At 42.0% G+C, this 121,896-nt stretch overlaps 4 protein-coding genes and 1 long non-coding RNA gene across 5 annotated transcripts in view; 2 read left to right on the forward strand and 3 right to left on the reverse strand.

Moving 5' to 3' along the window:
• Positions 1-1,127, reverse strand: part of LOC125355743 (phospholipid-transporting ATPase IK-like) — a 25,007-nt gene extending 23,880 nt beyond the window's left edge. Inside the window, exons 1-2 of the mRNA XM_048352154.1 lie at positions 1,039-1,127; positions 253-344 (exon numbers count right to left, since the gene is read on the reverse strand). Of these exons, the coding sequence (XP_048208111.1) occupies positions 253-344; positions 1,039-1,084 (138 nt within the window). The 5' untranslated portion in view covers positions 1,085-1,127. The remainder of the gene's footprint in view (positions 1-252; positions 345-1,038) is intronic.
• Positions 1,128-5,843: 4,716 nt separating this feature from the next.
• LOC125355744 (protein FAM90A27P-like) lies at positions 5,844-8,593 on the reverse strand. The gene is made up of 5 exons (XM_048352156.1): positions 8,478-8,593; positions 7,824-8,017; positions 7,247-7,358; positions 6,440-6,643; positions 5,844-5,870 (listed from the first exon to the last, which is right to left on the reverse strand). The coding sequence occupies exons 1-5, from the start codon at positions 8,541-8,543 to the stop codon at positions 5,844-5,846; spliced, it is 603 nt and encodes a 200-aa protein (XP_048208113.1). The 5' UTR covers positions 8,544-8,593.
• A 4,644-nt stretch (positions 8,594-13,237) lies between these two features.
• Positions 13,238-14,399, forward strand: LOC125355745 (mitochondrial import receptor subunit TOM22 homolog). The gene is made up of 3 exons (XM_048352157.1): positions 13,238-13,431; positions 14,057-14,091; positions 14,200-14,399. The coding sequence occupies exons 1-3, from the start codon at positions 13,238-13,240 to the stop codon at positions 14,397-14,399; spliced, it is 429 nt and encodes a 142-aa protein (XP_048208114.1).
• Positions 14,400-50,167: 35,768 nt separating this feature from the next.
• Lrrc8b (leucine rich repeat containing 8 VRAC subunit B) lies at positions 50,168-104,890 on the forward strand. The gene is made up of 5 exons (XM_048351934.1): positions 50,168-50,372; positions 84,300-84,354; positions 92,321-92,424; positions 94,435-96,600; positions 102,679-104,890. Exons 4-5 carry the CDS (start codon positions 94,459-94,461, stop codon positions 102,949-102,951), a joined length of 2,415 nt encoding a protein of 804 aa, XP_048207891.1. The 5' UTR covers positions 50,168-50,372; positions 84,300-84,354; positions 92,321-92,424; positions 94,435-94,458; the 3' UTR covers positions 102,952-104,890.
• Positions 91,110-109,082, reverse strand: LOC125355525. Its single transcript, XR_007211670.1, has 3 exons — positions 109,005-109,082; positions 108,446-108,451; positions 91,110-91,711 (listed from the first exon to the last, which is right to left on the reverse strand). It is a non-coding gene; the product is annotated as an uncharacterized LOC125355525 (long non-coding RNA).
• Between the last annotated feature and the right edge of the window lie 12,814 nt (positions 109,083-121,896).

Below are 121,896 nucleotides of genomic sequence, written 5' to 3' on the forward strand. Positions count from 1 at the left end.
TACTTTAAAGTGCATTTGGTGGGAAAAAAGGAGACCAAAATAGTGACATGCACTGGTGATTACAATGAAAGTGTTAAGGGAATGTCTGTAACAGCCAGAATTCAGAGAACATTAAAAAACAAAACAAAACAAAAAAAAACTACTAAGGTGGGTGCTGGCAGCACTGTGGTAGTGGTGGGCCAGAGAGGAAAGGCAGACATGGAAATGAGGTTCTGGACGCAGCTTTGCCGGGGAGATGGCCCAGCTGCTTACCTTGTACTTCTTCTTCCTCCAGCACAGGAAGCGTTTCTCGGTGAACGTGGTGTGGAAGGCATGGTTGTTGGCCCTCACCTCCCAGGTGCATACTGTAGCAAGAGGAGAGCTGAGCACTCCTGGGGTACAGAGGATAGAGAGACCCCTAACAACACCTTGGTGCTGGGGATACCCAACTCACTGCAGATGATGTTGGTGTCAGTCCTGGGGCTTGAGCTCAGGGCCTAGGAACTGTCTCTTAGAGCTTTTTATTTTGATCCATTTTTTTGGGTGATAAGTTAGAGATAGGAGTCTCATGGACTTTCCTGCCTGGGATAGCTTCAAATCCTGATCTTCAGATCTGAGCCTCCTGAGTAGCTAGGATTACAGGTCTGAGCCGCCAGTGCCTGGCTTTGTTGAGCTCTTAAACAATCCAAGAATAAGGTGATGCTGGGAGTGGGCGGGTGGTATGCTTAGGAGGTGCTGGCACATTTGGATTGCAAGGGTAGCTCTGTCTTTTCCTTTTGAGCCACTGTGGCTCAGGATCACCGAGAGACCCACTAACACCCATTTGTTTAACACACAGGGTAAACTGAGGCCTGGCAATGGCAACCCAGGCATTTGAGGTCTTACATGCCCAGCATAGCAACCCCATTTCCTATCCCAGAGCTACCATTCAGTGACAGGGTTTATAACCACCAGGGCTCTGTGCAAAGCCTGTGGCACAGGCAGGTGTGTGGTGCCCAATGGTTGGCCCACTTTTCTCTCTTTCTCCCACCCACAGTGTGTATCAATCCAGGACAGCACCTGTACTGTCATCTTCCTTCTCCTCACAGAAGCCAGTGGTTCCCATACTGGTGCACTGTTGGGGAAGAGAGGCACAAGGTCAAGGTCATACTTGTGACCCTTGCTTTTGCTGGATGCATGCACAGAGCCTTGGGTTTTTATTCTTAGCAGTGCAAAAAAGAAATAAAATTAAATATCACTATCCATGTTCATTTGCAGTCCCCCCCCACCCCCCGCCAGCTCTGAACATCTAACCATTGGCTATGCATCCTCTCTAGGACACAGTCAAACCCAGAGAATCACAGTCCCATTCACCAGTGTTCCCAGTTGGTGTCCTGAGGTGGTCTCATCTTTTATTTCTGGTCACCTTTACTTCTCTATCTTGTTCATCTTCTGACCCCTGAACCTCTCCCGTGCAAGTACTGGGGGTAAATTACTCATTTTTGTGCAGGTACTGGGGCTTGAACTCAGGGTCTGGGCACTTTCCCTTAGTTTTTGTTTTTTGTTTTGCTCAAGGCTGGAGCTTTATCACTTGAGCCACAGCCCTACGTCCAGTTTTTTGCTTGTTAATTGTCATGGACTTTTATCCTCAGGCTGGCTTCAAACCATGTTCGTCGTGTCTCAGCTTCCTGAGTAGCTAGGATTAGACTGGGATGAGCTACCAGAGCCCAGTTAGGGTTATGATTCATTGTGTCCTCTGGTGACAGGCCTGGCTCAGGGACAGCTGTGGTCTTCCTGGGACCCTGAGGTGGTGGTTTCCCACTCATGGATGAGGGCTGGGGTGAGTGAGGGCAGGGCAATAGAAAAGGACATAGGCAAGAGGACCCAGAGGGTGGGAGGTGAAATGACTTTGGAGGAGATTCTCAGAGGCTCAGAAGTTTGTACCATGTTTGCTCCATCTCACCCCATGAACCTGAAGCCCAAGGTTTTCTCCAACAGCAGTGATGCAGGGTTCTGGGCATCCCTGGACCAGGAAATTTGTTCTGGTAGACACCAGGTTCTTCACAGTCTCCTAGGTTGGTCCCTGGCTTCGAGAATCTTTAAAGGGGCACCTCTTCCTCCATGTCTGAGCCCTTGCCTCAGGGGGACCCAGAGAAGAAGCTCGTGATGTGGAATCGACGTTAGGCTGGTGCCAACTGGCTTAAAACGCACAGCAGCGCGCGCTCAGGGGCACGGCTGGGGAGGGGCCTTTTGCAGACAGAGGCTGGCTGGGAGAGAAGAGGGGGCGTGACAGAGCCTCAGTGGGTGGAGCCAGGAAGAAGGCGGGGCCTAGCTTTCAGTGGGGGCCAAAGTGGATGGGTTGGGCCAGGACCTCAGGGGGCAGAGCCAGGAAGAAGACTGGTCCTGGCTTATTTCAGAGTGGGTCAAGGGCAGGACCCAGGGCAGAAGGCAGGACTTGTGGAGTTAGGGTACATATTCCATAAATGATATTTGATCCCCTACGATGTGCCCGGGCCTTGTGATGTGTTGTAAAAACTTCAGTAAATAGGGCTGGGAATGTGGCTTAGGGGTAGAGTGCTTGCCTTGCATGCATGAAGCCCTGGGTTCAATTCCTCAGCACCACATAAACAGAAAGCCGAAAGTGGCGCTGTGGCTCAAGTGGTAGAGCGCTAATCTTGAGCAAAAGAAGCTCAGGGACAGTGACCAGGCTCTGAATTCAATCCTCAGGACTGGCAAATAACAACGAAAAAAAAAAAAAAGAAGAACTCCAGTAAATAGAGTGGTAAACCAGTGCCTCATAAATTTCATTGGCTACTTATATTTCCTCTTTTAGTTACTGTCTGATTTTTACCCCATTGCAATGTCTACTGTGTTGTTCCTATTCCTCTTTGACATTGTAGCTATGGTTTGTAAGAAAATACTTGCTAAGCATGGCAATTTTCCTAGTTAAAAATTTTTTGGGGGAGGATGGTGATTGAGTCTGTGCTTTGTTATGTAGCCCAGGCTGGCCTCAAACTCATTATCTTCCTTCCCCTGATCCAAAGAATAGTGCTGGAATTACAAGCATGTACTAACATGTCCTGCTCCATATTTTTGGATATGTTGAATTGATATTTGAGTTCATTTTTACTATTTCTACTAAAATTTGAGCATAAAGGCTCACAACAACTGTGCTCTTCCTTTCTGTAGCTTATTTCAAGTTATACCACCGGCTATGCATAAGTTGGATCAGACTCTAAACTTGTTTGTTTGCAGCAGAAGTGGGAGGCTGCAGAATGGGAGTAACTGCAGTGTAGATCAGAATCTGACCCTCAAGCCCCACATGGACCAGTGGGGATGAGATGAGAAGGGACTTCTGGAGCTCTGGCCCAGGTACATCCACAGAGGCATGAGCTGCCTCAACATGTGCCAGTAACAAAGAACAGACAATTACCTGGAGGGTCTGCAAACCAGGTACCAAGTTGAAGCACCTCTCCTAAATGTGGGGGAGTACCAGTGACTTCTGCAGCCTTGGTTGCTGCATATGCCCTGTCTTGTGCCCTCTAAGTGCCTTGCATCACTTCATCCAGCAGGTATACAGGGACTAGGCTACCTCCTTTCCTGTCAGCTTGGGGGGTCTGGAAAGCATTCCTGCCTCTTGCCTCCTTCTGCCATAGGTGCCGAGTGTGCTAAAGAGGGCCAGCTCCAGGTATTATTAAGAAGGGGCTCTCCACATCGCCATCAAGATTCTCAGAACACTGAGGTGAGCAATCATCCTAAGGTAGACAGTGGAGATGGCCTGTAAATGACTTGCGACTTGGGACCACCTCCCCATTCTCCAACTTTGCGGGCTGCCTTTTGAATCACCCCGGTGGATTCAAACTCCCAGTGCAGGCCTTCAAAGGCAATTGAAGGTTCTGATGAATCAGGACTAAGGCTCAATTTGATGTGTTTCAGAATCATTGGGTTCTGATGGAATAATACAATGAATTTTCCATATGAATATAACACTATTTTGAACTGTGGGGGATTCAGGTGATTTTAATGAAGAGAATTAGGAAGCGAGCTGCAATCAGAAATCCACACACACAAGCCTACAGGATTCAGCGCCACCTACCTTGATGAATATGCACAGAGTGACACAGTGTACAGAGTATTGCCTGAGTGGTGGATTTAGAACCATCTCTAGATACTGCCAAGGTCTTCCTATGATGCTATGAATCCTTTGGTAAATAGAAATGATTTTTTGTTTTATGACTTACCTGGTACTTGAACCCAGAGCCCTGGAAGACCCTGAGTAGCTTCTTCTTCTTCTTTTTTTTTTGCCCGTCTTGGGCCTTGAACTCTGAACCTGGGCATTGTCCCTTAAACTCCTTTTGCTCAGGGCTAGCACACTACTACTTGAGCCACAGCACCACTTCCAGCTTTTTCTGTGATTAATTGGAGATAAGAGTCTCACAGACTTCCCTGCCCGAGCTGGCTCGGACTGGGACTGAGATCTTTGGATCTCAGTCTCCTGAGTAGCTGGGATTACAGGCATGAGTCACTGGTGCCCAGCCCTCAGCAGCTTTTTGCTTAGTGCTAGCATCATACCAGTTAAGCCACAGATCCACATCGAGCTATACTGGAGCAGTTAGATTTTGAATAGCTATTATTATTAGTAGTAGTAGTAGTTCTGGGATTTGAACTCAGGGCCTGGGCACTGTGTTGGAGCTTCTTTTGCTCAAGGATAGCACTCTACCACTTGAGTCACAGTACCACTTTTGGACTTTTCTATTTATATGGTATTGAGGAATCAAACTCAGGGCTTCATGCATGCTAGGCAAGCACTCTACCACTAAGCCATATTCTCAGGTCCATGAATAGTTATTTTTGAAAAAGTTTCTCATGGACATCCCTGCATGGTCTGGCTTTGAGCCTTGATCCTTAGGTTTCAGCCTCCCAAGTAGCTAGGATTATAGGCCTGAGCCAAGAAATGATTTGGTGAAAGACAAGCACTACTGAGACAGGAAAAATGTGGACATGCAAGACATATTTAGACAAAATTTTATTAGCAATATAATTGTAAATATGTATTTACATATGAATAAATTCACCAGGTAGGAAACCAAGCAAGCATTGGTTTCCACAGACAAAATTGAGTGTCACATCTCCCCATCAGGGAACTGCTGAAAGACAGTTTCCAAAGATACAGCCATTATACCACTACCTAAAAGTTATCTGTAGGATTTCAGGTACATGAAATTAGAGTCCAAAATCATTTGAATAGTAACTTAACTCTTGAGTAAAGTCATATTCCACTTTATCTTTGTTCTTAGATTCTCTGAATGTGGCATGAACTTCTGTTGGATTCACTGTGGCAGTACTTTTTGTCTCTTTCCAGAAGCCTCTGGAACTCTACCTCTTACCTTTACTCACAGATTTTTTAATGTGTGTGCTAGTTCTGTTGCGTGAACTCAGGGCCTGGGAATGTTGTTGAGCATTTTGTGCTCAAGGCAACTACTCTACCACCTGAGCAACCACTTAACTGCCAGTGCTTTTTTTTTGGGGGGGGGGCGGTTATTGGAGATAAGAGTGTCAAGGTCTTTCCTGCCTGAGCTGGTATGATCCATAGTCCTCAGTTCTCAGCATCCAGAGTTGCTAGAAATATAGGCATGAGCCACTACCACTCAGCTTTTTACTCAGTTCTAAAGCTGCAGAAGGTTGGGATTTAATAGGTAGTCAGTATCCCTCTGTCTTTTTGATGCAACAGAGTCTTCTCTAAGTCAGCTGGCAATAGACATTGAGTTTTTCAGAAGAAGGCTGATTTGATGTCACTCTCCTCAGAGAGCCTGAGATCCTCATGCAGGACATGGTGTGAGACCACAGAGCTGTGTCCCTCAGCCTTGCCCAGCATAAGAAGTTTGCTAGCAGAAGGGCTGGCCTTCTCTGGACTATGGGAGGAGGGAATGATCAGAAACCTAGAGGTCCACGTGTCATGGTGCAATCTTGTTAAGACCATTCTGAGCGGCTGGCCTGAGCAGTGGCTGGACACACGGTTCTGGGTGCCAGTGTGGGGCTGGTCAGATTGCATTGGAAGGAAGTCAGGTAATGGCTGGAGTTGAGAGCTTGCCACCTGGCCAGCTCTCTGCTTATTGGCCTGGGGAGAAGCTTGTAGATCCAGTGTGCTCATACTGAGAGCTCCTACTGAGAGCCCTGCTCCTCCAGTGTTGTGCCCAGGGCTTGGGCTGGGGAGAAGTCTTTGTTTCTTTCGGGGGTTCTGGCCAGTCTGCATGGGTCCCAGGGCAGCTCTCTTGCCTGGGGTTTTGGATTCATGGCATTCTCTGCTTACTGTCTCTGGGAGGTAGAGCTGTTTCTCCTCAGGAGACTGGGCTGGCCTTGGTTGCCAGACCACCTGTCCCATGCTATGCATTTTGGTGGCAGCCTGGTCAACAACTTGGCCAACTGTCCCTTGTTCTGTCAGCTCAACATGGAGAGCAGGATCCTGTCTAAGGTGCCTTACTGCCAGCAGGGACTTGCCCTGGATCACCCCCTGCTGACCTGGACTGTACCCTTGTGAGATTGCAAGAGTAGGTCCTTGGGTGGGAGGCACCAGTGGACGTGTGGGTGTCCTATATGCTTTGTTGGCAAGAGACTGGCTTTCTTGAATCAGATTTGGGATGGACCTCTTCCCTTTTCCATGGTACAGGGTTGGTCTGGTTGGTTGCTGCAGGAAAGACAAACACATCCATTATTCGTGGGTACATGTGCCACATCAAATGAAACTCAAATTTATTCAAATAGAGTGGACCCAAGAACAGTGAAATGAAGAGCAAATAAAGGGCCAGGGTAAATTTTCAAGAAGAGCAAGAAGGCATGGGTTCCCCTTGGAAGGCCCAGATGTTCAGGCCACTGAGATAGGGAGATTGCAAACTGTACTTAGCCTGGGAATGGCTGGGTTGACCCTAGGCAGAGAAGTCGTTATCTCCATGGATATGGAGGAGTATAGGAAGTACCAACTTGGTTGTGATAGGGAACAAGCCACTAGCAACAGGTGGATGGATTGTGTGATATAATGTCTATAGTCACTGTAAGTTTGACATGGGTGAAATGACTAAACACAATTGGCTGGTCACTTTTGTGTGCCATGGTGGAATTTTATATCCCATGCAAACATTCCTGAAAACAGATGATTCATGACCCACAGGTCAATGAGGCTACAAGTGTGCATGTGTGATATGAACTCATCTTCCTGAAGAAGGGACATGGAATGAAGCCCTCAGAATGACTGAGAAGAGGAAAGGGGCAGGGTACGTGGGAGGACACTCACCCTCAGGTAGTTACAGGACTCTATCACTTCTGGCCAATTGTGCTGCTCCTTCTCCTCCTGGGGACTCCTGGGAACTTGTGGGAGCACAGCCTTTCCCTGTTGCTCTGCTAGCCTGAGGAATAACCGAAGTTGAAGGTTAAAGTCTGTTCCCACCTACATATTGGAACAAATTCTTTGTTCCTTCAAGAACTGAGAGTGTTTCACTGGACCCCAGGTTATAGTGCTAGGATGCAGGCAGAGTGTTCACCTTCCTCTTGTCAGACCCTTGCCAACATCCTGGACCATTTTTATGAAGCATAAATGAGGTTCACTGGGAATTTATTGTATTTTCTCAGTCAAGTACCTAGTTGTACTGGCTCCTCTTACTCACTGACTAAATGTTAGAGACATCAACCATTCCTGCGCTCCTGCCTTTTGCACAGCTTCTCCGGGGACATGGAAGCTCTTGGCCTTCTCTCCCTACTTGGCCCATTATTGGGTGGACATGGCTGTGCAAGTTGGGGATGGGAGGATGGAGAGATATTGGCCCTAAGTCTCAGTTGCTGCCATTTGTTTATACCTCTACCCATCCTCTCACCATCTTGTCTGTTCCTTGTGACCTACAGCCTGGTTCAAAGGTCTTGACTCCTGGCGATTCAGTGATTTCTGGTTCTTCATTTTCTCTTTCTTGAGGCCCAAGGGCATGAGAATCACGGAACCCTGGCAAGATTTGATTGGACACTTCTTGCTCCTTGCATTGTGGCCATAGGCACTGCAGTTTTTACATTTCACCTGTGAGGGAAACAGGACAGAAGTGGTTAGAGTGACCATGCAGACTAAGAGCACAGAAGAGTCAATCTATATACAGATCTTCCCGTTTTCATTTCAGTATTCTGTCTACAAAGGGCACTTGGAGGCTTACTTCTTGTTAATTAAAAAAAAACACACAAAAAAGATGTGTATTCTTAAAGTCTTCATTGAGAAGGGCCACATGAAGTAATGTTCTGAAGCAACCAACAGACAGAACATATCCAGTATTTTAACAGTAATCGGGAGAGCTGGATAAGTGGACATGGATCAACTGAGGTTGCCATTTTTGGTGTCTGCGTGGCTTCACGTGCCAGGTAAGGAGCCATGGAGTTGAGAAGTGGAGAATGGGAGAGGACAACTCCACAGGACACTAGAGTGCTGGCTGACCACTTGTGTGATTTCTGGAGCGTGTGATGCTGGAGGGTCCCAAGCTCCTATTTACCCAGAGATTCTCCTCTTCTGGTGGGGGAATGCTGAGCTGCACTGGTCTCTTCTTCTGCTGCATCATTTTCACAGTTTGGGTGATACTGCTTCTGGGGAGTTGAGGGCCACGGGAACCACAGGCCAGTTGGCTCATCTTTTTGGGGTCAGTGCAGCATTGGGCAGCTACTTCTGGTCACTAATGAAGAGCAAGTATTTGAGTTTTTGATCAGGTGAGTTAAACACTTGAAAGCATTAGATGATAAATATCCATTGTGAAACCCCATGTTCTGGAAATGAGCAACTACTTCCCCCTCAGAACTCTGGTACTGAGAAGGTTATTTCCCTGAAATGCCAACTTTCTGTTGTTTCCATCCAGCACAGAGGAAAAACTCAGGTCCCTGCCCAAGTGAGTCAATTCCTCTGAGGCTAGACTCCACTTCTAGCTGCTTGTATTTGAGACAAGATGGTCCTAAATAGCTCAGGTTGGCCCTGAAATTCACTGTACTCAGTATAAGCTAAAGCTCCTGGCTGGCTAAAATTCACCAAATTTTAACTCAGTTGATGAAGCAGCCTGGGTTCATGTATTGTGCAGTTACTTCTAACCCCCCCCACCCCCCGCCAAGAAAGAGTAGAGAAGAAATTAATTAAAAACACAAATCCTACCTGAGAGTTAGGGTTATTCCAGCTGTGAGCAAGTTCCACCTAGGTGGAGGTTGGCCCTGGGTAAGCAGCATGGAGCCACAGCATCTTCCAGGAAGCTGCAGAAAGAGCAGTGGTGGAGTTTGCTATTCACATTACTTTTCTATTTTCAAAGGTGGGGCCAGAGGGAAAAGTAAACCAATCAACAGCCTATCCTATCCACCTCCCACCCTGCCCAGAGGAAAAACAAGGTGGCTAGTGGGGTTGTTTACCAGGCTTTTCAATACAGGGATACCAGTGATGCAGGTAAATAGAAATATGGGTGCAGGTATAGTTTCATGAGAAAAGCATATGTATGTTTGCCAGTCTATGCCTCTCTGCACCTCACCTGCCTCCATTGCTCAGGAAAAGCCAGCCTTGTGTGGGGCACCCTGAGTGTGGTCTGGTCTGGCCTCAGAGCATGCAGTGGCCTCGAGCAACACTATATTCTCATACCCAAAGTCTTCCTGCAGTGCAAGCAGAGATTTCTCTAAAGGATTCTCCATAGGCCCCTCCTTCCTTCTGGAACAGCAACACAGAGGTTTGTAAGAAGATCTAGGGCAACTCAGTACCTAAACCATCTGGCATTTTCTTTTTTGTTTTAGAACAATTTTTTTATTATTAAATTTTATCGATAAGGTGATGTGCAGAGAGGGTATAGTTACATAATAAGGTAGTGAGTACATTTCTTGTCATATTTGTTACACCCTCCTTCATTTTCCTTTCTCTTCCCCAGTTCAGATAAGCATATATACAATATCCGGTGTACCAGAATCATATACAGTGACCACAGGGGGTACGTCAAAGGAAATTCACCTAGTACATTAAACATTGACAACAGTAAAATCCTCCTGTTTCCATCTCTTGGAGTTCATTTTGCTTAGCCTCATCTTATATAATCATACGTATGTAGCTGTTGAGCTATTGTGCTCCTGGCAGGTCTATCCTAGACCTTTTTATGTTTATTTAGTAATTGTTTGGTTTAGAGAGATGTAAAGTCGCTTTAGAGAGATGATGTAAAGTGGCATTTTCAAACTAGTGGAAGAGGAAAAAAAATTCAAACCAACAAATGAGAAAAAATGAAGAGGAACACAAGATGTGTGGAGTTATGGCTCTGGCTCACTGGGGAGTATTTGGGCAACAAGCAGAGAACTCTAAGCTTATTAGTGTCCAGACAACCACCACAAGAACAACCAGCAAGAAACCATCAAAAGGGAAATCAGTTTATTTTCTTGAATTTCTGTGGTGAATGGGAATTATTGAACAAAGCATTGGATATGCCTGTGTTGTGGTCCTAGAACTTGAACTCTGAGCTTGGTTGCTGTCCCTAATCTTTTCTGCGCACAGCTAGAGTTCTCTCTTGAGTCACAACTCCACTTTCTGCTTTTTGGTGATTAACTGGAGATAAGACTGTCACAGAATTTCCTGCTCTTCTAGCAACAATGATCCTCAGATCTCAACCTCCTTACTAGCTACTATTACAGACGAGCTGCCAACACTTGGCAACCATTTTTTCTCTTGAGAATCCAGTTTCCAACCTATGCTTCACCTGTGTGAATCACATCCATTTAGATGAAGTTTCAGGAGCAAAAGAAAGTTCCATGTACTGTGGGGTCCCTTTCAGTCCATACACCTAAAGAACAGTGTTACCCACTCCTAACTTGGTGACTAGAGAGCAAACACAATTCATACCACATAGTTTATTCCCTTGACTAGATGCTGCTTTTTCAGTTTAGGATGTTCTACATTTCCAATAGAAACTTGATTAGAGCAGTTCTGTTATGTAGCACTGAAGATTACTTTTTGGTCTAGTATTGTGGTACCTGTAGGAGACAGCTCAGGTAGTTCACGGAAGCTATCCTTATGAAACAGGAGAGCTATCCTTATCCATTGCCAGACCAAGCATCTCTATCCTTTATTTATTTATTGTAAAGGCATGTCCAGAGGGTTTACAGTTACATAGGTCAGGTATTGAGCACATTTCTTTTTGAAGTTTCACCTCTGCCCTCCTTTTCTCCCTCTCTATCCCTTTAGAAACATTTCATTTTAGAAACATGTCTCTTGACATGTGTATACTGAGTAAACAAGGTTGGCATTGTTAGAATGACGTCTTTTTCCTGGACAGGCATTGAGGAACAATATGTATCAAAGGTTTGTAAAACAAACACAACAAGAAAACCTAGAAATGGGGGAAAAAAAGAAGAAACAAGAGCACCTAGGCATCAGGGAGAGAGAAGAGTAGGGCGAGGAAAGATGGGGTGGAGGCAAATATCAGTTACAGCAGAAGTGAAAGTTCTAGGGTCAGGAGAACTGACTCATTTTGTCTTCGGAGGCAAATGGCTAGAAGTGTTTGGTATTGAGAGAAGCCAACAGGACATAGGCTCATGGCACCTGGGTTCCTTCATTCCTGGAGCTTTCCTCAAGGTATTCTCCCAGGCTGGCTCTGTGTCAGTAATAATACTCCAAAAGAAAGGACCTTTCCATGCAGTGCTGTGGGACAGCCCACTTCCTTGTCCAAATTAGACAATTTATTTTATTTTATTTTTTTGCCAGTGCTGGGGCTTGGGACTCAGGGCTTGAGCACTGTCCCTGGCTTCTTTTTGCTCAAGGCTAGCACTCTACCACTTGAGCCACAGCGCCACTTCTGGCTTTTTCTATATATGTGGTGCTGAGGAATTGAACCCATGTATATGAGGCAAGCACTCTACCACTAGGCCATATTCCCAGCCCCCAAATTAGACAATTCTTCTAAGACTGAGCTCTACCCTTTGCTTGTGTGTGTGTGTGTGTGTGTGTGTGTGTGTGTGTGTGTGTGTGTCAGTTGTGAGGCTTGAACTCTGGGCCTAGGTGCTGTACCTGAGCTCTTCTGCTCAAGGCTAGCACTCTACCACTTGAGCCATGACTCCACTTCCAGTTTTCTTGTGGTTCATTGTTTTTTTTGCCAGTCCTGGGTCTTGAACTCAGGGCCTGAGCACTGTCCCTGGCTTCTTTTTGCTCAAAGCTAGCACTCTACCACTTGAGCCACAACGCCACTTCTAGCGAACCCAGGGCTTCATGTATGCAAGGCAAACACTCTACCACTAAGCCATATCCCCAGCCCCTCTACCCTTTGCTTTACATCTTTGAAACAAGGTAGGTTTACATAGCTCCTGTTGTCTCAGAAATTCCTGTTACTCAGTATGAGCTGGTGCTGGCAGGGTAAAATTCACCAAACCTGAGCCCACTTGATAGAGAAACCTCACCATGTATTATACAGTCACTTAACTTCCTAAAAAATAGCAGAGCGAAGAAATTTAAAAAAAAAAAAGAAATCCAACCTGAAAGTCAGAATTATTCCAGCTGTGAACAAGTTCCACCTGGGTAGAGGTTGGCCCTGGGTAAGCAGCATGGAGCCACAGCAGCTACCAGGAAGTTGCAGAAAGAGCAGTGGTGGAGTTTGCTATTCACATTACTTTTTTCAAAGGTGGGGCCAGAGGGAAAAGTAAACCAATCAACAGCCTATCCTATCCACCTCCCACCCTGCCCAGAGGAAAAACAAGGTGGCTAGTGGGGTTGCTTTCCAGGCTTTTCAATACAGGGATACCAGTGATGCAGGTAAATAGGAATATGGATGTGTTATGCCAAGTCGTGAAACGACCACCAAGAAGGCCACCGAGACTCAGACATTCCGAAATGCAAAAGCCAGGCTTTATTCAGGCGAGCTGCAACTCGGGCCTCGTCCTACCCACCGACACAGCGGAGGTTAGGAGGAAGCCCCGAGCTGCGATTGCACAGGGCTTATAAAGGCAAAAAACAAAGTTACAGCCATCAGGTGTTCAAGCAAGCGAGATTAGGACACAGGTACAAATCTGGGCTCAAGGCACTCTGGGGGCAGTTAGAGTTAAGCATTCCCAGTGGTTAGAGTTCTCAACCGGCTGGGCCCTAATAAGCTTGTCCTGAGTTTGCTTACAGGGCCTGCTTATCTCAGGTTCACGTGGTAAAGTGGGGTTCGTGTGGTAAAGTGGGGCCTGACTTCAAAGTCTGGCTCTTCAGATGCAGGTATAGTTTCATGAGAAAAGCATATGTAGCTGCTCCCTTCCGCTTCTGGTGTCCCTTACAGCCATGGCCGCCGCCGCCACCGGCGGCGCTGGGGAGCCTGTGTCCGTGGACGAGCTGCTCCCCGAGCTGCTCCCGAGCGACGAGCTAGACGAGACCCTGTCGGAGAGACTCTGGGGTCTGACGGAGATGTTCCCAGAGAGGATCCAGTCCACGGCCGGAGCCACCTTTGATCTCTCCCTCTTCGTGGCTCAGAAAATGTACAGGTTTTCCAGGGCAGCCTTGTGGATTGGGACCACCTCCTTTTTGATTGTAATAGGGAGGCCAGATCTGCCCAGTGCCATCAACAGCTGTGGAGGGACTTCAGGTTGACTCCAGCTCAGATAAGAGCAAAAGCCAACTCCATCTCCACTAAGCCCCACCCTATTCAGGGAAGCTCCCCTTTACTATGTAGATTGACTACCTGAGGCCTGGGAGCTTCAAGAGAACCTGTGTCCTCTTTATTATGATAAGTTATGTAGATTAACCACCTGAGGCCTGGGAGCTTCAAGGGAACCCCTATGAGTAGGCATATCCGCCTGCATCATGTGAGCCCCGCCAAATCCATGCGTCAATTCTAACTAGAATGATAGGTTAGTTCAAATAAATATTATGAGACAGACTGTAACTCTATTGGCCACCTGCGTGCGGCCTAGCATGCTCTGTAAGTATTGTATCTTCATTGGTCACCGGCGTGTGACAAGTTTGTCTGTGATGTTTGCCTTATAACCAGGCTGGAAGGCCACACGGACACACGCGGTCCCAGCTCCCGAGTCTGGGCTGCAACACGTGCGGGCGGCTCCAGCTCCCGAGTCTGGGCCCTGACCTTGCACTCGTGGTCGGCAGTTTCAGCTCCCGGGTCCGGGCTGCCCCCAAGGCCGGTCAGTTCACTTTTTGTTCACTTTTTACTTCCCCAATAAAACTGTCTTTTTGTCATCTTGTAGCTGGAGACTGTGGTGGACTCTTGGGGGGACCCCGTTTCATTGTAGTGAACCCCCACTCTACTTCAATGATCCTGGTTCTTCCTGTTGTCTTTGAGACAGAAAAATTGCAAATGGAGCAACAGCAGCAGCTCCAGCAGCAGCTCCAGCAGCGGCAGATACTTCTAGGACCTAATACAGGGGCTGTCAGGAGGAATGCCAGGAGCCCTACCTTTACTTCCTGGAAAAATCTAGATTGTTATATTTGAGAAGTCTAGGTGGGAGAACTTTGAGATTCAGTTGTGTTTGAACTGCTGATTATTTGGATTTCTTTTTCCTTCTTTTAAATTTTGGCACGATGATCTATCCAAACCTGATGGGGAAAATTCTCCAGATCTCCTTGTCTCAAGAAAAGACTCCCAACCTGCAACTATACCCTCCACGCTGTCCTCATTCTGATACCACAGTGCAGCCATGTGGATGGTTACTCCAGCACTGGCTCTCATCCCTTCAGTAAATTGCTCTCCTTATTCCCACTGTGGGGTAGAAACTAAGGCCAGTGGGAGAGCCCCACCCCTGGCTTTTTTTTTTTTTTAAGATGGAGATGTTGGGGATGAACATGCACACCATACAAAACTGACGAAATGCATTGAAGCAGTAGTACACAGCAGCCCCCAGGGATCTGCTGGAGAGGCGCAAGGCTTGCTGAAGCCTTAGCCATAGATGGGGATGGGGACTGTGGAGGACAGAGTAGGAGCTCATTTCCTCCATACATTTTGGCTGTTAGACCTATGTGTGTGTGTGTGTGTGTGTGTGTGTGTGTGTGTGTGTGTGTGTGTGGTGTCTGTATGTTTAAAAAAAAGTCAGTGCTCACTTTTTGTATTTAAATATTTAAAAAAATGATTCCACACACACAAAAAAAGCATATGTATGTTTGCCAGTCTATTTCTCTCTGCACCTCACTTGTCTCCGCCCAGGAAAAGCCAATCTTGTGTGGGGCACCCTGACTGTGGTCTGGTCTGGCCTCAGGGCATGCAGTGGCCTGGGGCAACACTATATTCTCATACCCAAAGTCTTCCTGCAGTGCAAGCAGAGATTTCTCTAAAGGATTCTCCATAGGCTCTTCTTCCCTCCTGGACCAGAAACACTAAGTTTGTAAGATCCAGGGCAACTTAGTACCTAACCATCTGGAATTTTACATCTAAAAACTAGTGGAAAAGGAGAAAAAATTCAAACCAACAAAGGAGAACAAAATGAAGAGGAACACAACATGGGTGGAGATATGGCTCTGGCTTGCTGGGGAGTATTTGAGTGACAAGTAGAGAGGCTTTGATCTCATTCTGCAGACAGCAACCACAGTGAACAAGAACTAAAACAACCACAATGAAAAACAACACTAAGCCAGACCCTATGGCTCACACCTGTTATCCTATCTACTCAGGACGCTGAGATCTGGGGTTTGTTATTCAAAGCAATTCTGGGCAGGAAATTCTGTGAGATTTTTATCTCCAATAAACCTCCTCTCTGAATATTTGGGAAGTGGTGCTGTGGCTCAGGTGGTAGAACAATAGCCTTGAGAGAATGAAGTTTAAGTTTGATGATTCCTTACTGATTTTAAAGTCTGATTAAAATGTAACTGTTGAAATGTAGCATGGAAACCTTTCTTACCATTCTATTACATTCTCTGTCACCCTTCAAAATGTTTTATTTATTTTTGCTGGCCCTGGGGCTTGAACGCAGGGCATAGGCAGTGAGTCTGAACTCTTTACTCAAGGCTAATGCTCTACCACTCTGAGCCACAGCACTACTTCTGATTTTTTGGTGGTTAATTGGAGAAAGAGTCTAATGGACTTTCCCACCTGGGCTAGCTTGAAGCATGATCCTCAGATTTCAGCCTCCTGAGTAGCTCATATTACAGGCATGAGCCACCACAGCCTGGCCAAATGTATTTTCTTCTTTGTTTCAATATCAAAACAATGTTTTTGTTCCTTTTTTACTGTCAAGATGATGTACAGAGGGTTAGTTACATACTTAAGGTAGTGAATACACATACATTCCTTGTCATACCTGTTATCCCCTTTCTCATTTTTCTCCCTCTTTCCCTCCCCCTTGCCCCTCACCCCACCTCCTTGCTTTCTTCATTATTTTTTCAAAAACAAGCAAACAAACAAAAAATCTTATCCTTAATGTACATTGTTACTCTAGTCTACAATGCTTATGTCTTCTATGATTACTAACTGTAAAACAATACCTTCCAGATCAGGTGATATATACATATACATCTCTTTTCTTTTGCTTAATGTAATCTGTTCCTTCTTTTTCTCTAATTTTCCCCCCTCCCTGCTGCCCTTGAGTTGCTTAGTTTGTTCTCATCAGTGCCCATTGCAGTTGTTGGGCCCTTTCTACTGTATTTCTCCTCCCATTTTCCATTCATTCTGTGCTCTCCTCCCAGCTTCCCTCAGATTGCATCTGTGTACATCTTGTGTGAGGTAAAGGGTATGGGATCCTTTAGTTTCTCTAAGATTGATTATGAAGAAGTCTTTTGCTTCCTTATCTTTGGTGTTCTTTACAGCCTGGATATTAAATTATGTACATATGATTTAGTGTTTGTGTTTCACTTTTGGGTGCCTTTCTCCCAAGGCTGATCCTTTTTTTTTTTTTTTAATCTCCCTGTGAAATGGTACATTGGGTCCTGCTTTCTTTGTGGTGTCTCTTTGTTATTTATTCCTAACATCCACATATCAGGGAGACCATGCACCCTTGCTCCCTATGTTCTAGGCTTGTTTCGCTCAACATTATTTGTGAAACACTATTTTAATTGTTAAGTTGTAATAATGAACTGAAACCTTCATAATATAATGATCTCACCTGTAATGTTTTTACAGATTTTTTTTTTTTTTTTTTTTTTTGGCCAGTCCTGGGCCTTGGACTCAGGGCCTGAGAACTGTCCCTGGCTTCTTCCCGCTCAAGATTAGCACTCGTGAGCCACAGCGCCGCTTCTGGCCGTTTTTTCTGTATATGTGGTGCTGGGGAATCGAACCTAGGGCCTCGTGTATCCGAGGCAGGCACTCTTGCCACTAGGCTATATCCCCAGCCCTGTTTTTACAGATTTTATATCAGTGTATTTTACAAATATAATCATCCAAAAATATAGAGTTGTGTTTCTATCTTCTGCTTCACTGAGGCTCTGTCTTTGTGAATCGTCTCATATTTGGGTGAGGTGTAGGCTTTTAAAGGAAATTAAAGGCTCTAAGAATCTGGGGTATGACTCAATGTGAAGTGTTTTTCGAATTATTAAATTCTGATGGAGTGCCACAATCAAAAGTAGATGAAACTTTCATATGAAAATCAGCATCGTGGTGGGTGGAAATACAGCCTAGTGGTAGAGCACTTACCTCGCATACATGAAACTCTAGGTTTAATTCCTCATCACCACATATATAAAAAAAGCTAGAAGTGGCACTGTGGCTCAAGAGGTAGAGTGCTAGTCTTGAGCAAAAAGAAGCCAGGGACAGTGCTCAGGCCCTGAGTCCAAGCCCCAGGACAAAAAAAAAAAAAAAAAAAAGAAAGAAAGAAAGAAAGAAAAAGAAATCAGCATCGTTCTGCACTGTGGAGAACTCAGGTGATTCCAATAAAGGGAAATTAGGAAGTGAGTGCCCACAGGGAATCCACACACAAGCCCACAGCATTCACAGCCACCTGCCCTGATAAATATTCAGAGTGACTCAGTGGGCAGAGTCTTGCTTAGTGTTTTTTTTTTTTTTGGCTAGTCTTGGGGCTTGGACTCAGGGCCTGAGCACTGTCCCTGGCTTCTTTTTGCTCAAGGCTAGCACTCTACCACTTGAGCCACAGCGCCACCTCTGGCTTTTTCTGTTTGTGTGGTGCTGAGGAATTAAACCCAGGGCTTCACGCATGCTAGGCAAACACTCTACCTTTAAGTCACATTGCCAGCCTTTAGTGGTGGGTTTTGAATAAGCTCTAGATACTTCCAAGTTCTTCCTACCAGGCTTTGAAGTTGTTTTTTTTTAAATTAAGAATGATTATACCAAAAAAAAGAATGATTGCACCAAAAATCAGCACTACTGAGACAGGAAAATATAGACGCTCGAGCTATAGTTGGATGAACTTTTACTTATAATGAAATTAATTGTAAATCGATATTTTCAGTCCAATAAATATAGGCCTTGTAGAAATGCAAGTGATTGGCGGTTTTCACAGCCACAATTGTCAAGTTTCTTCCTCTCAGGTCAGAGCACTGCTGAGAAGATGCAGAGTTTCAAAGATATAATCATTTTGACACCACCACAGGTGACATTTTAGATGCATTAAATTAGAGTCCAAAATGATGGTATATTAACTCAATTCCCTAACAGGGTCATATGATCACTTTCTGTGTCAGTGACCTCAGATCCTCTGTAGGGACAGTGACCCTTTGCAGGATTCCATGTGGCAGTGGCTGTGTGTCTCTTCCCAGAAATCTCTGGGACCCTAGCTTTAGACAGGCTTAAAATTGGGGAGCATCTGGAATTCCTCAGGCACAGTCTGTATCTCTCAGTCCTCCAGGTCTCAGTGCCAGGATGCCCTTCTAAGTCAGCTGTCACTTTGATGCTGCAGAAAAGACAAATACTTTAGTTATTCATTGATACTTGCTCAACATCCAATGAAAACACAAATCCTTCAAAGAGACATGAACCATATTACTATAAAATTAAGAGGAAAGTTGAGTGTTGGTGGCTCATGCCTGTAATTCTAGCTAATTGGGAGGCTAAAATCTGAGAGCTGTGGTTCAAAGCCAGCCTTGGCTGGAAAGTCTGTGAGATTCTTTCTTTCTCTCTCTCTGTCTTTCTTTCTTTTGTTCCCTCCCTCCCTCCCTCCCTCCCTCCCTTCCTTCCTGTTAGGTTTTTAAAGTAGGTAGCCGGTAAAGGAGAACGGCACGCGGTATTCAGGCAGGAGAGAACGTTTATTACCGAACTGCTGGCCTGTGGCCAAGATGATCCATGGCCGGAGAGAAGGGAGAGAGAGAGAGAGCGACCCCCACCCAGCCCTGCTTTATTTAGGGCAGGGGCAAGGGGTGTGGCCAGGTGGATTAGGAGGTGACCTCAGGGAAAGAGGAGGTAACTGCCTCCAGGTCTGCTGGTTACCCAGGTAACTGGGTGGAGACTTAATGAGGTGGGGGCATCTGCATGTAGCCCTCAGGGAGAGGACCTAACACTTCCCTCCTTCTTTTCCTGGTTATGGAGCTTGAACTCAGGGTCTAGGTGCTGTCCCTGAGCTCTTTTTGCTCAAGCCCACTACTCTTTCACTTTGAGACACAGTACCACTTCTGGTTTTCTGGTGGTTAATTGGAGATAAGGGTCTCATGGACTTCCCTGCTCAGGCTGACTTTGAACCATGATCCTTAGATCTCAGTCTCCTGAGTAATATTATGGACGAGCCACTGGTGTCCAGCTCTGTGAGACTCTTATCTCCCACTAACTATCAAAAGCTAGAAATGGAGCAGTGGCTCAAAGTGGTAGAGTGCTAGCCTTGAGCACAAAAGCTCAGGGACGGTGCCCAGGCCTTGAGTTCTAGCCCCAGGACTGGTGTGTGTGTGTGTGTGTGTGTGTGTGTGTGCGCGTGCACGCACATACACACCTACACACACACACACAAAGAAATTGAAAGAAAAAGTAAAAGAAATTGAAAGGAAAGTAATGATAAGGGGCCTTCTTTACTGGGAATGAGAAGCTATGGGTCCAGAAAGGTAAGCCTTAGAAATTCAAACAGCTCCAGTCAGTCTGTGAATTGAAGGGAGAATCCTACTGAAAAACCTTTATAGTTATAACTACTGAAATGAACATGAAGACTCATCCCAATGGTGATAAGGATCAAATCAGTTGTCAATGGCAGAATAAATTATGTGAATTAAGTACACATATAACTATCCTGAGTTGTACATTGTTTAATTGAATAAAAGCATCTTGCTAGTCACTTTGGGGCAGCTTAATGGAATCCCATCACCCACCTGAATGTATTCATGACTGCAAATAAGGAAAACTGAGGTCTGGGCCTGTAGGATACCCTAATGGAAGTATATATTAGCCACTAGAACTCACCTTGAACTCACCTTCCTGAAGAATAGAAATGGAAGTGAACACATCAGGATGACTGAGAAAAGGAAAGGAGAGGGCACTATAAGGAGCAAGCCACTAGCAACAGGTGGATGAGTTTTGTAATATAATGTCTATAAGTCACTGTAAGTTTGACATGGGTGAAATGGCTAAACACATGGCTAGTCACTTGTGTGCCATAGCGGATTTTTGTATCCCATACAAACATTCCTGAAAACAGACGATTCATGACCCACAGGTCAATGAGACTACAAGTGTGCATGTGTAGATATGAACTCATCTTCCTGAAGAAGGGACATGGAGTGAAGCCCTCAGAATGACTGAGAAGAGGAAAGGGGCAGGGTACGTGGGAGGACACTCACCCTCAGGTAGTTACAGGACTCCATCACTTCTGGCCAATTGTGCTGCTCCTCCTCCTCCTGGGGACTCCTGGGAACTTGTGGGAGCACAGCCTTTCCCTGTTGCTCTGCTAGCCTGAGGAATAACCAAAGTTGAAGGTTAAAGTCTGTTCCCACCTACACATTGGAACAAATACTTTGCTCCTTCAAGAACTGAGAGTGTTCCACTGGACCCCTGGTTATAGTGCTAGGATGAGGGCAGAGTTCACCTTCCTCTTGTCAGACCTTTGCCAATATCCTGGACCATTCTTATGAAGCATAAATGAGGTTCACTGGGAGTCCATTGTCTTTTCCCAGTCAGGTAGCAAGTACCTGGCCCCTCTCATGTTCCCTTCCCCTGTGAATGCTAGGTACTCCAGATGCCTGTTGCAGACAAATAGAGAGCCCATGTGCTGGAATGGGAATTTTTTTTTTTTTTTTTTTTTGGCCAGTCCTGGGCCTTGGACTCAGGGCCCGAGCACCGTCCCTGGCTTCTTCCCGCTCAAGGCTAGCACTCTGCCACTTGAGCCACAGCGCCACTTCTGGCCATTTTCTGTATATGTGGTGCTGGGGAATCGAACCCAGGGCCTCATGTATATGAGGCAGGCACTCTTGCCACTAGGCCATATCCCCAGCCCGAGTTTTTGAGATTCTTATCTCAAAATAACCACTTCAAAGCTGAAAAAGGTGCTGTGGCTCAAGTTGTAGAGCCCTAACCTTGAGTAAAAGATTCAGAGACAGTACCTAGGCCCTGAATTCAAGCCCCAGGAATGGCACTGGCACACACACACACACACACACACACACACACACACACACACCCTACATACATGTACAAAATCATCATATATATCCTTAAATAATCTGTTTTTATTAAAGAGACATAGCAAGACTATTTAAACACATTTGTTCAGATATCAGTGGAAGAGGTAAGCATTAGAATTTGAGGGAAAGAGGGGCTGGGAATGTGGCTTAGTGGTAGAATGCTTGCCTCATTTGCATGAAGCCCTGGGTTCAATTCCTTAGTACCACATAAACAGAAAAAGCCAGAAGTGGTGCTGTGGCTCAAGTGGTAGAGTGCTAGCCTTGAGGGACAGTGCTCAGGCCCTGAGTCCAAGCCCCAGGACTGACAAAAAAAAAAAAAAAAAAAAGAATTTGAGGGAAAGAGACAGCAATATTAAAATTAAATCAAATCTGAGAACCAATCCAAGAGTTAGGACATGGTACCAACCAATATGATTGAGCCTAACTTGCCTTACTCAAGGGTCACTTGTTTTAGAAAAATGAAAGGAAAAACCAAAAAAGGCAAAAAGCAAATGAAGTAATTAGTGAAGCTGCCAAAGATGGGTTCCGGTGGCTCATGCCTGTAATCCAGCTACTCAGAAAGCTGAGATTTGAGGACCAGGGTTCAAACCCTGGGCAGGAAAGTCTGTGAGACTTATCGCCAATAAACTACTCAGAAAAAGCCAGAAGTAGAGCTGTGGCTCAAGTGGTAGAATGCTACCGTTGAGCACAAAGGGCTCAATGACATTGGCCCTGAGTTCAAGTGCTAGGACTGGGGAAAAAAAAATCAAAATGAAACCCTGAAATTACCAGAGACAAGTTCATCCTTTCCTACCTCATTCCCCATTCATCCATCATTGACCACTTTGGTTAGTAGTTCAGGTTGGATGATGGATGGTCTGTTTGATATGTCCATGTTCTAATCTCCAGAACTTCTGAAGTTTCCTCGCATGGCCAAAGGAATTTTGTAAATATGACCCAGTCAAGAAGGTGAGTCTAGAAAAGAATTTGAGGTGCCAGACTTTGAAGTCAGGCCCCACCACGTGAACCCCATTTTAGAATCGAACCCTGAGCCAATCAGATTTGTACCTGTGTTCTAATCTCGCTTGCACAGCTGATTGTTGTAACCTTGTTCTTTGCCTTTATAAGCCCTGTGTAATCACAGCTCGGGGCTTCCTCCTAACCTCCGCTGTGTCGGTGGGTAGGACGAGGCCCGAGTTGGCAGCTCGTTAAATAAAGCCTTGCCTTGCTTTTGCATTTCGGAGTGTCTGAATCTCGGTGGTCTTCTTGGGGGAGGTCTTGCAACTTGGCACAACATTTGGGGTTTCGTCCGGGATAGCCCCAGAGACCCCGAGATCCCAGACTCCGAAGGTAAGAAAACAGCGCTGTTCATTTGTCTTGTCCTGTAATGTGCCTGTTTGTTTGTCTTGCTTTTGCTTATTTCTTGAAGGGGTTGTCGAAGCAGATGTACTTACTTGACAATCCTGGTGAGACCGGGGGATGTCCCAGACTCTTCACCCTTAAAGGGGGATCTCTGGAGCCCCGCTTTCAACTTGAATTCACTCTTTCTGCATCCTTGCAGGAGGTTGTGGGCCAACTCGGGTCCATTCCTTCTGCACCCTTGTAGGAGGTTGTGGGCCAGCTTGGGAGATCTCCAACTCGTAGCTTTTCTTGTTCTCAGGCCTGTGTGTTTTCCTCCTTTTTTATTGTTTTGTTTTTTGTAGCCTTTTGGACTGAACTTCTGATCAGAGCTATGGATAACGTTCTATCTTGAGGACCTCCATCTAGCCCCCTAGACTTGATCCTAGCTCACTGGAGGGAGGTTAAGGAGATAGCTCAGAACCAAGGTGTGGCCCTTAAAAAGTAAAAGTGGATCACCCTGTGCAAGTCAGAATGGTCCACCTTTGAGGAAATTGAGGGAGCTTTGACATAGGGAGGAAGCACGGAGGAGGAAATGTTTCCCGCTCCATACTCCCCATCCCAGTTAACTCTACAAGAGGAGGACTCTGAGGAAAATGTTTCAGCTGTGCCCTCCGCTCTGGAGGGTCCTGCCCAGTCAACTCGCCAGCGCCGACAGCCCAGGACACGGACGCATCAGCCCCAAGTCCAAGTCCTGACCCGCAGCCGCCGACGGGGTGGATGTAGGGCCAGCCCAAGCCACCCACAGGTGGCAGGGAGTGACCTCACCATGCTGCGTTGTCATCTCTGTGTTGTTTCTTCTTTGTAGGTTTTTTTGTAACAGTTTCCAGCAGGCCCACAGAGAAGCACAGGTGATTCCTACAAGTTTGTCAAGATCTAATACTGACCCTTAATAAGTTCCAGATTAACCACGGTGGAGGGGACCCTGGACGGCATCGCCACTTGGGTTCATTGCTTCCACGCCAGGCCAGCTGACCCCTTTGCCCTGGATGACCGTGATGGAACATGGGAGGTCTCCAAGCACCCAGCTGGGCCGCTTCGCCTTCGCCTCAAGAAAAGAAAGTTAGACTGAATATTGTTATAATTTTCTTTTTGCCTTCTTTCCTTACTACCCTGGCTAGTGTTGATGTTATTTTGGCAGCTCACTCCAAAGTGAGGTGAATCCTGCAGTCCCTTGGTAAAGTAGACTAAGGTTATAGGTTCCTGGCTAGGTAAGGTCAATGCCCCTGAGTCAGCCTGAAGAAATTACAGAAGATAGATGATCTTCACCCATCAGCCCCCCTTTAAAACCGAGGGACCAGAGTTATTTTCGGATACTACTTTTGGCCCTACTGGCCCATGCCTTACCTCTATATCATCCCCTAGACATGCAAGCCATTGAAATGGACAGAATGGAGCCATGATTGGCTCCCAAGGTACCAAAAAGAAAAAGGGGGAAATGAGGTGCCAGACTTTGAAGTCAGGCCCCACCACGTGAACCCCATTTTAGAATCGAACCCTGAGCCAATCAGATTTGTACCTGTGTTCTAATCTCGCTTGCACAGCTGATTGTTGTAACCTTGTTCTTTGCCTTTATAAGCCCTGTGTAATCACAGCTCGGGGCTTCCTCCTAACCTCCGCTGTGTCGGTGGGTAGGACGAGGCCCGAGTTGGCAGCTCGTTAAATAAAGCCTTGCCTTGCTTTTGCATTTCGGAGTGTCTGAATCTCGGTGGTCTTCTTGGGGGAGGTCTTGCGACTTGGCACAACAATTCACTTGCCAAAGAACAAAAGACAAAAGTACACTATGAGAATGAACCTATTCTGAGAAGAAAAAAACTTGGGCTAAATTATCAGAAAAACTCAAGGTAAGTCGTACAAAGCAGTCCATCTCCCGCTTTGTTTATTGATAAACAAAGGTGTAATGTGGTTAGCAGCCTAATTGCCAACAACAATGGAAGAGCAATCAGACTTATCTGAACATTCTGCTGAACAGCCCACCACAGACAGCTACATTAGACTCAAGCTGGGTATTTCCCTGTAAGACAGACCTGGTTCTTGTAAATTATCATGTTTTTACTCAATGCAATTCTAGTAATCTTTATGTAAGAAAAAGGCAACTTGTTTTACTTTGAGTGATCTATGTAGAATGTGTGAAAGTTGAAGAGGGAGGAGAGGGTAAGGAAAGGGAACCGGGGAAGAAGACAGGACAGAAAGATAGAAAGAGCATCTGATAATTTAAAAATATGTTTGCCAATTGAGAGAAAAAGAACATACTTCTCAAATTTGGAAACACATACAATCAGCTCTCCTAATCAATTTGCGGCAAATATCAGAGTTGAAAGCATACAGATTATAACTTGAGCATAACAAATGATGCCACAAATCAAACATGAAAATAAAATAAAATGAAAGATAATAAAACATAAATTATAAAAATAATAAGCTGGGTGCTGGTGGCTCATGCCTGTAATCCTACTCAGAAGGTTGAGATCTGAGGATTGCAGTTCAAAGCCATGAGACTCTTATCTCCAATTAACCACCAGAAAACTGGAAGTGATACTGTGGCTCAAAATGGCTCTAGTCTTAAAAAAAAGAGCTCAGAGTCACAGCCTAGGCCCCAAGTTCAAGCCCCACAACTGACTAAATAAATAAATATTCTCAATAAAATAAATAAAAAGAAGGTAGAGAACTATCTAAACATTTAAAATAATTCACTGATCCAAAGGAAATCACAAGGAAAGCCAGATAGTATTATGTTTTTTGTTTTTTTTTTTACAATGATTAATGGTTTTTGCTTCCTCCACTTGAGAGTCTGGGGACTTATTATTTGTTCTATAAAACACAGGATATATCTCTGTTGATTTGGTTTAAAAAATCTGTCATACTCCCTTCACACAAAATGCAATTCTCTGATGTGTTGCAAGCTTCTCATTCTTGGAATCAATTGAATATCTGTCCAACATTAACAATGTCCCACTCTCACCTAAATTAGCTCTTTTTGATCAAATGGTTCATATTTTTAAATAACTATAGAAGAAAAATAGATTCAGTCATCTTATTCCAGATTTATATCATGGCTATCAGTTGCCTGGGAGAACAAAGCTCACTTTTCTGAATGCTAAAACAAAAGTTTATGATATAACATTGTAATGAAAATTAATTTCAGAACCTTAGTCATAGGCCAGGCACTGGTGCACACATGTAATTCCGTCTAGTCAAGAGGCTGAGAGCTGAGGATTGAGTTCTCAGCCAGACTGGGAAAGACAAATCTCTGAGACTCTTATCTCCAATTAGCAGGTAAAAAAGGATGTAGAGGTGTGAGTCATGTGGTAGAGTGCCAGCCTTGAGTGAAAAAGCTAAAGAACAATGCCCAGGCCCCAAGTTAAAGCCCCAAGACTATGACACGCACACACACACACACACACACACACACACACACACACACACACAAATTCCCTTTTTGTCCCACAAACCAAGTAAACTACCAAGTAAGAAACCTGAGGGGAAAAAAAAATCTCTATCTTCTATCTGCTCTGCAGAGAGAGAGAGAGAGAGAGAGAGAGAGAGAGAGAGAGAGAGAGAGAGAGAGAGAGGCCTTGAACTCACTCAGGGCCTAGGTGCTGTTCCAGAGCTTTTGTGCTGAAGGCTAGGGCTCTACAACTTGAGTCACAGCTCTACTTCTGGTTAATTGGAGATAAGAGTCTCATGGAACTTCCTGCCTGGTCTAGCTTTGAACTGCAATCCTCAAATATTAGCCTCCTGAGTAGCTAGGATTACAGGTATGAGCCACTGGCACCTAGTTTGATTTTCTCTGTATTTATTGTGTTCTCCTACCATTTTCCATACCTTCAGTCTATGTACTTTTCCAGTTTTGTTGCTGCTTTTTACCTTTCCACATTCTTTCCTTTTATTATTAATTAATACATTCAGTTCTAATAATTCCTAAATTCCTGGTTTATCTTTTTTTTTTTTTGCTAATCCTGGGGCTTGAACTCAGGGCTTGAGCACTGTCTCTGCCTTCTTTTTGCTCAAGGCTGCTTAGCACTCTGCCAACTTGAGTCACAACGCCACTTCTGGCCTTGTCTATCTATGTGGTGCTGAGGAATCGAACCCAGAGCTTCATGTATACAAGGCAAGTACTCTTGCCACTAGGCCATATTCCCAGCCCTCCTGGTTTATCTTATAAGTATTTTAGCATCTTTTTAAAATTTTTATTTTTTTTCCAGTCCTGGGGCTTGCACTCATGGTTTGAGCATTGTCCCTGACTTCTTTTTGCTCAAGGCTAGCACTCTATCATTTGAGCCACAGTGTCACTTCTGGCTTCTTCTGTTTATGTGGTGCTGAGGAATCGAACCCAGGGCTTCATGCATATAAGGCAAGCACTCTACCACTAAGCCATATTCCCAGCCTGCATCTTTTATTTTCTATTCTTAAGGGGGATATATTGACATTTCCAAATATTTTACTATATTTCAATCACAAGTTTGTTTTAAAAATAATTCATTATTACAGACTAAAGCTTTCTCTCCTCTGAACAGTGATGGCATTTATGACCTCAAAAGAAGACTCCCACTAATAATACCCTCACTGAAAACTGAATCACATTTAAACCCTCATTTAAAACCAGATCTACCGATTCTGAAACTTCTCACTAACTGAATCCAAAATTGTTGAAAGGGTTAAAAGGCCGAACAAAGATTTCAAAGTCTGATTTTAAATAATGACTGATGGTCTTGGAGGAGATTCAGATAAATGCATGAAGTAAAGCAATTAATTCAAGACTTGGATGCTAAATTCAGCAATTTGCACGACAGGTTCCCCTGAAGCACTGAGATTCTGAAAACAACCAGATAGAAATCTTGGCAAAAAGAAGGTCAATAAAAAGTGGAAAGCATCACCAATAAAATAGACCAAGAAGAAGAAAGAATACCAAGGACTGAAGACAGGCTGAAGAATTATTACATTCTGATGGCAATGAACAGAAAACCACTCATGACCACCATTTGGAAGATCTCTGAGACATGATTGAAAGTCCAAACCAAAGGATTCCTGGGGTAGACAAGTAGCTGAGATGAAAATAAAAGTATAGAAAACAAATTCAATGAAATGATAGCAAATTCAGTAGCCCAGTCATGTTTCTTGTAAGACTTGACTTCTTTGATCACTTGAAATCAGCTCTGATACTAATGAATGTACAGCCTCTGCAGGCTGCCAGAGCTCTGCTTTCTCAGGAGACAGAATGAAGGTAATTGAAGGTTATTGAACTGACACAATCTGTTCATTCTAAACAGTGATACTTGATTTTATTTAAAAATAGATATGTAGGCTTGGTCCTGGTGTGTGACTCAAGTGGTTGAGGTCCAACTGTGAGCAGGAAAGATGAGGAAGAGCTCTAAGCTTGAATTCAAGCTACAGTCTTGGAAAAAAGATAAATGGAAATATAGGAAAAACAGTATGCGATGGCACCTCATACATATAATCCTAGCAACTCAGGAGGCTGATATCTGAGGATCACAGTCTGACATGAGCCTGGGCAGCCAGTCCTTTAGACTCTTTTCTCCCATTAACCAGTAAAATAACCTACAATAAAGGAGTGCCTCAAGTGGTAGAATATCAGCCATAAGTTTAAGCCTAATGAGAGCATGAGTTCAAACTCTAATAGTACACAAACAATAAAAAAGAAATACTAAAGAAACATATTTCTGTTATATTTCTATAGTATGGAGCATGAGTTGGTATAAATTATTTTAGCTGACAATTTATTTTCGTGACAATTTCAAGAATCTTCTGTAAAAATCTTAAAAACCTAGCTGTAAAAGAACATGTTATTGATTTTTGAGCCTGATACTTAGGAAGTCCCTTGTATATTAGCATTTTCCTTATGATGTTAATTTCTCCTATCTGTATGTTGTTACACCCCAATCTGATGATAATTGCATAATTTAGGAAAATTATTCAGATTTGACTAATGTTATGATCTTTTACAAAGTTATAATTTGTCAACATATATTTGCAGGAATTTCTTTTTTGTTGTTGTTGCCAGTCCTGGGGTTTGGACTCAGGGCCTGAGCACTGTTCCTGACTTTCTTTTGCCCCAAGGCTAGCACTCTACCACTTGAACCACAGCACCACTTCTGGCTTTTTCTATATATGTGGTGCTGAGGAATCAAACCCAGGGCTTCATGCCTGCTAGGCGAGCACTGTACCACTGGGCCACATTCCCAGCCCCTTGTAGGGATTTCTTAAATTACTGTTTGTAATAATTCTGCATAGAAGAAAAAATAAAATACCCCGAAAGCTTTTTTGTGTGTATATGTCAATACTAGGGCTTGAAGTCAAGACCAGAGCATTCTCCCCTAGCTTTTTAACTCAAAGGTGGTATTCTACCACTTGAGCCAAGCCATTACTTCAATTTTTTGCTGATTAATTGGAGATAAATGTCTTATACACTTTTCCGCCCAGGCTAGCATCGAACAGTGACCTCAGATCTCAGCCTTCTGAGCAGGTAGGATTACAGAGTGAGCCACTGGAGCCCAATTACCCAGAAATCTTGTACAGACTGTAGTAACAATCTCCAACCTGTCAGTACTCACAAGAATTTCTTGATTCCTTCTGTTGTTGAATATATGAAGCAGATGAATTTATAATAATTAGCTTCCTACTCCTAATGTATTAGCTGTAGTATAGCAGAGAGAAATCCTTTATTTTTGATTAACTGTGAACTGGAAAAGGAATTTTCTGTTAGTCTCTGTGGCCACGAGGGGGAGTCATGTGCAAAGCATGTTCATTTCAAGGCTTTTTGATCTGAGGCTATTTGCACTACAAAAGAACCCTTCACATCAGCTTGGATGCATGGCATCCATTCAAAAATCTGTATCGTTTTCAGCCTGGGGCCAATGAGGGTAAATCAGAAAAGATAGTAATAACAGTACTGTTTCTTGACTCTATTCAACACATAGATCTTTTTTTCATGTGTTCAGTACTAGTCAAGTATTCTTTTAATTGATGTTGAATACTGGATCAACTTCAAACACCACATGGGAATCTATTAGGGAAGACTATAACCAGCTTCTGCCTCTAACAGAACAGCATATGATAAACAGAACTGTTCCTGAGCCAGCTGGTCCTTCTAGGTCTCTTTTTTAAAATTCTTTTTTTTTCTCTATTAAAGAATCTATTTAATCTGGGCACCAGTGACTTACACCTATAATCCTAGTTACTCAAGAGGCTGAGATCTGAGGATTGATGTTCAAAGCCAGCTGGAACAGGAAAGCCTGTGGTCTCATCTCCAATTAAACATTTGAGCTGTGACTCAAATCTTAGAATGCTAGACTTGAGCAAAAAAGCTCAGGGACAGTGCCAAGGCTCTGAGTTCAAACCTCAGGGCAGATGTGCACATGAGCACATGCATCTATTTAGTTTGGAGTTGAATATCCAAACTTAATGAGAAGTCAACAAAGGGCAAGTATTTATAGTAACAAGTAGATGATGAAAATCTTCTGATTAAATATTACTTAACCACAAATCTAAAGAAGCCACAAGATAAAGCCATTCACAGCAGTTGTCTCTTTCCATTGAAGATAAATAGATGTGTCATTGCTGACTCTTGGCCACAGATACAAGCCCTAGACTGGGGCTTGAACTCAGGAACTCTTGCTGTCACTTAGCTTTTTCCACTCAAGGTTAGTGCTCTATTACTTGAGCCACAGTTCCATTTTCAGCTCTTGGCTAGTTAATTGGAGATTAGACTCTGACAGACTTTTTTTTTAATCTGGGCTGCTTTGAACCAGGATCCTTAGATCTTCAGCCTCCTGAGTAGCTAGGATGACAGGGGTGAACCACATTGTGAAATGTAATGACCACTTTCTTTACTGTTTTCAGATCAATAGTACTTAAGTCCTCACCTTTTGGTAACTTTAAGTGAACATGTCTATATCATGTCTATAATAAGATTTAAATATCTAGCTGGGTGCTGATGGTTCACACCTGTCATCCTAGCTACTCAGGAGGCTGAGATCAGCGGATCCTGGCTCAAAATCCAGCTAGGCCAGAAAAGTCCCCATGAGACTCTTATCTCCAATTAACCACCAGAAAACCAGAAGTGGAGCTGTGGAGCTGTGGAGCTGTGGCCCTTGCTCAAAGTGGTAGAATGATACCCTTGAGTAAAAGAGCTCAGGGACAGCACCCAGGCCCTGTCAGCAGTAGTACTTTGGAAAAAATGTCCACAAATTCTTTTGACATTCCTCCTGTCTCTTCAGGAGGAAGTTTCATTTTCTCCTCTGTGAATGCAGATTGGATTTAATAATAAACTTTTAATGACTTGAATACCCTACACACGAAAAAGGATTAATTCCTGAGATTAGATTATTTGAATCTGTAGCTTTTGCCTTAGGAATGTGCTCTTTGTTCAGGATGCCGTGGTCTGGGGAAGCTCGGTCCTAGGCACCCTCGTGGAGAGGCTGAGGAGTAAATGAATCTTCTGCCAGCAGGTATAGCCCAGCCAGCTAATGAGTGAGGGCTCAGATGACTCCAGCCCTGGCACACACCTTGTGATAGGAGACACTTGAGAAACCTTGAAATACAATAATACCTCCAAGTGTCTCCTGGATTCCTGGCTGAAACTGTGAGATAATAAATGTTGGTGGTTTTGAGCTGGTAAGTTTTGAAGGAGTGGTTTTCACAGCTGGTCATGGATGAATGACAGGGCTTCTCTTGGTTTTTTCAGCTGTTTAACAAAAATGCTACAAAAAATAAAAAATAAAAAAATACTACAAAAATGGACTAGATTGCATGCTTTTCCTACACTGCTGTCTCCCTCTGCTACCTTTTATGGTTAACAAAAAAAAAAAAATCAATTCAAAAGTTCTATTGAATGGGGCTGGGGATATGGCCTAGTGGCAAGAGTGCTTGCCTCATATACATGAGGCCCTAGGTTCAATTCCCTAGCAACACATATACAGAAAATGGCCAGAAGTGGTGCTGTGGCTCAAGTGGCAGAGTGCTAGCCTTGAACAAAAAGAAGCCAGGGACACACTGGGAGCGCAGAGTCCAGAGAGCAGGACTCCATGGACGCCAGGGAGAGCGCGGACCAAGACACACGCGGCCACAGGAAGTTCGAGTCCACACGTCCAGGAACAGATGTGAGCAGCGGGGGAACCGAGTGGTGCAGAAGGGGAGAGCCAGGGACGCCACCACGACCTTTTGCCACACCACAGCACTCCACCCCCGAAGGACCAAAGGCGGCGAGGGACACACACACACAATCCAAGACCAGTGAGTCCCCCATTACCCCCTCCCCCAACGGGAGACCAGCTATCAGAGACCCAAACCCTACAAAGAAGCTAGAACTCACTCCCTCCCCCTCCCCACCCCAAGGGAACAAATAACCCCCAAATCAGGAGAGAAGGTCCCATCAGGCTCTGGGAAGACACAGGAGCTAACAGGGGAAGGGCGGAGCAGCGCCAAGGCCACAGAGGAGCCTGAGCTGGCCGCACTGGCCCTGCCCCCTTCCCAACAGGGGCCTGGCAGTGCAAGCCCCACCTGAGGCGCCTGCTCCTTGCGGTCTTTTTCAACTAAAGTTACAGGCGCTGGTGGGCAATACCAGCCCAGCAGGGACACCTGGGCCTGATCACGCGCCCCCCTTGCAGCAGCGGAGGCACAGTCTGAGGGCACTAACCCGCGCCTGGACAGTTGATCCCACTGGGCCCCACACATACTGCCCCCCACAGCGGACTCGCGGGAGGGCACAAGCACAACCCAACAACCCGGGGCTTGCTCTGGTAGGCATACCCCACTCAGGTGGGCAGAGCCACAGCGGCAGCCGCCCGTTGTAGTGGGCGCACAGCGCACAGGTGGGCAGGGCCTCTGGCGACAGCGCCCCCTCTGGTAGGTGCGCCTGCACAGGAGGGCAGAGTTCTCCATCGGCCATGCCCACTCAGTTTGGCGCATTTTGCACAAGTGGGTGGGCTGCCCCCCAAAAACACCGGCCCCGGAGTGGTCCACACAGGAGGGTGAACCACATGAGAAGTGAGCTCCTCTGACCAAGATACAGAGTGGAAAAAAGAACCAAAGAAGAGATAAGCCTCCACGCCACGCTGAATCAGCGACCAGCAAACTCCCATCAGGGGCACGCTAGGGTCAGCACAACACAGTGGCAGGGCACTGTCCCACAGAGAAAGACACAGAACCTACCGGCCCCCAAGTGCAGGGAGAGTGACCACCTCAGCAACAACCGAGAAGGTCACACTCACCCATTGGGAAGCAAGGTTCAACAGCCAAACCCAAACCCAGAGCCAGGACACCAGGACACAAAGCTCCCACTGGCGGAACAGTGGGAACCAGCACAAAGCCAAACCAGGGAAGCTATCCACAGATCTCCAGATGTGCAAATCACAAAGAAATATAACACAGTTCATCAAAGGGCAAGCCAACTCGCCAGCTCCAAAAAGCAGCATGACTGAAGAGGAGATGGAGAATAAAAAATCAACTGAGGCCATGTTAACAGAAATGATGGAAAGCGTCAGAAACGAAATCAGAAAACAATTCCAGGAGTTTAGAGTGGAAGTCTTGAAGGACATACAGGAAGCCAAGAAAGAAATGGAAGCAAAAATGGATACAATGCAAACCTCCGTTAAAGAAGACCTTAACATCCTGAGAAATGAAATGCATGAAAAAATAGATTTAAAATACAACTCTTTAAAGGAAGAAATTTCCACGATCAAAGCTGATCTGACAACCATAAATAGCTCTCTGACATCCATAAACTCCGCAATTGAATCCACAGCACAAAGAATTGCCCATATGGAATCCAGAATCTCTCTCTTGGATGATGATGCAGCCGAGAAGAACCAGAAAATTACCACACTACAAGAAACGGTGAAGCTTCAGGGCAGACTAATCCAGGAGCTAGTGGACAAAGACAAGAGATATAATCTGCGCATAATGGAAATAGAAGAAGGAGCCGAATACCAGAGTAGAGGGCTTCATCATATTTTCAATAAAGTTATTGCAGAAAACTTCCCCAATCTCACAAGGGACCCCATCTAGGTAACTGAAGCCTATAGGACACCTGGCAGGCCAGACCCCAGAAAAGCCATGCCAAGGCATATAATATTCAAGACTTCAGATCTCAAGAATAAAGAGCAAATTTTGAATTCAGCCAAAGCGAAGAAAGAAATTTACTACAATGGGAAGAGGATCCGAATAACAGCAGACTTATCCACACAAACCTACCACGCACAAAGAGAGTGGAAGAACACCATCCAAGTTCTACAGGCCAACAACTTGCAACCTAGGATAAAATATCCATCGAAGTTGAAGTTCACATTCGAGGGGAAAACCAGATCTTTCCATAGCAAAGAGGATCTAAAGGAGTATGTGAATAAAAAAACAGCCCTACAGCGAATTCTAAGGGGGGAATCCCACCCAACAGGAATCGTACAGGACACACAGACAGAAACAGAAAGAAACTACAATAGCCAGAGCCCAACAGAAAGAGCAGTTCACTAAAGACAAGAAAAAACAAAAGAGAAAAAACAGCCCAACAAGAAAATGGAAGGAGAAAAAACACTCTTATCCTTGATCTCTTTGAATATAAACGGTATAAACTCTTCGATAAAGAGGAGCAGGCTGGCAGAATGGATCCGCAATCAAAAAGTTGCCATCTGTTGTGTACAAGAGACCCACCTTACAGCAAGGGACAAAAATAGGCTCCGAATGAAAGGATGGAGCAAGATCTTCCAAGCAAACGCACCTACCAAAACAGCAGGTGTAGCCATCCTGATCTCAGACAAGCTGGACTTTTCATTAAAATCAATTCAAAAAGACAAAGAAAGACACTACATTTTTTTTAAAATTTTATTTTATTTTATTTTTTTTATTAATTGGACATAAATTTTTTTACAAGGTGATGTGCAAAGAGGGTGAGGGTGCAGTTACATAGTAGGGCAGTGTGTACATTTCTTATGATATCTTACAACCTGTTTTTCTATCCCTTGTCTAGGTCAGGTTGACATATATGCAATATACAATGTATCAAGAACATATACAGTATTCACAGACTTGGTCTCTACTGTCTCTCCGTCTCCCTTTGTTAACAGTCATATATCAGGGAGATCATGCCCCTTTGTTTTCTGTGTTCTAAGCTTGTCTCACTCAACATTATTTGTTCGAGTTCCGACCATTTCCCTGCAAATAACAATATTTCACCATTCCTAATCGCTATGTAGTATTCCATTGTGTATAGGTACCATATTTTTTGGATCCATTCGTCTGTGGAGGGGCATCTGGGTTGTTTCCATATTTTAGCTATTGTGAATTGTGCCGCGATAAACATGGTAGTACAAATGCCTTTTTGATATCTTGGATTTTGCTGTTTAGGATAGATGCCTAGGAGTGGTATGGCTGGGTCATAGGGTAGGTCTATATTGAGCTTTTTGAGAAACCTCCATACTGTTCTCCAAAGTGGTTGTACTATTTTGCACTCCCACCAACAATGGAGAAGGGTTCCTCTTTCCCCACAGCCCCTCCAGCATTTGTTGTTTCCTGAGTTCAGAGTATAGGCCATTCTAACTGGGGTGAGGTGCTATCTCAGGGTTGTTTTTATTTGCATTTCCTTTACTAGCAGGGATGTTGAGCATTTCCTCATATGTTTCTTTGCCATTTTTATATCTTCTCTTGTGAAGTCTCTCTTTAGCTCTTTTGCCCATTTCCTAATAGGTTTATTGGGCTTGGAGGGGCTTAGTTTTTTGAGTTCTCTGTAGATGACCGATATCAGGCCTTTGTCTGTTGCTGTGCTGGTAAATATCCTTTCCCATATCGTTGGCTGTCTTTCTATTTTGGTGGCTATGTCCTTAGCTGAAGACACTACATTTTAATACAAGGAAAAATCCAGAATCAAGACATCATGGTGATAAATGTATACTCCCCAAACAAAAGAGGCCCTACATATGTCAAGCAAATTCTCACAGAATTACAGAACAAGATAGACCCAAACACAATAATAGTGGGAAACTTTAATACCCCACTCTCTCCAAGAGACAGATCCAACACCCAGAGGATCAGCAAGGGAGCTGAGGACCTAAGTAACACCATTTCCCAAATGGATTTCACAGATCTATACAGAATCTTCCACCCTGCAGAGACCCAATACACCTTCTTCTCAGCAGCCCATGGATCATACTCCAAAATAGACCATGTCATAGCCCACACAAAGAACCTCAGCAAATACAAAGGTATTGACGTCATCCCATGTATTATATCTGACCACAGTGGATTAAAGGTAACCCTCAATAACAACGGTTACCACAGAGGCTATACACATTCTTGGAGGCTAAACCCCACACTGTTATCCAACACTTGGGCCACAGACTAAATTAAAGATGAAATCAACAAATTCATAAGCCACAATGACAATGAAAATACATCACAAAGAAACCTATGAGACACAGCTAAGGCAGTACTGAGGGGCAAGATCATTGCCCTCAGCACTCACATTAAAAGAATGGAAGCAGAGCAGGTGAATAACCTCACGATGAAACTAAAACAACTGGAGAAACAAGAAATGATCGAATCTAAAATGACTAGGAAGAGAGAGAGATCACAAAGATTAAAGAAAAGATAAATCTGATTGAAAATAACCATTCAACAAATAAATAAGACTAAAAGCTGGTTCTTTGAGAAAATAAATAAAATTGACAGACCCCTTGCAAGACTTACAAAAAAAAAGAGAAAAGACTCATATACGTAAAATCAGGGACTCCACTGGAAAAATTACAAGTACACACGATATTCAAACAATCATAAGGAGCTATTTCCAGAACCTCTACTTAGTAAAAAACAATAATTTTACAGAAATGGATCAATTCTTAGAGAAGTATAAACTGCCCAAACTGAACCAAGAAGAAATAAACCAACTAAATAAACCAATAATTTACAGTGAGATACAGGGGGTAATCAAGAACCTCCCAACAAAGAAAAGCCCAGGCCCAGATGGATTCACTAGCAATATAAAACCTTTAGTGAGGAACTAATACCAATACTCCTCAAACTCTTCCACGAATTAGAAACAGAGGGAGAAATCCCAAACTCATTCTATGAAGCTAATATCATACTCATTCCCAAACCAGGCAAAGACCCAACAAAAAAAGAGAACTACAGACCAATATCACTAATGAACACAGACGCAAAGCTCCTCAATAAAATATTAGCTAACAGGATCCAGAAACTGATCAAGAAAATTATACATCATGACCAAGTAGGCTTCATCTCACAGTCACAAGGATGGTTCAACATCCGTAAATCAATCAATGTAATTCACCACATCAACAGAACTAAAATCAAGAATCACATTGTTATCTCAGTCAATGCCCAAAAAGCCTTTGACAAAATACAACATCCATACTTAGTAAAAGCTCTGGAGAGAACAGGAATAGATGGAACATTCCTCAAAACAATAAAAGCCATATACAACAGACCAACTGCTAACATCGTATTAAATGGAGAGAAACTTAAATCATTCCCCCTAAACTCAGGAACAAGACAAGGATGCCCACTCTCCTCACTTCTTTTCAACACAGTGCTGGAATCCCTAGCCATAGCAATAAGGCAAAAGGAGGACATCAAAGGGATCCACATCGACAAGAAAGAAATCAAGTTATCCCTGTTCGCAGACGACATGATCTTATATCTGAAGGACCCAAAAACCTCAGTCCCCAAACTCCTACACCTAATAAACCATTTTGGCAAAGTAGTAGGATACAAAATCAATCCACAAAAGTCAGCAGCTTTTCTGTACACCAGCAATGTACAAGCAGAAAAGGAAATTATGGAAACAATTCCATTTACAGTAGCCAAAAAAAGAATAAAGTACCTAGGGATCAAGCTAACCAAGGACGTGACGGACCTATTTAATGAGAACTATAAAAATCTAATAAGGGAAATCAAAGAAGACACAAGGAGATGGAAAGACCTCCCATGCTCATGGGTAGGCAGAATCAATATAGTAAAAATGGCCATATTGCCCAAATTGTTATACAAATTCAATTCAATCCCTATCAAAAGCCCAGTCACATTCTTCACTGAAATAGAGAAAGCAATCCATAAATTCATATGGAACAGCAAAAGACCTAGAATAGCCAAAGCAATTCTAGGCAAAAAAAAAGCAGTGCACGAGGTATCACAATACCAGACTTCAAGCTCTACTACAGGGCCATCATAACAAAAACAGCCTGGTATTGGAATAAAAACAGATTAGAAGACCAATGGATTAGAATTGAAGATCCAGAAATAAAACCGCACTCTTACAGTCAGCTGATATTCGACAAAGGAGCTAAAGACATACAATGGAATAAACATAGCCTCTTCAACTACTGGTGCTGGGAGAACTGGGTAGCCATATGCAGAAAACTCAAAGTAGACCCAATCCTATCACCATGCACCAAGATCAACTCAAAATGGATCAAGGACCTCAATATCAGACCTGAATCCTTGAAACTACTGAAGGACAGAGTAGGAAAGACGCTAGAACTTATAGGCACAGGAAGGAACTTCCTGAATAGAGTCCCAGGGGCACAACAAATAAGGGAGAGACTCAACAAATGGGACTACTACAAATTAAAAAGTTTCTGCACAGCTAAGGACATAGCCACCAAAACAGAAAGACAGCCAACCATGTGGGAAAGGATCTTTACCAGCACAGCAACAGACAAAGGCCTAATATCTGTCATCTACAGAGAATTCAAAAAACTAAGCCCCTCCAAGCCCAATAAACCAATTAGGAAATGGGCAAAGGAGCTAAAGAGAGACTTCACAAGAGAAGAGATAAAATTGGCAAAGAAACATATGAGGAAATGTTCAACATCCCTGGTAGTAAAGGAAATGCAAATAAAAACAACTCTGAGATAGCACCTCACTCCAGTTAGAATGGCCTATACTTTGAACTCAGGCAACAACAAATGCTGGAGGGGGTGCGGGGAAAGATGAACCCTTCTCCATTGTTGGTGGGAGTGCAAATTAGTACAACCACTTTGGAGAACAGTATGGAGGTTTCTCAAAAAGCTTAATATAAACCTACCCTATGACCGAGCCATACCATTCCTAGGCATCTATCCTGAACAGCAGGTCCCAAGATATAAAAAAGACAATTTTACTTCCATGTTTATCGCGGCACAATTCACAATAGCCAAAATATGGAAACAACCCAGATGCCCCTCCACAGATGAATGGATCCAAAAAATATGGTACCTATACACAATGGAATACTACATAGCGATTAGGAATGGTGAAATATTGTTATTCACAGGGAAATGGTCAGAACTTGAACAAATAATGTTGAGCGAGACAAGCCTAGAACACAGAAAACAAAGGGGCATGATCTCCCTGATATATGACTGTTAAGAAAGGGTGACGGAGAGACAGTAGAGACCAGGTCTTTGAAACCAAAAACTGCTTGTCAAATGGTATTTCCCACAGGATTGTGCTAGCGACCCAACAGTATGTACCTAAAACCAAACAAACTACTCAACATATAAAGGTCAAAAATTGACCTCTCAGTGGAATACAATAGCCCAAAAGCTATGTATGTACATTCATATAAGACTACTGTCGACATATTGTCTAATATCGACATTACATTTAAAGCCCTAGGAGAATTTTCTTGGGCTTGGCCATGTGGATACTGTATATGTTCTTGATACATTGTGTATTGTATATATGTTTACCTGACATAGGGAAGGGAAAGAAAAACAGGGTGTAAGATATCACAAGAAATGTACATACTGCCCTACTATGTAACGGTACCCTTTTTGCACAACACCTTGTCAAAAAGTTTGTGTTCAATTAATAAATAAATTAAATTTAAAAAAAAACTCACAAATTTTTAACAGGTACAATATCCCAAAATTTGAAATAAAAAACTATCCATCGGGGCTGGGGATATGGCCTAGTGGCAAGAGTGCTTGCCCCGTATACATGAGGCCCTGGGTTCAATACCCCAGCACCACATATATAGAAAATGGCCAGAAGTGGCACTGTGACTCAAGTGGCAGAGTGCTAGCCTTGGGCAAAAAGAAGCCAGGGACAGTGCTCAGGCCCTGAGTCCAAGCCCCAGGACTGGCCAAAAACAAAACAAAACAAAACAAAACAAAAAACCAAAAAAAAAAAAAAAACCTATCAAGAAACAAAAAAAAATCAAACCCTGTTATTGAGCTTGAACTCAGGGCCTGGCATTGTCCCTAGCTTTTTTTTTTTTCCCTCAAGGCTAGCACTCTATCACTTGAGCCACAGCCTCACTTCTCTCTCTCTCTCTCTCTCTCTCTCTCTCTCTCTCTCTCTCTCTCTCTGTGTATAGTTTATTAGAGATAAGACTCTTACAGACTTTCCTGCCCAGGCTGCCTTTGAACCCTGATCCTTGGATATCAGCCTGCTGAGTAGACTTTACAGATCTTTCAGGTATTGCAGAACCCAGGTCTGCTGACACATTGGGATATGTAGGATGTTTTTATGTTTTTCTTTCTTATATAATTACTCTAAGGGATAGACACACTCTGTGCCACTTCAGAACTTCTATGTGTGTATTTTTCTAGGCTTGCTCTTACCAGGAAGATAGAGCATATCAAGAAAAGAATAAACCAGACATCTCTCAGCTGCCTGATTAATCTCTCCAGGTCTGTATTAAAATTGTTGTAGCAGTCTGATGAAAGGTATTTGCATGAATACAAGCAAATGAAAATCCTGACATTTATTGCTTTTTTAAAAAATTTATTTGCCAGTCCTGAGGCTTGAACACAGGGCCCAGGCACTGTCCCTGTGCTTCTTTTGCTCAAGGCTAGGGCTCTACCTCTTGAGCCACAGTACTGCTTCTTTTATGTGGTACTGAGGAATTATCCAGGGCTTCATGCATGCTAGGCAAGCACTCTGCCACTAAGCCACATTCCCAGCCCCCTGAAATTTATTGCTTTGTAGTGCCAGGTGCTGTGGTAATTGTTTTGAAACAATTCTCTGCAAGTTGTAGAGAAGCAAAAGAAGTTCAGGAAAAGTCAGGATGGATTAGGGGAAAGTCAGTGTGGAATGAAGTCACACTAGAAAAATGCTAGCAAAAAAACCAAAACAAAACATAACCCAACTCCACATTCTGAGAGAATGGCTCATTCACTTCCTATGAAATAAACAAGCAAAAAAAGAAAGAAAACAGTATTATAATGAACCTAAAATTTTGAACCCTCTGAGACTTTTTCCTAAATAAGAGACAAAGAATTATTTATACCAATGGCATCTGAAAAACATTTGGAACCAGTGAGTGATGCCAACTCATGCTGAAATTAATAAAATGCCTACAGTCAGTGATAGGAAAACAGATGTTCTGGAGAAGCTACCCTCTGTGTAAGGACTGTGTCCTTAGAGCACAAGTGAATGCTAATGAAGGCAAGCAACAATCCAATAGATGGCTGAATCCATCCTAGCTTAGCTGATGCAGATCCAACTCAAACATCAAACCACGCTTTCCACAGGCTGGCAACAAACAGCCCATCTGGATTGCTGGAGAGAGCACCAACAAAAGCAGACATCTACTAACATAAAGACACACTTCGGTGGCTAGAATTACCCCATCTTTGGCAGGATTTCCTCATAAAATACTGAGCATTTAATATCCCAGTAGGTTATAATTGATACAGCGAGTCATTTTCTTCATGCATGACAAATTTTCAGTGTGCTCCAAAAGACTAAATCTGCCATTTAGAAAGACCTAAATGGTTTTTAAATTCCAAGCTAGACAACTAGAAAAACTACATGTAGTTGGAGTGTAACCATCTGGCCAGTGGTACTCAAAACCTATTTATTTATTACTTTCATCCAAAAATCAAAGGATAGGGGACTGAGTTTCATTTAAAATTGTTTTTATTGTTATTGTAAAGGTGATGTACAGAGCGGTTACAGTTATATAAGTCAAGTAATGAGCATTTTATTTTTGAACAATGTCACCTCTTCCTTTGTTTTCTCCCAGTTTTTCCCTCCCAACCCCCTTCCCAACAAGTTGTATAGTTCATTTTCAATGTGGAGTGTAGTGAGAATCACTGCTGCATTTGTTCACCCTCTGTCCCTCCATTTCTGTGCTTTCCCTCTACCTCCCCCAGATAAGCTTGCACATGAGACAAAAGGTGCAGAAATTAAAAAAAAAAACCAGCAATAAAGGAGTGAAACAAAGCAAAATAGCATAAAACATCATTTCAATTTCTTGGAGTTCATTTTGATAGACATCATTTTATATGATCATATGTTGATAGCTATTGAACCTTTGTGATCCTCTCCTAAGAATATTTCCTTTGGGTTCACTGTGTGAATATCTAGAGTCCTGTATAATTTATGTCCACGTGTATTTTTTTGGCTTTTACCATCCTGTGTGTTCATTGTAGATTTATAGGCACTTTCTAGTTACAACAAGCGAGGGAAAGCATGCAACCTATGTTTCTATGTTGGTTCCACCTTACTTTGGTTAATATAATTATTTCCAAGTCTTTCCATTCCTTATGAATGGTATAATATTCTTTCTGATGGAAACATATAATTCCATTGTATGTGTGTCTATGTATGTGTACATATACATCACATTTTACTGGTCATTCTGTTTCATTTTATGGTTGATAAGAATGGTATGTTTTGTATTTAAGGAAATATTTATTTTCCTTAAGTTGAATTGAGAGTACAATTTCCTGAAAATTCTCATAAAAATTGTGGAAGATTTCTGGGTTGATTTTTAAAATTTATACAATATATTTGGTTTCAGGGCTGGGAATGTGGCTTAGCAGTAGAGTGCTTGCCTAGCATGCCTAGCATGGGTTTTATTCCTCAGTACTACATACACAGAAAAAGCTGGAAGTGGTACTGTGGCTCAGTTGGTAGAGTGCTAGACTTGAGCAAAAGAAGCTCAAGGACAGTGCCCAGGACTGGTAGGAAAAAAATTGGTTTCATTTTGTCATTTTCATACATATATACAAACATATTTTTAATATGGACTTTTGGAATCATATCCTTTGTATGTAGTACTTAATAGCTGTATAAAAATGGTAATCTGTGAACCACTCTTCCTGTAAGAATAGAATAAAAATACTAACCACAAAGTGGGTTTTTGTTGTTGTTGTTGTTGCTGTTGTTTGTCTTTTTGGTCAGTCCTGAGCACTGTCTCTGAGCTCTTTAGCTCACTCTACCACTTGAGCCACAGCACCACTTCTGGTGGTTAATTGGAGATAAGTGTCTCACAGACTTTCCTGGCTGCCTTTGAACTGTGATCCTCAGGTCTCAGCCTCCTGAGGATTACAAGCATGAGCCATGGACGACTGGCATCTTTTAAAAATCTTAAAAAGGAACTTAGTAACCTGGGTGGTACCTTATTATTAAGCCTTGGCGTCTGCCAAATCATGTCATCATGATAAAAGACCAAATCTATACTTGCAAGAAAGTATAATATGTTTATCTGCCTTAATCTGTTTCTAAAATGCTGGAATAAAAGACCAAATCTATACTTGCAAGAAAGTATAATATGTTTATCTGCATTAATCTGTTTCTAAAATGCTGGATTGATGAACACAAATTGGAATCAGCCATCAAAAAAATTCAATCAAGAGTTGGGGATATGGCCTAGTGGCAAGAGCGCTTGCCTCTTATACATGAAGCCCTCGGTTCGATTCCCCAGCACCACATATACAGAAAATGGCCAGAAGTGGTGCTGCAGCTCAAGTGGCAGAGTGCTAGCCTTGAGCAAAAAGAAGCCAGGGACAGTGCTCAGGCCCTGAGTCCAAGGCCCAGGACTGGCAAAAAAAAAAAGAAAAGAAAAAAAATTTAATCAAGAATTTCTACAGCATGAAATATCTCCAGGAGAGAGCACTATTTTTTTTTTTAAGATTCTGTGATAATTTTCAAGCTAGAAAAGGCTTAGAAAGCATTTGGTGTCTGTTCCTATCCTCACACACCTACTAACATGAGATATAAGGATGGATGTAAGAACAATCTGGCTGTGTCATCTGTCACCCCATTGATCCCCAAGGTTGATTCAGCTGATCTGGCCAGCAAAGTGGATGTCCCTTTTCTCCCTAGGGCTCCATGTGCTTCCCTCCCAGAGCTGGGTGCTCAGACCAAGTAGATGCCCATCCCCAATAGAGGAGGACTAGTCTGTCATCAAGGGTGTATGAGTAGCTGTGCTCAACTGCTAGAACCTCCAAGCAAGCTCTCAAGATATAAGGCACTTGGGCTGGGGATATGGCCTAGTGGCAAGAATGCCTCGTATACATGAAGCTCTGGGTTCAGTTCCCCAGCACTACATATACAGAATAAAGCCAGAAGTGGCACTGTGGCTCAAGTGGCAGAGTGCTAGCCTTGAGTGAAAAAAAAAAAAAGAAAAAAGAAGCCAGGGACAGTGCTCAGGCCCTGAGTCCAAGCTCCAGGACTGCCAACAAAACAAAAGAAAACAAACAAATAACAACAACTGTGGCTCAGATTCAAAGTTGATCAATAAAAACATATTTATAAAAAGAACATATAAGGGCTGGGGATATGGCCTAGTGGCAAGAGAGCTTGCCTCATATACATGAGGCCCTGGGTTCGATTCCCCAGCACCACATATACAGAAAATGGCCAGAAGTGGCACTGTGGCTCAAGTGGCAGAGTGCTAGTCTTGAGCAAAAGGAAGCCAGGGACAGTGCTCAGGCCCTGAGTTCAAGCCCCAGGACTGGCAAAAAAAAAAAAAAAAGAACATATAAGATATTCTACCTGTTCAATGCTTTATGGACTGTTCACTGTCCCAGATAACATGTTCTAACACCAAGAGGAAAGGATACACTTGAATATTTAACAACAAATTATCCATTTTCCTATCATAACCACACACAAATATGCAGAACTACATGGTTCACTGTCCTTGTTTGAAAAAAAGAAGTATGCTCAGGAAGGCCTTAGAGATGTTAGTTAATGCCATACTTTGAGCTGGGCACCAGTGATTCATGCTTATAATCCTAGCTACTCAGGGGGCTGAAATATGAGGATCATAGTTTGAAGCCAGCCCAGGTAGAAAAAGTCCATGAGAGTCTTTATTTCTAATTAACTACTTAAAAAGTTGGAAGTGGAGCTGTGGCTCAAGTGAGAGTGCTAGCCTTGAGCACAAAAGCTCAGGGACAGCATCAGGCCCTGAGTACAAACTCAGGACTGGCAAAAAAAAAAAAGTTATCGTAAGTACCCAGAGTGATTTCTTAGAAGGTAACATATAAGTAAAAATCACTTATTTTATGATTGTATTTTGTCAGAATGAACACATTGGTTTTGCCCCAGGAATCCTGGAGAGTTGAATATTCAAATTAACTATTAAATTGTTTGGTAAATAAAATACAGGGATTTCATTTGACAATCAAGCTCACTGGAAGATGAAGATAAAGTTGAAAATTTTCTACCACCTACATATGTGGTTTTGTCCTACCTTCATCTTCCCTTGCAATCAACTATCTGTAACTTCCCCACCTACACCGAAACCTTTGTTTGCCTCCAAAATCTATTTTTCCACCCAAACAAAATCCAACCTCCATTTATCAAAAAAGTCTTCCTCACTTTAACTCATTCTCTCTTACTAATGTAGATCCAACCATCCTTGCCCCTAAAATTTGTGAAGAAGAGCTTGTATACTATCACTTCTCTCATAAAGGAGCCAGTATTGAACTCTCATTTTTGTTGTATACTCTTCCCCATGTAAATATCCTGTTAGAGGAATCTAGGGTTCATATTTACTTATGTCTGGCTACTCATTTGCCTCTCTTTTTTAAGTTTCATAAGGGCAAAAGTTTCATTAGCCTTATAGTCTCCAAAACCAAAAACTTAATGGATGTGAAGAAGGATGCAGAGACAAGTTAGTGGGTTATCAGACTGGAAGGTGTGTCTACATATGATAATATAGGATTCAGAAGATAAAGCCAAAGAGGATGATGTTGTAGAATATACCAGAAATTTGGTTAGCTATAATTCTTGATTTATCATGTTCAACCTCACATCAATTAGAGGAATACTACTAGACTGGGGGCTTCAGTAAAGCAAAGGCCATGTTCATCCTAAGGACTATTTAATGTGTGCCATATCTCCAGAGATCCCTGCAGTCTGCACATAGTGGACCCACAAGAAATATATGTTGGGTAATTAGTGAATGAATCAAATGAAAAGTCAGAATTCTGAAATATAGATTGTACATATCTTCTTTCAAAGTCCAGGGTAACTATTCATTATATATTGGGCCAGGCAAATTGGTAGCTTGTGCCTTTAATCCTAGAAACTCAGGGGGCTGAGACCCAAGGATTGCAATTTGGAGCCAGACTGGTTAGAAAAGTCCATGAGACTTTTATCTCCAATTAGCCAGCAAAAAGCTGCAAGCAGAGGTGTGGTTTGAGTGGTAGAACATCAGCCTTGAGCAAAAAAGCTAATAGTACCCAATCTTAAATTCAGGGTCAAGTACTAGAGTGCACATGCACATGCACACACACACACACACACACACACACACACACACATACACGAGAAAATAGAAATTGTGTGTAGCTTACCCTAAGTCTTGTGACCAGAACAGCAATCAGGAAAGTCCAAGGACAATTCTTTTTGTAGCATATATCTCTTAGTTGTGCAGCTCAAAAATGTTCTGAATGTTGTGGTTCACAGTTTTTTAAAGTATTTTTAAACAAAAAATTTAAGAATCTACAAAGATACATCTGTTCCTACTCTTAAAGAATCAGTTTAATCGAGGATCAAGTCCAGTACTCAATGCATATTATAACAACAGATGGTCTCATGTCAGGCTTTAAAACCAAAACACAGCTGCTGAGAAAAAAAAAGTGTAAATGAAGGTCTAGCTACTGTTGGGCTAGGGTTACTCTAAACCCAGAAATGCAAGGTTTCACAGGCCAACACCAGGAAAACTTATGTCCCGAGTTCAACCAGGTTTATGGAATACAGTCTAAATTCTCACTGGTCCCAGACAGAATCCTGTCTCAGCCACAAGCAATACCCATCCAGACTATTGGGTTGTTTTGTATATACTGTGGAAGCAGAGGTGTATACGTTCTGCTTTAATTCTGGGCTTTTGGTCTGGCTTCACTTGCCCATGGTTTCTTAGAAGTCACCTCCTCTTTATGGATAAGAAAAGGACAAGAGTTTGGCTGCTGCATGGTGAATTCCAGTAGGTGACCCGGATACAGCATATTTACTTTAAATAGGATGCATGGGAAACTTTCAAAGAAACATTTGGACAAATTCCCAGAAGACAGATGAGCTGAGGAGGTCAGACATTTACTGCAGGAATTCCTCCTAGAGGAAAAGATTGAAGGAGGGCCACCTCCTAGCGTTAGTTGTATAAGGAGTAGCATCTAGTGAAGGAGCTGGGGCATTCAATGGGTGGTGAGAACATAAAGTGGTCATGACTATTACTATGATAGGTAATCACATACACAGAAGTGTGCAGCTGCCCTGGCACAATTGCAGCCTGAATTTCTAGGTCAGGCTTCCTTATTTCAAGCAGAAGAGTAGGATCTGTTTTGACTGCCTCAGAATTCTGACCACTGAACACTCATTCTTACAATTCATTCCAGCCCCAAAGAATGTTCACTTAAATCACTTGTACTTAGATCAAAGAGGTCACACAAATGTGGTGAACCATTTTGCTAAAACCAAAATTCTTTTGATGGCAATGTGCTCAACAATACACAGTGGGCCTGGGGAATTTGGCAAACTGAGAATGCAAAGGTATAAGTGGTTTCCAACTTCTGCTCTTCTTTTTCAGCCTGACACTACAGTAGAACTGGCAAGCTAGTACCATGATGTAGGAGCCATGATTTAAAAGCAATATGTACTATGAGAGTATTTCGATTTAGAGCCCTAATCTAGCTGAACTGTCTCATATTTATGTTCAGTATGGTCCTCCCTCATGCCTGAGGTATCAACCAACCTCACCTCCTCTTTAGGAGGCTGTATGTTTTCTGGATATATTTTCTCTACCAGGGCGCTAGCCTTATAAGAAAAGGGATTATATTCATCCTAGTATTCTCCTCCTCTATCATATTCTCCAGTGCTAATATACCTTGCACACATTTTTTTTGGTGGGGGGGCATGTGTGCTAGTCCGGGGGCTTGAACTGGAGTTGGAGAATTGGTTCTCATTACACCACTGGAATGGCAACTGGAACAAGTTGCCTGGTGGGTAATCTGAGTTTTTGTTTCCTTTAAGATGAAAACACAGCATTAACCGTTTGAGGGACAATCTCATGACTTCCACACAAGACATTCAGTGAATGTAGTCTTTCTTCAATCCCAAGGTGATTGCAAAGGGATTACAGCAGAGAATATCAAATCAGGGGCCCAGATATAAAGTTGGGGAGCTTTTTACTTAATTCACAGGACCTAGCAAAAGCATCTTTTAAGTTGCTTCTTATAGTATCTCTAAAAATACTTTTTTCTTTTCATAATTATGTATGTATATACTTCCCTCTTTCTCTAAATGGCAGGCAGTTGGAAGATACAACCTAGGTTAGACCAATAGATATGTGCATAGTGTCACACAAAATTCAAAAAGTTTGCTTTTTGTGTGTGTGTTCCAGTACTGGGGCTTGAATTCAGGGTCTAGGTGCTGTTCCTTAGCTTTAGTATTCAAAGGTGGTACCTCTATCGCTTTAGCAATAGCTCCACTTCTGGCTTTTTAGTGGTTAACTAAATAAGGGTCTCATGGACTTTTCTAACTCAACTGGCTTAGAACCAAGATCCTCATATATCAGCTTTTTGAGTAGCTAGGATTACAGGCCTGCGCCACCAGCACCCTGTTAATAAATGCCTGTTGTGACCCAATGACTGTTCTTTCAGGAAGAAAATGGTCAACCCAGAGTGGAGAGAGCAGATGTGTGAAGATAACCTTCATACATACAATCAGGACAATTCAAATGGTAGAAATGGTAGTTCTAATCTGTCCAGTCCTTGTGGCACACAGCTTGGTTTAAGACTCGCTAGATGTTCTTTACTCCTGTTTACACAAACGATTCTGATGTTCCCAAATGCTGTCTTCAATAGCTTCATTTTTATTCCTTTAAGAGTTTTCTTTTTCCTAACAGCCATGTGATAGCCATAGCAACCGAGGGACATTAATCTTGTCTGATCTTTGTGCTAGGAATGACAGTGTGGGCAGGGACTTAGTTAAACTGCCTCAGGGAGAGGGGAGCTTAAGGAGTGGATGAGGATGGTAAACACATTAACCCCTTCTCCCAAGAATTCCTGGGTTTGGATTCTTGTTTTTGCTTATTTTGTAGGGCGCATCCTTAGGTTCAAATGTAGGGCCACTTAACGCGGAAGGAAGCGAGTGGGGCTGCAGCGGGGGGAGGCTCCAAAGCTGATTGGCAGGAGAATCCTGGCGAGGAGCATCCTGAGTCCTCCACCGCGATTAGCTCAACTGAAGGAGCCCGCTGGTCTCGGAGGCCCACCGTCTAACTCAAGCCGCTTAGTTTGATCCTACAAGGATACGCTGGCTTCCTGCTCCCGGCCTGCAACCGCCTCGGCGGGCTGCAGGGAAGGAGGGCAAAAGGGGCTTCTGGGCGTGAGGCCCGGGGGTCACCGACTCATGGCCGGTAAATTACAAGTAGCTCCGGGTGCACACGTGGGAGGGCGAGCCGGGCACACGGGATGCGGCGCGGCGTGCCTGGGGGGCACCCCACGCCCCACCGCCCCGGGGCTCTGCCGCGGAGCCCGGAACCGCGGCTCCCATGAGACGAGGCGTGCGGGGCACCATTGCTTCCCCGCGACTGGCCCAAGGGCTCGTCGCGACCACTTGGCGCGCGCGGGGCGGGCAGCTGTGCTTTGTTACCGGACCCTGTTGCCCCCAGGCCCGGCACACCGCGGCCTCAGGCGGCTGAAAAATCCAGAGCGAGAAGATCCCTGAGCAGCCGCAGCTTCCCCCACGCTCCTCCACTACCCTCGCGGCCACCATCACCACCGCTGCCCCGCCCTGCCCTGGCCCCGCCCCCACCCTACAAAGGCCTCGCCCCACAAGTAACGGCTCCGCCCACCAAATGCGCTCCCGCCCACTTCATCCATGCCCCACCCCATTCCCCGCCTCTGGCCCTGCCCCCCGGCAGTAAAGGCCCCGTCCCACAAGCGCTGGCCTCGCCCACACGGCCAGGCTCAGCCAATCGTAGCACCGGACACGCCTCACGATCAGGTACATCCCGCCCCCACGGCCAAGGCCGCTCCTTCTTTACCCATGCCCCACCTCGTTCCAAGCCCTTAGCCCCGCCCCAGCCGCTCCGCCTCTAGCCGCGAACTTAGTCAGCGGTTCGCGCCGCCGCGCGCCCATTGGAGGGCGGAACGCGCCGCGTCACAATGGAGCCGGTGGGCGGCGGGGAGTCGGGCAGCGCTGGGGCTTCCCGCTGAGCCACCGTTGGTGGCCGCCGGGAAAGTGCAGGGCCAGTGCAGGGCGGGTGCGGAGCCGGTGTGGGCGCGGGGCCGGCGTGCCCCGCGGCGCTTGCTGCGCGCTGCGGGCGGCGCGGGAGTCCCGTGAGTCCAGGGCTGGAGTCGCGCAGGTAGGTCGGTGCGTGACGCCCTGGCGCGCGGGGGAGGAGCCGAGCCGACCGCGCGAGTGGCGGTGGGCGACCCGGCCAAGGAGGACGCAGCAGGTGGGGCGGGGAGCAAGTGCAGTTACCTGTTCACGCCTCACCTGCGCGTGTGACGGTGGGCCGGTAACCCGACCAGAGCCGAGTGGCGGCTTGGCGGCCGCCTGGACTCCGCGAGAGACGGCGCAGGACGCCGGAGGACCTCTCCCGGCTGCTGGGCTCCTCCGGGTGCAAGGAGTGGGCGATCGCGCCTGGCGGCCCCCTGCGTCCCTTCCCCGCAGCACCGGAGGCGGCTTCCTCACTCTGGGGTCTTGCTCCAGGTGAGGGGCGCTCCCTGGAGGGGCTCCGGGGTTTGCTGGCTCTCCTTTGCCTCCTGCCCTGGCTGTTGCCCGACAGCAAACATTTCGTGCTATTGGGGCTACCCGTTATCCGCCTGCAGTTTGGTGGTGATGTGAGGGAGAGGGTCTGCCGTGTTCACCGACCGAGAGGTTCAGAGTTTCCTTCCCCTGGGCTATTGAACCCGGCGCTGGGAGGTCAGAAGGAAGCTCAGCGTTGGCTCCCTCATTTGCGTCCTCAACTGACTTCCCAAAGTCCATAGGTCCCTGCCAGTCAGATGGCATTTGTGGGAGACTATTCTTTGTTAGCAGAAAGACTACTTCAGCCCCCCTCCCCCCTAAAAAAGGACAAACCTGAATTTAAAAACAAATGTGTAGACTTACTGACTATAACCACCTTGTCCAAAAGCTAAAACAAATTTAAAACTTTACTGTAAAATGATACCCAGCTGAAAGTTGTAAATATTTAGCCAATTTAAATAGTGTACTTTAAGGAGAAATTTGGGGCTAGGGGTGTAACTCAATGATAGTGTATAGGCTTAGCACAAGCATGGCCTTATTTTCAATCCGCAGCACCAAAAATAAGATTACTATTAGTAACAATAATATAACCAAATGGCACATACATATAGTATATTGGTGTGTTCTAAATGTAAGTGTAGAATCAGGTGTGGAAAAAGAATTCAAACTATGCTATAGTTAACAATTTCAGTACCTTCATGTGCACAGGTTATACATCCTGACAAACAAAAAATGCCCTGAGCTGTGGGTACTAAGGTAACTTTCCTTTGCCCCTAGCTTTCCTAGTCAGCTGCTCCACTCTTGAAGACAATATGAAAGGATAGCTAATCCCCCAGGTAATTGGGCCTGTGATTTAAGACTTTAAGCCCTGACTTGTCTGATGCCTGTCTGAGCTATAGAGTGCCCTTGGTTCAGGAGTGACATAAACCAAGCTGCCATTGTGTTATTGAGTCATGGCATCTTCTTGTGTCCAGTTTCCAAAAAAACCTTTCTTAATCCACATATGAGAATTATGTTTACTGTTCTTTGAAACAGCTTGTTTTAACTTCAACATGAAAGTTTAGAAACACATGAAACACCCAGTGTGAACATGTTTATATTTGGAGAGATGTCTTTTGGTTAGTTCAGATTTCTTTTTGAGCCTCTTTCCACTCCTGTAAACATTCCTCATAGCTGCATTAATGTTCAGAATCCTCACAATGAAAACAACATTAATTCAAAGGGCCCTGAACAAAATAACTGACACGAATATCATAAAGTTATTTTGGACTAATCTCTGTAGATATTTGCCTACAGTGACCTGGGCTTTGTCATTTTAGTTTGTTTTCCAAAGTTGGAGGGGGAAAATATTTTAAAACTTTGTAAATAGCCAGTCTTTCTTTCTTCTTTGCAGAGCTGAGGATTGAACTCAGAGTCTTGCACTTGCTATAGGCAAGGGCTCTTTCACTGAGTTAAGTCCTCAACACTAAAACAGGCACAATTTTAACTTGAAAACAAGTACTTAAAACTTCTTAAGTCTTTTAAAAATACCTGAGTATTCTTATAGAGAATTGTTTTTATTTTCCATACAAAACCCAATGCCTGATTTTCACTTAGTGTCTCTCAAGCTGAATATCCAAATTTTATTTCTCCTTCCCAGCATCCTCCACTCTCCACTGATGTTAAGAGAAATGAATGTATTCTGAATCCGGCATGTTATTCCACACTTGATGGAAGGGCTTTCAAGCTTCTGTGTAACACATCTCCCACTGCTTTTCTGACTCCCTGAGTACAGTATGTACCAGCAAACAACTTAGGTCTCTGACCACCCAAAAGAAAATTGGATGCCCAGTTTCAGAGTAGCATTTATCTAGCCAGTTGTAAAGTACTTGCTAATTTGTGTCTTATCTGTTTACATATTTCTGCCTTTTATTGCTTTTGCGTGCTTTGATTTTATTTTTTATCTATATTTTCTAAACTTGCCTTTATTATGATTTAGTTTTCTCTGATGTGCAAAATAATGCCCTTTGCAGACGACATTAAACACACAGCCTGTTTTTCTTTTTTCTGGATCATTAAAATTGACCTTAAAATTAATTTCTGTCACTGAATCTCTCTCCTAAATTCTTGTAGTTGCTGTTTAGAAATTGAAGAAAGGGTCATAATAAACCCTCTGTTCTATGACTTCCTTTCATTTAGGATTCTACTCAATTCCAACACAATTTAAATAATATGTATCCCTTCCCCACTACTGTAAACCAGTAAAGGAAATAAATAAAAATGAGTTGGCAGGGCTTCAACCTTGACTTTTCGTTTTTTGCCTCTTTGACCTTTCTGCTGTCTTTGATATGGGTCACATGATTCCCCTAGTCCCTTGCTGGACTGTGTATTTGAACTTCATCTTCTGCTTCTTTGAATTCAGGGTACTTTGTAATTATTTCTTCTTGTCTGTTTTCTCTCTTGGCAAACTACAACTCCTCCAAGGCCCACCCTTCACTAAAAGCATCTTTCACAAAAGGTTCCATTAACCAGTTGTATGTTTTTTTTGTTTTCAGTTTCATGCAGGTGACTGAAATTTTCCTCTGCTCCTTGATGGAGACCGAATGCTTTACTGTTGAGTAGCATATTTCTTTGGATTCTTAGGTGTGTTGTGTTGAAAACATTTATTTTCTCTTGTCAAATCCTTTTCCTCTAATATTTTTTCAAATTTCAAGTCAGTACTTTGGGCTTTCATGTAAGAACCCGAACTTTGCATACTGATGAGCTTGCATTTGAACTCTGTCATCACTTTGGATAAACTCCTAGATTAGTTAAGATTAGCTACCAGTTAACCTGGCACAGTGGCTCATACCTTTAATCCTAGCTACTTGCAAAGCAGAGATCAGGAGGTTCAAGTTCAAGCCAACTTGGAGCAAAAATCCAGGAGACCTTCTTCTCCCTGTCTTAATCATTGAAAAGCTGCATGTGGTAGCATACACCTATCATTGTAGTTATACGTAGGAATAGGAGAATCATGGGCATAAATTTTAGACCCTACTTGAAAAACAATTCAAGAAAAAAAAGTCCAGGAGCATGACTGAAGTGGTAGAATACCTGTCTGCAAAGTGCAAGACCCTGAATTCAAACCTCAGGATCTAATACAAAACAAAAAAATCAACCAGTCACAGAGACTGCAGAAAACTAAGACTTAATTAAAGTGGTGTTTAGTTTCTTTCACATTAAATAAAAAAACACTAATAGTCAATCCAGAGATGATTGGCAGTTCATTCTACAGACTGTTTCCACCCACTGGCTTTACCATACAAAAAATGAGGCCTCCACCTCATGGTCCAAAATGAAATTCCAGCTATGACATCCAAATTGCAAGTGAAGAAAGGAAAGAAAGAAGAAGTTAAAAAAGTTGCTGTGCTCTTAAGGCAATTCTGTAGAAACTGTCAGATACTCCTTATTACATCTCAGTCCCCTTCAGAATTTAGTGCCTGATCACCTCGAATAGAATCTGGAAAATAATTGTCCTGTGGCCATTTAGTTCCATTCCTGGCTAAAAAGTGTGAGGAGGTGCATATGGCTAGGAAATAAAGGAAGGAAATGAATTTAGGGTTATTCAAACATCACAATTATGCTAAACCTCTTTTTTTTTTTCCTCTGACTAGTATTAGCTATCTTAAAGGATTTTTTAAGGATACAAGAATCACAAGTTAAGGAAGGTACCACAATATCTGGTGTGAAAGAAGCTCTTACGAGACAAGCTCTTTTTTTTTTTTTTTTTTTTGGCCAGTCCTGGGCCTTGGACTCAGGGCCTGAGCACTGTCCCTGGCTTCCTTTAGCTCAAGGCTAGCACTCTGCCACTTGAGCCACAGCGCCACTTGTGGCCGTTTTCTGTATATGTGGTGCTGGGGAATCGAACCCAGGGCCTCATGTATACGAGACAAGCTCTCTTGCCACTGGGCCATATCCCCAGCCCGTGAAAGAAGCTCTTAGTAAATACTTTTGTATTCCTCTTCCTTTTCGTTAATTCTCTGCTATCATGTTGGCATTCAAATTCTGGTATCATATTTGGGCATTTGCTCCATTTGGTAGAACTAGACTTCTGGGTTGTTCCTTGTCATGGGAGAAGACGGGATTCAACACATTATCACTCAATGTCAGCATTAATTTCTTAGATGGAAAACAGTGTAGATTGAACACAGAATTTGAGATGTCAAATACACCTGGATAAGAATCTCAGATCTGCACTCCACATGCAGTTGTGGTCACTTTCTGTGAGCTAGGGTAGTGAGCAGAAATGAGGACCAAGAGAAAAAGTGTATCTGAAGTGCGTAATACCTTGTCTGATAAAGGAAGTGGTTGCTTTTCCCTATTAATTTGGCCTAACCTGAGTGAACCTTTCCTAGAATGAACTCTTACTCCATTTTGTTTGGGGTGTGTGTATGTATGGGGTACTGGGGCTTGAACTAAGGGCCTGGACTGCTGTTGCTTAGGTTTTCTGCTCAAGGCTGGCTCTCTATCACTTTAGCCACAGCTCTATTTCTGGCTTTTTGGTTGTTAACTGGAGATAAGAATCTCTCAGACTTTCTTGCTTTGCTGGGTTTTGAACTTCCATCCTCAGAGCTCAGCCTCCTGAGTAGGCTGGATTATAGGAGTGAGTCACCAGCATCCGGCATTACTCTTACTTTTATTTTTATTTTTTATTTATTTTTATTTTATTTTATTTTATTTTTTGGCCAGTCCTGGGCCTTGGACTCAGGGCTTGAGCACTGTCCCTGGCTTCTTCCCGCTCAAGGCTAGCACTCTGCCACTTGAGCCACAGCGCCGCTTCTGGCCGTTTTCTGTATATGTGGTGCTGGGGAATCGAACCTAGGGCCTCGTGTATCCGAGGCAGGCACTCTTGCCACTAGGCTATATCCCCAGCCCCTACTCTTACTTTTAAAAATGTTTTAAAATTGGTCATCTTTGGGCATATCCAAATGAATGTTTTTAACTTGTTAATAAAACATTTTAGTATTGTCCCCAAATCATTTTATAACTCAAACTACAGCAAAACCATCCTTGTACCTTCTCATTGAAACAAGCCTTCACCTTGTTTAGCCTTGATTTGAATGATTTTTGGTAGTCATTCTCAGGCATTACCATCATTGAGTCTATTTCTTAGTGCTTTTTAGCAGTTATCAAGTACCTTCTGTGTTCCAGGCACAATGCCACCTGCTCAGGATGCAATGGTGAGAGTCTCTGTCCTTGTGGAGGTGGCACCTATTGAAAGAGACAGGTGCATCAATCACTGCAAATGAATGAACATTGCCACTGAGACAGAGGAGCTGTGAAAGCAGGTACAAATTATTACGGTCAGTGGGTTGAGTGGTGACTTTTCTGTAGTACCTGATGGAGGAGTATCTTAAAAATGAGCTCCTACATGGGCTGAGCCAACCTGCAGGAACTGTAGGAACCTGCATGTTTTACTCCAAAGAAGGCATTAATGTTGACAGTCATCTTTAAATGTATATAACACAGTGTTAATGTGGAAGGGACTATATAATTAAGGGTTAAATCCTTTTATAGTTTATTTGCACTATTCTGGCAAACTTTAGGGTTCTTTTCATGATACACCAAGCAGACACAAGGGATCTGTACAGGTATTTTCAGAGATGGTTGAAAAATTACCTGTATCACCCTTAGCAAGTAGAATGTCAAGCCATATAGCCATATAGCCAGAGGAAGAAAGACTTTTAAAAAAGGCTATTTGCTGGCTGGTCACTGGTTGCTCACATCTGTAATCCTAGCTACTCAGGAGGTTGAGATCTGAGGATTATGGTTTGAAGCCAGTCCAGGCAGAAAAGTCCATAAGATGCTTTCAATTAACTACCAAAGTAATCAAAATTATCTCAGTTTAACCACCAAAAAGTCAGATGGAGGTGTGGCTCAAGTGGTAGGGTGCTAGCCTCAAGCAAAAAAGCTAAGCTAAGGGACAGTGCCCAGGCTCCGAATCCAGCACTACTATAGGCGTGTGTGTGTGTGACAAACACAAGAATGAAAAAGAAGAAAAGAAGGCTGCTTGCAAATCAACCCAATAGCCCAAGGAAAAGGAGCCCAGGGTGGGAGGCAGAGGCAGTGTGTTCCAGAGGGCTAGCTGGATCATAGTGCCTAGGATGGCCTTTCTCAGGCCAGTGAGCAGCCCCTGTGGCTGTTAGGCTTGCACAAGCAGGTCCCCAGCCTCACCAGGATGAATACCATTGGCAGGAATGCCATGTCTTCTTTCCCTGTCTAGCTGAGCTAATGTGGGGAGTCCTGGGAAAATGTTGCCTCTCTTATCCCTAGGACAGCCTGGGAGGGCGCCCCTTCTCCATTCTTTGCAGGCCACTATAGTGTGGCCTGACTTGCCTGGGAGTGAGGAGCAGGGCAAATCAGCCCCAGATGGCAAGTTATGTCTTGCTCTGACTAGATCACTTTAAGGTGAATTCTGTTTATGTAAAGATTTTAAAAGTTCATCTCTCTAAGGCAAAAAATACAAAATGAGTTTGTTCCTGGCCACAATTCAATGTTGAAATAGGCAGTCCCTAACTGAGCTATGACTTGTCTTCCAAAAGCACTTGTGAGTCATCATGCAGTTACTCAAGAGGTGGTGTTGATAGTCAGGTTTGCAGGCTACCTTAAGGGAATTTGTGATGTGCCAGTGCTGCCCGAAGGCACCAGAATTCTTTCTCCCTGCAAGGAGTACCCTATAACCTGGACTTTTTTCTGCATCTTTCCTGGTATTTGGAATTCCTCCTTCAGATGTGGTCACCCTTGCCCTGGCTGCGTATGGAGGTGCATTTTAACCCTCCAGTCAGCACCTAGCTTACCCAGAACCAGCTTAGGAGCTTTGAGAAGGTTTTGTATCACAAGATGTTATCAGTATTGAGGGCTCTTGGAAGATAATTGGCTCAGGAGATTCCAAATCATGACAAGGCCCAAAGAAGCCGGCTTGCTCCTTCTACTGTGTGAAGATACCATGAGAAGTCACTATCCATGAGGAAAGGGTCTTTTTCACCAGACACCAAATCATTCCAGTGCCCAGGCTCCAGAACTGTGAATAACATTTGTTGTTATTAAACTACCAGTTGGTGGTATTTTACTAAAGTATCTGGATGTATACTTTATTTTTGTTCCAGTCCTGGGGCTTGAACTCAGGGGTGGGGCACTGCCCCTGAACTTCTTTGCTCAAGGCTTAAGTTCTACTTCTGATTTTTTGGAGTTAAGAGGCTCATGGACTTTTCTGCATAGGCTGGCTGACTTCGAATCTTAATTCTCAGATCTTAGCTTCCTGAGTAGCTAGGATAACAGGTATGAGCCACCGATGCTTGGCCCATTTTTGTTTGTTTTGTTTTTTGTCAGTCCTGGGGCTTGGACTTAGGGCCTGAGCACTGTCCCTGGGCTTCTTTTTGCTCAAGGCTAGCACACTACCACTTGAGCCACAGCACCACTTCCAGCCTTTTCTATTTATGTGGTGTTGAGGAATCGAACCCAGGGCTTCATGCATATGAGGCAAGCACTCTACCACCAGGCCCTATTCCCAGCCCTCCCTGACCCATTTTTATTTCTGTAGATTAACCCTACTCCCTCCAAGTAGGGGGTGGTGGGTGGATTTTTCCTATTTCCTGATCAGTAGCAGAACATAAATAAATCCTGATGTTCAAGTCTCCTAGAAAATAATCAGCAAGAAGTCAGACTGATGGCAAAAAGAAAAAAAAGCAAAGAAATAGCTATCTTGAAATAGGAAATTTTTACAGCTGGAGCTTTGTTTAAGAAGAGTTACTAATATTGCCTTATAAGTGGATATGCAGATGGCAGAGGGCTGGAGATGGGAAAAGCCTTGTCTAGTTTTTGTTTTTTTTTTTCCCTGCAGAGTGGTGTCTACTTTAGAGGGGAAACAAGTCACCCCTACATAGTAATGTCTTCTGGGGACATTTTATATAGCAACTTGGAAGATAAATTTGTCACTGCCTGAGAAATATTCACTGTGGCACCTTATCTTTCCAGCCACATTTCCTTAACGGATGCCTTGACTCTTACTACTACAAAATAACAAAAAAATGTTAAGTAGTAGTAATCCACCCATACTGTGAAATTAGTACATGGTGTCCCAAAATAGATCAAAGTTTCAGTTTACATCGTCCACATTTTGTAGTTAAAATATATGTAGCTTTAATTGCAGAAGCCCAGTAAGTCTACCTCCTGTAAACAAACACTAATATTTATTGAATATTTTAAGGCTACTTCCTGTGTTGCTTTCAGAAAGACAAGGGTAAACCTAACCTTTTCAGAGAGTGCTGCCTGTTAACTTGCTGTCCACTTGATAGAAGAAACTCTAGTCACAGGCCTTTCCTTACCCTTCCTTCCTTGTTTTGGAATTTCTAGCCTACTTTTCCATCTGTGTACTTCGTTACTATGGCAATAGGCACCATAGAAATAGAGAACAAAGCATATGTAATAAGCATCTCCAACAAGGTTCCTAAGGATCTGGGTTTCTCAGATATTTGTTAATGGTGGAATAACTGTATTAGCCCAACTAGGAGGAACATGGAGTTAGGGATAGAATTGGGTACTGCTCTTCCCATAGTTCTGCTCTTTACTGGTCCTCTACCCCTGGGTCATGAAGGTTGAAGACTAATGGGAGCCTGCAAAGTGGATGCAGCACCATAGCAACAGTCAGTGCCCTGCAAAGGACAGATACTTCTGCTGATGCATATTGATTACATGGGTGAGGTCTTTGGGAAAATTTTCCTCCTTACCAGTAACTAGTCCCATTGCTTCATTTTGCTTTTTGGGGGGATAGGGTTGGGGGTGGAGGGCTTCATGGTCCTGGGGCTTGAGCTCAGGGCCTGGGCACTGCTGCTGAGCTTTTTTGCTCAAGGCTAATACTCTACCATTTGAGCCACAGCTTCACTTTTGGCTTTTTTGGTGCTTAATATTCAGATTTCAGCTTCCTGAGTTGCTAGGATTACAGGCATGAGCGGTTAGATCCTGGCTCTCATTTTAATCTTTTAATAAAGAAGATATACTGACTTAGGATTTTTCTTCTTCAGTAGACTATTAGATTTCCTTTTGATTTAATAAAACAATCATGACTACCAATAGCTTTACAGTATTTGTTCCTGGACATGGATTTTTTTAAAGTAAGTCATCAGTTCATAAATGTTTATTTTTGTGCTTTTGAATTACAATGCAATATTGTAAAATGATTGATATTGTGAAAATTATTGATTCTTATAAGGTCCATGAGCTGACACATTGTGCATGCATGGCCATTCTTTGATACAGTGCACCTTATGTGTCATATTCCTGGACAGTGCTGAGCTATCCAAAGATGGAAGAAAATATATTCTCAGTTGTATCTTCTAGATAATTGTTTTACCACTTTGTATTGCTTGTTTTTGGGTATAGAGGGCAGGCACAATTCAAAATTATGTAGCAGTATTTTAGGCTATAAAGCCTTGGTTTATAAATCAAATTCTTGGAACTAAAGCATTGCTCTAAACTAAAGGATGCATTATGGCATGAGGGCCCAAACTTCTGCTCTAACTTCTTGTTTTTGTTGCCTTTTTTTGCGAGATGAACCTATCTGTCAGTTTTGTGATTTGCTGGAGTGGCTCTAACACTGATTTAAAAGTGTCCTTGGAACGAATCAGCACCAAAGTCTTGAGTGTCTAAAATATTTGCCTAAGACAACCTTCCCTTCCTCATGGCATAAGAAAGGCAAAGAGCACTGGACTTGGATGTCCATGTAGACTCTTGTCACCATCACTCTGGGGGTGGGGTGGAGGGGGTGCAGCTCCCCCAGGATTAGCCCAGGAGCACTGGGAAGTTTTGAAGCAGAAGGTATCAGATTTGGTTAGGGACTTAACACTGGTAGACAGATGGAAAATATGATGGAGGATATGTTGAAGGACTGATAGGGCAATGAGACAGAACCAAGGAGACGGGAAAGAAATTTGAGAAAGTCAGAGGATTAAATGTTTCACTTTCATTAGCAGGATCATAGGGTAATTGCTTAAGTCAAACTATACTTGTTGAAGTTTTAACTGTATCTTCTAATTTTTAGCTATTTTTCAGAGAGGGAATGGATTAAGTTTTCCACTAAATTCTCAAATCTCAGGTTGCCAGTGAATATATTTTATATTATCACTGCTTAAATATCTTAGTTTTGATGCGTCAGTGGCTCACACGGGTAATCCTAGTTACCTAGGAGGCTGAGATCTGAAAATCATGGTTCAAAGCCAGCCTGGGCAGGAAAGTCCATGAGACTTTTATCTCCAATTAACAACCAAAAAGCCAGAAATGGAGCTGCGGCTCAAGTGGTAGAGTGATAACCTTGAGCAAAGAAAGCACAGGGACAATACCCAGGCTTTGAGTTCAAGCCCCAGGACTGGCACACACACACACACAAGAAAGGTCATAGCTTAAAAATGTGTGTCCTTTGACTGGATGTGGGAAGTGTTATGAGAGAACAGCGTGATTCTGTGGGAGGAACAGAATTCTTTTGCACAGGCCAGGTTTGCTGAAACCAGGTAATCCCTGTACGCAGGGCAGCTCATTGTCCTCTAGGAGGCCAGGCCACTCTGGGCCTGTGTCATAGCTTTCACAATCTGAAGAGAACAGAGGTTGCATTTGTGAGGGGTTTCATTTTTCCTGGGTTGCTACTCTCTGAAACCTCCTGGGCTGATTCAGTTGTTTCCATTGGGTTTGATACAATCATCAAGTGGAGGCAGAAAGTAGGCTAGGTAGAAGTAGTTCTGTTTCATCAATGAAGCTGGCTTTCTGAGAGGTTGTGTAACTTGCTTAAAGTTAAGGCAGGTGATGGTAGGTGGGATAAAAGTTGTCTGTCTCTGAAGGCACCTGGTATCCCATGTGGCTGAAGTTACATACTTTCTTATGCGCGTAAGAACAGAAAGGATTGACAACACTAAGAATGAAATTTTATTGATAATTTTTTTAACAACCACTCTTGATATTAACAAGTATATCATTTAAATTTGTGGTATACATTTTTGTCATTTGATTGTGTGGGTTTTATCTTCAATAGGGGTTGAACTTCCAGGAGCATTAGAAACTGGAACATAAACCCAAAGAAATATTGAATTAGACAAATACCTTCTGACCCTGAACATGTATATCTTGTTTTTGTGATTTCCTGATTGTTTTGTAATTTTTTTGAGTCTGTATATACTTTGAGGCGAGGGCCTACAGGGGAGTGCTTTCTGCAGGACAGATTTCGAACTCTAGTGTGATTGTCACAGTGGTCCAGTCCATGCTTACTCCAGGATCACAGGATCATCTGAACACTGAAGACCTAGAAGAATCAAGTAGCATTTCTTGAGCCCTGGTCTCTACTACCAGACTGTAAGCCCCATGGGTTAGGGGTGGCAACTGTCTGGCAATGTCATTGGTTTTGCTTACCATTGTTGTATGTCCAAAGTCACTCACCATGGAATGGCCACTATTTACTGTCTGAATGAGGGACTGTTTACATGAGCTCATATTTATTACTCCATTAGCCATCCAGCTCAGCTACTTTTATTTCCTTACTCAAAGATCTCTTTGAAGCTTGTTTACCTCAATGGTAACTTTACTCTCTTTATTGTACTGGTTTTGTAAGCTAAGTCACAGAATTGTCTCACACTGGGCTTGTTTTTTTTTTGTCTTATCGATCTAGGAGGGCTATTAGGGAAACATCTACCTTATTTGTCTTTTGATGATTTATTATTTGTCAGTTCAGTTAACTAGGCTTAAATTGATTTTTCCTTGTTATTTTGTTTTAGAATCATATTAATGCTGAAAAATTAAGGTTAATAGTTGGCTAACAGGCAAATCAGAAGAAATTATAACTGTCCCAGGAATGGAGCAGAAAATCCTGAAATTTAGCACTACCCAGCAAACGGACAAGTTAAAAAAAACATATATCTGTGTGTGTGTATGTTTGTGTATTATATATATCACATATATATGTGGTTCTTCACATTTCATATGCAAGACATATAGGGTATAACCTCAAAATACTTTTATGCTAATTGATCTTCATGGGCAACAGCATTTGAACTGCTCAACATAAACTGGGCACCAGTGACTCATGCCTGTAATCCTATGTACTCAGGATGCTGAGATCTGAGGATCGTGGTTTGAAGCTAGTCCAGGCAGGAAAGTCAGTGAGAATCTTTTACTTCTAATTACCAGCAAAAGGCTGGAAGTAGAGGTATGGCTCAAGTGGTAGAGTGCTAGTGTTGAGTGATAACGCTAAGGGACAACACTCAGACCCTGAGTTCAAGCCCTAGGACCAACACACACACACACACACACACACGAAAAAGTTCTTTCTTTAAAAATAAGAGTTTTCTTCCCTAGATTTTATTTTGGTGCCTTATTGCCAATACATTGAGTTTTGAAATTTTCTCTGTGTATTTCTGAGATTTTGATCTAATAATCTCATTTGGCAGGCTCTGCAGATGTTGTTTTTTATCGACTACTGCTAAGTTATATGAAAGTACAAAACTAAAAAAAACAACAAACCCCCTCTGTTGGCCTAAGATATCCAGAGTTTCATAAAATTTAAGCCTTGAATTACCTTTTATAATTTTGTTTATTTGTAAAAAATGTAGACTAATATTAGTAATATCCCAGAAAGTATGTTTTCAATGGGTTACATCTATTTAAAGATCTCTCAGAAGACCAATAGTGAAGCTAGCAGCAGGTTTTGGTAGAGCAGCTAATTTTCTTGATAAATCATATCTGTACCCATTTCTACTAGAACAGGAAGAGATCTTAGTTTTCTGTAATTTAGTGTTGGGTATAATGTGATTAATGTTTGTATTTGTTATTCATGATTGTGCTTTAGTGAAGCAGAATGCAATGTCCTAAGAGAATGTAAACTCAGAATTATACCCATCTTATTGGGCTAGTCTGCAGTTTTGTTTGAAGAGGAACTCTCACAATGACTTTTGTCTTCTAACTTAATTATTTAATATAGTTGGAATTTTCTCACAAACCTGAAAGTATATATTGTTTACTTTGCAGTCCCTTAAAGTTTTCTCAGTTTTTCTACTATGATTAAAAGTCAGTGGCGCTGTATGTGGTGACACATGCCTGTAACTTGCACTTGGCAGGCAAAGGTAGAAAGATTGTGCTTTCTCGGCAATGGTACTGTGTGTGTCTAACTTAAAAAGGACAGGGCAGCAATCAGGTAGACATCTCAAGGAGAAGTAGTTCACAAGTCTCTGCAGGTTCTGTGGAAACTTTGTAGGACAGTCATGCTGTCAGAGGACTATCTGGAAAGATGAATAAGGGAGTAAGATTGGAGCTGAGGAAAGGACATGTGCAGTACTGAAATAATCATTGCTGAAATGCTGCTTTTGGACTTGGCTTCAAAACAAAGTAGGCATGGTGTGGCATGAACTAACTCATTGCTGCTGGAGCCAGGGACAGCAACTCATGAGGACTCTGAGACTTTTAGATGTGGTACAGATTTTTCCTAGTTTGAATTTTTTCCCCCTGATACTGGGGTTTGAATTCAGGCCTCGTGCTTACTAACCAGGTGCCCTACCTACCACCCAAGCCACACTTACAGTGTTTTCTGCCTTTAGTTATTTTTCAGATAGGGCTTTATGCTTTTTGCCCTAACCAGACTTGGACCAAAGTCCTTGTACCTACTATGCCTCTTATATAGCTGGAATGAACAGGTATGAACCACTACATCTGTCTTGTTGGTTGAGATCACTTCTCATTTTTTGCCTAGGCTGGCCTCAAACTACAGTCCTAACTCCCCTCCCCTCCAAGCAACTGAGATTACAGATATCCTAATGAATAAATGGTGCATAGGCTAGCCCATCTGGACAATAGCTATGTTCAAAGGCGTAATGAGAGATGGTGTTGGAAAAGCATCCTACAACCAGATATTGAGTCAGGTGAGCTCTGGCAGATGCAGGTTCATTGAGTGAACCTCCAAATCTGCTTTATGTGATTCTAGGTGGAGTTGCAGTTCAGCTTGGCCTGTACCTCCAGGATGGCAGGAACTCTGCTTTCTCATCGGCTAAGGCATTGCACATGGGCTGTTCCATGCTCTGTTCTGCAAGGTGCACTTGAGTGCATTTTTGCAAACTGAGCTTCAGTGGTGGAATATGGAGGGTTATCCTGCAGCTTCCTCTCAGTCCAGCAGCATGTATGGTTTTGTACTTGCAGTGGATCTGCTTTTCCCTTCCAAGCCCCTTCCTGCTCCTTTCCCCATGGTTTCTCTTGGAGGCCTGAGAATGGGCAAGATACAATAGTTACTGAGTCCCCTGTGAGATAGGTATGAATTCATGAAGGTGTGAATTTAGCCTTCTGGAAATAACCTTTAACGGCAGACCAAGTGACACTCACAGAACACTGATCTACATAGAATGCCTTTGATTTGGCTTTCAGAAGCAGCGATATCTCTCCCTTCCTTCTAGTAAGAGAGGACAGACAGACATATCAGAGAAACCTGGACAGTTGGTAAGGCTAAGGAGTTGTTCACTATTCAGACATGATTCAGTGCTATGCTTTCATGTATGCTTGTGAAAATGGTCTGCTGTATTTTTAGTAATTTTGCAAGCCACTTGTTCAACACGACCATTAAAAAGTTAAATTATAAAAGTTCATAAAGTATTATCAGTAATGCTGGGTGCTGGTGACTCATGGCCTGTAATCCTAGCTACTCAGGAGACTGAAATCTGAGGATTGCAGTTTGGAGCTAGTCCAGGCAGGACAGTCTGTGAGACCTTTATCTCTAATTAATCAGCAAAAGCCAGAAGTAGAGGTGTGATTAAAGTGGTAGAGCACTAGCTTTGAGTGAAAAAGCCAAATGAGAATGAGAGGCCCTAAATTCAAGCCCCAGGACCAGCACAAAAATTAAAAAGAAAGAATTGCAAATAAAATTATTATTGAAATTTATCACCTAATTACTATTATTTACTATATGATTGTTTGTTAATTAGTAATTATTACCTGTTATTTATAGATGACTTTTTAGCTGTAGTTTGCTATTGTCTGTGCTCCTGAAGATGTATCTATCTTGGCTCTGAAGAGTGAACTTGTGACAACCCTCAAGTGCTACTCCTGTCTTCTCAGCTACTCCTTCAGAACGTTGTGTTGATGGTTTGACCCTGACTGGGTGGGTTGGAAGTATTTATAAGAGCCAAATCTATACAACAGACCTTGTTTGTGGCCTTGCAATGTTGCTTAAACACCTACCTGCTGACTGAAAGCCATGATGATATTGTGATTACATTTTTAAAAACTTCAGAGATACATACTGTAGGAAGACAGATAAGATATGTCTACAATTCCATTCTGGGAATACAGTGAGGGTGGGTACCTCACTGGAGGTTTATCACCCGTAGCCACAGGGCCTTCCTGTGTGCTCTCTTGGTTTTTGTGTGTTTGAAACTTTCCATGATAGAAATGTAAAATAGTAATTATGACAGGTTACAATGAAAACAGACAAGTTGTCTATACCTAATCAACATACAGAGAGTTCCATGTTCCACCTGTCTATCCCTCAAATTATGATGCCAAAATCCCTTTTATTATAAACTCTTATCCTGAAATTATGAAGCCTTTATTTCTATAAGTGGTTCCCCAAAGATCAATGAGTTAGAGATCTGTTGTTCATTAAACAAAATCAAGAAATTATTATTTGCAATTTATCATAGCCAATAAGAGCCAAGAAACCCACTTCATACAGGGAAATACATTTTCATACGGGGAAATGCATTTATCTGATTGCAGTCTGTTTGCAAAGCCAGTGATACAAATAGGGAGAAATGAATCAAGTCATTGCTCAGGAGGCTACTTGCAGCTACATGACAGCTGTGTACCCTTTACATTTATTTTCAGTCTAGCCAATTTGAGTCATTGCTGAAGAAAGGAGTGCTGTCAAGTGAATTGTCCTCTGTGCAGATGACAAGAGCCTTTCTAAATATTACCTTGCTGCGGTGTTGATGTGTTTGGAATTACTGGCTTGTGAATTGGTCCCAACTTAATGACTTAAGTCATTCTCTACTGATTCAATTTCTATTCTACTTCATTGTACAATACTGGTTTTTGTTTTGTTTTGTACTGGTTCTGGAGCTTGAACTCAGGACCTTGGCACTGTACCTTAGTGTTTTTAGCTCTCTACCACTTGAGTCACAGCTCCACTTCCACATTTTGGTGGCTTGTTGGTGATAAGAGGCTCATGGACTTTCCTGTCTGGTCTGGCTTTGAACCATGATCCTCAGATCTTAGCCTCCTTAGTAGCTAGGCTTACAGGTATAAGCCACCAGCAACCAACTACAGTATCTTTTTTTCTAACATACATGTAGACATCAATTTGGAAAATTGTAGCATAGGTTACTTAAAATACATCATATTTTTTTAAGTTTGAAGTTTTCATTTTTAATATGAACTTGGGGTATGATCAATTTCTTTTTGGATTTAATTATATAGTCATTGATTTTTTTTTCTGGTCAAATCCAGTTGACTTGGAAAATGTTATACTAAATAATGATTTCAAGTGGTCACTCTAATTGTCCTCTCAACAGGCAGTAAGGAAATTGCTAGGTTTCATATATCTGGTCTGTGTTGGAATACTGACTCAGACCATTCTTTGTAACCACCAAAAATAAACATTCAAGCATTGCAAGTGACAGATACCAGGGTCCACTAACAGGGGCCTAGCATACTAAAAAGAAGCCTGGACGGAGACAGGTGCTACAAGCAGGAACAAAGGTGAGGGAAAGCAGAGATCACAATTGGTGGGTAGGAGAAGAATAAGTATACCTCCTACACCTGAGAGTGAACCATCCTGTGAACCCAGAGCCTGGGGCCATCTGTGCTGGGGCTTTCCCCATAGTATGTGTTAATTCTCTTCTCCCAATGACCTTCAGTGCTAAACAGGGATCTACCACACTACAGGTCCTGAAAGTGTTAAATAAAAATCATTGCTCATATGTGTGGGCCACAGAAATTGAAAAACATCATTAAGGTAAGTTCTGAAGGAGGAATCATTGCAGGACTGGGATTTATTTCTTCATTGCAGGACTGGGTTTTATTTGCTCAAATCTTTCCTGGGCCACCACTTTTTGGGCATGATGGTGGGTGGACTTCAGAGAATCCTCCACACAGAAGCCCTGAGGCTCTTGGAGCATAGTATCTAGTTGGTAGAAACAGACAATAGAATAAACAACTATAAAGTACTTTAAATAGGGGTAAATTCTGAACAGAAAAACAAGCACCAAAAAACAAAAACGTACAGAGGCAGTTATTTAGAATCTCATTCCCCAAGGACACATTTTCAAACTCTTATCCAAACAGCAAAGGAAGGACATTGATATTTAATAACATACCAAAAAGATACCATCTCTGAAATTCCTTCATGTTTCTATTAATCATGTTGGTATGCTAAATATGTTCATTATTTTTGCAATCAGTAATATGCACAGCACAAATGCAAATGGAATAGCTTGGAAAAGGAAGTAGCTTTTTTTTTTTCTTATATTACAGTCAAATGAAAAATACGCCCTTGAGGGTTTTGTTAGACAGCTGGCAGCTCATGATGGGGAAGGCAGTGAGTACCTGCAGCTCAGAAGCTGGAAGTTATTTAGAAACAAAATATCTTTGATTGCTTCCAGTCCTGGTATGCTTCCAATGGGTCAGCCAAATAGAAAGCTACTCAGGAGGTGTTTTGTGGTTGTGGCATACATGTGTGTGCCTGTGTGTATGTTTTATACATTGTTTTGTTTTTCTTTTTGTTTTGAGACAGGATCTTGCTACCCAGCATAGGCTGGCATAGACTTGCTCTCTTTACATACAGCTCAGGCTGACCTAAAAACTTACCATCCTTATGCCTCAACAGATTACAGGCATCTACCGAGTGGCAACATATATGTATCTAATTCTGCTTAGTAGTTTTCATTAAAAAATTGAAGCCTCGAGGCGAGGCTCGGCATGTGGCTTAGTGGTAGCATGCATGAAGCTCTGGGTTCAATTCCTCAGTACCACATAAACAGAAAAAGCTGTATGTGGCACTGTGGCTCAAGTGGTAGAGTGCTAGCCTTGAGCAAAAGAAGCTCAGGGACAGTGCCCAAGCCTTGAGTTCAAGCTCCAGGACTGGCAAAAAAAAAAAAAAAAAAAAAAAAAAGCATTTGCTTTTTCAGGCTCATGCCTGAAATCCTAGCTGAGATTTGAGGATTTCGGTTCAAAACAGCAAAGTTCATGAGATTCTTATCTCAAGCTGACTACCAGAAAACTGCTGGAAGTGGTAGAGCACCAACCTTGAGCAAAAGTGCTCAGGAACAGTGCCCATGATGGACAAAAATAAAAAATAAAAATTAAATTGTTGCCCTTTAAGTGGAAACATTTGGAAAATGAGTTGTTAAATGAACTCTTTTATATAAGAGATGAAATTGAAATACGTCTGCATTTAGATTTTTATTTTAAATAATGTATTTCCCGGGCTGGGATGTAGCTCAGTGGTAAAGCACTTGTTTAGCAAGTGCAATGTCCTAGGTTCCATCCCCGGTACCAAAAAAAAAAAAGAAACAAATAATGTGTTCCTCCCCCACCCCCAGATTACAGAGTTCAGGCCTTTATTACCAACACTTATTATCCTAAAACCTCATTGTTATTTTCTTTTTCCTCTTGGATTTGAGTTCATTTTTTTCCAGTTGCCTACTAAACTCAGGCACCTCAGTGATTCATAGGCACAGCAGTCTTTGTCTTCAAACCACAATCATTGCCTTACTCTATTGTTGCCCCTCTGGCCCCAAGTAGGCTGGGTCACTGTTGATGAGTGCTGGCTCTCCTGAGTCCCTTGTGGAGTGCCTGAGGAGCCCCAGAATCCATTCTAAGAGTATCTGCTGGGAAGTATTTAAATGTGATGGTAGTAGGTTTGCTTATCCTCTCCCCCCATCTCTCTCTCTCTCCAGTCCTGGGGCTTGAACTCAGGGCCTGAGCACTGTCCCTGGCTTCTTTTTGCTCAAAGCTAGCACTATACCACTTGAGCTATAGCCCCACTTCTGGCTTTTTTTTCTCTTTCTATTTATGTGGTGCTGAGGAATTGAACCCAGGGCTTCATGCATGCTAGGTAAACACACTACTACCAAGCCACATTCCCAGCTCTCTTCCTCTTTGTCTCCTTTTTTATTTGTTCCTTATACCAGTTATCTAGCTGTTCTCTTCCATGTGAGTCCTCAGAGCTGCTACCCAAGTGACAGATTCTCAGTCTCTACATTTACAATTTCACACTGATCACATCATGTCATTCTCCTCAGAAATACTTGGAACTTGGTACTCCTTGTCAAAAGAACTCAATCCAACTGTGAAGTGTCAGGCTTGAAACTGCTGGAGCCTGGTCGGAAGTCTCTGTGATCTGGATCTACAAGGCCTTAAGCTTTCATATTTAGGTTCACCAGAGAACAATGCTCAGTCAGAACTTTGATATTCCAAACTCTTAGTGAAGTTGTACTTCATTATGAGTTAATAATTAGTTTATTTTTATAATTAATTGTTTATGTTAATAATTAGTCATGATTTAAAGTGAAACAGTCACCAGATCCCTTCATGGGCTCCCTCTGAACTGGGATGTTAACTTTAGAAAGCCTTTCAACAGCCCAGCTTCCCTGCTTTTTTCTTCCCCATCTCTCTCATCAGCCAGTATTTGTCCCATTTTCCCTCGGAGTTATTCTGAGCATCTTTGTCTATGGTAGTTCTCACAATACTCCTCTGGTTCAAATCCTGAGTGACTGCGGTGGGGTTCTACCAGATTCCTTGGCATCTTTCTTCTGTCCCCCCCTCAACTTGGTGTGTGCACCCTGCCCTACCAGCTTCATTTTCCAAAATAATTGCCTCACTCTTTGACTCTAATGGTTCGCTTTTACAAGTCACCCGGAGCCTTACTCTTCATCCTGCAATCTTAAATGTACCCCCTACCTCACTTATTCTGTATTTATATTGGGCACTTTCTCCCCTTCATGGGCCCAGCAGCCTCCTTGTTAATTGTTGCTCAGAACTTCCCATGCTATGTCCTTCTCCAGCAGAGTCTCCAGCAGAAGCTACTGAATATCCCTGAAGACTCAGAGGCACGGCATCTGTGCTGCTCCTCCATTCCTAATTGTGGCCTTTAGCCTCAGGGTGGCAGCTTTGAATGGATGGAGAAACACTGCTTGCTGTGTTTAGACTCAGGTCCTGCTCACTAGCCTGTGTCTTTGGTGGCTTCCCTTCCTCTTCCTCTTCCTTCCCCCGCCTCCTCCTGTTACCAAGACACTGTGTATGTGTATGTGTATGTGTATGTGGTATGTGTATGTATGTAATCAAATGTAGGGCCTTACGCATTCTAAACAAGCTCATCCATAAAAGATTTTTTCTCCCTTTCTGAGCTGGTATTCTTAAAGTTGAAGACATGACTAAAATAGTGCTTATGGAAAAATTGTTAAATGTACTCTAAAGCATTATTCAGTGTTCATAGTTCTTCAGTTATACTCTTTGATCTTTTTTGGTAATTTTTATTGTTATAAAGGTGATATACAAAGGGGTTACAGTTATATAAGTCAGAGTACATTTCTTTTTGGGCAGTGTTTGCATACATAAATCATAAGATAGGATCTTGAGAAATGTTCATAAAAGTGGTATACTGTATATAACATTAAACTTAAAATAAAAAAATTAATGAATGAGCATTTATTGTGTATTCCTAGGCCTCCTTCATACCCAGATCCTAGGAAGAAATGATATGACACAGAGACGGGATACTCATGATTCTAAGTAGTGTCTCTCCATCTTAGGAGGCAAGTTAACACTAAGAAGTTCTGGACAACAAAATTAATCCTAGCTGGGTACAGGTAGCTCATGCCTCTGTAATCCTAGCTGCTCATGAGGCTGAGATCTAAGGCTCAAGGCTTTAAAGCCAGCCCAGGGAAGGAAAGTCTGTGAGAATCTTATCTCCAATTAACTACCAGAAAACCGGAAGTGGTGCTGTGGATTAAAGTGATGGAGCCCTAGCCGTGAGCAAAGAAGCTCAGGGACATTGCTCAGGCCCTGAATTCAAGTCCCAGGACCACTCCCACCAACAAACAATCCTTAGGTACTTATAACTCTCATTGTGCTAGATTTCCTGGTTTTGGCTAAAAAGCAAACTAATTACTTTGACAATAAATAAATAATTTTTTTTTAAAAGCAAACGAATCAGTAAAGTGCTGGTGACACATGCCTGCATTTTAGCTATTCAGGAGGCTGAGATTTGAGGATCAAGGTTGGAAGCCAGCCTGGGCAGAAAAAGTCAGTGAGACTTTTATCTCCAATTAACTGGCAAAAAAGCCGGCTAAGCAAACAGGTTCAAGCCCTAGTGCTGGCACATGTGCGCACACACACACACTTATGCCCACATACATGTGCACACACACAGCAAAGTAATCAAACATGTAATATAATTCCTGTTTTTAGGGAGTTTATACTTTACAGTGGAATTTGGTATATGACAATAACCCCAGCAAAGCAATTGGGAAACATGGATTTTGTCCTGTCACCTAAGAAGTGAGAGATATGTTTTGCCCAGAGCATGTTATTAAAAGTTGCAAGTGCTTTCTGTCAAAGTGATTCGCTAGCATGGAAATGATAGGTCAGCCCTTCTCTCCGTTCTCAGGATGAGTGATTATATTTCAGATCAGTTAGACCTGTTAGAGAAAAAGACACTTGCATAAAAGATGGGGGTAATTGCCAAACACTAAAATGGAGACTTATATATCTAGAATTCCTTTTACAACTGCTTTGATGAAACTGATGTCGTTTCTAAGGGAATGGATTTTTAAATGGAATTTTAATCATGCTGCACCTAATTTCCTATGTATTCTTTTGTTTCTCTGGGCTTTCAGTGTCATCAATTATTCGGTTTCACTTCCTGGTTTGTCCACCCAAGCCTGTTGCTGGGAAATATTTCAGGACAATGTTTACGAGAGAAAAAACATTGTTTTTGCAAGGGATGAATGCTCTTTGGTTTGATTCAGATTCGGTTCCTGCAGTTAAGTCTTAAGAGAAAAAGGAATCAGTTGCTTAAAGTTTTTTTAAAGACTTTTTGGCACTGAAATTAATGACGTTACATTGTGGTAAAATGATCTGTTCACAGGACTGTTTGATTAGGCACCAGTTATGAAACAAATGAAATGTTTGTCCATAATTAGAATAATTGTAATTTGATTTTAATCAGAGGATTGATTGCATGGTGAGTGACATAATGTCTGATGAATTTTCCAGTGATTAAGGGTCCAGGATATTCTTAAACTGAAAGGTTCACATGACCAGTGATAGATTTGGTGCCTCTTTTTGTTGTTGTTGTTAGTCGTGGGGCTTGAACTCTGGGCCTGGGCGCTGTCCTTGAGCTCTTTAGCTCAAGGAGAGCCATAGCACCACTTCTAGTCTTCTGGTGGTTAATTGGAGATAAGAATCTCATGGACTTTCCAGTCTGGGCTGGCTTTGAACCACAATCCTCAGATCTCAGCCTCTTGAGTAGCTAAGATTACAGGTGTGAGCCACTGGCACTTGGCTTGATTTGGTATTCTTTTGTGTATAGATTTCAAATGACTGTCCTTATGTGTGAAATATTTGGCTATCAATTCTACAGATTGTATTTTTATTTTAAAACTAACTATACACTCAGTGAAATCATTTCTCATTTGAAAAAGTCAGTTAAGACATTCAGGAAGAGCCTGCTTCCTCAAAATCTAATTGCTTTGTCTACTTGTATCATTTTACTAGATAATTTGCAGATTTGATTTTTTTTTAAATAGCAGAACTAAGTTGTTACTTAGAATTTTAAGTTTGAAGCCCATTGATGTTTCTTGCAATAATCAGTGTGCTATAATATGAAATTAGACTTCTGTTTTCAACTTCAATGAATTTTTCTTAATATTTTCAAATGAATCTGCCTGATATGTAATTATATATTTCAAAGAAAATTTTCTTCTGTCATTTTCTTGTTCAGATAGTGACTTTGAACTGTTTGTATGATCAAGTCTAAATTCTATTATGCTCAGAAAAATCTTTGTTAATTCTAAAAGAAGTATTTTCACCCAAAGAGCAATAATTAATGCTCTGGGCCTAAATTTTGTCCTCAAAATTCTTAGGTTGATATTTTAATCTTTATTTAATATTATCCCTAATCTATTTTCCATCATTATCTATAATCTCTCTCTCTCTTGTTCCAAGGATGGGGCTTGAACTTGGTAACTGATGCTTTTGTTCAAAGGCTAGAGATCTACCAACTGAGCTGTGTCAACCCCATATAATTTCTGTCTCAAAAATTCCACTTAACCATATATCTGCTTGTTAGTTTGTTGAAGTCACTTTCTGTTTTGTCCTGTTCTCTTGTTTGTTTCATTCCTTCACATAAAATGTTGTACACACCATGATGAGCCTCTCACTTTTCTTCCTGTCCCTTCACTCCATCTGTACAAATCCTGTTCACCTCTCCAGTATAACACATGACTCCTGCACAGTGACCATTACTGAATATTTATTGTGATGCAACTGAGCTGGGCTTCAGGCACTCAAACCTGTAATACTACTTAAGAGGCTGAAATCTGGTGATTATGGTTCTAAGTCAGAAGAGACAGCTGAGTGGAGGCATAGCTCAAGTGATAGAGCATTAGCTATTAGTTAGAATTTAGAAATCCATGGTAGTAGTGTGTGCAGACCCTGAGTTCAAGCTGTTTAATGATACAAACACACACACATACACACACACGCACACATGACATACCTGTGAATCAATGACTTAATCTTTGTTACATTTGTCAGGTCTGAGTGACATCTTCCATGTGTCATCATGTCACCTACCTTTCCATAAATCCAAATTAGAAAATGGCATTTAATCCCTAACTTCACAAGCCAATGCACCAAATGCGTTAGCAGAAATTTAGGGCAGCTATGGTGACCTCATTCCTTGCATTCAGCAAGAGAAGAATTCAGAAAAGACTTGAACATAAGTAAAGGGTTTTGTTTTGTTTTTAAAGAAATAAGGCAGAGAAAGAGAGCACATGGCATAGACATGCCTTGGGAAGACAGTACTTAAGCCCAGTTTTGGTCATCTTTAGTGTGGCAGAGATTGGTTTTCAGATTAAATAGGGAGAATTGGAGTTCTGGAATATGAATTTCTGATTGGTGGGTCTCCTTTCTGTTTCCTATAAGGTCATGGTGCCAAAGATTTAGTCCCTACTCCTTATTTCCCTATTTTTTTTTTTTTGCCAGTCCTGTGGCTTGAACTCAGGGTCTGAGCACTGTTTCTGGCTTCTTTCTTTGCTCAAGGCTAACACTCTACCACTTGAGCCACAGCGCCACTTCTGGCTTTTTCTATATATGTGGTGCTGAGGAAACGAACCCATGTGTGTGAGGCAAGCAGTCTACCACTAGGCCATATTCCCAGCCTCATAAAGCAATCTACCACTAGGCCATATTCCCAGCCCCATATTTCCCTATTCTTTTGTCACTTAACTCCTCATTCTTTTGTAGCCCCCTGCCCTCATTTCCTTGTCAGCCAGGTTTTGGGTTATCAGCTCATCCGGCCATCTGTAAATTGTATAGGCTGCAGTTTCCCTGATTGGCTGTTTTTCTGTGATTTCAGTGATTGTTGACAACTGTTGTCCAGTTGGATACAGGATACAACATTGCTCTTTGAGCCTTTGTTTTTGGTAGTTCATCACTGGCCAGGACACAGGTGTGTGAGTTCAACTAGCAGAAATGAAGGTGTTATAGTTCCTGAATGAATAAAACTCTCCACAATAAAAACAGATGGTGGTGTTAAATATAAATACGAAACTATTTCTTGTGTTGGGGCGGGGTAAGGGGAGAGGAGACAGGAAAAAAACCACATCATTAGCTTTCTTGGTATAGTCTTTCCCTGTTTCAAATTTGGTTGCAAAGAAAGCCATTGCTTGATCTTCTCTGTACAAAGGAGAAACTGAAGTCACTGACAATAGACTGTGCATGGTGCCCAGCTGAATTTATTCCTGAGCCATGACCATGCCCTGCCCAGACTTAGATGTCCTGTGTTATACTTCCAAATGGAGGCTATGGCTTCTGTCTCCTGGAAAGCCATCAAAACTAAAATTTCCAGAGAATATGGTCTCTTCTCTTGCTGTCACCTAGTGAAGACACTGAGTCTTGCTGAGCTCAGAAGCAGAAAGCCAGCCTACTATGCAGAAATGCTGCCTGCCACCTTTGGAATTTGTATCTTTTCTGTTTCTAAGGAAATAGAGGGGGAGATTCTTTAAGAAACCTTACTTTAGCTGGGCACCAGCGACTCACACCTGTTATCCTAGCTACTCAGAAGGCTGAGATATGAGGATTCTGGTTCTAAGCCATCCCAATCCAGAAAAAAACACTGGGCTAGAGGCGTGGCTCAAGTGATAAAGCACCAGCCTTGAGCTGTTAAAGCATATTGAGAATTTGAGACCTTTAGTTCAAGCCTCAGTACTGACACAATAAAACAAAACAACAAAAAGAAGTCTCTTCTTACTACTGTCCTTTAGTGTACCTACAGTTGTCCCAAATTATTCTCAGTAATATATGTGGCTGAATGAAATCTCTCATCTCTAATGGGGTTCAATGGAGCCTTTGGTCTCCACTAAAGGATTCGGGGAACTTTGAATGCCACATGGAATTTGGTAAATTGAAGGGAAGATTATAAGAACTTGTAGTTTTTTGTTCCTAACAAAGAGATCTAATTTTAACTTTTCTGTATGTGCCATTAATATGCAACAGCAGCTTTCGTGTACTAAATCCATGAGGTACAATGATTAGCATGATCTATTCAGACCAGACCTCAGAGAGCTTATTGTTTTGTTGGAAAGAAATAAGCTTTTAATAGAGAACTCCTTGTAGGTGGGTGGTAAAGGCCATGAGAGGAAAGAACTGAGAGCTAACTGCCAGAAGGGACCACTGACTTAGGACACCAAGGATTTACCAGACTATCTGACTTGTTTTGGCCTTGAAGGCGAGCTTGATCATTGAAGTGAACTTCATGAAATGAGAATTTGCTCTCCTGAGGAACTTTTTAATGCAGCCCCTTGCTATGTGTAATGTAGCCAGGAATATATACTTGGTCTTTGCCCCAGTTCCATGGTTCAGGGATTCTAGTTAGGAATATCTTTACCAAAAGATGCTCATACTGAGAAGCCCTCTTCAACTTTCATAATGGAAGTGACTAATATTGGGCCCCTAGATAGCTTCATAATGGAGGTTTGTCACCAGACAAATCAATTGTGGCATTCAGAGGTTAGAAACTTACAGTCATTAGCGGCATCTGATTTAATCAATTGTGCCTGTAAAATGATATGTCTGTAAAAATCCTTGAACAGAAGTTCAGGTGGTTTGCAAGATATTATGTGCAAGTGCTAGTGGGGTAGTCCTCTTGGAGTCACAGGAAAATGATTTTACCACTCCTACCATCCCTACCCCCACCCCCACCCCCAGTACCTTGCCTTATGCATCTCTTCCATTTGGCTGGTTGTGACTTGCTTCCTTTTATAACAAACAGATACCAGTAGGTTTGCTGTTGTTATTGTTTTGTTAGTCATAGGGCTAACTCAGGGTATGGACACTGTCTCAGACCTCCTTTTGTTTTCACTCAAGGCTAGCACTCCATAGCTCTACTTATGGTTTTCTGGTGGTTGATTGGAGATAAGAGTCTCACAGATTTTCCTGCCTAGGCTAGCTTTATGCCGTGATCCTCAGATCCCAGACTTCTACAAGTAGCTAGCATTACAGATATGAGCCACCAGCGCCCAGCACAGATACCAGTTTTTTTTTTTTTGGGGGCCAGTCCTGGGCCTTGGACTCAGGGCCTGAGCACTGTCCCGGGCTTCTTCCCGCTCAAGGCCAGCACTCTGCCACCTGAGCCACAGCACCCCTTCTGGCCATTTTCCATATATGTGGTGCTGGGGAATCGAACCGAGAGCTTCATGTGTGTAGGAGGCAAGCACTCTTGCCACTAGGCTATATTCCCAGCCCCATACAGATACCAGTTTTTAAACAAAACTGGAGTGGAGGTATGGCTGAAGTGGTACCAGCCATGAGCAGAAAATGACCTGTTTCTCCTGGGCTCTGTGAGTCAGCCTAGTGAATGATCAAACTTGAGGAGATTGTGGGGACTCTGAAGTTTGCAGTCTAAGACAGAAATCAGTTAGCTTAGATACTAAAACTGGTTACCTGCCAAGTGAAGATAGGCAACCTGTGGCAGTCTGAAGTAGACTCTAGGTCATCAGCACAGTCTGTTGGATAGCCAGTTGGTATTTGCTGCATACCAAATACTTTCGCACTCAAGCTAAGGAACAAATGGAAACCAGTGATTTTTGACCACCGGTAGCCATTAATCAAGTTAGAAATGGAAAGCATTGATTTAACCCCAAGGTGAAAGTGAACATTTACCTGAACCTTTAGTGACACACTAGCTTGCCCTTTCAAAATGGATTTGTCTTTTCCTTAATGCTGTTGCCCAGTGCTTTGTGTCCTACCCTTTCTTCTTGAGAAACTGGAAGCTTCTAGGGAAATCAGCAGCAGTGGCTGGCTGGAATGTTTTCAAAAGCTGTCTCTGGGTTAAGCAGGTTGGTGGCTGTACTACAACACTACTGTCACCAGAGATTGTGGGAGCTGTTCTCTCTCTCTCTCTTCCCCTCCCTCCCTTTGTCCCCATCTTCTTTCCTTTCTCCTGTCTTTTCCTCCCTCCTTCCCTCTTTCTTTCTCTCTCATATCTTTCCAAGCCTCCAGTTGACAGACCATAAATGGTTTATTACCATCTAGATGTGCAAGATACAGAAGTATTTGGAACTTAGGTTGCTGTTTAATCACAATGAAAGAGATTACTGACATTCTGTATCTGGGTCCCCTAGTTCTACCTGGACCCCTGGGCTTCCAGACCTATTTGAAAAGTTGTTTTTGACTTTGTAGTAGGATTTCAATGTTACTGGGTGTCAGTGACCTTGCCACACTTGCTGTTTTGTTTCCTTGGAACTAAAGTTGTGTAAATAAAGCCCATTTCCTGATTGGTTTTGCTTCAGTCTAAGAAAATGTCCCTAGACCAAAGACATCCTCTCCTGAAATCATTTCAACAGCAAAAGAATTGGCCTTCTTTCCTGAGTTCCCCTTTCCATTTTCCACTGTAATGACTTCCACATGTTTCCACGGTATTTGTTTTGCCATTAATGCCAGCTCTTAGGCCAGTAGAATCATATTTTAAAGCTGAGAAGATGGAGGCCTGGCTCAGAGCCCATGCAGATGGAGGCAGAGGCAGGCCTGGGACTTTGGCACAAACCCAGCTGGCCACTACTGGGGGGAGTGGAGAAGAGAAGCAAGACTGAACTTAGTCAACACTGGGCCCCCGGGGGCTTTGAAACAAAAGATAGAATACTATATAAATAAAATCTGAGTGGGTTGCATTTACCTGAACCTAGGTCATGTACAGGCAGCAGATCTGCCCCGCACACTCAGGTATGGCTATGAGCAGAGCTGCTGCTGACCAGGGAGTCAAGGAAACTACTAGTGAGCACAGATCATAGATGGATACAGAGCCAGAGGTTTTCCACATCTGGCTTCTTAACCCATACAGCATTGACCTAAACTGTATCAGATTCCATGGCACAGGCCAGGTGATGAAGACTGAAGTGGACATCACCTAACTTGTTGGGTGAGCTTATTCAGGATGTGAGATGATTATGTCTTCCAGCCTGCCCAGCCTGCCCAGCCTTGGGGGGGATCAAATCCTAGCAATCCTGGGAAGGAACTTCCAAGACCCTCTTATATTAAGGAGAAAGCCAGAGAAGCTGGAATATTTCTCATCACTTTCTTTTGGCAGGTCTCACAACACCAAACCTGGAGGTAATGTATCTTAGAAAGAGACATGATATTGCTCCTGTGGCTCAGTGCTGGTTACTCTCCTTGGCTTGAACATCTCATCACATTACCTACCTCTCCCCCACCTGCCCCTCCACAGAGAGGCAGAACAGCTGTTTCACTTATTAGCTGTCAGTTATATGGCTCTCTCTACCTTTATCCACTCATGCTTTAGGTGAGTGTTTAGACTAGACATACCCAGAAAACAAGTTGTAGTTAGATGATATGGCATTAATTGATCAGAACTACATTTTAATATGTATACTAGGAATAAAAGCCATGTAAAATGTTATATACGAATAAAATTGGTTTGCTCATCTTGTGACTAAACCAGTGAGTCAGTATTTCTCTGTACAGAGATGTTTAAGTATTCTTAGATGAATCCTTGCTCTGGCTATCTATCTTGTCAGTCTTAATTACTTAATAGGCAGGCAGAATGCAAGAAACCCTTGCTGATTTTGTTTAGCTAGATGAATACTGAGCAGTGAGCCAGGCAAACAATGTAGACCTCATTTTAAAATCATTTCATTTTTGTCTGCAAGATGAGTGATAGATTTGACAAAAGCAGAGAGATGTCACATTCTATATAAAACTCCTTTTTAATATAGCTTTTGGAAAGGCCGTGTAGCAGATGGCTCTTAGTCAGAGCTGGTGTGAATTCTGGGTTTGCTTATGAGTTTGAACAAGTTTTGGAGTTTCTCCGATCCTCAGCTTTTTCCACCCTCTGAGTTGAGATCATATAAGGCCCATTTTACCTAGCACACAGCAAATATTCACCTGTCCCTTTCTGTCTTTCATCACCCTTTGTGCTCCCTAGATGATTGTTGAGACTCTGTTCTATGTCCAGGCCTGTCCTGCCCATTCAAAAACTTCTAGGAGCATTTAACCAGATTTTTATAATGCAGTTTAAAAGCAATGTTACATCAATGCTCCCTAAATGCTAATGGAACATGAAGGTTGGAGTGACTACTAGTTTAGGGTGAACAAGTTTAGTAGCAGTGTTTTCACCATCTGTATTTCATGGTCATATTATACTTGGTGAATGTTAGACCTTTGTATTTCATGGTCAAAAATTAGCTCCAGCCAATTTTTGAATGTATGACAACCTGATTTTTGTCATTGTATGAAGTGTGTTGTAGAAGATTCTTACAGATTAGTATCAGAAGTGACTGGTTTTATGAGACTGTCTTTAGAAAGACATGCAAGATTGTCAATTTTATCCTACTTCATAGAATTGTGGAATTATATTTTTGGAGGTAGGCCCTAAAGGAGACAAGAAAGGTGCTTGCCCTCTTAGAATTGGTGGTCTTGGAGGAAAGCAGAGTGGACAGTTATCTAATTATTATTAAGCACAGGAGAAGAGTACTCTTCTTGTTTGGATTATGACTTGCTTTTCCATTTCAGCATTCTTCTGGTTGCATTATAAGGCTAACCTGTGCACAAGAATAATGGTGAATCACAATTCAGTAAGATAATAAGGTCATTTAGGAATGCTGTGGCCTTTATCCATTGGTCCATTACTAATTCAGAAATGACTCAAAATCATTACATTGCAGCCAGTCATGCTGAAATATGAGAACTGACAGCAGTTCTGCATTTAGACTCGTGAGATGTCATGTTTAGTGGATAAGTTGACAAGTAAGAATTTTTCTTCCTTCTTCCTGAAGGGTGAAGGCTTAGTCTCTGCTTCTGATCTCGGTACCTGCTGTTGGGTGATAAAAATGCTCAGGGCTCTGTCCCAGCCACTTTCTTTGCCACCCTTCCCGGTTCATCATCCATTCTACCAATTCTGCTCACAGATCTTCCTGGGAGCCAGGCCCCCTCCATATTCCTAGTTCCTAAGTTGATGATGACCCATAAATGGATGTTACTTATCAGAGTCTTTAGAAGGTTCCTGCTCTGACTCCGTGCATCATTCAACAATGACTTAATGTTCATGGCGGAAACAGCCACCTTAGGTGGCTCTGGGAAGGTTGAAGATTCCATATCAGACTGTTCTTTCAATATTTATAACATCTATAAGAGAAGAAATCAAGAACATTATGCAGAGGACCCAGGGTTTTCCCTTAAGCAAGTTCTGGAGATCTCAACTGAGCAGAAGAAAGTAATAGCCAGATTCCTTACATTTCCTTCCAGTTACTTACATACTCTGTAATCTAGCCTGGAAAGATACACAGGGATAGATCCCTGAAATACAGATAAGATACTGCCTGATCCCTAAGGGAACTTGAAGCAATCACTTAGCATACACTGTAAAACAGTGTTAGATGACTATCCCTAAGTGTGACCTAGAGGCACAGACAAGGAGCCTTCTGATGGTCAGAGCATCTAGTAAAGGTCATGGTCCTATATAATGATATAGGACCGCAGGGAGGAGCAGAAGATGAAGTGGGATGTGCCTATTTTACGTTCTTGGTTGTGAATGTTGTATTTTGCTGATATTTTGATTTTACATAACCTAAATACCCCACACGAGGTAGATTCAGTGAGTGTTCCATTGCAGAAATTCCTACTGTAGCTGATTTAAGAAGTGAAGTCTCAGAACTTTGCATCGACCTATTTGTTACTGCTCCTTTGATTACAGATTTGTGACTTGGGTTTGGGGTGTCCAAAGGGACATAGCACTTGCCTTACATGTTTGAGGCCCTGGGATTGGACCCCAGCACTGTAACTAATCTTCTTTTAGGATTTTTTGGGGGTACCTATCAGAATAATACACATTTATACAGATGGAAACCCATTCTCAGATTCCTAAACTATGATTATCTTGGTTCTACTACTGAGCATTGTATTTTGTCAACGTCTGCCTTCTGTACCAACTAGAAGGAAGTTTAGAGTATCCAAATGTGTCCCCTTTTCACAGTAAAAACCCTGGGTCCTTTGATTTCCTATCAGAAAGCTGATTGTTCCTTAGCCCTTCTATGTCCCTTTACTGGTAAGCTTCTTAGAGGTTGTAGAGTGCAGGAATTCTCAGTGTGTTTGCTTTCTCCATATCTTCTAGAAGACTTTTTTTTTTTTTTTAAAGGTTATCCGGGAATGTGTTTTCTGGGGGTGGCTGGAGCAAGTTTGGTAATGCCAGAGAGTAACTGCGCAGCCGCACCCGTCAGGCTTAGCAGCTGGTCCTCGGAATTGCTGTGACTGCCTTTGACCTTTTTATCCAGCCTAATATGGATGATGTGCTCTATTTTAAGACAGCATCACCATTTAGTATTTTCACATTTCATTCTTCCAGCTTGGTAGTTTTGTGTTCTGCCGAAGAGGGAAAAAAAGACTTTCTAAAATTGGTTCTGAATGATTTAGTTTATTCTAGATATAGCAGTGAGCTATATGATGGTGTTTCTGTTACTTTGCAGAAATGGCCTCATCCTGGGATAACAAGTAGTCATTATGAGAGCTTTCACTGAGATCTCCATGTTTATCTTCTCAGAAAAATATTCCTCTGGTTTACATAATTTAAAGAGGAAGGAAGAATAAAACTCATTAATAAACAGAAAATGTTTGGCCTAATTCAATGACATGTATTAGTAATGTGTGTGTGTTGTGGGATAGAAGTTGATTTTTTTAAATGGTAACTCCTAAGTGTGAGATGCCTTGGATATATTGTTATTAGTATTAAGGTCACATTTTTAGGGAAATAAATTGATAGTACTTATCAGAGTCTTTAGAAGGTTCCTGCTCTGACTCAGTGCTCTCATTTTGAAATCTGTACAACAGAAATCCTGTGAACAGAGTACAGAGATGTTTTCAGCAGTGTTAGTAATTGAAAAAAAATCTAGAATTCAGAAGGGAACTGCTTTTATAAACCGTGATACATGTGTGAATTATGTTTCTGTCAAAAATGATGTTTATTGTGATTTTCAGAGTGTACCACTCAGAAAATATTCCTGTTTAAGAAGTTCACCAATGTTATAGTTTTAATAACTAAATTAAAAATAATCTTACAATTTTAAAGTGAACGCTCACTCCTTCCAAGATTCCAGACCCAAAAGACCCTCAGAAGCTTCTTTGCATTTGCTATTCTTCAAACCAAACTTCTCTGAATATTTGCTACTGCTGTTATTTCTGCACTGATGATCTATTCTGCTGCACTAGAATGTTAGCCCCATTAGAGAAGGGATCTTGTTGTCTTGTTCACAACTGTGTCCTCAAGACAGAGTTGTGATGAGCACACAGCAGGTGGTAAATACATTTTTAATGAATATCAGTGAATAATTTAAAAACATGTTTAGAGAAACTTTAACCTCAAGAAAGCCCATGATCTGTAAAGGGCAAAACATATCTCGATACTGTGCCATTGAATATAATAAATAATGCTGTCATTGTATAAGACTAATAACATACCAGTCAGTAAACAAGAAAACATTCACAGAACTAGAAAGGAAAAACTAGCCCAACTACTAATTTTTCCCCCCATATTTTTCCCCTTGGGAATTACCATTGAGGTGAATTTAAATATATCACTCACATTATGATTTCTCTTCTCTGGTATTAGTTCCCACCTTTGGGGACAGATCAGAAGGTGTCAATTTAACTGTACTTGCTTACCCTTTGTGTGTTTAATATATTAATATATGTTAAAAATTTTAGTATTATTTAAGTGGCAGCTTATCTTATAGTCCTGTGATACATAAAATATAACAATATGTTTATGATTTCTCTTTAGGAATTCTTCAAGTCACAACTAATTGTAGAGTTTCCAGTGGACCAGCATTCATAGGGTAAGGTGAATATTCTGAATTGTAAACATATGCTAAGGATTATTACAATTAAGTTGGTAGCTAGGGGCAAAAAAAAGAAGATACAGAAAGAGACTACTATTCCTACAGATGTTTTGAATAAAAATCCTTTTGATGTTTTTAAACCTTTTTTTTGCCAGTCCTGGGGCTTGAACTCAGGGCCTGAGCACTGTCCCTGGCTTCTTTCTGCTCAAGGCTTGACTCTATCACTTGAGTCACAGCACCACTTTGGCTCTTTCTGTGTATGTAGTACTGAGGAATTGAACCCAGGGCTGCATGTATGCTAGTATGCTAGGCAAGCACTCTACCACTAGGCTACATTCCCAGCCCTGTATGTCACTTTTTTAGCTATTAAAAATCTAAGGACTGTAATAAAGATCTTTGAGAGACTTGAGAGTCATGTTTGTCTTCCTGGTCTTTGTGCAAGTTAGAATTAATTCACTATGTGCCTGTGACTAAAAGATGGCCAAGCTCTCATTTAATAGACAAGTCAGAAATAAGCACACACTTCCTGCAAATGCTAGTTCTTTTATAGTTGTGGAATTAATGAGTCCTAAATTAATTCTATGGCATGGATGTGACCAAGATGAATGTGCATACTAGATTAAATAGCATAACTGTCAGAGCTGTGAATACAGCATATGCCCTCAAAGTATACCTAGCCCTGAACATGCAGTCTAGGTAATCACCTGCTATGTTCTGAACACACTTCCTTTTGTATAAAGGTGAAAATCCTTTCATTTGGAGTATACTCATATTTCTTTGCTGATTTGAGCTGACTATATATCTATATCTATATCTGTATGTATATTTAATTGATTGATTGGTGTCAGTCCTGGGGCTTGAACTCAAGGCCGGGGTGCTGTCCTTGAGATTTTGTGTTCAAATCTTATGCTCCATCACATGAGCCATGCCTCCATTTCTGGCTTTTTTTTTTTTTTTTTTGGCCAGTCCTGGGCCTTGGACTCAGGGCCTGAGCACTGTCCCTGGCTTCTTCCCGCTCAAGGCTAGCACTCTGCCACTTGAGCCACAGCGCCACTTCTGGCCGTTTTTTCTATATATGTGGTGCTGGGGAATCGAACCTAGGGCCTCGTGTATCTGAGGCAGGCACTCTTGCCACTAGGCTATATCCCCAGCCCCCATTTCTGGCTTTTTTGATGGTCATTGGAGATAAGAACCTCACAGATTTACTCCCTGGGATGATTTCAAACAGATCTTAGCATGTAAGTTGCTAGGATTGCAGGTGTGAGCCACCAATGCCTGGGTCTTCCTATGATGATGCTTTATTGTTAAATAGATTGATTACCACTCTATAGGTTTGAGTAGGAAGTTGCCAGCCGTATATATATATATATATACACACACACATATATATACCCATATATATATGTACATGGCAATATACATATAATATATATTATTTTCATTTTGGTGGTGGTCCTAGGATACTGAATTCAGGGGTCTGTTCTTGATAGGCTGGTACTCTGCCACTGAGCCCATCATAGAACAATAATACCAGCTTCTTTCCTCTACTTTCTGATTTATATCCTCCAGAAATATTTGCTTCTCCTTTACCTCACTGATCTTGTTTCTCTGTCCTCATTTACTCTTCCTCATTTAATAATCCTCATTTAATAATCTGGACAGAAATTCTGTTCTTCACTCACAGTATTACTACTCCAAATAATTCACTTCTGTGGTACCACCCAATTAAAGGGCATCTGTGGTATACTGCAAATGACTGCAAATACTTTCAGGTCCTCCCATGAAGAAAATCCTTTGCCCTGCCTTTAAATCTGGCATTCCTTGATATCTTTGACCAACAGATAGTGGTAGACATTGTGTAGAGTGTTTTCTCAGAACTCAGCCTTAAGCAGTTTGTAGCTTCTGCCTTTCTGTGGTTAAAACATTTCCTCCTATAGTTTAGCTTCCCTGCTTGGAGGAAGCTTTAAAGAACCCTATAGAGACTGGTAAGGTCTAAGTCAAAAGCCCAAGTTGCACTGCGGCCAGTCAAGTACCAGGCTTTGTACCTTGCTGCAACCCAGCAGATACCATGTCTGTCCTTATCAGGACTGCTGATCATCCCCCAGAATTGTTGGAGATAGTGAATTACTATTTAGCTGCTGAGATTTGGTGTGGCTTGGGGGCAGAATAAGTAACCAAAAACAAAAACTGGTGACTAGAAATGAGGAAGTGCCATCATAAAACATCTGGCATGGGCTTTTGGAGCAGGGGGGCAGTGAAGGCCTGACATGCTGTTAAATACATTAAAGGTAGCTGTAGCTGAGTGAGTGGACTGTTACTAGAGGTTGTTATAAACTGCTACCCTTGGTTTATATTGACAGAAAAGTTGGCATTGTACAGACCCTTTACCTCCTTGGTTGTGTTCATTCCTAAGTTTGTGGTTTGCAGCAATTGTGAACAGAATTCTCCTAATGTCTTTCTCATCCTGTTCATTTTTGGTAAACAGAAAAGCTAACGTGTGTTGATTCCTATATCATGATACATTGCCAAAAAGTGTTTATCACCTCTTAAGGGATTAGAGGTGAAATCTTCAGGATCTTTTAGGTATAGGATTATATCATCTGCAAACAAGGATAATTTGACTTCTTCCTTCCCTTTCTGTGTTCCTTTCATTTATTTTTACTTCATTCCTCTAGATAAAAAGAGTGGATACCTTTGTCTTATTCCTAATTTTAGAGGAAATGATTTCTTTTCTTCACTATTTAGTATGATGCTGCCTGTAGGTTTATCATAGATAGCTTCTATTATGTTAAGGTACAGTTTTTCTATTCCCAGCTTTTTTTTTCTGAGCTTTTATCATATAGGGATGTTGAATTTTGTCAAAGACCTTTTCTGCATCATTGAGATAATCATGTAATTCTTGCCCTTGATTCTGTTAAATGCTGTATTAATGTGTTTTGATTGATATATGTTGTAGTAACCTTGTATACTTGAAACGAACTTAATTGAAGTATATGATCTTTTTGGTTAGTTGTTGAATTTTGTTAACAGGTTTTTGTTTTTTTTTGAGGATTTTTGTATTTGTTCATCAGAGATTGGCTTATAGTTCTCTCTGTCCTCTCTCCTCTCTGTCTTTCCTCTCTGTCTCTCTCTTTCACCCTTGAGCTTTTTTGCTTAAGGCTAGCACTCTATCACTTGAGCCACACGTCTACTTTTGGCCTTTTTTTTTGTTTTTGCTTTTGTTTTTGGTGGCTAATTGGAGATAATAATCTCACAGGCCTTGGAGCTTTGCTCCTCAGGTTGGCTTTGAACTGCTGAGATCCTCAGATCTCAGTAGGATTATAGATGGGCATGATCCACCAGCTGTTGGCTTTTTCATGTGGTATCACTATCTAATTTTGGAATGGGCATAACACTAGCTTCATAGAATGAGTTCAGAAATGATTTCTCCTTTGCTGTTTCATGGGAAGGTTTGAAGAGTATTAGTATTGGTTCTCCTTTAAAGGTCTTGTAGAATTTAGCTGTGAATCCATTTGGCTCCCACTTCTCCATAGACCTCTAGCTGATGTTGTTAATTAATACTAAATTTTAATTGACAGTGACTCTGTTAGTCATATTTTTGCTTTTATGACAAAATGCTTAAGACTATCAACCTAAAAAGAAGAAAGATGTATTTTGGTTTCCAAAATACGTTTGATTTTTTTATGGACATTGCTAGAGAAATGTTAGAACAAATAGAGAAATACTTGGTTAGCCATGTTAGAGAAATACTTAGCTCCTTTCTAGGTCTCAAACCTACAGCTAAATTTGAAAAGGGTGTTTATTATCAGGAATTCTGTGTGCTGACAAGATCTAAAAGAATTGAAAAGGGCCATAAGGATACTAACTTATTTAAGTAAATACATGAGAAATGCCAAAGTCTTCTTTTTGTGTTTCTTTTTTTAAAAGGGAAGTACATTTATCAAAAATAAAAATACTACATAATATATATTATTTTTGTATTTCTGATGAATAGTTTAAATGGGTTAATTTTTATGAAGAAGAGGAACAATTAATCAAAGGTAATGATAAGCTGTTTTCTAAGAAGGGGAGTTAAAAAATGTGAATTTAAGTTTCAGTTAGCCCTATAAGAAACCTCTTGATCAGAAGCATCATTGTATGTATTAGTGAGATGTAAGATGATTTTAAAATTGGTTTTCTGTGAGACTAGTGTAGAAACTGTCCCTCTCCCCCATTTTTAAAATTTAAAAAAAAAAAAACTATTGTCAGAGTGTGGTAGAGAGGAGTTACAGATTCATATGTAAGGCCGTGAGTACATTTTTTTAAAATTAAATTTTATTGACAAGGTGTTGTGCAAAGGGGGTACAATTACTAATAAGGCAGTGAGTACATTTCTCGTGATATCTTACACCCTCATTTTTTTTTCCCTTCCCTAGATCAGGTAGGCATATATACAATATCCAGTGTACCAAAATCATATACTGTAAACCACATAGGGTATGCCAAAGGAAATTCACCTACAACTTTAAATGTAACGTCAACAATAGAATCCTCCTGTGTCCTTCTCTTGGAGTTGTTTTTGCTTATCCTTGTCTTATATGATCATGTGTACATAGCTGTTGAGCTATTGTGATTCACTGATAGGTCTATTCTAGACCTTTTTATGTTTAGTAGTTGTTTGGTTTTAGATACATAATGTAAAGTCGCTGACCCAAACCTGTGGGAATACAATTTGAAAAGAAGTTTGTTGTTTTGCAGACCTGGTCTCTACTGCCCCCCCCAACCCCTCCCTAATAGTCATATATCAAGGAGACCATCCCCCTTTGTTCTCTGTGTTCTAGGCTTGTCTTGCTCAACATTCTTCTCCCCCATTTTTAATGCTTGCCTGGGATCAGAGACCAGAATCATTGAAATACCATCCAGTTCTCAGCATATAATGACTCTAAATACCAGCTGGCCATCATTTGTTTATTTTTTCACTGGTTATTTTGGAAATTCTTTCAAAGTAAAATAAGGACTACTGGGAAATAAAGATGCCTAACAAATTTTGTTCCAGCCATAAAGACTCTGGGATGAGATTGTCCAGTGAATTTGTTTGCTTTGAAAAGCTTTCATGAGTTTTTAATGAGATTTAAAAGCTAAAAGAATGGGATTAGGACCATAAAATCTGTTACTCTTAACATAATTTTTCTTTGAACTGATTTAGTGCATTTGTACATTAGACACCGAGATCTCATTTAGATGGAATCCTTGTTGGCCGAAATACTGTCTGGAAAAAGTTGGGGGCACTCAAAGACAACATTTAATGGCATAATTGCTCTAACTCTGGTTAAGCAGTTCAACTAGAAACATTAGCAGTGTTAGATATAAGAATGCCTGAAATTTTCGTGTATCTCTGAATGCAGAGGGTGTGTATTCAAATGTTAAGACTTAAATGGATGATGAGAAATATTTAGTAGAAAAAATAATTAGGGGCTGGGAATGTTAGTGGTAGAGTGCTTGTGTAGCATACATGAAGCCCTGGGTTCAATTCCTTAGTACCACATACACAGAAAAAGCCAGAAGTGGCGCTGTGTCTGCAGTGGTAGAGTGTTAGCTTGAGCAAAAAAGAAGCTCAGGGACAGTGCCCAGGCCCCAGGACTGGCCAAAAAAAAAATAAAAAAAAATAATTAGCGAAGAAAATAGATTACATTATATAACTATGTGGCTGGAGAAATTGCAGAATACATTTACATCCTTGTTTTTTAGGATTATAATAAGATTGAGTTATAATGAAGATGCTCTGGGAAAGAGCTAAATAGGGTCTCCCCTCCCCCCCCCACACAGGTTTTGAGAAACTTCAGACCATAGCATAGCTAATTGGATTTACAAAGGCCATGTGGTCTGGAGTGGACAAGGTTTAGAATTTTAGCTCTTGGTACCAGTTTTGGTTTTATTTTCTTCTGGTTTTGTTACCTTGGACAAGTTAAATTCTTAGGATTTGTCTTATTTCTCTGTGTAAAATAAGCGAAGACAAGTACTAATTATCTCAGTGGCTTGTTATAAATACAAAACAAATTGATATAGATTAAATATTCTTTAAAATTAAAAAGTAGATATTAGAGTGTTAGGAATTGTATATTTAATTTTCTCTCATTAATAAGAAGCTCAAAGGAAATCTGAATTAGGAGATTAGAGGAAAGTGGATAGTTTTTGAAAGGGGTAGAAAAGGATGTTTTTTTTTGTTGTTGTTGTTTTTTAATGTTTTCAGGTAGAATGAATGTAAACCTGTTTCCAGTTGGCATTAGTTGGAAGCTGATGTCTCTTTTCTTTTGTAGAGATGTGGAATGTAAAGCAGAAACTGGATTTGTACTAGTTAAGGGACTCTTGTACAAGAAGTATCATGATGGCTAATTAGCATTCTGGATTATGCAGTAAATTCTTTCCTGGCACATTATAGATGCAAAACTATGGAAGGCTATGCAAATGTTTCACACATCAGATGTCTTATTTTCTTCATGGTAGGGATTGAACCCCGTATGTTGTACGTGCTAAACAAGCATTGAGCTGTACCCCAGCCTGCAGATGTCTTTCTTCTGCTCCCTACATAGACATGCAGTCAGGTATTATGTTTATGATATATTATCATGTTCACTGCCATCTTATGAGTTAGTTCACTTTCTGGGGCTTGGACTCGAGCACCGTCCCTGGCTTCTTTTTGTTCAAGGCTAGCACTCTACCACTTGAGGAGCCACAGTGCCACTTCAGCTTTTTCTCTTTATGTGGTGCTGAGGAATCAAACCCAGGGCTTCATGCATGCAAGGCAAGCACTCTACCACTAAGCCACATTCCCAACCCCTGACACTACTTTCTAACCTGAAAAACAACTACAAAACTAAGTATGAACATGAATTAGAAAGCAGTTTGCACATGACTTCATTAACTCAAAAGTAAATTTCAGACATGAGCAGATTTTTGTTACTTGAAATGACAAGGTCAGAAGATTATTACTAAAATACTGAGTTGGAAACAATTTGGGGCCAATATTCTTATTAAAGTACTTTTTTTTTTTTTTTTTTGCTCTGTATCTTTAGTACCCATAAAAACCCTTCCTAGCAACTTTTTTTTTCCTTTAGGTTCCATGTGCTAACTAAAAATACTTTTTACACACTGAGTTAAAAAGAATTTTACTATTTCAAATTTTTCTTACAGTTCAACCTGATCAGTATATACATAGTTTAACTACTACAAATGATTGGAATTATGCTGGGAATGGCCTTTGTTGTTGTTTGTCAAGGGGCTCAAACTCTGTGCCTGGGCATTGTCCCTGAGCTCTGCACTTGAGCCACAGTGCCACTTCCAACTTTCTGGTGGTTAATTGGAGAGAAGAGTCTCACTGACTTTCCTGCCCAGATGGCTTTGAACTGGGATCCTCAGATCTCAGCCTCCTGAGTAGCTAGCATTACAGGCGTGATCCACCGGTGGGCTGGCTGAGAATGGGTTTTATTCAACTAAAGTTAGAAAACCCAGCCAAGTCTTGCTTTCAAGGGAATTCCAGCCACATTTCTAAGCTGTGTATGGAAAAATATTACCTTGTGATTACATTGAGACTTCTTTGGGTAGGTGCATGGTTTTAAATCAGGTGCAGAAATCACATGGTTTGACCAGCCATCTGATAAATGCAAATAAGGCCAAGTGTGTATGGAGCTGAGTGTGAGAAATTGACAAGTAAACTACTTGGGAAAAGCTAAGTGTATTAGATACAACATCTTAAAATATATTCCATATAAATTTCTGTAGTGATGTTTCTATAATTGAAAGGAAGTTCAGTGAGTGAGTATGGTCTCGATAAGTGTATTTTCCATACATTTGTCACAGTGTGTCCTTTGAGCAAAGTAATCCTGTAAATTCTGTTTTCAGCATCTTGTCTCCTGGTGACAGGAGTCTCTGAAGCCATTGGAACCATCTTTTGAATATTTTTCAAGATATTTATACTTTCTCATAGGATGAAGACAAATTCAGAGATGGTGTGTCTAAGAAACTTCAAAAGGTGTAGACCTCCTGATTGAAGCCTAGCTGATTGATTTGCTTCATTTCCTTTCCATAATAGTGAGTATAAATATTTAAAGTACATTATTCTGGTCTGTGTTGGCTTATAATCTTTGTTGAACAAATCTTCATTCTCTGGCACATACTTTTATTATTGTTTGAACTTTGTTTTTATTAGTACACAATTTCAGTTGCATATCTGAAGTGAATTCAGCATTCAGGACCTTTAGAGCATGAAGAAAATCTAATGTCAAAGCTGGTAAAGCTCTTGTAGATTACCCACTTCACTCTCCTAATCGATTTCAATAAATTCCCTTATAGTATCGCTGATGATGTCATTGTATTCAAAACCCAACTAGGGGCAGGGAGCTGAACTGTTTCGAAAGAGCAGGCTGTTCTGTGATGTTCCATCAACAAACTGAATCAAAATATGACTTTCTAAATCTTATGCCCACCTAATTGTACCTCAAAAACCAAATTCATATATTCTTTCATCTATCAGGTAGGTGCACAGAAAAACACATTTTCAGGTTCTCCTAGTCATCTTTTTTGTCAGTTGAATGTCATCAATTTCCTGTGATCTTCGGTAGGAATGGTTTTGGCTGGCAGCTCCTGATGATTTTCTTGATTTTTTTATGTGGGTCCTGGGGCTTGAACTCTGGGTCTTGGTGCTATCTCTGAGCTTTTTTTTTTTTTTCCCCCTCAAGGCTAGCCCTGTACTCCTTGAGCCACACCTCTACTTCTCGCTTTTTGGAGATAAGAGTCTCATGACTTTCCTGTCCATGCTAGCTTTGAACCATGATCCCAGCCTCCTCAGTAGCTGTGGTTACAGGTGTGAGCTGTTAGCACCCCGTGGCCATTTCATCTTTAACTTGTAACTGAACAGTGGATTCACCAGGGAGCCATTACTGTTATTTCCAAACTTTAAAATACTAGGCTTTAAATACACATTGCTTAAATAATAAAGTGGGGGCTGGGCAGGGGAAGGAGATAATGCATTTAGCAGTAATATGGGGAAGGATGGGAAGATTCTTCTAAGCCTATGGTATACTTTTGTAAATCAGTGCTTACTCAAGAGAGGTTCCCTGAGTTATGAAACTACTCTTAGGTTATAGATTGATGCTCCAGACATGGGTTGAATGAGAATGGAAGCTTTTCAGAACTTTTAGAGGATGGGAAATATAACTGTTTAAATTAGTAGCACATAGGGCTGGGAGTGTCACTTAATAGTAGAGTACTTCCCTAGCATGTATAAGGCCCTGGGTTTGATTCCGCAGTACTGCATAAACAGAAAAAGCCGCAAGTGGTACTATAGCTCAAGTGGTAGAGTGCTAGCCATGAACAAAAGGACCTCAGGGACAGTGGCCAGGCCTTAAATTCAAGAACCAGGACTGTCCAGAAAAATATATATATATAGTTCTTTAAAAAAAAAGAAAAAAGAGGGGGCTGGAAATGTGGCTTAGCACTAGAGTGCTTACCTAGCATGCATGAGGCCCTGGGTTCGATTCCTTAGCACCACATAAACAGAAAAAGCCAGAAGTGGTGCTGTGGCTGAAGAGGTAGAGTGCTAGCCTTGAACAGAAAGAAGCCAGGGACAGTGCTTAGGCCCTGAGTTCAAGCTCCAGGACTGGCAAAAAAAAGAAAAGAAAAGAAATTAGTAGCACAGGGCTGAGATATAGCTCAGTGGCAGAGCACTTGCCTAGCAAGTACAAAACAATTAAAAAAACAAGAGATTAGTACCACAAGACTGAGATTTTCCAATATCAGTTGAAAACAACATGACTTTTGTCTTTTTGATAACCTAGCCTGGAGTTGATGCCTGGGAGGTAACTAAGTAATTGCCTTCAAATCCTGTATAGATTTCTCATCAAATGGTTACCCATGGAGGGATTTTTATTTTATTTTTACAATGTCTTGTGTTGCAAATGAAACCAAAAGACATATGACCCTTGATCCTGCCTCTTAGGTTTGAGCCCTGAGCTAAAATCATACTAGGGTAGCTTATGTGTGTTCAAGCATTAGAGTAAATGCATGTTTGAGTACGTTGTTTGCTTTCTTTTCTTCCTCTAGTTTGGTACTCACACAAGAGAAAGCATGATCACTCTCACAGAGCTGAAATGTCTGGCGGATGCCCAGTCGTCTTACCATATCCTAAAGCCATGGTGGGATGTCTTCTGGTATTACATCACCCTCATCATGCTACTGGTGGCCGTGCTGGCTGGAGCGCTCCAGCTCACACAGAGCAGAGTTCTGTGCTGTCTTCCGTGCAAAGTGGAATTCGACAATCACTGTGCCGTGCCTTGGGACATCCTGAAAGCCAGCATGAACACATCCTCTAATTCTGGGGTGCCCCTTCCCCTCTCCCTCCGAATCCAGAATGACCTCCACCGACAGCAGTACTCTTACATCGATGCTGTGTGCTATGAGAGACAGCTCCATTGGTTTGCCAAGTTTTTCCCCTACCTGGTGCTCTTGCACACTCTTATCTTTGCAGCCTGCAGCAACTTTTGGCTTCACTACCCCAGTACCAGTTCCCGATTGGAGCATTTTGTGGCCATCCTTCACAAGTGCTTCGATTCTCCATGGACCACTCGCGCCCTGTCTGAAACTGTGGCTGAACAGTCTGTGAGGCCTCTGAAGCCCTCCAAGTCCAAAACTATGCTTTCCACCTCAGGGTGTTCCGCAGACATTGACTGCAGCAAGCAGTCCTTGCCCTACCCGCAGCCAGGCCTGGAGACGGCCAGCTCAATAGAAAGCCCGACTTCCAGTGTCCTGGACAAGAAGGAGGGCGAGCAGGCCAAAGCCATCTTTGAAAAAGTGAAGAGATTCCGTATGCATGTAGAACAGAAGGACATCATCTACCGGGTATATCTGAAGCAGATCATAGTCAAAGTCATTTTGTTTCTCCTCATTATAACTTACGTCCCATACTTTTTAACCTACATTACTCTTGAAATCGACTGCTCCATCGATGTGCAGGCTTTTACGGGATACAAGCGCTACCAGTGTGTCTACTCCTTGGCAGAAATATTTAAGGTCCTGGCTTCCTTTTATGTTATCTTGGTCATACTTTATGGTCTCACCTCCTCCTATAGCTTGTGGTGGATGCTCAGGAGTTCTCTGAAGCAATATTCCTTTGAGGCCCTAAGAGAAAAGAGCAACTACAGTGATATCCCGGATGTCAAGAATGACTTTGCCTTCATCCTTCACCTGGCCGATCAGTATGACCCTCTCTATTCCAAGCGCTTTTCCATATTCCTCTCGGAAGTCAGCGAGAACAAACTCAAACAGATCAACCTCAATAATGAATGGACAGTTGAGAAACTGAAAAGCAAGCTTGTGAAAAACGCCCAGGATAAGATCGAGCTGCATCTCTTTATGCTCCACGGTCTTCCAGATAACGTCTTCGAGTTAACTGAAATGGAAGTGCTCAGCCTGGAGCTCATCCCCGAGGTCAAGCTGCCCTCCACTGTCTCCCAGCTTGTCAACCTCAAGGAACTCCATGTGTACCATTCATCTCTGGTGGTTGACCACCCAGCTCTGGCCTTTCTGGAGGAGAATTTAAAAATCCTCCGCCTGAAATTTACAGAAATGGGGAAGATACCACGTTGGGTATTTCACCTGAAGAATCTCAAGGAACTATATCTGTCAGGTTGTGTTCTCCCGGAGCAATTAAGTACCATGCAACTGGAGGGCTTCCAAGACTTAAAAAACCTGAGGACCCTTTACTTGAAGAGCAGCCTGTCGCGCATTCCCCAGGTGGTGACAGACCTCCTGCCATCCCTGCAGAAACTGTCCCTCGATAACGAGGGAAGCAAACTGGTGGTGTTGAACAACTTGAAAAAGATGGTCAATCTGAAAAGTCTAGAACTCATCAGCTGTGATCTAGAACGTATCCCGCACTCCATTTTCAGCCTGAACAACTTGCATGAGTTAGACCTAAAGGAAAATAACCTGAAGACAGTGGAAGAGATCATTAGCTTTCAGCATCTTCAGAATCTTGCCTGCTTAAAGTTGTGGCACAATAACATTGCTTATATTCCTGCCCAGATTGGGGCATTATCTAATTTGGAGCAGCTCTCTTTGGATCATAATAATATTGAGAATCTGCCCTTGCAGCTTTTTCTATGCACCAAACTGCATTATTTGGATCTAAGCTATAATCACTTGACCTTCATTCCAGAAGAAATCCAGTATCTGAGTAATTTGCAGTACTTTGCTGTAACCAACAACAATGTAAGTAAATTCCTCCGTCCTTTTGTTCAGTCTGTCTCCTTAGGTTCTGCTGTATGTGCTGTGTATGATGTAGGGAAAGAAAACAGATGTTAGGCCCTATAAGCATTCTCTGGGCTGAGTAGTCATTTATCCACAATGACCTTGAATAAATGACCAAAACATTGGTCATCAGGCTTTTTTGTACCATTCTTGGGGTTTGAACTCAGGGCCTGAGCACTATCCCTAAACTTTTTTGCTTGAAGTTAGTGCTCTACCATTTGAGCCACAGCCACACTTCTGGCTTTTTAGGGTAGTTAATTGGAGATAAGAGTCTCATGAACTTTTATGCCTTGGCTGGCTTCGAACCACCGTTCTCAGATCTCAGCCTCCTGAGTACCTATGATTACAGGTGCGAGCACTGAGGCACCCTGCCCTTGCCATCAGTTCGTAATCTAACTTTAAAAATCGAATTCACAAATTGTCATGGAGATGGTATGAAAAAAACAGTAGGCACAGTTCCTGGCACATCATAATTGCTCCATAAGTGTTCTCTTTATTTTCTTTTCCCATTTTCTACATAAACATCACAGTTAAAAGTATTTTAAACTAATTAATTAGTTATGGTAGAGCTTCCTTTTTTTATTTTGGAAAGACTTGAGTAGTTAGGAAGTTTGGTAAAACTTTTCAGCCTTCTAAATCTGCCACATAAAAATAAGTTTTGCTTCAAAATGCTGGGATTATGAATTATTCATAAATCCTTTTTGTGAAACACTAAGAAAACACAAAGATTTGAAATCTGCATGAATATCTGCAAAGACAATTCAAAATGAAAGGCCTACCTCTATAATGCAATGCTAGGGCTTTTTAGAAGCTTTTTACAGCATCCCATGCTTAAAAATGAACCATAATTTGCAACAGTAAAGCCAAGTTAAGGAAAATGCAACTTTCACTGAAGCAAGAAAAACAAAATGAGTAGCTAGGCTAAAATGTGAAGGGTAAGGAAAATGAAAAAAAACAAACAACAAAAACAAAAACAAAAAAACCTCCGTGTTAGTCAGAAGGGCAAGACAGGGACAGAAGTCAGGTCTGCCTGGAGATGAGACTGACCTGCTCCTGGAAGTGGGAACACTGCTGTTTTCTTCTGCCCTGCCTGAATCTGCATTCTCTTCTAGACTTCTTGTAATTTTGAATCTGTTACTGGCTACTCAATATACTAATCAACATTTTCCCTTTTACTAGCATATATTGCACAAATAATGAGTGTGTATATATATACATACATATATACACACACACATATATATATATACATACGTGTGTATATACATATATATGTGGATATGCATATATATTGAGGGGTGCCAGTTCTGGGCTTGGATAGTATCTCTTTTTTGCTCAAAGCTGGTCATCTACCACTTAAGCCACACCTCCATATCTGGCTTTTTGGTGATCAATTGGAGTTAAGAGTCTCTATTTCTCCTACCCAGGCTGGCTTTGAACCATGATCATCAGATCTCAGCCTCCTAAGTAGCTAGAATTACAGGCGTGAGCCACCAGTGCCTTGCTAGGCTACATGTTTTCAAAACTACTTTGGGATCAATGTATACTAGCAATACACATCAGAATTACTGTAAGAGCTTGTTAAAACACAGCTTGCTGGACTGTGCTCTGTGGTTTCTGATTGAGTGAGGCTCTAATATAGGAAGGACACAAGAATTTTCATTTCTTGAACAAGAATTTTCATTTCTTGAAAGTCCTCAGGTGAAATTGATGATAGTTGATGCTAGCCTGGTAACTAAACTTTGAAAACTACAAATCTAGAGTTTTATCATTAGTACCATTTTAATGTGTTGATTAGTAATACATATAATTATGCTAAAAAGCATTGGTTCCACTAAGCTGTGATACAGTTAAGTCAGTGGATGAATTACATTTTTTTTGTGTTTTTTGTTGTTGTTTTGCCAGTTCAAGGGCTTGAACTCTGGGCCTGTCCCTGAGCTTTTGTGCTGTAGGTTATTGTTCTACTGCTTGAGCCAAAGCTCCACTTCAGATCTTTTCTGTGATTAATTGGAGATAAGAGTTTCATGGAGGGGCTGGGGATATGGCCTAGTGACAAGAGTGCCTGCCTCATATACATGAAGCCCTGGGTTCGATTCCCCAGCACCACATATACAGAAAATGGCCAGAAGTGGCACTGTGGCTCAAGTGGCAGAGCGCTAGCCTTGAGCAAAAAGAAGCCAGGGACAGTGCTCAGGCCCTGAGTCCAAGCCCCAGGACTGGCCCAAAAAAAAAAAAAAAAAAAAAAAGTTTCATGGACTTTTCTGCCGGGACTGGCTTTGAACCATGATCCTCAGATCTATCTCCTGAGTAGCAGGGGTTACAGGCATGAGCCTCTGGTGCCTGGATAACTGTATGGATTTTATTTTGAAGTTATAGGTGGTTAAATTGTTAGCTCAGCAGATATTGTTTAAATGTATGGGAAGGTTAATGTTTTGGCCAAGTTAATTCATTTAATGATAATCTTAAGATCATTTGTCTGGGCTGGGATGTAGCTTAATGGCAAAGCACTTGCCTAGCAAGTGCAATGTCCTGGTTTTGATCCCCAGTATCAAAAAAGAAAAGACAAAAAAATTTCAGTTAAAAAAAAAAAAAAAAAGATCGTTTGTCTTTTGGTACCAAGGGTGTTTTACTTCTGGACCATATCTAAAGATAGTAAGTTGGGTGTTGGTGGCTTATACCTGTAATCTTAGATACTAGGAGGCTGAGACCTGAGGATTGTTGTTCAAAGCCAACCCAGGCAGACAAAGTCTGTGGGACTCTTTATCTAATGAACTACCCCCAAAAAGCCAGAAGTGGAGGTATGGCTGCCTAAGTGGTAGAGTGCCAACCTTGAGCAAAAAAGCTAAGGGACAGCACCCAAGCTCTGAGGTCAAGTCCCAGGACCAACACACACACACACACACACACACACACACACACACACACAACATTAGGTTAGAATATCAGCTACATCCTGTGTTGAGCACATTCCATCAGGAATAAAGGAGGATCTTTTGCAGCTCGTGAAAACTTAGGTGGAAGGTACAAGGTACCCTTGTGTGGCTCATGGCAGAAACCTAAGAAAAGCCTGTTGGGAAGCTGCCCCAGGACCCAGGTGATGACCCATGAATGGGTGAGGGACACTGCTGAAAGAAGCAGTGCGGAAGAGACTTATGTGACAATACTGCAAAGAAGCAGGAACTCAGAAGTCAGCCCCAGGAGACGCATTAGCTTAAGAATGGGAAGTGGTGGTCTTCAATATTGGTGTTTCAACATTTGAAAGATTTGTGTGTAGAGCAAGGCTTTGAGGGAGGGAAGTAGCCCTAAGCGTTCTAGATCTGCAACAGTCAGGGGGATGTTTCTGTCTTGTATGCATAGTTGCTGAGTGAACGGACATTTGAGGGTCCGGAGGGACTGTCTTGTTCCCAAAACTTGTCCACACATAGATTGTCAGTGGGAATATTACTAAAGGAAGTTATTAACTCATATTTCATGTGAGGATTTAAATAGTTCCAAGCTATTACCTAACCTTGGAGATTCTCCTGATTCTGTAAGAGACACTAAAATATTTGTGAAAATTATAAAATAGGACATCTTATTTGCTGAGTAGTTAAATGTGACATTTATTGTAAGGATGGCAAGCATCTTGTAGGGTCACTGGGGAAGGACTGGGGAGGATGTTAGAAAATGAAATTTGGAAAACAGTCAAGCACCAAGTCAGTCAAACAGCAGAGAGGACCATAGCCAAGATCAAGCACAAAAGCCAATTGTAAGGATGATTTAGTCTAATAATGGCACTGACCATGCCAGCACTGGCATGGCACCAGTTCCACCTTAGGAAATGATTGGAGCTCTTGCCCACCTACAAAAGTGGCTCCTCATAGTCTCCATTTCTTTGTGACAGCCTCCTGTCCAAGTTCAAGTCTCAGCATCTGATTGGCCCAGTTCCTGGGTGTCGACACTTAGTTTTTATTCTGTTATAAGTTATTTAATTTTATTTTTCATATTTATTATCAAAGTGAAGTACCAAAGGGGTTATAGTTTCATATGTAAGGCAAGTACATTTCTTATCCAACTTGTTACTTCCTCCCTTAATAAGGGAGCTGAGTAAGGACCCGTGGTAGTCATTTTTCTAGTATATGGGACGTGAGCTCTGTTTTCTACCAAGTTACAAGGTTAGAAGTCCTCAAGACAGGCAGGGCTGGGCTGTGTCCCCCTGGTGACAGGCATTTTCTGACAGGGCAGCTCTCCAGTTTCCTCCACAGGATGGTAATAGGGTTGCCACAAAAAAGAAAAATAAACAAAAACACACGTGTGGGCTTTTATTTTCCCTAATCATATTTTTGTTGCAGGCCTTCTCAGTGTCTTTAATATGCATTGTGCTTCTCCGAGAGGGAGATAATCATCTGGAACATTTGTTAAATAAATGTGTTTGAAAAAAAAATGTGTTTGAGTAAGACACCTTTTTCATAGGAACTTGTGGGAGGAATGTTCTGTGAACCACACCCTGAGAACCATGGCTTAGGGAAATATAAAAAAGGCAGAGGTCATGCACAGAGGATTTTGCAGTCAGATGCCCGGATGTAACGAGATGAGATCATGGTGCAAGGTGGGTCAGCATGGGGAGGACCAGGAAGTGTGTTTCTGTCAAGTTTATGTTTGATTCATTGGAGGGTGACATGCTAGGGTGACACTTGAACTTGAAAATGCTAGTTAGCCTGAGCTGACACCTGCATAGGACACTCTTGGAGTTGCTCTTCCATCCTTGTTTCCAACAGAGCCACTTTGGCCCCTTAGAAACTCCACAGCCAGTCACTAGGTAGGGGACCAGTCTAATAGAACAGCCTTAGAGGTTGACTTAATTTGTAGGCTACTTATCATATTTAAAATTATCTCTGAATTATATGAATTAGTTAGCTGAAGCTCTGTAGACACAAGAATGGTAAATACTCAACAGATAGGTGTGTGGAGTGAGGAATAAAAATGTATTATCGTATCTTTTGTTTCTGCTTCTGCAGACTTCTTTTAAAAAGCAAAACAAAACACTGTCTGGGCCTTAGGAGCTCATGCCTGTAATTCTAGCTACTCAGGAGGCTGAGATCTGAGGATCATAGCTCGAAGCCAACCTTGGCAGGAAAGTCTGTGAGACTCTTATCTCCAGTAAACCACTAAAAAGCTGGAAGTGGAGCTGTGGCTCAGGTAGAGTGCCAGCCTTGAGCAAAATAGCTCAGGGATAGCTCTCAGGCCCTGAGTTCAAGCCCTAGGACCAGCACAACCAACCAACCAACTAATCAATCAATACCAAAAACTCGAATCATGTTTCAGTGGATCCTGAGAAATTCTGTATAGGAAGTAACCCTGTGCCTGTTGTGAGCTGTTTGTGAGGAGAGTTGCTGATTACATACACAGTAAACTTTCTATGAGGGCTCTTGGGAGTAATTTATTTCTGCTCTAGGACTCAAGAATAATTATGATTCTCCCGAGTTACACATTTGTTTATTTACTATAGGGATAGTAAGTACGGAAGTATGTTTTCTTTAGGGAATAGCTTGTCAGTGTGCAGGGCCAAATTGGTGGCCCACCCTGCCTCTCTGGGATACTCCTCCTCTAACTTCTCTTTTCCATACACCTCAAGTGCATCACCATTGTTCTGAGTGTCCCAGTAAACCTGCAGCTGTGTTTTTGGGGAGAAGGTAGCTAGGGTTTGCATACATGTATTTCAACTATCATATACCATTACACAAGTTTCAGGCTGGGCAATGTGGCTCTCACCTATAATCCTAGCTACTCCGGAGGCTGAGGTCTGAGGATTGTGGCTTAAGCCGGCTTAGGCAGAAAAGTCTGTAAGATTCTTTATCGCCACTTAACCACCAAAAAGCCAGAAGTGGAGCTGTGGCTTAAGTGGTAGTATCCCAGCCTTGTGCAAAAAAAGGTCAGGGACAACTACCATGCCCTTAGTCCAAGTCCCAGAAATGGCACCCAAAAAAACCCTCCAGACCCCCCAAAACAACAACCACAAAAACCCACCCCAGTTTCACTAGCATCTTCTTTTCCTTTCAGATTGAGATGCTACCAGATGGTCTGTTTCAATGCAAGAAGCTGCAGAGTCTACTTTTGGGGAGAAATAGCCTTACAGATTTGTCCCCTCGTGTGGGTGAGCTGTCCAGCCTTTCCCATCTGGAGCTCATTGGTAATTACCTGGAGACGCTGCCTCCGGAGCTGGAAGGCTGTCAGTCCCTGAAGCGAAGCTGTCTGATAGTGGAGGACAGTTTGCTCAACACACTGCCTCTCCCGGTGACGGAACGTTTGCAGACCTGCTTAGACAAATGTTGACCTACTCAGAGACCTATGTCACAAAAGTTTTTTTTCTTTTTAAAGTATACCCCAGGATTTTAAAGGAGAGCAAAACATCCTAAGTTACAAAGGTGAAAGCTAGGTGCTGGTAATGAGGCACCATTCCAAATATCTTCCTGAAGCAACTCTGTCTAGCTCTAAGTCAAACAGGTTAAAAAGTGTCAACACTGAACTGGAGTGAGTTCTGTGAGTAATCGATATTTAACTTATTCAGGGGTTGGAAGAACTATACACATGGAGGGTAGATTGAGGGGAATGAAATTACTGCATCTTGCAGTTTTTAATCTTTAGGGTTGTATAGGTTTCTTCTCCCTTTCCCCGTTTTTAATTTGCACAGTTGCTTGAAATAGTTTAATTTAAAAAACATTTATCACCAAGCCCATAAAAAGTTTCCTCAGTGTCTACTCACCACTGTCTTTGATTTATGTTCTTAATTTTTTTAAGCAGGGTATATTGTACTTGGCAGAATTTCTTTTGGGCTTAATTTTTACTTCCTTTCCCAGCTTGCTTATGTTTTTCTTAATCTGGTTTTCTCTGAACAATGATGAAAGAGAGAATGCCTGAAAAACTTCAGCCTTTGCCTAAAGGGTACTTAAGACATGTCATCTGCCAGGCAGCCCAAAAAAGTGATATATTCTAGAAATTTTCACATTCCTAAAAAAACTGATGTATTCTAGAAATTTCTACTTGTCTATCATCAAAACCTTTTTTATTTGTTAAAAAATTTTCTATGAAATATAAGACATACCTTTTTTCTATTGTATGATCTTGGATTGCACATCTGTGGTGACAATGATTTTTGTAAGATTCCAGGAACATAATGCATTTCTTTAAGAACTTAAGGGTATTTGATTTGGGTTGTTTATAATTCTCAAGTGTGTACATTCTGCTCCAGAATCATTCTCTATTGTGCATCTAATTATTTTGAATTACAAAAAGGCTTATATGTTTTGTGCTCAAAAATTTGTGAGGATTTCCTGGTAAGAGGATGGCCCTATCCTCTACCTCTTTCTTCCCCTACTCACTGTACAGGTACAATTCTCAATTACTGACAAAGAACAAAACTGTGATGGAGGGGAAAGAGATGGAGATTTGGATGTTAAAACTTATTTGAAAATATTTTGTAGAAGTTCAATGAAGCATTAAAACCAAATGCTTCTCCCCCATCTGTGTTTCTCCAGACATTATGATTGATACACACTCAGTATCTATTCAGTTTCTAAGCTCACAAAGAAATGAATCTATTCAGCTGAAATCCATCTCTTAAAATTCATTAACTCTTCTGGAACACATTTTACTTCTTTTATCAAGAGCTCTGTGCCTGGTCCTTTATTGTCATGCAAACTGGAAATGAATAAAATTGACTGCTCTTGTGTGCAGGTTTGTTGTGTTTTTCTCTAATGGGTCTAGGCATTTTGGAGGTGCCATGTCATTTTGCAGGTAAATAGGGGGTCATCACTGCATTTAGACAACTATAAACACAGACTTGTGTGTGGTATTTTCTCTTGCTTTATTCCAGGAAGATGAAAATAAATTGATATAAAGTATAATAAATTAGGCACTGGTGGCTCATGCCTACCATCCTAGCTTCTCAAGAGGCTGAGATCTGAGGATTATAGTTTGAAGCTAGCCTGGGCAGGAATGTCAGTGAAACTCTTATCTCCAATTAACTAGCAAAAAAAACAACAGAAGTGGAAATGTGGCTTAAGTAGAGCACCAACAATGAGGGATTAAAAACTAAGGACACAGCCCAGGCCCTAAATTCAAGCCCCAGTGACCAGCCCAAAAAATAAAGAAAATTAAAGTATAACAAAATGTAGTTTCTCTCACGTGCCACACATGCCTGAAAATGCATGCATGCCATGTTAGTATGAAAGAACTGTTGACATCGAATGGGATTTAAATGGGAAGGAAGGAAGGAAAAATAAACTTCTTACCAAAACTTGCCTTTCCATAAAGTAGATATTTCTCCATCTTTTGGGTGTGTTTATGTTTGTGTTATTCACCAAGTACCCTGTGGTATAATTAGTGTTTGTTCCCTTAGTTTGGAGGTGATATCTGTGTGGCTTTTCAAATTCGAGTTTTTGAAACTCAAAAATAGTTCCCATTAAGATATTAATTAGGTACCATAAATAGACAAGATGCTGTACAAATTGGTATTATAGAACTGTGTTTCCCCTGAGGCAATGTGCACTATTTTTTTCTGTGAATTAAAAGTGATTCAGTAAAAAAAAAAACAACAACAAAAAAGCTTGCCTTTCATCAGAGTGTTGAAGTTCTCAGGGAACCAGGCATGACTGTCTAAACTTTCTTCAAGGACTTAACAGAACACATCTGGCTATCCAGTTTTGTTTTGTTTTTAATGTGAGTTGTTTATTTTAGTGTTTCATAGAATTTTCGCATACTGATTCCTGTGGACTTGAATGTGATGAAGAGAGACATTTTATTGTTTCTTTTTGTTTAAATATAGGAAGAATTTCTAAAACAAAAGTTCAGATTTGCTCCCATTCACCTGACAAACTACAACTGAACTTCTCTGTGGCTAGTCATGGGTTCTCTTCAAGCGCTGCTCACCAACATTAATTCCCAGGTGCAGTTTGCTGGCAGGATCAATAATGAGTATGTATTCTGCTTTCCAAACACTAGAGTGTTGTTACTGGTGCGAATCACGATGCTCTTGATACTACCATTTTTAAATGTTTTTGTATTAAATCTTACACACCAGTATTTAGGTAGCTTATGAAACAATCTATCACTAATGCAATGAGTGGATGACTGACACTACTGTTAGACATTTGAAAACTTAGTATTTATACCATCATACTGTGCTGTGAATGAAGTTTGCTAAGTTGTAATTATGGGACTTGAGTTGGCAGTTGATTTTCAAGAAAAGATTTTCCAGCAACCAAATTTGGGGCCTGTGCTAACAATGACATGGGTTCATTGTACTTGCATGCATACCTGGACACATGGACACACACATACAAATTGTGGCATGTTTGTTTTTGTTCTATGTAATATTTTTTCCAAAATTGTGAGAGGTTGTAAGTTAATACAAAAATAGCAGTGTTTGTAATCCATGGATTGTAATTGTACAATGTTCTGTTACTTTAGTTTTGATGTTTAAAAGAAAACCAAATGTTTCCATGTGAGTTTAAGAACATGAGTGTTTTTGTACATTTCTTTAAAGGTATAGTGATCTTTCTTAGCCAGTATCAGGGTGCATCTGTATTGCACATGGGTACTGTATTTCCCTTTTTTTTGGCCTCTTCGCTTTTACCCCTGTATGTTACCATATTTCATTGTCACTTAGCAAAAGTCATATTAAAACAGGGTCAGTGAGGTCTGTGGGATCTCGGTGCTGTGAGACTGCAGTAGGTGATTCGTGGTGATTTCTGTGTATAATGTTGTTGAATAGTGAAATGTATGTTTCTGTTCTACTGATGTTTCATGATTCCAGTTTCTTATGAGTAATTAAGACATTGTGGAATGTTGACGGGTTCATTAAAATAATCAAACTGGTATTCTGTGAACTTGACATTCTTTCCTTGTGTTTTCAGCATAATTCTCTTCTAGCTTTATCACCATCTCCTAGCACTGTTGTACCCATGTAAGGGTCCATCCACCCACCCCATTCAGTCTGATCTGCACTGAGACAGTAACAATGTTTGTTCTAAAGGTTGTGCAGTGACACCAGAGGGTATGTTTACTTGGGGAGGAGACCAGTGACTATAGTGATGCTTTATCCATCCATCCCTGTGCTATTTTGAGCATAAGCAGTGCAAGTGCAGGTCCAGTGCACTGGTATCTGTAGTTACTATTTCTGGAAACAAAAGATGAATACAAGAGGAGAGGCATTATTGAGAGCAGTATAAAGTAGTGACTTACAGGCTATGTGCCAGTGGCTCATGCCTGTAATCCTAGCTATTTAGGAGACTGAGATGTGAGAATTGAGGTTTGAAGCTAGCCCAGACAGAAAAGTCTGTGAGACTCTTATCTCCAACTTAAGCCACCAAGTGTTGAAGGTATGTCTCAAGTGGTAGAGCTCTAGCTTTGAAAAACCTGCAGCCCTATTTAATTGGTCTCTTCCTGTTTCTTATCTTTGCTTCTGTATCCAGTGGGACCTTTCTACTTAATAAACCACATTGCTTCAGTTATTTTTTATATGACCAGTCTCATCAACACAACAGCAGTAATCCAGAATGTATGAGCCAGAGTATTGAGTTGTGGTGGCTTCTAAGGGAACTTAAAACTTCCTACTTAAATATTGCATTTCAAATGTATACTATGGGTGAGAAAAATAATTATGAATGCATGTTGCACATTCTCTCTAGCAGATAGTACAATTTTAAAAGCAGAATGGATATGTTTGTGTATGTACATGTTGAATATCAGAATATTAACATTTATGAGAAGATTTTTAAAATTCTCAAATGTTTGGCTGTTAGTGAAATAATGAGCCCATCTTGAGACATTTTCTTTTGTTAGCTCACAGTACAGGGACAGTGTTATTTTATGTTGTCATACTTGCAAATATATATAATTGGGTTTTGCTTTTAGTAATGAATTATTAGAAAATGTACAATTTCCTTTGATGCTTTAGGCTGTCAGGTTTAAGTCTGTCCTTGTTCCCTCAGATGCAGCAGATTTGGGTAATCCTTACTGTTTTTAAAGTACTTTTTGTGTAAAATATAGATTCAATTTTTATAATAGCTGGTAAATAAAAATGGATGGAATTGTGCAAGTTGTTCGCACTTATTTTTACCTGTGTTTAATTAACAGTGCACAGGGTCCAAAGTGATTCCTTTTAAAGTTCTATAACTCCCATGAATCTCATAAGAACAGTATGAGTTTTCAGGATCTGCTAAGATATTAGCATGCCTCAATAGCAAGCACCAGAGAAAGAGGCCAGGCCAGAGGCCTGCACTCTTCCTCTCTGTCTCTCCACCTTTCCAACAGCATTCCTGTTTCTCCTCGGAATTTTTCCAGATATAGATACTCAGAAATCACCCCCTCCCATCCCTTCTTAGCACTTGTTTTTTCATTTGGTGTTAGTTTAACCCTCATTATGACTAGTGGATGAGATTAAAAAAAAAAAACAAAAAACTTAAGTAGCTGCAAGATAGGCAATTCTGAAAGGTTTAGTCCAGGGAAAGAAATTTGAATTCTTAGGCAGAATATGCCTGAGAGCTTTAATAGTTTGGACTTAAACTTTCCTTCATGTCTTTTACGTGAGCTCTCACACAGGAGATTAACACAGTAGAAAGCTAATAACCAGAACTTTACTAAAAGTAAATACTTCAACGGGATATATATATATATATATATATTTATTTAGTGTGTGTACCTATATACTATATAGTATACACTATAATACTCTATAGTAGTGTATATATATGTATATATATACACACACACATACACACACACATACACACACAGAATTATTAATACAAAGGGAAGTGGCTTTAACTGTCCCCTGGCCCATAGTTCTAGCCGTTGGGCCACATCTGAATCACTTAGACGAGACTCAGCCATAGCTGCCTCGGTGGGGGGGGGGGGGGGGGGCTCTGCTTCCAGAGCTGGTGTCATGCAGTCGTCTTGACTTCATGTACCAGCATCTACCTTCATATTGCAAAATGGCTCCTCAAGACACTGTGCCAGCCACTGGGGTCAAGCTCTCTCCTGAGCCACCACTTTTGTTCTGGTTTCTGCTTCTCCCCCTGGACACTTTTCCCACCTGATTTCCTCTGTCCCCCTCAACCCCAAGGTCCAGAGAAAAGCGATGGATCTCAAAGGCTCCAGGTCAGATCTCAGGCCTAGCCCCACATTTACATTAAACACAACGTAGTTCATGCCAAGATGGGTCAGAAACAGCCTCTCCTAGGGCTTGAACTTATTAAACTTAGGACCTAGGTGCTGTCCTTGAGCTTTTATTTATTTTTCGCTCATGACTAGAGCTCTACCACTTGAGCCACACCTCCACTTCTGGTGGGTTTTGGTGATTAATTGGAGATAAGAGTCTCACGGACTTTCTTGTCCCAGCTAGCTTCCAACCCTGACCCCCAGATCTCAGCCTCCTGAGTAGCTAGGATTACAGGTATGAGCCACTGGCACCTGACTACAGCCATTTTGAACATAGATAATCTTTAACAATAGAATTTCTTCACCCATGCATCACATGCTCCTCTAGACTCGAGGTTTGTCTTTCTGCCTCTTAAGCAAACTGTCACCTATTGAGATTTTCAATCATGTGCCCCTGTGCACGAGCCTATTGTTCTTGTGGGCTCAGCACACACCATTTTTTATTCTCTATCTCCCTCTGCTGTTGAGAGGAAAATAAATCAAATAGACACACGCCCAGCTGCACCCATTCTTTCTTTTGGAAAAATAACATTCATGCTTACCTTATCTAAGAGAGCCAACCAATTTTTTTCTGCTTTCTGTTAACCTCAAACCACCTGGCTAACCCTATTTTCTAACTATTCAAATTCTCCCCTCCCTTTTTTGTTTCTCTGCATGTCCCACATTCTTTCCCACCTGCTAATTTCTCTTGAAAAGATGGTTAATTATTTTCCAAATGCAGGCATCCAGGCATCCCACACCTACCGGGTGGGAAGGGGGAAATGCTTTCTTGTGGTTTATCAACATGCATAATATCTTTAACCTCACGTGAAACCCACAAAGTTACAAGATAGCTCTGACACAGGAGCACTTGTTTTGGAGTTCATCCTCTTTCCTGGCATGGTCTTCAAACCACAACCTTCCAAATTTATGCTCTTATATTTCCTTATATTTGTTTTCCCCTTGCCTTTTTCTCAAATGCAGCACCCCCCACCTTGCACCCCCCTCCCACCCCCCCCCACCCCCTGCCAGCTGAGATGGAGAATTCATTGGCCCTCATTTCATCTCAGTGACTGCATCTCAAATGAGACACACAAGGAAAGCCCCATGCAGTGCTGGCACCAGGACCAGACCAAGTATGAATCTTAACATCATCTGGCTTGTTAAGAATTGGGCACCTTTTATTAAGAATATGTTTTAAGTATTCAATGTTTTTGGTAAACATGGAGAGATACTATGAGCCTTTATGTCAAATGTATATATATATATATATACTTTTTTTTTTTTTTTGCCAGTATTGGGGTGTGAACTCAGGGCCTTGGCTTTTTCGCTCAAGAATGGCACGTTGCCACTTGAGCCACAGCTCCTTTTTCTGTTTTTTGAACCTTCCTGCTTTGAACTGAAGTACTCAGATCTTAGCCTCCCGAGTAGCTAGGATTACAAGGGTGAGCCAACCAGCACCCACCTTCAACTCTTTTCTTTTTTGTTGTTGTGATGCTTGAACTCTGGGCCCTTCAGCTCAAGGCTAGTAGCACTCTAACACTTGAGCCACAACATCACTTCTGGTTTTCTGGTGGTTAATTGGAGTTAGCAGTCTCATGGGCTTTCCTGCCTGGGCTGGCTTTGAATTGTGATCCTCCTGTACTCTTAGCTCCTGAGTAGCTAGAGTTACAGGTGTGATCTACCAGCCCCCGGCTCTTCAACTTTTTATTTCATTCTCAAAATTTTAACAAGAGTAAAGTTTAAACATGATTTTTTTCAGCACAAAATGAAGTTTACTTCTTTCTTATTGACACAATGAAGCTAAACATGATTTTTTAAAATTGAGTATGGGGATTGGAAATATAGGAAGAAAGGATTCTCAACATCTCAGCCACTTCTATCACAGGTGCTCAGCTCAAAGTCTCTTAAGCATACTGTCAATCTTCCTCTTTCCTGGCCCCTATCCTCCAATCCTCACTCCCTGCCCCAGACCTTTCCCCTCCCCAGCCTAGTCTGTTCACACCCTCCTAGTCACATGCCCCAAGCTTACATATTCTTACCTATCACCTACTCATTCCTTTAGTTATCCCTCCTCTCTAGAGGGACTTTCTTGCCATAGTTTCAAAATCACAGTAAGAGATTTCTCACATTTCTATTTCTTTTAGGCTGGTAACCTAAAGAATTACATATAGAAGCCCGAGTTCACAAGCCCTATAGTTCTAATGTCATCCTAATGACATTTGGCATACCTTATACATTTGTACTCCCAGCTATCTGTCTAAGCCTTCAGCTCAGCTCTACCTAGCATGTGGCTTTGGTTGCTTTACCTAGCAATGACTACCTTCTTCTTAACAGGAATTATCTAGTGACTAATTAAAAGGCTCTTTCTCCAAGGTGCCTGGTACTTATAATCTGACTTCTGAAATTGAGACCCTTTTGTATATATATGTGTGTACATATATGTGTATATGTTATATAACATAATATGTAATATATGTTGCACATATACTATATATACATGTATATGTACTATTTATACACACAGTTTCTCGTTTGAAATGCTTAAAAATGAAATGCTTGGAAAAAAGTTCCCTCGGGGCTAGGAATATGGCCTAGTGGTAAAGTGCATGAAGCCCTAGGTTTGATTCCTTAGCACCACATAATATAGAAAAAGCCGGAAGTGGTGCTGTGGCTCAAGTGGCAGAGTGCTAGCCTTGAGCAAAAAGAAGCCAGGGACAGTGTTCAGGCCCTGGGTCCAAGCCCCAGGACTGGCAAAAAACAGAAGTTCCCTCCTGGAATTTCAGAAAAGCACCACTAGGTGGCACCAAGTGCCACCTATGTGAAATGGGGAGTGTCCTTCCTCAAATGATCTGGTAATGGCTGCAAAAAGGCTGAAGTGCTTGGGTCCTTTGACGTGGGGAGGAAGAGGAGACCACCTGTCACTTGTTCAGGTTAGCCTGCTACCCTCCTCCTAGTAGGCTAGTAGGTGGTCCTTGCTCAGACAGTTGCTCTGGGAGAGAGAAAGCCAAGTGAAGACTGATTTAGTCCACACAAAAAGCCTGAGGAAAAGTTGCTGGGTGTGTGCTAGCACCCCAGGGACCTCTGTGCATGGCTTCAGATGGAGAGCAAAGGCTACACTGAGTCCATCCTTCTCCAACTTGGGTGGCATTCTCACTGGAGAAGGGACTAAGGTGATGAGGGCAATGGTAACTTTTTGGTAAAGACCTCCGGCCTATTGAAGAGGTAACGCTGATGGCAAGGGGGTGTTGTTTTGTTTTGGGTTTTATTACAGAATGGCAGTTATGGCTTAACTCCCTCTCAGAGTCCTGATTTATTATTGGAAAATGCTGGCAGACATTTCAGACTTACAAAATGAATTCCTATCACAGTTTAGCTAAATTTGTGCTGTTGCTGGTTTAGGTGATGGGGCACTGGAGGAAGAATTACACTGTCCTTGTTGAACACATGCTATGGTTTAGATAAGAAGCTGTGTTTCTGGCCAACCACTGTGGCCCATGGCTTTCTTTTGGCTTTTCCTTTGACTGACCACATTACTAAGCAGGGAGAAAACCTCAGCCACTGTTCTCACACTCACAGGCTTGCAGCACTGGCTCCTGGCCCTTTCCCCAGGGTTCTTCACTATGCTTATGTGGGGCACACAGGCTAGCATGGCTCACCCGGAGCTCTGTCCCCTCCGCTGAGCTCTGCCTTAGAAAGGAAAGTGAGACTTACCAAGAGACTTAGCTGGAACTTTGTATAATCACATAGATGTTTTTGGTTTTGTGCCAGTTCTAGGGCTTGAACTCAGGGCCTAGCACTACCCTTGAGCTTTTCTGTTCAAGGCTAGCATTTTATCACTTGACCCACAGTTCCACTTCTGGGGTGTGTTTTTTCCAGTGGCTGTTTGGAGATAAGAGTCTCAAAGACTTTTCTGCCCAGGCTGGCTTCAAACCATCATCCTCAGATCTCAGTTTTCTGAGTAGTCAGGATTATAGGCCACTGGCCCCTGCCTTTTTGTTTTGTTTTTCATTTTCTTGTAGAAGATAAAAGAAACTGGCTCTTCTCACGTTTTCTTCTGGTGGAGAATGCAAACCCTGTAGGTTTGCAGAGAGTATCCAAGGTTTTTGTTTTGCTTCCAGGCTGGAAGGGAGTGGAATGTCTTGATTTGTGTGAGGTCATTAGTGAAGGCCTCAGCCAGGCTGATGACTAGAAGGGCATGACAGCAACAGGCCCTGTGACCAGTCCTCCTCATCCTGCCCTCTCCCAAGTTTTCGGGCCTGTCATTCATTATGCCTAGGGTCCCAGCCAAACTGAGCCCCATGAGCTGATGGGCTGGTGGCCCTCGACAGCTGCCCCGTCCATGCCTTATGCTGAGTGAGTGGCAGGCAGCGAGCAGGGTTCCTCTGAGTACTTTTTTTTTTTTTTTTCCAGTTCGGGGGCTTGAACTCAGGGCCTGAGCACTGTCCCTGAGCTTCTTTTGCTCAAGACTAGCACTCTATCACTTGAGCCACAGAGCCATTTCTGGCCTTTTCTGTTTATGTGGTACCGAGGAATGGAACCCAGGGCTTCATGTATGCTAGGCAAGCACTCTACCACTACTAAGCCACATTCCCAGCCCCATGAGTGCTTTTCTTTTTTGTGGGGCCTGGGCTTGAACTGTGGGCCTGGGTGCTGTCCTTGAGTTCTTCAACTCAACACTAGCTCAACACTAGCGCACTACCCCTGAGCCACAGTGCCATTTCCAGTAGTTAATTGGAGAAAAGAGTCTCATGGCCTTTCCTGTCTGGGCTGGCTTTGAACCCAGTAGCTAGGATTACAGGTGTGAGCCACTGGTGCCTGGCATGAGTGCTTTTCTTAAAAAGACAACACGTCATGTATTTTTCCCCCGAGCATTAAAAATTGTTCACTTTTATGACACATGAACAAAACTTCTCACTGGAGAACTTAGAGCATAATAGCACATGAAGGAAGATGGGTTGTCTTCAAAGTTTGTTCTACAGGGTCTTCCCCTTAGGAGAGCCAGGCATATTGAACAGAAGCTACTTAGAGCAGATGCAATAGAAATCCTCCCACAGAGCCTGCGAGATGCTCAGGTTACATTTTGCAGTGAGGAGAAGTCCTGAGTTGTACAAGTAAACAGGTGATGGGGAGGTGTTCCGCCCTCTTGGGCTTGAACACAAAAGTGAAGCCGGTGAAGCTCATCTTCTACCCCTGGCATCTCGCCCAGGGTCTCCCTAGGACAAAGAGATGCCTGCAGCTTCTCAGGTGTCTGTTCTCTAGGGCCCTGGGTATCAGGTCAGCAAATGGGCTTCTACTTCAACAGATGTACCTGTAGGCTTGGCACACTGAGAAGTGTCACCTTCAGCTGGGACTCCATGCACCTCCACCTGGGACCAACCCCAGGGGCAGGCGACAACACCCTCAGGCTGGTCTACTCTGCAGCAGCAGTCCTGGATCTGTGAGCTGTGCATTTCCTTCATGCTCTGGAGCCCTGGTGCCCAGCTCCAGACTGCCTGAGGCATAGGCCAGGATTCTGCCATGCTTGGAAGAAGAGAAGGCAAAACTATAGTCTTACATGGGAGTGCTTTGTCTCCATGGGGAATTGAGATCCTTATTCTTACCACTAGTAAGTTACCTTTGGTCTCTGAGCCTCCATTTTCTCTTCAGCAGGTATAAACACTATTGTACGAATACTTGGGGAGTGGCAGAGAGTGTAGTGCTTGAACTCAGGGCCTTTTGCTTGCTAGGCAGGTGCTCTTCTGCTTGGCCCACATCTTTCCAGTCCTTTGTGAATTACTTCTTTTCTGAATGAATCTTGCCTTTTTGTCCTGGCCAGCTTGGCTCATGTTTCTCTTCTTTGTGCCTCCTACCTAGTGGAATGCTGGGTGCATACCATCATGCCTAGCTTTTGTTTGTGAGTTTGAGGTGGGGTCTTGCAAATGTTTTGCTTGGGCTGGCCTCAAACCATGATCCTCATAATCTCCCATGCAGCTAGGCCTAGAGGTATGAGCAACAGCAACTGGTTTCTTCCACAAGTATTGAATGTTTGCTACTACCTAAATGTTGCCGTAGGTACTGCAGATACAGTGGGGGACAGTGGGGATGCACAGGACCTCACCTTTATGGAAACAAACCTCACAAGCTCTTAGAAGCACTCCAGCTACTCAGGAGACTGACATCGAAGACCATGGTTCAAAGCCAGCCTGGGCAGGAAAGTCCATGAGACTCTTATCTCCAATTAACCACCAGAAAACCAGAAGTGGAGCTGTGGCTCAAAGTGGTAGAGCACTAGCCTTAAACACAAAAGCTCAGGAACAGTGCCCAGGTCCCAAGTTCAAGGCCCACAATTGATTTTTAAGAAGTTTATGTGTACAGTGTCTATCACCATTCCTAGCTCTGGTGGGCACTTACCACATTTTAACTCAAATATGCTTTCCTTTGTGCATGGAGGCAATCTTTCAAAGCAAGTCCTTTCCAACTTGGTCTGTGTGCTTGAATTTCTGCCTGCCTAGCACTTTATTCTGCCTAGCTCATCCTGGTTATCCAGTTCTCAGGATACATGTCCAGGGCCTCTGCTGTAATATCTCCGTAACCAGGCCCAGGCTTTCTTAGGTCTCCCTGCTTTGCATTCCCATGGCAATGGGCTCAACACTTCCAGGTATGCCTCACTTTGAACGACTACTCATCTAATGTCTGTTTTTGTGACTGGACTGTAAACCAAGTATAGACAGCAGCCTGTCATCTGAAGTTTTAGCACCCAGATTTGTGATCGCCATAAATAGCCCACATTTGAATGGGCTACTGCCCTCCAACTTAGAGGAGTACATTTGCTCTTTTCCCCTTCCTCTTTCTTCTACAATGAAAGGAAGGATAGTAAAGAAACATCTAAAAGAATAAAAGCAAAAACAAACAGGCTATGGCCTGGTCCATCTCTACCTCTCTCTGAAAGCAGGAATGTATAAAGGGTAGACAGCATGTTGGAGCCACACTGTGAGCAAGCAGTTACCTAGAACCCACGTAGAGGCTGGCTGAGAAAAGGGCAGTTAGAGTACTAGCTGGGTGCCTGGGTTGTGGTACATGCACACCCTATCTATTCTTATCACAACCAGGTAGCATGATTTCATGAACAGGGTTTTGTTGTTGTTGTTGTTGGTTGTGAGGCTTGAACTCAGGACCTGGGTGCTGTTCCTGAGCTTTTGTTCTCAAGGCTACCACTCTACCACTTTGAGACACTTCTAGTTTTCTGGTGGTTAATTGAAGTTAAAAGTTTCGTTTACTTTCCTGCCTGGGCTGGCTTAGAACCCTGATCCTCAGACCTCAGCCTCTTGAGAAGCTAGGATTACAGGCATGAGCTACCAGTGCCCAACTTATGAACAAGGTTTTATCTCTTGTAACTCTAGATTGTAGAAGCTTAAAGGAAAAAAAAAAGAAACAGGCCTCAAGGCTGAATGATGTCAGTTGTAGAAACATAACCACGTCACTTCACCCTATCTTCTGGTATAAAAGAGGCCCCATCTTAGTAACTTGAGTACGAGACCATGGCAGCACACAGCTATTTCCATATTTCTCAGTGGATGCTCAGTGGATGTTTCTCATGACTGCTCTTGCTCCTTTCTGTCCTGTGGGGGTATAACAGCATAGTGTGACTCCTGTGTCTTTCTTTAGGCCAGAGTCCAAATGTTCTAGGCAGAGTTGAACTGCCAGCCCACGTGCATGTCTGCAGGCCCACCGTGCAACTACAGGGCAGTGTCTCTGCCAACACTTCCCAACCCCCCTGACTTGTCCACACAGTCCCCTCAACCACATGCCCCTTCCTCCTTTCCTTCCATAAATAAATATCTGCCAAACCTTAACTTATTCTTCAAAACTAAGATGAGCCTAGGCACTGGTGGCTCACCCCTATCATTCTAGCTACTCAGGAGGCTGAGACCTGAGGATTGTGCTTCAAAGGCAGCTTGGTCAGGAAAGTCCATAAGACTTTTCTCCACCAAAAAAGCTGGAAGATGAGATGTGGCTCAAGTGGTAGAGTGCTAGCCTTGAAAAAGATACTCAGACACAGCACCCAGGCTCTGAGTTCAAGCCTCTGGACCAAAAATCAAAAACAAAAAAACTAAGATTAGACATCACTTCAGCTGTGATACCTCTAACCACTTTAATTTGCCCAAACTGGAACTAGATAATTCTATTCCTTTAAAAATAAAATTATTATCATTACTATTATTAACTGTGTATCAGTGGCTCACCCCTGTAATCCTAGCTACTTAGGAGGCTGAGAGCTGAGGATCACAGTTCAAAGCCAGCCCAGGAAGAAAGCCCTTAAGGCTATTATCTCTAACCATTGAAAAGACAGAAGTGGAGCTATGGATCAAGTGGTAGTATTCTAGCCTTGAGCAAAATAGCTCAGGACACACACACACACACACACACACACACACACACACACACTGATTGTTCTTCCCAAAGAAGTAAGATATGTGCAGGCATCAATGTCTTAATCTTTCTAAAGACACAGAAAGTTTCTGTTCCTCAGAATAGTTTACTTAAGTCACAGCAAGGTTCCTGCTTGCTCTCCCTCCACTGTGTAGATCTGAAACAAAGTGTAGCAATGTGCTACACAGCCGGCAGTATCCCCGCCTTCCCTGTGGGTCTCAATCTGACACACAGGCTGAATCTTAGGGTAGAACACATCTAAAATGTCTGAAATGAGAAGTTCCCACCCCACCATGAAATAACATCCTGTTGTTTGGAGTTTTGTTTTCCATCCAATGCAGTAACTCCTTTGATTTGGCTTACATTTATAGCAATCTGCCTGATGCCATTTCTCTGAAACATTCAGAACCAAATACAATCTCATAGTCAGCTACATAGAGTGGACCTTTCAGAGCATAAAGAAACATCTGTCCTCCATCTGGAGGGCCTGAAAAGGAGGACTTTCAATAGAGTGCTTTGTAGGACACTGATGCTTTGAAAGGGCAAGAAATCCAACTCTGACTAAAATCATAATAAACATGTCCAATGGAATATTTTCATCTTGCATACTGTTTTTCAATGGCCACTATCACAGGTTTTTGGTTCCATGAGAATGTAAACTACATCCAGCCAGACCTGCACGAAAGGCAAGTCTATCATGACAGGTGTGTGGTCTTTGAAAGTTCTTGAGCCCTGATTATTCTAGGTTTGCACTAAGATAGACAATATAAAAAAGTGCTGGTATTGGCATCTAACCCCAGAAGATAATATTTTCAGAGACAGGCAAAGAGTAAAGCACTAAGTAGGCAGTCATTATGGCGCCTCTTTTGTTATTGCTGCTTCATTGTGAGGGGCAGAATGGGAAGTTCTCCTGACACAGCTGCAAGAACAGAGGTCTTGAATTAGAAGCTTAGAACCGGCATTCCACCACTGCTACTTAGCTGTGTGACCCTAGGAGAACCCAAACATTTCTCAATTCAGCTCCATCTGCAAATCTGACAGATGACAGCCATGATGTTTGAGTGAGATGATTTATGTGTATTTGCCAACTGCTAAGCTGTGTATGAATGCATAATTTTACTATTGTTAGTGATATGGAGCAAATATTTCTGCCCCTAGAAGTCCAAACATTGAAACTAGCTCCAAGGTGATGGTACTTAGGAGGTAGGCTTTGGGACACAAAGGGTAGAGCCCCTAATTTAAAACTTAGTGTCCCTGTAAGAAACAGTGGCTAACAGCTCTCTCTTCTGTTAAGCCAAGATTCAGCAAGAAGCCAGCCCTGTATGAGCCTGGAAGTGAATTTTCTAGCACCTTCAGCTTGGACTTCCCAGCCTCTGGGACCATGAGGAACAAAACTGCTATTCTTTGAGACAACCAGTCCACACATGAAACTTGCTGTCAGGCCTGAACCGACAAAGACAATTACTGAAAAACATATCTAAGTTTTCCTTCAAGAATTATCATTTATGAAAATCTTAGCAAAGAGCTCAACTGATAACTTCAATTTAGTCACTGATGTGGGGAGTCTCTGGGTGTTCTAAGGTAGCAGCTGGTGAAAACAACCATTTATAATCTATCTATTCATCTATCATCTGTCTACCTAACATTTACCAATCATTAATCTATTAGCTAATCTATCTAATTGATATGTCTATCTGCCTTTCCAACAAATGCTGCCATCACTCATTTCTGAGCTGATCTCTGTGGATAATTAAAATGTATATGAGGAGGAGCTAAGATTAAAAAAAGGTCAGCTCACCTATGGGTGCTGTTGTAGATATTATAATGCTAGTTTTTCTAATTTAGATCAAATTCTCTTGCATTTGGAATTCAGCCCCACTCTGTTCTTTTAGAAGAAGTAGATCCCTTTCGCCCTATCCCTAGGGCTATATAATCACTGAGCTCTGTGTGTGTGTGTGTGTGTGTGTGTGTGTGTGTGTGTCCTAGTACTGGCTTTGTGCTCTTCCTTAGCTTTTTTTTGCTAAAGGTTGGCATTCTACTACTTGAATCACATCTCTACTTCCTGTTTACAAGTTTTTTTTTTAAATTGTTATTATAAAGGTGACATACAGAGGGGTTGCAGTTACATAGGCCAGGTAAGGAGCTCATTTCTTTTTGGGCAATGTTGCCTTTTTTCCCTCCTGTCCCCACCCACAAGTTGTAGAGTTCATTTTCAGCATACTGTCCAGTGAGTACCATGGCTGCATTTGTTCACCCTTTGTCTCTTTGAATAAATAAGAAAAAAGAAAACAAAAAACAACAATGAAAAACCTCTTGTTTCCATCTCCTGGAGTTCATTTCAATAAATCTTATTTTATATAATCAGAGGCACATAGGCATTTCACATTTGTTTATAAATCTTAAATAACTTCTAGTATAATACATTGTTACAATAGTTCTGTTTAATTAGTAGTCTCTTGTTAGCTGTTTATTGTGCCTCGTGTTTAAAATAAACCTTATTGTAAGTGGCACATGTGCATAGTGTAGGGTCTGGTAATATCTGCCATTTCAGGAAGCCGCTGGTGGTGTTGGAACATCTTTTGGATAAGAAGGACTAGTGGACTTTTGGCATTTCTGGATCTTTCTTGGGTGGTCTTCCTGTAGGAGGTGAGAGCATTGGAACACACTGAAAGTTTGAGATCCACATTCTGTTTCCCATAAGTACAAAAATAGCTACTGTGCAACTGCTTTCTCTATTTAAAAAGGTATGTGTGGGGGGGGGGGCGGGGGAGACAAGTAATCTCTGAGCCTGATTGGCTAAAGCACGCCATGCTTCTGCAGTCAGATGTCAGGCTCTGGAAATGACAAAGCAAGCAAGAAGAGTCAGGGGACTGACTGGCCCAGGACTGGCCCATGCAATGGGAAAGTAGCCACAGGTTGCTAGGAAGGTCTGGAGTGGTGGCTTGTTGAAGGCAGATGTTCAATGTGTACAAATTTCACACTGGATTTCAAAGAATGTGTCCAAAAAGTAGATATATATAATATATTTAAAATATAAATCAATAAAATATACAGTAAATATATGTACATAGTAAATATAAAATGCTTACATACTGAAAGGATCATATTTTGGCTACCGGGGGTTAAACGTATTATTAAAATTAATTTTCCTAGGGTATTACTTTTGCTAATATACTTATATATTAATATAACCAATTTCATTCATCCAAAGTGCAGATACTTAAAATTACTGGTGTAGTCCCCATTACAGTTCTGCTGAGCAGTGTTCCTCTAGAGTCAAAACTTTTTATTACCTCAACTGGATCCTTAGGTCCTCAGTGCTTAGAAACAAATATATAACGTGACGAAATTCAAGTCTAGGAATAAGTACATTTTATTTCATGCCTACCACAAATGCAAAGATCAATAACATAGAATTATTCTTCTTAAGGAAAAGAAAGCGAAGAATTCATTAAGCCCCACTATAAGCCGGGCACTGGACACCCCTATGAGGCTGTATTAATCATTTCTACTATGCCACTCACCTTCAGGCCTCAAGGCCTCAAATGGATAGGAATACAGCTTGCTCTTCTGGAAGCACTTTCCAGCTCCATCTGTAACTATGAGAAAGTGAACAGTTGAACATGTGACTCCTATATTATATGGCCAATGCCTGGACCTTTATTTACTGTCCATGTTGTGGTCTTCCACTAGATAAGACATCCCAGCCTAGGTACTAATGAATTACTCTCAATCAGTCAGTCTCAATCAGTTCAGCTTCTTCTCCTCCATATAGCGTCAGTCCAGGTTACACTTGCCCCCTTGAAGGCAAAAACAATTGGATTTTTCATTATAGTTGATAAGTTCTATTGTTTGATAGGTAATGCTGCAGTTCAGCAAATGATAACCCAGCGAGAAGTTTCCAGAAGAATACTTTCTTTGTTACTTTCTCTCTTGCTCCTTTGTGCTTCTTCCCTCATCCATTTAACACAAACTGGGGAAAGGGAAGTATTAGTCCTCTTTTTCAAAGTTAGCCATAAAATCTAAAATTATTACCCTTTTGTCTTTTTTTCTGTAAGACATGACAATAAAGGAATTCTCTGACTTTCTTTGTTGGACTCTAGGTCAGAACACTGTTTCCAGAAAGCATCCTGGTCCACCCCAGAAGAAAGGAAAGCTACACAGGGGGGAAAAATATTTGAGTTTCTTGCTACCTGAATCTACTGATTATGAATCTTTCCTCATCCACATTCCTACACATTTGTTCATGCTTCATCAAACCTGAGCATAAAAACTATGGATAGTCTATGCTGGACGCTGGTGGCTCATGCTTGTGATCCTAGCTACTCAGAAGGCTGAGATCTGAGGATGAAGCTTCAAAACCAGCCTGGGCAGGAACGTCAGTGAGACTCTTATCTCCACTAAACTACCAAAACAAACAAAAAAAGCTAGAAGTGGCACTGTGGCTCATGTGGTAGAGTGCTAGCCTTGAATAAAAGGAGCTCAGGAACAATGTGCAGGCCCTGAGTTCAAGCCCTAGGACCAGCACCAAAATAATAACAAGAACAACAATAATAAAATACTCCATTCTAAGTCTTGATAGGAAGGAAAGGAATCCTCTCTTTTTCTATTCCTCTAGTACTTCTGGATTTTCAATGGACATCTTAAACAATTTGTCCACAAGTGAAT

Source organism: Perognathus longimembris, chromosome 7 (genome assembly GCF_023159225.1).
Source record: "Perognathus longimembris pacificus isolate PPM17 chromosome 7, ASM2315922v1, whole genome shotgun sequence".
Classification (NCBI taxonomy): domain Eukaryota; kingdom Metazoa; phylum Chordata; class Mammalia; order Rodentia; family Heteromyidae; genus Perognathus; species Perognathus longimembris.

Coding starts and splice junctions, on each gene's coding strand:
- LOC125355744 (XM_048352156.1), bottom strand. CDS start 8,543: ATGATGCAGCAGAAGAAGAGACCAGTGCAGCTCAGCATTCCCCCACCA. Junction 7,359..7,823: donor CACAAGGAACAGACAAGATG/GTGAGAGGATGG, acceptor GTTATTCCTCAG/GCTAGCAGAGCAACAGGGAA. Junction 5,871..6,439: donor AGGGCAAGTCCCTGCTGGCA/GTAAGGCACCTT, acceptor CTCCTCCCATAG/TCCAGAGAAGGCCAGCCCTT.
- LOC125355745 (XM_048352157.1), top strand. CDS start 13,238: ATGGCCGCCGCCGCCACCGGCGGCGCTGGGGAGCCTGTGTCCGTGGAC. Junction 13,432..14,056: donor CTCTTCGTGGCTCAGAAAAT/GTACAGGTTTTC, acceptor CGTGGTCGGCAG/TTTCAGCTCCCGGGTCCGGG. Junction 14,092..14,199: donor CCGGGCTGCCCCCAAGGCCG/GTCAGTTCACTT, acceptor GTTTCATTGTAG/TGAACCCCCACTCTACTTCA.
- Lrrc8b (XM_048351934.1), top strand. CDS start 94,459: ATGATCACTCTCACAGAGCTGAAATGTCTGGCGGATGCCCAGTCGTCT. Junction 96,601..102,678: donor TTGCTGTAACCAACAACAAT/GTAAGTAAATTC, acceptor TTTTCCTTTCAG/ATTGAGATGCTACCAGATGG.